The sequence below is a fragment of the Dendrobates tinctorius genome, unplaced genomic scaffold (assembly GCF_039654945.1).
Source record: "Dendrobates tinctorius isolate UK_male_01 unplaced genomic scaffold, ASM3965494v1 ptg000103l, whole genome shotgun sequence".
NCBI lineage: Eukaryota > Metazoa > Chordata > Amphibia > Anura > Dendrobatidae > Dendrobates > Dendrobates tinctorius.
This window is the reverse complement of record NW_027361771.1, coordinates 43,780,189-43,924,367: the sequence shown is the minus strand read 5'-3', so window position 1 is coordinate 43,924,367 and position 144,179 is coordinate 43,780,189. Positions and strand designations below refer to the sequence as shown.

Sequence of the window (144,179 nt, the reverse complement as noted above, 5' to 3'; positions counted from 1 at the left end):
TGCCTTTCTCCTGTTGATGTTGATTCTCTCAGTATTAAAGAAGGTCTAGGAGGAGCGAGCGAGGATCATTCTGATTGTTCCATTCTGGCCCAAGAGACCATGGTTCGCATGGATGAGGATGATGTCCTTATCAGATCCATAGATCCTCCCAGATGTTCCAGATCTCCTCAGGCAGGGCCCAGTTTTCCATCCTCAGAGGTCGGGTCTGCATTTGACAGCCTGGAGTTTGAAAGGGCACTATTAATCCAAAAAGGCTTCTCCCTGAGCTTAGTCTCTACTCTGCTTAAAAGCAGAAAGCCAGTAGCAACTAGTATATATGAAAGAACATGGGAAAAGTTAAAAATGGTAATATTGGTTGCCCTAACTTATTCTCGCGGAATCAGGCAGGCGCTATCGGTTAAGCACCCGTTTATACAGGTCACTGAAGATAGGGTGGGTCTGGTTTTAATCTTACGCTATCTTCCGAAAGTGGCCTCTAAATTCCATAGGAACCAGTAAATTGTTCTCCCCTCTTTTTTAGTATTCTTAAGAATGCAGAGGAGCAGAGACTTCACACCCTAGATGTTAAACTGGTCCTGGTAGAATATTTGGCTATAGCAAAACAATGGAGGAAGAGTGAATCCTTGTTCGTTCCTTTCCAGGGCGTCAGGAAGGGCCTCAATGTAACAAGGGGTAGCATAGCTAGATGGATCAGAGATGCCATTAGCTTAGCCTACTCCTCTAGGAATGTATCAGTTCCAGAGAACTTGAAGGCTCATTCCACCAGGGCCATGGTGACTTCCTGGGCTCAGAAGGCGGAAATGTCTATCGATAGGCTATGTAAGGCAGCGACATGGTCTTCTCCTTCTACCTTCTATAAGCATTATCGACTTGATCTATCCTTCCCTGCTGATCTGTCCTTTGGAAGAAAGGCATTCCAAGCGGTGATCCCTCCCTAAGGTGTTTGTTCTACATAAATCTCTCAGGTGGAAATGTCATGGGAGAAGGTGTAAAGGGGTTAAGTTAATAATGTTCATTGTTGTATTTATGACTTTTTGCTAACTGGTATTGCTACATGCTACATGTACTACCTCATGTATGATATGGTACTGCTACCCCTTCTGGGTTTTACCATTGCCTTTTCTTCACGTTTTATTGTTCTTGCACATAGTTGTGATAATGTTCACTACATTTCATGTACAGTATAGGGAAAGCGTAGTGCTCTTGTTTAGACACTAGAGGGGGGCACTGTAGCATACAGATCAGTTAGTAGTTAGTATAGGGTTAAGTGTAGGAGGGGCTGCCAGGAGTTAAGGTTAGAGCAGAAGGGAAGTTAGTGAGACAGGGCCAGGGTGCCCATAGTGTCCACAGACACTGGGCATCATTTCAGTGGGCTAGTACAGTAGAAGGTAGATGTGTCGACTCATAGCCTGGGTGGACTCCTTTATGGTGGGAGTCAGTTGGAGAGAGGAACAGAAGGAAGTTGAAGCTTTGCAGGGATGCAGGGAACGGTACAGACGGGCCGGAAACTTTTCCAGAGGCAACTGGGTGGCGGATGATTTCAAGTCTGGAAGAAACTGGGAAGCAGTCTAAGATGGTCTGGTCCAGACGTGTGCCATATGGAAGCATCAGAACAGTAGGGAGAGCTAAGGAAACAAGTGAAGTTGAATGTGTATCCCATGATGTGCCAACTGTGGATATAATGTGTGAAGTCATAAGTAAAGAAAATGTTCAAGTTATTCTGGACTGTGTCTCCATTACTGAGGGTCACCTCGGAGAAGGGTCATCGCCGCTTGGGAAGTGCCCAGGAGGACCTGAGCCTGAAGACGCAGGTATATGCTGAGCAATGGAATACAGTTTTCTGTGAGGGAAGGTCGGGACACAGATGCTTCAGTGTCTCTATCCACAACTATCCTGGCCTTCCCTTACATTTGGCATAGTTGGCAGGATGCGACTACCTAGCCGTACGGAGAACCCGTGGAAAGAAGAGTTGATGGTGATGATGATGCTGGAGAATAAATACTAGATTTGACTACTAACGATTTTTGTGACAACACCGGACTTGACTACTGAGTTGGACTTGGTTTATTTGGTGAAAAAGTTTGACACCATTACTGTGACCAAGATGGCGGCTGAAGAATTGGCGGGAGATGGCAGAGGAGTAAACAACGAGAACCGCGTCCTTCCTGGGCGATGCCGTCGTTGCTTGGCACCAAAACTCGCATGTCAGTATGCCCTGGTCCGCACCTGGTGGGTGTGGATGAAGAAGAGAAAACCTTGCCCCTCTCCACCGACCAACAGCAGATGGGTGGAGTTGTCAGAGACGGAACTCCCTGGGAATGGGAAGATGTGCAACGCCATTTTGTGAACTTGAACCTGCCGCGATGCAGCACTATTGCACCCGTAGCTGCCAGGGTGAGGGCCGCATCAAATGGAGAGAGCGGGAGCCCAGCCTAGCAAGATCAGCGAGGAATCGGGTCCCCATCTGCCGTCCTGCAGAGTTGCCTCGGCCGCAGAGTCATCAGCCAATGGAGCTACCTTCTTGTCGGGAGCTGAACTCTTCATGTGCGGAGCCAGTGGTGCAGCGTCGGACCCGAGGATCAAGTGATCAGGAGTCCTTGCTGTTCGCTCAGCGGAGACCGGAACTGGCGTCTGCTCAGGAGGAACTGCAGCCGGAAGTAAAAATCGAGCCGGCACTCTATTCGTCCGCCAAGTGCACGGGCGTCCCCGCAGAGGGAGCCAGCGTACCTGGGAAGACCGTGATGATCTTGTCCCTATCTGAGCGGTTGAGTGTGCCCTCATCCCTGACCCCAGAGGGAAGGCCCTCCCCGCAAAGTCCTATCCAGAAGGCCGTCATCCGCCCCCGCGTCCCAATGGGGGAGCCACCCTCCTCATCTCAGCCGTTGGAGGTTCGGCCTACTTCCCACTCCGCTACGGCACTGGGAGCCATACACTTGCACGTGGCAACAGAGGGTCCCTTTCACACTCCCAGGCAGGCTGCCTGGGTAGAGGTAATAATGAAGGATAAGAAGCAACGGGAGAGGGAGGTCTGGACAGAACTGCGGTGGCCTGGCGGGGGCGCTCTGGCAGGGCGGCGTACCTGTGGATGGCTGGTTTACATCGACACCGAGCCAGGCTATGGTTTCATCAGAGAGGAAGGGACTGACACCAAAGTATATGTCAACGTGGCGCCTGTCAAATTTGGCCGGTTGCTGAAGAAGGAAGATCGGGTCTCCTTCTTCAAAGAGGACTGTCGTTGTGGGTACTAAGTGGTAGCAGTCACTCACTATGAGGAAGACGACATGGGGCTCTTCCCGGAATCGGCGCAGGCTCAAACATCAGCCAGCACCTGGGAGCCTGCCAGCATTATCACTTGTGCTGCTGTGCAACAGTCTGCATTCTCTGCTGCCACAGAGATGACCTCGGAAGAGAAAGAAGCGACACGCAATATGTGCCATTGAACCTTGTTAATGTAAGTAAGTCTGAAAAAAAATAATAAGGAAAAAGTTGTGCATGTTGCACCATAAGTTTCATTCGGGACTGTTATGCGCCCCCTAGGGCACGGAGCCCTGTCATGCTCTGCAGATCAATAGCCACATGGCCGTTGCGGCCTTTAACAATGCTGAAGACGAAGCGTTTGTTTTTCTGTTTTTGGTATATTTATTTACCTTGGCCTGGAGGACTGTGAACTAGGCTTTATATCTGGAGCTCATGGATTCTTATTGCTTGTTTTTGTTGCGCTCGTTGTGCCCATTCTGCTGGAAAAGTGGAGACTATCTTCTTAGCTGGAGACCACCAAAAAGAAAGACTGTACGTCCTTCAAAGGAAGGGGGGGAGCTTATTCTCAGGACTGCTGTCCCATGCGTAGGACACAAACTTCGGTGCATACTGGATGTGGCTACCTCAAATAATCTCCCTGCATGGAGTATGTACTGTAAATATTAAAGTTTTAATCATGTTTGGTCAGGGACGATCAAATTTAAAGAAAGAGAGAGTGTAAAGGGGTTATGTTAATAATGTTAATTGTTGTATTTATGACTTTTTGCTAACTGGTATTGCTACATGCTACATGTACTACCTCATGTATGATATGGTACTGCTACCCCTTCTGGGTATTACCATTGCCTTTTCTTCACGTTTTAGTGTTCTTACTTGCACATAGTTGTAATAAGGTTCACTACATTTCATGTACAGTATAGGGGTGCTGCTGGTGCCGCAGGTCTGTGCGGGGGTGCTGCGGGTGTTTGCGGGCGGTGCCACGGGTGTGTGCGGGGGTGCCACGGGTCTGTGCGGGTGTGCTGTGGTTGGTGCCACGGGTGTGTGCAGGGGTGCTGCGGGTCTGTTCGTTGGTGCTGCGGGTCTGTGCGGGGGTGCTGCGGCTGCCGCGGGTCTGTGCAGGGGTGTCGCGGGTCTGTGCGGGGGTGCCACGGGTCTGTGTGCGGGGGGTGCCACAGGTGGGTGTGTGTATGTGTGTGTATGTGTATGCAGGCATCGTCCGATGGGACTACAAGTCCCAGTACCCTGACAGTGAGTGACACATAAGCCAAAGATGGGACAGCGGTAGTTCCATCATCCGGCTAATGTGTTGCATGTATAAAAAAAAAAACCATACAGAACATACAGCATACAAAACATATAACATACAACACATAACATACTGTAGAGTACATACTCACCGCACACACCTAATTCCCTGAAGCCCTCGATCACCTATAATAAACATAAAATAATAAACCAACCTATACTTACCTTTCCGCCGTAGTCCAGATAATAATGAGGGTCCCATGATGATCTCCCGTGGAGAGCAGCCGTATCAGCTGATGCTACTGCTCTCCAGGGGCTCCAGCACTGAAATGACAGGCAGAGGTATCCTTCCGCCAGGAAAGAGGTCCCGTAACCCTAACCCTAATTCTCATGCAGCATTGCTGTAAAGTGAGACTCTGAACTCAGGTAACCTCAGTGATGGACTGCAGGAGGCATTGTCTCCTGTCAGTTCATCACTGGGAGGCCCCATAGAGCGGTGACATCACCTGGTGTCACTGTTCTATAGGGGAGATCGTCGTGGGACCCTCGTTATTAATTCGACTGCGTAGGACAGGGAGTATATGGTTGGTTTATTTTTAGTTTTTTTCTAGGAGACGAGGGCGTCGCTTGGATGTGAGCGTACAATAAAAATATAAAAACCGTGTTGTGTTTTATTTCATTAAAAGACTTTATTCTCATGTGTGTGGTTTTTTTAACCCTTTCAAAACATTAATAATGGATCAGTGTCTTATAGATGCGCCATTTCTGGGGCAGCTATGGGCTGGCATTTGCAGCCGGGGGGGGCCAATATCTATGGCCCCTTCCTAGGCTATGAATATCAGCCCGCAGCTGTCTGCATAGCCTTTCTGGCTATAAAATATAGGGGGACCCCACGTCATTTTTTAGGGGGGTCCCCCTATTTAAATAGCCAGTAAAGGCTATGCAGACAACTGCGGGCTGATATTCATAGCCTGGGAAGGGGCCATGGGTATTATCCCCTTCCCAGGCTGCAAATATTGGTCCCCCTCTGTTGGCTTTCCCCTTCTGGCGCAGAAAATTGCGTGGGAGCCCACACCATTTTTTTTAATTTGTATGGCTATATATCTATGGCGAAATCTGTAGATTTATCTATGGATATAACTATAGATAGATATATGGATAGATCTATCTATCCATCCTTCTATCTATCTATCTATCTATCCATCCTTCTATCTATCTATCTATCCATCCTTCTATATATCCATCTATACATCCTTCTGTCTATCCATCCTTCTATCTATCCATCCATCCTTCCATCTATCTATCCTTCTTTCTATCTATCCTTCTATCTGTCTATCTATCTATCCATCTATCTATCTATTCATCTATCCATCCATCTATCCATGTATCTATCCTTCTATCTATCTATCCTTCTATCTATGCATCCTTCTATCCATCCTTCTATCTATCTATCCATCCTTCCATCTATCCTTCTATCTATCCATCCTTCTATCTATTTATCCATCCTTCTATCTATCTATCCATCCTTCTGTCTATCCTTCTATCTATCTATCTATCTATCTATCCATCCTTCTATCTATCCATCTATCTATCCTTCTATCCATCTACCCATCCATCCATCAATCTATCCATGTATCTATCCTTCTATCTATCCATCCATCTATCCATCCATTCATCTATCCATCCTTCTATCTATCCATATTTCTGTCCATCTATTTATCCATCCATCTATCCATCTTTCTATCCATCTAACTATCCATCTATGTATCAGTCCATTTATCTATCCATCCATCTATCTAACCTTCTATCTATCTATCTTTCAATCTATCCATCCTTCTATCTATCCTTGTGTCTATCTATCTATCTATCTATCCTTCTATCTATCCATCCTTCTATCTATCTATCTATCCTTCTATCTATCCATCCTTCTATCTATGTATCTATCTATCCTTCTATCTGTTATCATCTGTCTATCTGTGTGTAATGGAGTGTGGGTTGGACAAATGTAAAAGAGGAGGTTGGACAGAAATGACATCACAAATCTTTTTTCTTTCTTTAATAACATATCTTTATTTAGCTTACAAAAACGCAGACCAATCCGCAGGCAAAACTGCACTGAAAAACCGTATCAAATCTGCCAAGAGCTGCGTCTTTTGTGCAGAAAAATTCACGGGAGAATCCGCAACGTGTGCACATACCTGTTACGTGTTACAGAACCACTTAGCACCCAGAATATGTTGTGCAGTTATATGTATGTATAATAGGTTCTATGTGAGATGCATGTCCCTAATGCATCAGCCCACAGGCTGCGCCCCTGGGCAGAGGGGACACGATATTCTCCTTTTGTCCGCCCTCCCCCCACCTTTGTAATTCCCACAGTAAACATCGGCAGGCTCCGGCCACCTGCGGCTTTTGTAATGCATGTCTGGCCTGCCACTTTTCTATTGGCTTGCCCTCTGTATCTGTGTGATATATTCTGTGTCCTGTGAGTAAAGTGTTGTCAGACTGGAAATACGTGGAGAAGCAGTGATCTTTTATATGCGCCCATGTAACCAAGGAATTCCAGCCAGTGTCATTCATTCAGACTCCAGCCAATGCAGAGCGGACATCCGAAAACACGGGGTGGTACTGAAAGAGGTACCCCAGCCTGGGTAGACCCCGTTACACTGGTGGCAGACAGTGGGATTTGATACCCCTTCTACAGGAGGAAAGAAATGAATGGAAAATAACTACCAGAAGTTAAAAAAGACTACATTAAAAGATCTGGTGGAAGCCCGAGGGTTGATCACCAGCAACAAAACAAAAGCGGATTTGATAGCAGCCATCATGGAACACGACAGTGCAGTGCCCCCCAATGTGAATGTGGCGAAGACCGAATTCCAGAGGGAGGTAAAGAACAGACTGGCGTACTATGACCTAAACCCTGCAGTAGAGATCATACGAGAGGTGATGGCTGATGTGCGTACTGATCTGAAGGAAAAGATGGCCGAGCGGATCAGGATAGAGCTAGCCAAGATGGAGATGGCAGAGCGGACCAAAGTGGAGCTGGCCAAGATGGAGATGGCAGAGCGGAGAGAGGAGAGCCAGCGAGCAGGGGGAGCTCTGGCCTTCGACCAGGTACCTTCAACAGTAAGCCACAAAAAGATCCAGTATAATGCCTTCCGACAGTTGGGGGAGGCAGATGAAGACATTGATGACTTTCTGCAGGACTTTGAGCGGCAGTGTGCCCTTCATCAAGTGAAGCCGGAGAAACGGGTTCAGATTCTGGCCAGCAAGCTGACAGGCCGGGCAGCAGACGCCTATCACACGGTACCTGATGAGGACTGTATGGACTATGAGCGGATCAAAGAAGTGATCTTGGCCCGGTATGCGCTGACATCTGAGGCCTACCGTCAAAAGTTCTGCGGACTTATAAAACGCGTAACAGATACCCACGCTGAATGGGCCTGTAAATTACGGTGGTCACTGCTACAGTGGGTACAAGGGAGCCAAGCAACCACTAAGGAGGACATCCTCCAGCTCCTCCTGTTAGAACGATTCTTTAATGGACTAAACCCCGAGACACAGGAATGGCTTCGGGACAGGCGGCCAACGACTCTTGAGGAAGCCGCTCATCTGGCTGATGAACATCATGATACCAGGAGGCCACAGTTGTCTGGATCAAAGGTGGTCACTAGGGGCCCGCCCATGGACCTGGAGGGCCCCAAACCACCGAAGATTGTAGGGGGACCAGCTAGAAACCCGGGCTACCACAGTCCCCCTGGGGCACGATGCCACACCTATCGTCAGCTGGGCCACCTGCAAAGATAATGTCTCAACCGGACTCAGCATACCCTGTGGCCAAAGGCGGGAACAGCTACCTTCAGCCGGGCTACTGTACACTGCTACCAAGGCGAAGCTGACCCGGCATTGGGGGCTACGAATAACCAAGGGGTGGAAGAGATGGAGGAAGTGCTGCATGAAGTAGACCCCGTGCAGGCAGCCCGGGCAGATAATCGACAACAGCATCGACAGGTTGTGTGGGTTAAAGGGAAACGTATGCAGGGACTAAGAGATTCCGGGGCAACTTTGACCCTTGTGAAGCCTCATCTCGTCCGGGACCAAGAGAAGACGGACTGGACAGTGGCAGTCCGTGTAGCAGGGGAAGCTATACATCGACTACCCACTGCCAGGATTCACCTGAACTGGGGAGTCGGGGATGGTCTTGTTGAGGTCGGCTTGATGGAGGATTTGCCTGCAGACGTCTTGCTGGGAAATGACTTGGGGCCCATGTCTGCATTCTCAGTGGCCCCTCTGGCTGAGACCTGTCCTGTGATCACCCGGAGACAAGCTCGAGCTGCGGAGGCGGAATCACACTCAGAGGAGGCCCAGGTAAGACATCCCAGCCCTGCACGTATTCCCATAGCCAAACACATTTCTTGGGCCACCCCAGATGAATTTAAGAGGGAGTTACATGAGGATCCTTCATTAGAGGGATATCGTGGGAAGGCACAGGAGGGGAGAGGAGTACTGGAAGGGGAACAGTTTGAATGGAAGCAGGGACTCCTCTACCAGATCACAGAGCAGCACCACACAGGGACGAGCCCCACTATAAAACAACAGCTGGTAGTTCCCAAGAAGTATAGGCAGGAGTTACTGCGAATCTCTCATGATATACCCTTGGCCGGGCACTTCGGCGTCAGTCGCACCAGGCATCGTCTGACACAAAACTTCTTTTGGCCAGGGGTAGGCTATGATGTTCATCAGTACTGCCAAACCTGTGACAGTTGTCAGCGCATTGGCAAGAGGAGGGATCGATGCAAGGCCAAATTACGCCCCCTCCCCATTGTGGAGGAACCATTTAGCCGAGTAGCTGTCGATCTGATAGGGCCGTTAGCCAAACCCAGTCGATCAGGAAAAAAGTATATATTGACAGTGGTAGATTATGCCACATGGTATCCAGAGGCGGTTGCGTTACCTAACATACTGGCAGAGACGGTGGCGGCTGCCCTGCTCCAGGTTTTCTCACGGGTTGGATTTCCCCGGGAGATTATCTCGGACCAGGGTACCCAGTTTATAGCAGAGGTGACCAACCAACTGTGGAAGCTTTGCGGCGTAAAGTCCATTAGAAGCGCCCCATACCACCCGCAAACCAATGGGTTGTGTGAACGCTTTAACGGGGCATTAAAACAGCTCATTGGGACTTTTACCAGAACCTACAGGGACTGGGAGAAATTCTTGCCACACCTCCTGTTTGCCTATCGGTTGGTGCCCCAAGAATCCACGGGGTTCTCCCCGTTCGAGCTGGTATACGGGAGACGGGTAAGGGGACCCCTAGACTTAGTGCTGGAACACTGGGAAGGGGAGGGCCTCATAGAAGGGGTACCTATTGTACCCTATGTGCTGGAATTCCGGGACCGCCTACAGGAGCTGACCCAGGTTGTACATGAGAACCTGCAGGCGACACAGTGGCGCCAGCGCGTATGGTACGATCGGAGGGCCAGAGAGCGCACTTTGGAAATAGGACAGAAGGTCCTGGTGTTAGAGTCCACTAAGCAGAATAAGTTTCAAGCTGCATGGCAGGGGCCCTACCAGGTAGTGGGGAAAATAGCCGACACAACCTATAATGTCGCCGATTGTGACGACCCCAGGGTTATCCGCATGTTCCACGTGAATATGCTGAAGCCCTACCGGGAGCGCCCTGAGGAGGTAGTGGGCATCTGTGCACCTGAAGCAGAGGATTTAGCCGGACTTCCCTTGCCGGATGTCTTAGGGGAAAGGACTCTGTCTAACACATGGGACCAGGTACCCTTGGGTGAAGACCTAGGCCCCCGGGAGAGACAGCAGGCGGAGGCGTTGTTGAGGCTCCGACAGAGGATGTTTTCAGAGAGACCGGGGTTCACTCGCCTGGCACAACACAAGGTTGAGACTCAGGATCAGATCCCCCTGCGACAAAACCCCTTCTGCATCCCTGAGTCTGTACGAGAGGGGATGCGACAAGAGATACAAGAGATGTTGCGTTTAGGGGTCATTGAAGAGTCAGATAGTCCCTGGGCATCCCCCGTAGTGTTAGTGACCAAGAAGGATGGGACTACACGGTTTTGTGTAGACTATCGTAAGCTCAATGAGAAAACAGTGACGAATGCATAACCCATGCCACGTGTGGATGAGTTGTTAGACCGGCTGGCGGGGGCAAAGTATTTGACCACCATTGATCTATGCAAAGGCTACTGGCAGATTCCCCTTAGTCCTGACGCTATCCCCAAGTCGGCATTTGTCACCCCGTTCGGCTTATTCCAGTTTCGAGTTATGCCATTCGGGATGAAGAATGCCCCGGCGACCTTCCAAAGGCAGGCTAACCGGCTTCTGGATGGTCTCCAGGACTATGCTTGTGCCTACCTGGACGACATCGCCATCTACAGTGCGACATGGGAAGAGCATCTAAATCACCTAGAGACAGTATTGGACAGGATCCACCAGGCCGGAATCACCCTGAACCCAAACAAGTGTCACGTGGGCAAAGCAGAGGTTCAGTATTTAGGGCATTGGGTGGGAAACAGCGACCAGAACCAGCTAAGATTGAGGCCATAGCCAAATGGCCCATCCCACGCACTAAAACCCAGATCATGGCGTTTCTAGGGACAGCGGGGTATTACAGGAAATTCGTTCCCAATTACAGCAGCGTAGCCAAGTCCCTCACTGATTTGACCCGTAAGAACCAACCCCGCCAGGTAACCTGGACCTCAGAGTGTGAGGAAGCCTTCCGCCAACTAAAGGACGCCCTCACCAATACCCCTGTATTGGCCGCACCCGATCCAACTAAACGTTTCCTTGTTCACACAGACGCTTCTATGTTTGGATTGGGGGCAGTACTGAGCCAAGTCAGGCCGGACGGCCAAGAACACCCGGTAGCTTACCTGAGTCGGAAACTACTGCCCCGTGAAGTAAGCTATGCGGCCATCGAGAAGGAGTGCCTGGCAGTAGTATGGGCACTCAAGAAGTTGCAACCATATTTGTATGGACGACAGTTTTCCCTCCTAACGGACCATAATCCCCTAGTCTGGCTTAACCGGGTCTCCGGAGACAATGCCAGATTGCTGCGGTGGAGTTTAGCCCTACAACCTCTGGACTTCACCATCCACCACAGACCCGGCAAACAAAATGGTAACGCTGATGGACTAAGTCAACAAACGGAACTTGTACCAACCCATAAACTTCAGTCATCCCCAAACCGATCCGTTAAGGATCAGACTGTGTATGCCGATTGCGTCGCTGAAAAGGGGAGCCATGTTACGTGTTACAGAACCACTCAGCACCCAGAATATGTTGTGCAGTTATATGTATGTATAATAGGTTCTATGTGAGATGCATGTCCCTAATGCATCAGCCCACAGGCTGCGCCCCTGGGCAGAGGGGACACGATATTCTCCTTTTGTTCGCCCTCCCCCACCTTTGTAATTCCCACAGTAAACATCGGAAGGCTCCGGCCACCTGCGGCTTTTGTAATGCATGTCTGGCCTGCCGCTTTTCTATTGGCCTGCCCTCTGTATCTGTGTGATATATTCTGTGTCCTGTAAGTAAAGTGTTATCAGACTGGAAATACGTGGAGAAACAGTGATCTTTTATATGCTCCCATGTAACCAAGGAATTCCAGCCAGCGTCATTCATTCAGACTCCAGCCAACGCAGAGCGGACCTCCGAAAACACGGGGTGGTACTGAAAGAGGTACCCCAGCTTGGGTACACCCTGCTTTCAGCATTATAAAGGTACTAGCTGAAGAGCCCAGCGCTGCCCGGTCATAGTAACTAACTACGGTTAGGCCTCTTTCACACTTCAGTTTTTTACAATCAGTCACAATCCGCCAGGTTTTGAAAAAAACGTATCCTCAATATTCTTTTGAGGATCCGTTTTTTTTCCCCATTGACTTCCATTAATGGCGGATTGTGACGGATTGCTGTCCGTTGCATCCGTTTTTTTTGAGGATCCGCCAAAAGTTGCTGTCCGTCACCATCCTCAAAGATTTCAAAACGGAGCTTGCAACGTTTTTTTCTCTGGCGGATCCTCCAGACACTCATTTAACCCGAAATTCTTTCTGGGTGCCGGAGAAAAAAAAAATCTCTCTCTCTCTCTCTCTCTCCTCTTCCCGGCCAGCGGTTCCTTTACATTTCCTCATTTTCAGGATCCGTCTGAAAACGGATCCTGTGCCATCCGTTCACATCAGTTGAGAACGGATCCGCTTGTCTGCCTTTTTGGCGGATTTGAACTGATGCAAAAAACTGAAGTGTGAAAGAGGACTTGGTTATAACGAATTGTAATAATTATATCTATAAATATAAAGCTGAGTGTATAGCCCCGCCCACTCCGTATAGCCACATTCACTATAATATCCCTCATCGTCCCTTCAGCCAGAGCCACCGGACTACTACCCCTAATATCCCACATCATCCCGTCAGCCAGAGCCACCGGACAACTACCCCTAATATCCCAAACCATCCCGTCAGAATCAGTGCGCTGAGTGGAACGGTCCTAACTTCCATACCGGGGATCCCTTTAAGAGAGGCCTGGCGTCAGAACCAGAGTGCTGAGTGGATTTGCCCTGACTTCCATACCAATAATTCCTTTTATAGAGCCCTAGGGTAAGAATCAGAGCACTGAGGGATTTACCCTAACTTCCATACCGGAGATCCCTTTAAGAAAGCCTGAGATCGGAACCAGAGCGCTGAGTGGATTTGCCCTGACTTGCTTAGCAATGATCCCTTTAATAAAATCCTGGGGTCAGAATCAGAGCACTGGGTGATTTGACTTAACTTCCGTACCAGAGATCCCTTTAAGAGAGCCTGGGGTCAATACCAGAGCACTTGAAGACAGTTGCCCTGATTTCCATACCAAGGATCCCTTTAAGAGAGGCATGGGGTCAGAACCAAAGCACTGGATGGATTTGCCCTGACTTCCATACTGGAGATCCCTTTAAGAGAGGACTGGGGTCAGTACCAAAGTGCAGATTGGATTTGCCCTAACTTCCATACCGGGGATCCCTTTAAGAGGGGCCTTGGGTCAGAACCAGAGCGCTGAGTGGATTTGCCCTAACTTCTATACCGGGGATTCCTTTAAGAGAGCCTGGGATCAGAACCAGAGTGCTGGATGGATTTGCCCTGACTTGCATACCAATGATCCCTTTAATAGAACCCTGGGGTCAGAATCAGTGCGCTGAGAGATTGGCCCTTACTTCCATACCGGAGATCCCTTTAAGAAAGGCCTGGGGTCAGTACCAAAGTGCTGAGTGGATTTGCCCTAACTTGCATACCAATGATCCCTTTAAGAGGGAAGATGTGCCTATGGGAAGGAGGATGTGTGATGTGTATATGGGCACGGGAGGAGGGATTCATTTCTGTCATGTGCTCTGTGCTCCTGTCTGGGGGGCAGACAATGGCTGGGAGCTTATGTTCCCAGGGATGCTATATTTCTCCCACCATGTCAGTGTCTGCTGAGGTGTTGTCAAGTGGCAAAATTTGCTTATAGCAACCAATCACAGCTCAGCTTCTTTTAACCAGCTCTGGTGAAATGAGAGATGCTTAGTGATTGGTTGCAAAGAAAACTGTTTCTCATAGCAACCAATCACAACTAAGCTTCTTTTGAACAGCTCTGGTGAAATGAAAGATACTTCATGATTGGTTGGTGATACGCACACACACATACATACATTCACTTTTATATATAGAGATGTACATGGGTACATATTCATTATTTTTTAAAAAAAGAATGTCTGAATTTGTGCATTCTCGTGCGTGTGTGTGTGCTCATGATGCTTGCAATGTGTTTTAGGGTATGTGCACACGTTGCGGATTTTGCTAAATCCGCAGGTAAACTGACCTGCGTTTTACCTGCGGATTTTCTGCAGATTTTGTGTGGATTTCACCTGCGGAATCTGCACAAAGAATTGATGTGCACAGCGTTTTTTTGTTTTACATTGAAATTATGGTACTGTACAGCGCAGGAGAATCTGCTGCGGATCCACAGCAGAATCCACAATGTGTGCACAGACCCTTACAATAAGATGCTTCATATTGAAGATAAAGGAGGGAGAGGAGGGAGGGGTTTGGGTGTGGTTTGGAGTGGGTGTGCTTGTTGCTGGCTTAGGCCAGTGCAAGACATCATGGAACTTGTAGTATTAGAGCACAATAAGTCAGGAGAAAGGAAGTTGTCGATTAACCCCATGAGAGCTGGAGCCAGCACTGAAAATGTGCTGCGAGAGGATGATGAAAGGTAATATTGCTAAAATAAACACAGTGGATGTTTTGAGTGGCACATAATAGCAAGATATATGAACAAAAAAAAAGTTATAGTAGTGGACAACTTCTTTAAGCTGCGACAGCCCACGCTATCCACGGCCACTGGGCATCCTTGCAGTGGGATAGTACAGTAGAAGGAAGATGTGGCGACTCATAGCCTGTGTGGACGTCTTTAAGGCGGGAGTCAGTTGGAGACAGGAACAGAAGGAAGTTGACACTTCGCAGGGAACGGTGTAGACGGGCCGTATGCTTTTCCAGAGGAAACGAAACCAGGTGGCAGATGATTTCAAGTCTGGGGCTAAACAAGCATAAGGGATTGTCATCATGGCGAGGTTAGGCCAGGAAGAAACTGGGAAACGGTCCGGTCCGGACGTGTGCCGTATGGAAGCGTCAGCACAGTAGCAAGAGCTGAGGAAACAAGTGAAGTTGAATATATATCCCATGATGTGCCAACTGTGTGTCACGCCCAGGGCTGGGACTCAGCGCCTGATGTCAACACTTCCGTTGCCGCGGCCACTCCGGGGCTCTCATCGGGTGCGCACGTGCAGCTCTCATACTTAATCCTGTGGCTACACGGCTTTGTCAAGGGCGCATGCGCTCACTTCTCTCTCCTGACTGCAGCCGGGTGATCTCTATGGTCCTGGAAGACCTGACCCGGAAGTCCCAGCGCTTATGCCCTATATCAGGCTGCCTCTTCCTATGGGAGGCGCCTGATTATTTTTTGTGCTTCCTTGCTAGGCCTGCTTGGCCGCCCTCTGTACTCAGGTCCCCTGCCTTATGCTTTGCCGTGCTTCTTGGCACACGCTCTGCTTCTGCCCTGTGCTCTGTCGTGCTTCTTAGCACACACTCTGCTCCTGACTTTTGCCCTGTCGTGCTTCTGATGCAGACAGTGTCTTTCCTTTCCTGTCCTGTCTAGTCAATGTGGGCCCCATCGTTTGCTCAGTCTATTTTCCTACCTGGGTTTGTGTTTTCATATTGTCTCACCGACAGTATATGTCTGGGGCTATCTATTCCTTTGGGGTCTGCTCTGGGGCAGTTTAGATTTCCCCTTTCTAGCTTTAGGCTTATTTAGCTCTCCGGCTGTGCCGAGGCGTGTAGGATTATCGTAGGCACACTCCACGGCTACTGCTAGTTATGTGGATAGGATCAGGGGTCTGCAATCTGCTTAGTTACCAACCTCTTTGGTTTTCTGTGGCTTAGCCTGGTCTTGCTCTCCTCCACGGAGACCTGTTGTGAGTTCATTCTCTGGTTCACCAGTTGTGAGTTCCCCTTCTGGACTCCCTCTGGTGGTGATGGAAGGTGGTGCGGCTGTTTGATCGGTGGAGATCTGCCACCTGAGAATGAGGATGACGATTGGATCTCAGGATTCTCAGATTGGATTTAAGACAGCCGAGGCCCTATTCAGTTGCTGGTGATTCCTTCTGGCTTGTCAGCACTTGGTTTTCAGCTCTGTTCCAGTCATCTAAAGCTAAGTTTTTCTGCTAATGTTCACACTTGATTTTGATGGTCTATTCAGTTTTTTGTGTCGTCTGCCAGCCCCGGCTGGGGGCTGAGCTGAATTTCCACTCTTATCTATCAGTATTTTGCCAATTGGCTTTTTGTCCCTTACTAGTTCGGTCTCTTTTTTCTCTGTCTCAGAATATTTATATTCTTATATTTATATGCTGATATAGTGGGAGAAGTCTAGTGACTTCAGGGTTAATTTTGCTATCAGAAGTGTTGGACATTATTTTTGTAGTGTTTTTTGCAGGTTGCAGACAGTGTCTTCCCTTTCCTTTCCTGCCTAGTTAGTTTGGGCCCCATCATTTGCTCAGCCTATTTTCCTGCCTGTGTTTGTGCCTTCATCTTGTTTCACCGTCAATACATGTGTGGGGGCTATCTATTTCTTTGGGGTCTGCTCTGGGGCAGTTAGTTTTCCCTTTTCTTGCTTTAGGCTTATGTAGTCCTCCGGCCGTGACGAGGCGTCTAGGTTCATCGTAGGCACGCTCCACGGCTACTGCTAGTTGTGTGGTAAGATCAGGGATCTGCAATCTGCATAGCTACCAACCACTCTGGTTTTCTGTGGCTTAGCTTGTTTTGCTTTTTTCTCCTCGGTGACCCATTCATAACACCTAACCCTAATTCCAGCCCTAACCCTAATTCCAGCCCTAACCCTAATTCCAACGCTATCCGTAATTCCAACCCTAACCCTAATTCTAACCCTAACCCTAATTTTAACCCTAAACCTAATTCTAACCCTAATGGAAAAATAAAAATATTTTCTTTATTTTATTATATGTCCCTACCTATGGGGGTGATAAAGGGGGGGGTTTATTTTTTTTTATTTTGATCACTGTGAGAGTTTCTCACAGTGATCAAAATAAATGCACTGTGCATGCACCTACCATTTTCCAAGATGGCGGCGCCCATGATGCAGGACACCGGGAAGGCCAGAGGGACAGGAGGTACCGGGGACGGTGAGGGGGGGATCGGAAGGCTTGGGGGAGCGGAGGGAAGGGGGAGGGGAGCTGATGATGACTGCGGCGGCCGATCGTTGCCATCAGTCGGTGGCGGCAGTCGATCGGCGCCGTCAGTCGGTAAGGGGGTCTGTCTGGTGTCTGCAGCCATGGCCGATGCTATTGCAGCATCGGCCATCCTTGATTGTAATATTTCAACAAATTTTATTGGTGAAATAATACAATCGCACTGCACATGCGCCCGCCATTTTGCAAGATGGCGGCGCCCATGATCCGGGACGGCGGGACACCGGGAGCCTGAGGAGGTACATAGGAGGTAGCAGGGAGGGTGAGGGGGGATCGGACTGCAGGGGGAGTGAGGGGAAAGGGAGCATATCGTGACAACAGCTGCCAATCGCTGCTGTCCATGGTGGGGGCCGATCGCCCCCGCCAGCCGGTGTGGGGGGTTAAATTAGTGTCTCCAGCCATGTCCGATGCTACTGCAGCATTGGCAATGGCTGGATTGTAATATTTCATCAAATTTCATTGTGTGCGGGTCGGGTGACCTTTCAATGACCCCGGTCACCCGACCCGCAGGAGGCTGATTTATAACATGACGCCTACGTAGGCATCATGGGTCGTTTAGGCACGACTTTTCATGACGCCTACTTAGGCGTCATGGGTCGGGAAGGGGTTAATTATGGTGCCATCCACGGAGGGAAATGTCTGAGTAGGCGGTGGGAGCAGAAGAAGTTCAGTTTCGGAGAGGTTGAGTTTCAGATAGAGGGCGGACCGGACATGATGTTGAAGACTGCGGACAGACAAGTCACTGGCGTTCTGTATACAGTGGGGGTATAGTATATAGCATGATATAGTATAACTTGATACAACAGTGTGCAAACAAACATAAATACATACCAAAGTACTGAAGTGCAAAAACAACCATGGGACAAAAAAAACACACACAAGCACCAAGTGCCAATGATAATAAATAATACAGTCACAAGGTACCAATGTACATTAAAGTGCCAAAGTGCATACGCAGCCATGAGACCACAGACACATAGTGCCAACAAAAACAAGGTGCAAGTCTGAAGGGCAACAAAAGACACCAAAAGGGCACCTGCACCCACTAAATGTGCCCCCAGGTCCACTCGTGCGTCTCGGCGCCCGCACCCCCCGCCTTTAGTATTTGGTGTCTTTTCTATCGATCTCTAAAGATTTACAACTCCAGTGGATATGCATAATCGAGCCACTAATGAGCATGACATTTCCAACACAAGTTGTTTGAAAAATTAAAATGGTATAAAAGTTCTTGTATTTTATAGCATTTTGTTAATAGCTTGCTGTGTTTTTGATTCTGTGTAATTGTAGGAAGATGGACTGGGCTGGTGGTACCTCTCTCGCATTGGTTCCAGTACTATTGGGGCTGTCACCATTGTTGCCGGGGGGGAAAACTTTCTAACCCGGACATACCTTTGAACTCGACTGTAGTGGGCGTGACAGGGATAAAAGGGACTGTGCGCAGCAAAGCGGAAGACTCGGCGGGAAGACAGAGTGCACAGCATGAGAAGGTTGATTCACTCTCTATGGAGGGAAGCGCAAGTACAGGCCTGCGCACACTGACTGTGAACAACGTAAATCTGTGTGCTTGCTCACCCCGGACACCGTGAGCTCGTCTCGTACCGAACAGCTGATAGCCGCGAGCGTGCGGACTAAGCCTGTCCCAGTGAGTCATACGGAGCTGGGTAGCTCAACCTCTGCCGCCGCCACTGAAATGAGTCACACTCCGGCAGTGTCACGGACTAACTCGCTTCACGTACGTCACTCCGGAAATGCAGGACCTCGCCTAAGAGAACCAGGATATGCCACTACCGTCTGGAGACGTGCTCAACTTTCTTCAGGACCAGGCCAGAGACTTCACGTGTCACTTGCGGTGCCAGCGTGGGATTTCAGGGTTCACCTGCCGGGAAGCCATCAGACTGATAAGTTAACCCGTTCCATAAACATTCGTTCATACCCTGTAACAAAACTCAGTTTAACTACCCTCTTAACCCTTACTCTCCCTGGGTGGAGTATCTCCTGTAATAAACTCTTTAACTCTTGTTCTGCCTCCTGCTCATCACTGCATCCTGTGTCCCTGCTATCTTTCACTTGGCGTAGTTGGCAGGATGCAGTCTAACAGCACAGAGGCGGCAGATCAAGCAGTTGGGGTGAGCCCTAGGTCCATTATCTCTCTGGGGGCAATGTTGAATAATCTTCCTAAGTTTACAGGGAGTAATACCATGCTATGGAGCTAGACTGAACGTCTTAGGGGGATGATGAAGATGCACCCCTTGACCCATGCATTGAAAGCCGAGGTAGCCATGATGGCTCTAGATGGAGAAGCCATAGATTCAGTCATTTTTCGACCCCCAAGAGAACGAGACACTTTGACAAGGTGTTACAAATTTTGGAGGAGACTCATGGTGTCCCCACGGTCGTAGGGTAGGTAAGTATGCATCTGTTTTGCCGTATGCAAAGGGAGGGGGAGATGGTGACTAAGTACATGAACGTTCTTCAGGAGATCCATACTTCTATCGTTAGAAAAGACAGTATAGGCCTAGGGCCCACTAACGTATTGCTGCAAGATCAATTGGTGACAGGCTTGAGGGACGTGCTGACTAGTGATGAGTGAGTATACTCGTTGTTTGGGTTTTCCCGAGCATGATCGGGTGATCTCAGAGTATTTTGGCGTGCTCTGAGATTTAGTTTCTGTCGCCTCAGCTGCATGATTTATGGCAGCTGGCCTGAATACACGTGGGAATTCCCTAACAGGCATTCCTCATATCTATTCAGGCTGGCTAGCAGCTGTAAATCATGCAGCTGCATCGACAGAAACTAAATCTCCGAGCACGCCAAGATACTCAGAGGCCACTTGAGAATGCTCAGAGAAACCCGAGCAACGAGTATACTCGCTCATCACTAGTGCTGATGAAACAGGTTTTACAGCAGCGCTTGTGGGTGAATCCTCGCGTGACCTTTTCTGAGATAGGGAGCAAAGCACGCACGCGTGAGCAGGAGCAGAGGTGACTGTCCCGGTAGGGAAGGTCCGGAGGGGAAAGGTATCTGTAAACATGATCACCGAACCACAGTGGGTGAAGGAATTGCGGAAAGAAATCCAGGATAATAGAGGAGAGTTGGCTGATGTAAAGAAGTCAGGAGGTGTCTTGAATCAGACAGGGGACAGAGATGGCCCCGAACCTCGCCGAGAGACGAGGAAGTTCCGTCGAGATCTTGCACCTGCTATAACTGTGGAGAGATTGGACATATGGCCCAGGAGTGCCCATGATGGGGCAGGCCCTTTCGATGTCATCCGTTAAACTAGAGGGCTCTGAGCCCGGAGGACACCGCCCGGAGCCTGAACAGTCACGAAGGAGTAACAGAAGCGTCGCAAATTTGGTCTCTACATGCCCTCTTGTCTGGGCCAAATTGGATGGTTGAGCAGTTCGTTGTCTGGTAGATACTGGCTCGCAGGTGACTATGATGAAACTTACTTTTGGTGACACTTTCTTGAAGCAATGCAGCCCGAGTGGGGCCCAGTGATAAAGTTGACAGCTGCCAATCATTGGCCCATTCCGGTCGCAGGAGTTGTCTGGATGCAAATAACCAACTGTGGCAAAGATCTGGGACAGAAGGGAGTGGTGTTGACCGCTGGAGAAGCAGGTAAGGGGCATGCCGTCACCCTGGGAATGAACGTGTGGAAGGAATTCGGGTGTCTTCTCATCAGTGAGCTCTCAGATGTCACTTGAAGCAGTGGAGTCCGCACACTCCCCAAAGAAGAGTGTTTCAACAGCTAATCCGCGTGGCTCAAGCTCAGGAATCCTCCAGTGATGGAGGAATGTTGGAAAAAGTGATTGTCCCAGCCTCTGCTAAATTTGTTTTGCCACCAGATCAGACCATACTTACCCTCCCTGTATGGGCTTGTACTCCTTTGGAAGGAGTTGAAATCCAGATTGAGCCAGCTGCTACAGAACAACTACCCCCAGGGCTGGCCGCTCTGTAATACAAAGAGGGAACACCGCCGGCCCTTTGAAACAGGGGTGGGGAACCTCCGGCTTGCGGGCCACATGCGGCCAGGTCCCCGGAGTCCGCAATGCTCCAGCTGCAGCCCTGCCAGCCGTTTAACCCCAAAGTGCACGCAGCGTTCATTACAGAATGCTGCCTGCCCATGAATGATGACGTTATTGGGGTGGGCGGGGTTAGCTCCCAATGCTCTCTCGTCTTCCTGTCCCGAAAGAGGAGCTGCTGCAGTGCCAGAGAATCCAGAGCGATCTGTGTGCTGGCAGCTCAGTGCCTGTCTGCTGGTAATTTCTGTGACTTTCTGTTGGTGATCTGTGCCCCAATATAATCTCTGTGCCCCCAACTATATGCCCCCCTGTGATCTGTGCCCCCCAGCTATTTTCACCCCTGTGATCTCTGTGGCTCCCAGCTTTCTGCCCCCCTGTGATCTATGTGCCCAGTGATATTTGTGATCCCATGTGATCTCTGTGCCGCCCCATCTATATGCCACTCCATGATCTGTGTCCTCTAGCTATGTGCCCTCCTGTGATTTCTGTGCCCCCGTCTTCATGCCACCCCCTAGTGATCTCTGTGCCCCCCGTGATCTTTATGCCGCCTCCCGGTGATGTGTCCCCCCGGCGATCTATGAGCCCCACCCAGTGATCTATGTTTCTCCCCGGCAATGCCTGTCCACCCCAGTGCTGTATATTCTGTTCTACTGACCATCTGAGCCAGGGACCCGCTCCTGTGCAAGCCCGACGATGAACGGACCTCAGCTGTTCATCCTCCCATCTCCATACCTGGGTGAGTCCCAATATGGAAACTTAGTTTTATGTATGTACAGCATTTGCACTATCACCTGTATACTATAGACTGCTGTGTATACAATATATAGGTGATACTGTGTTAGGGTTGCGGATCACACTAAATATAAAATATAAGGAAGTGCGATCGCAACCCGGGGTCCACCATGCAGAGATGGAAACTGCTGCTCAGTAATGGAGGAGCGCTAAACACCGGGGGTTAACCGCTGAACCGGTGTGTACAGAAGCGAACTCTGTTACCTCACAGAGCTTCTGGAACAAGTACCAGAGCCTGTTTATCCTCACAGGACTCGGCAAGAGAGCGTTTAGTGCTAAGACAAAGGACTCTGCCCCAAGGACTCAGGGTTAGAGCCCCTCTAGCGCTCAGCACCGCAACCGCGATGCCTGAACAGACACCTATAGGATGCTGTCCCCTGTTAGAAGTCACAGGGTGCAGCTGAACGTTGCTTACCGCACAGCGCAGCTCTGGCGGACGCCACCAACCAGCCTAAACTCAAACCTGGAAAGCGCATAGGACACGCACAGCGCCACACTAACAGATACTGCAGTACCTGCGGTAGCGTAGTGCCTTAGGTAGATTGGCGCACTCAGGCGCTAGCATGTGTGAGGAGCTGGGAGCACAGCAGCGCTAGGCAATGTCACACAACTCGGCACTGACTGTATACTAGCGCATGTGTGGCCATGCGACGCTTTTATAGCAGCGTCCTTCCGGGACCTTCCTTGTGGTCCAATGGGAGCAGCAATAGGACCTGAGTATGTGACCTTAGACCTCCAATGAAAGGACTTCCCACAGGCATGCTCAGTGGGCCGAAAGAAGGACTTAGTCCCAAGAGCTGCTCGCTGCTAGCTATTGCAGGTTACTATAGCTGAACCCTGATTGGCAGCAGTAACCAAGCCAACAGTAGTAGACTGAGCAAGATGCCGGGAATGATGCCTTTGCTGAGCAGGCTCCTCTTCAGCCGGAAAGGAATGGGAGACCGCACCGCAGAATGCTAGGATCAGGATTCCTCCTGTGCTGAGGCAGGAACCCGATGCCTAACATTCCCCCCCTCCTAGGACCCCCTCCATCCTGTGCCTCGCTATGCTCAAAGGCCGCAATGAGCAAGGGAGCATGAATATTCTCCACAGGTTCCCAGGTCCTATTCTCTTGGCCATGATCCTTCAGTCCACAAGATATTTTTTGCCCTGTACCACCTTACACCCCACGATGGCGTTCACCTCATACTCGTCCGAGGACAAGCTTGATGTCCCGGTAGGTGACTCTGAAAACTGGGACATATGAACGGGCTTAAGGGACACGTGGAAGGTGTCAGTGATACCTAGGTGTGGAGGAAGAGCCAAACGGTAGACCACAGGGTTAACCTGCTCAAGGACCAATAAAGCGAGGTGCTAGCTTAGTGGACTCAACCCGCAGCCTTGTTACGAGCGGAGAGCCACACCAAGTCACCGAGAGCAAATGTGGGAGCGGGGCACCAGTGTGAGTCAGCGGAGGACCTCCTTCTCTCCTTGGAGACCCGGGTGGCATCCTGAGTGCGGTCCCAAATGTCACGTGCCTCCACCGCCCAGTCTGCCACCCTAGAGTCGGTGGATGACACGGGCATGGGCACAGGACCGCGCAGATGCTGGCCGTAATTAAGGAGGAATGGGGTCTGACCAGTGGAGTCAGCCACAGCGTTGTTCAAAGCGAACTCCGCCCACGGCAGCAATGATGCCCAGTCATCCTGCCTGGCTGAGACAAAATGTCGTAGATATGTGACCAGGGTTTGGTTGGCCCTCTCTACCAACCCATTCGTCTCGGGATAGGCGGAGGAGAGATTTAGCTCAATGCTGAGGTTACAGAGCTCTCTCCAAAACCGAGACACAAACTTGGGACCCCGGTCACTGACAATCTTGTCCGGCATGCCGTGCAGGCGGAAAATGTGTTTAATGAACAGCGCTGCCAGGCCCTGTGCAGAAGGTAACCGGGAGAGAGGTACCAGGTGCACCATCTTGGAGAAATGGTCGGTGACAACCCAAATGATCATGCTGCCACTGGACTTGGGCAGTCCCACCACAAAGTCCATACCGACCATCTACCAGGGCCTGTCCGCTACCGGCAGGGGGTAAAGTAGCCCAGCTGGCCACTGCTGAGAGGACCTATTCTGGCGCAAGAGACGCACGCCCGAATATAGTCCCTGACATCACGGGCCATATGCGGCCTCCAGTACGTCCTCGCCAGAAGCTCAGAGGTCGGTTTTGTCCCGAAATGTCCACCTACCCTGGACGAGTGAGCCCAAGAGAGGACCTCCAGTCGCAGACGGGCAGGGACAAATATCTTGCCCGGAGGTACTGACTCAAGGGCGACCGGAGCCACGGTCCTCAGGCTCTCGGACGGGACGATCAGGCGAGGCTCCTCCGATGAAACCACGGAGCGGGAGAGAGCATCGGCCTGGACGTTCTTCTCACTGGATAGAAAATGGAGGGTAAAGTGGAACCGGGAGAAGAACAAGAACCATCTGGCCTGATGAGAATTTAGCTGCTGGGTTGTCTGCAAATACACCAAGTTCTTGTGGTCGGTGAACACCTGGAAAGGTGTGGCGAGCCCCCTCCAGGAGGTGTCTCCACTCCGAGAAGACCAACTTCATCGCTAGGAACTCTCGCTCCCCGATGGAATAATTCCTCTCCGCCGGTGTGAAGGTCTTAGAGAAAAAGAAGCATGGGTGCTTCCGACCTTGTGTGTCCTTCTGGAACAGGACCACTCCAGCACCAACGGACGAGGCATCCACCTCCAGAATGAACGGTTTATCTACATCAGGGCAATGTAGAATGGGAGCGCTAGCGAAATGGGACCTAATGGAGGAGGCCTTGGAGACAGGTTTCGACAACGACTTGGAATTTGCGCCCTTCTTGGTGAGGGTGACCAAGGGGGCTACCAAAGTCGAGAAGTGGGGGGTGATTTGGCGGTAGTAGTTTATGAACCCCATAAAGTGCTGCACCGCTTTGAGAGAATGGGGCTCCTGCCAATCCATCACCACCTTTAGTTTGGCAGGATCCATGGCCAGTCCCTGGGTGATGATATAGCCCAGGAAAGGCAAGGACTCCTGCTCAAACACACACTTCTCCAACTTGGCATAGAGGGAGTTTGCCCGCAGACGGTCGAAGACTTTGCAAACATCTCACTGGTGGGAGTCAATAGCTGGAGAGTAGATAAGAATATCATCCAGATTACTACCAAGGTGGTAAGCATATCCCGGAAGATATCATTCACAAAGTCTTGGAAGACGGCCGGGGCATTACAGAGCCCAAAAGGCATCACCAAGTATTCATAGTGCCCTTCCCTGGTGTTAAATTCCATCTTCCATTCGTCCCCCTCACGGATGCGAATCAGGTTGTAAGCCCCCTGCAGATCGAGTTTGGTAAACACTCTCGCTCCCCGTAGCCTGTCAAACAGCTCCGATATCAGGGGCAGAGGGTACTTATTCTTATCGGTGATAGCATTAAGACCCCTGTAATCGAGGCAGGGACGCAGTTCTCTGTTCTTTTTCTGGACGAAGAAGAATCTCGCCCCTGCTGGTGACACCGACTTACTAATAAATCCCCTTGCCAGATTCTCCCTGATATACTGAGACACAGCCTCTGTCTCCGGGAGAGAAAGGGGATATACTTGCCCCAGAGGAGGCTCAGCACCAGGCAAGAGGTCAATAGGACAGTCGTAGGGGCGATGAGGTGGAAGAGTCTCTGCTGCCCGCTTGGAGAACACATCTGTATACTGTTGATAGTGTTTGGGGAGAGAGGAAAGATCTGCGGGGACTTCGCTGGGAGCAACCTGAACACACTCCCTCTGGCATCTACCCTCACAGGCTTTACCCCAGCCGAGAATCCTCCCCAAGGACCACTCTATATGGGGAGAGTGGAACCGTAACCAGGGAACCCCTAAAAGGACCTGATCGATACCCTCGGGCATGTCGAGGAAGGATATCGTCTCCTGATGAGACTGAGACACCGAGAGTATCAACGGGGCGGTCTGGTGGGTAATTTGTGAGGGTAGAGTTGCGCCGCTCACCACCCTGGTGACTGGCTTGGCCATCATAACCAGGGGTATTGCTTGCCATTGAGCGAAGGCAGAAGACATGAAATTGCCCTCCGCTCCGGAGTCCACGCAAACCTCCACCGCCAGAGTGGATGAACCAACCTCAAGCGTTACCTTAAAGGTCAGCTTGGAAGAAAACGCTGCTGATTCTAGTGAGCCCCCTCATATGACCACTAGAGGCGAGCGTTTTCCCGACCGCTGTGGGCACCGGTTGGCAAGTTGATCAGACTGTCGGCAAACATGGCAGACCACAGGTGCTCGTGCGGACCAGGACCTGAATCCCGCGTGAGGAGCCCCCAAGGCACCCCTGAGGCTCAGACACCCGATCGGGAGATTCCAGAGGTTTAGTAACAGTAAGTGCCAACCTAAACCTCTGCCTACACTGGGCCCGCTCCAACCCTCGCTCGACAAAGTGACGGTCTATAAGGGTAGAGACAGTAATAAGCTCCTCCAGTGTGGTGGGAATTTCCTTGGTGGACAGAGCGTCCTTCACATGGTCAGCCAGACCTCTCCAGAACACTGGGATGAGGACCTTATCTGGCCACTCCAGCTCAGAGACCAAGGTCTGGAACTGGATGGCATAATGGCTGACCAAGGATGAGCCCTGTGACAGTGCCAGCAGCTGGAGCGCGGTGTCATGGGTGACTCACGGTCCCAGGAAGACCTGCTTTAGAGAACCCAAGAACTGCGAGGCACTCTGCACACATGATCACCACGCTCTCACAGAAGTGTGGCCCAATCCAAAGACCTGCCTGACAAGAGGGAAACTACAAATCCCACCTTAGCCAGCTCGGAGGGGAATCGAGCAGCCAGCAGCTCAAGCTGAATAGCACACTGGCTGAAGAAACCCCTACAAGAAACACCATCGCCCGAGAACTAGTCAGAGCAGGGATGGCAGTGGTCACACAGGAGGCAGCCTCCATAGCTGCCTGAACAGCGACAGCGGTTACATCCACAGCTGAGGTTGAGCGCTCGAGAGCCGCCAACCAGCCCTCCAGCTGCTGGATGCACCTGAGAAGTCACTGTTCGTCCGACATTACTAGCCAGACAATGGCGCTATTAAGTTAAGGTTGCGGATCGCACTAAATATAAAATATAAGGAAGTGCGATCACAAGCCGGGGTCCACCATGCAGAGATGAAAACTAATGCTCAGTAATGGCAGAGCGCTAAACACCGGGGGTTAACCACTGAACCGGTGTGTACAGAAGCGAACTCTGTTACCTCACAGAACCGCTGGTCAAGTACCAGAGCCTGTTTATCCTCACAGGGCTCGGCAAGAAAGCATTTAGTGCTAAGACACAGGACTCTGCCCCAAGGACTCAGGGTTAGAGCCCCTCTAGCGCTCAGCACCGCAATTGCGATACCTGAACAGACACCTATAGGATGACAGACACCTATAGGATGCTGTACCCTGTTAGAAGTCACAGGATGCAGCTGAACGTTGCTTACCGCACAGCGCAGCTCTGGCGGAAGCCACTAACCAGCCTAAACTCAGGCCTGGAAAGCGGATAGGACACGCACGGCGCCGCACTAACGGATGCTGCAGTACCTGCGGTAGTGTAGTGCCTTAGGTAGATTGGCGCACTCAGGCGCTAGCATGTGTGAGGAGCTGGGAGCACTGCGGCGCTAGGCAGTGCCACACAACTCGGCGCTGACTCTGAACTCTAAACCCTAATAACATGCGTATCAAAGGGAAGGAGATTCATAATGAGTCATTCAGTGGTTCACAAGCATCCATCATCACACACATCTCTATCAATTACAGTGTATACTAGCGTATGGCCGTGCGGCCACACGACTCTTTTATAGTAGCGTCCTTCTGGGACCTTCCTAGTGGTCCAATGGGAGCAGCAATAGAACCTGAGCATGTGACCTCAGACCTCCAATGAGAGGACTTCCCACAGACATGCTCAGTGGGCCGAAAGAAGGACTTAGCTGAACCCTGATTGGCAGCAGTAACCAAGCCAACAGTAGTAGACTGAGCAAGACGCCGGGACTGACATCTTTGCTGAGCAGGCTCCTCTGCGGCTGGAAAGGAATGGGAGACCGCAGAATGCAAGGTTGGGGATTCCTCCTGTGCAGAGGCAGGACCTGATGCCTAACATACTGGCTGCTAAATCTGTGTAGTCACAGTATCACCTTTATAATGTACAGTACAGACCAAAGTTTGGACACACCTTCTCGTTCAAAGAGCTTTCATGACTATGAAAAATGTAGATTCAATCTGAAGGCATCAAAACTATGAATTAACACATGTGGAATTATATAATTAACAAAAAAGTTTGAAACAACTGAAAGTTTGTCATATTCTAGGTTCTTCAAAGTAGCCACCTTTTGCTTTGCACACTCTTGGCATTCTCTTGATGAGCTTCAAGAGGTAGTCACCGGAAATGATTTTCACTTCACAGGTGTACCCTGTCAGGTTTAATAAGTGGGATTTCTTGCTTTATAAATAGGGTTGGGACCATCAGTTGTGTTGTGCAGAAGTCTGGTGGATACACAGCTGATAGTCCTACTGAATAGACTTAGAATTTGTATTATGGCAAGAAAAAATCAGCTAAGTAAAGAAAGACGAGTGGCCATCATTACTTTCAGAAATGAAGGTCAGTCAGTCCGAAAAATTGGGAAAACTTTGAATGTGTCCCCAAGTGCAGTGGCAAAAACCATCAAGCACTACAAAGAAACTGGCTCACATGAGGACCGCCCCAGGAAAGAAAGAACAAGAGTCACCTCTACAGCGGAGGATAAGTTCATCTGTCACCAACCTCAGAAATCGCAGGTTAACAGCAGCTCAGATTAGAGACCAGGTCAATGCCATACAGAGTTCTAGCAGCAGACACATCTCTACAACAACTGTTAAGAGAAGACTTTGTGCAGAAGGCCTTCATGGTAAAATAGCTGCTATGAAACCACTGCTAAGGACAGGCAACAAGCTGAAGAGACTGGTTGGGCTAAAGAACACAAGGAATGGACATTAGACCAGTGGAAATCTGTGTTTTGGTCTGAGGAGTCCAAATTTGAGATCTTTGGTTCCAACGACCGTGTCTTTGTGCAACGCAGAAAAGGTGAACGGATGGACTCTACATGCCTGGTTCCCACAGTGAAGCATGGAGGAGGAGGTGTGATGGTGTGGGGGTGCTTTGCTGGTGACACTGTTGGGGATTTATTCAAAATTGAAGGCATACTGAACCAGCATGGCTACCACAGCATCTTGCAGCGGCATGCTATTCCATCCGGTTTGCGTTTAGTTGGACCATCATTTATTTTTCAACAGGACAATGACCCCAAATACACCACCAGGCTGTGTAAGGGCTATTTGACCAAGAAAGAGAGTGATGGGGTAATACGCCAGATGACCTGGCCTCCACAGTCACCAGATCTGAACCCAATCAAGATGGTTTGGGGTTTGCTGGACCACAAAGTGAAGGCAAAAGGGCCAACAAGTGCTAAGCATCTCTGGGAACTCCTTCAAGACTGTTGGAAGACCATTTCTGGTGACTACCTCTTGAAGCTCATCAAGAGAATGCCAAGAGTGTGCAAAGCAGTAATCAAAGCAAAAGGTGGCTACTTTGAAGAACCTAGAATATAAGACATATTTTCAGTTGTTTCACACTTTTTTGTTAATTATATAATTCCACGTGTTAATTCATAGTTTTGACGCCTTCAGAGTGAATCTACAATTTTCATAGTCATGAAAATAAAGAAAACTCTTTGAACGTGTCGAAACTTTTGGTCTGTACTGTATATACAGCTGTCTATATATACTGCTCAAAAAAATAAAGAGAACACTAAAATATCACATCCTAGAAGTCACTGAATGAAATATTCCAGTTATAAATCTTTATTCATTACATAGTGGAATGCATTGAGAATGATAAAACATAAAAATGATCAATGTAAATCAAAATTAATATTCCATGGAGGTCTGGATTTGGAAACATACTCAAAATCAAAGTGGAAAATGAATCTACAGGCTAATCCAACTTCAGTGGAAATGCCTCAAGAAAAGGAAATGATGCTCAGTAGTGTGTGGCCTCCACATGCCTGTACAACCTCCATTCAACGCCTGGGCATGGTCCTGATGAGGCAGATGTTCTCCTGAGGGATCTCCTCCCAGACCAGGATTAAAACAACAAACAACTCCTGGACAGTCTGTGGTGCACAGAGGCGTTGGTGGATGAAACGAGTCATGATGTCCCAGATGTGCTCGATTGGATTCAGGTCTGGGGAAAGGGCAGGCCAATCCATAGCATCAATGCCTTCATCATGCAGGAACTGCTGACATACTTCAGCCACATGAGGTTTAGCATTGTCATGCATCAGAAGGAACCCAGCGCACCTGCATGTGGTTTCAAAATGGGTCTGAGGATCTCATCCTGGTACTTAATGCAGCCAGGGTACCTCTGGCTAGCACATGGAGGGCTGTGGTGCCCTTCAAAGAAATGCCTCCTCACACCATTACTGACCCACTGCCAAACCAGTCATGCTGGAGGATGTTGCAGGCAGCAGAACATTCTCCGTGGTATCTCCAGACTCTGTCATGTCTATCAGAAGTGCTCAGTGTGAACCTGCTATCATCTGTGAAGAGCACAGGGCGTCAATGTCAATTCTGCCCAACACTCTGTTCTCTGACAAATGCCAATCGTCCTGCACGGTGTTGGGCTGTGAGCACAACCCCCATCTGTGGACATCGGGCACTCAGACCATACTCATGGAGTCTGTTTCTAACAGTTTGTGCAGACACATGCACATTTTTGGCCTGATGGAGGTCATTTTGCAGGGCTCTGGCAGTGCTCCTCCTGTTCCTTCTTGCACAAAGGCTGAGGTAGCGGTCCTGCTACTGGGTTGTTGCCCTCTTACGGCCCCCTCCACATCTCCTGGTGTACTGGCCTCTGGACACTACGCTGACAGACACAGCAAACCTTCTTGTCACAGCTCGCATTGATGTGCCATCCTGGATGAGCTGCACTACCTGAGCCACTTGTGGGTTGTAGAGTCCATCTCATGCTACCATGAGTGTGAAAGCACAACCAACATTCAAAAGTGACCAAAATATCAGCCAGAAAGCATTGGTACTGAGATGTGATCTGTGGTTCCCACCTGCAGAACCACTCCTTTATTGAGTGTCTTGATAATTGCCAATAATTTCCATCTGTTGTCTATTCCATTTGCACAGCAGCATGTGAAATTGATTGTCAATCAGTGTTGCTTCCTAAGTGGACAGTTTGATTTCACAGAAGTTTGATTCTGTTGTTTAAGTGTTCCCTTTACTTTTTTGGAGCAGTGTATATTATATAGGGGAAACTGTGACTTAGGCCGATTTCACATTAGCGTGTGCGATGCGAGAAATTCTCACGAGTCTCTCGCATCAACACCCCGGTGCTGCCGTTGGCACTCGGACCGGAGAGCCGGCAGCAGTGCCTCATCATTGAACATAATGTTCTGTGTAAACTGAGGGTCCTGCTCCAATTTTTGTTTGGCCCATTCTGCAAATTCAGCGAGCTGATCTGGCATCAGTCGAACATCCCTTCGGCGGATATTAGCTACTCACAAATGGCATCCTTACAAAATCCAGCTGCTGCAGCATCTCAATGAGGATGACCCAGATTGGCGCGCTGAATTTGCAGAAGTGGCAAAACAAAAATTGGAACAGGACCCTCAGTTTACACAGAACATTATGTTCAGTGATGAGGCAAACTGTTTTGGGTGGGCCATTTATATGGATCTGGAGTTGGTAATGTATGAGGAAAAATACGACATAGTAGGAATAACTGAGACATGGTTAGACGACAGCTATGACTGGGCGGCTAACTTGCAAGGTTATGATTTGTTTAGGAGGGATCGTAAAAAAAGGAAAGGGGGTGGAGGCTGTCTATATATAAAGTCCACTTTAAAGGCCACACTAAAAGAAGATATACAAGAGGGAAACGAAGAGGTATAGTCTCTATGGGTGGAGATACAAGGAGGGAAAAGTAATAAAATCCTCATAGGGGTTTGTTATAAGCCACAAAATATAAAAGAAACCACTGAAAATGTATTATTGAAACAAATAGACAAAGCAGCAAATCACAATGAGGTGATTATTATGGGCGACTTCAACTACCCCGACATAGACTGGGAAACTGAAACCTGCGCATCTCAGAAAGGAAACCAATTTCTGTCAGTGACCAAGGATAATTATCTGTCACAACTTGTGAAGGGCCCAACTAGAAGGACAGCCCTTCTGGACTTAATTTTAAGCAACAGGCCAGATAGAATAACAGAAGTACGAGTCGATGGGCACCTAGGGAATAGTGACCACAATATAATACAATTCCAATTGTCCTTCAGTAAGGTGCCCTGGAAGGGGGTTACAAAAACGCTGAATTTCAGGAAAGCAAAGTTTGATCAGCTTAGAGAGGACCTTCACCGAATTGATTGGGACAATATCCTCAAAAATAGGAGCACAGAAAATAAATGAGAAATATTTAAATCAGTTTTACACACCCACGGCGAGCTAGCCATACCGAACAGAAATAAAAGGGCTAGGAACAGGAGAACACCAATGTGGCTAAATAAGGATGTAAAAAGGGCAATAAAGAACAAGAACAAGGCATTTAAGAAGCTAAAACAAGAAGGCAATGAAGAAGCATTAAAAAGTTATAGAGAAAAAATAAAATGTGTAAAAAACAAATACATTTAGCAAAAGTGGAAACTGAGACTCATTGCTAAGGAAAGTAAAACAAACCCCAAACTATTCTTTAATTATATAAACAGTAAAATGATTAAAATTGATGGTGTTGGCCCTTTAAAGAACAATGAGGGTGAAATCATAGAGAGCGATGTGGGAAAAGCAAATGGTTTAAATACTTTTTTCTCAACAGTGTTCACACAGGAAAAGGATTTGCCAGGGGAAATGCAGAGTGATAATGTAAACTCCCCATTAAGTATTACCTGCCTAACCCAGGAAGAAGTGTAGAACCACCTTAGTAAGATTAAAATTGACAAATCACCAGGCCCTGATGGCATTCACCCTCGGGTATTAAGGGAGTTAAGTAATGTGATAGACAGGCCTCTATTCCTTATATTTAAAGACTCTATAGAAACAGGGTCTGTTCCTTTTGATTGGCGGCAAGCAAATGTGGCACCAATATTCAAAAAGGGGTGTAAAATGCAACCTGGAAACTATAGGCCGGTAAGCTTAACATCTGTTGTGGGTAAAATTTTTGAAGGGTTTCTAAGGGATACCATTATGGAATATCTCAATGTTAATAAATGTTTAACTCCATATCAACATGGATTTATGAAGGATCGATCCTGTCAAACTAACCTGATCAGCTTCTATGAGGATGTAAGCTCTCAAATGGACCAAGGAGAATCATTGGATGTCATTTATCTCGACTTCTCTAAAGCATTTGACACTGTCCCACATAAAAGATTGGTAAGTAAGATGAGAAAGCTTGGGCTAGGGGAAAATGTGTGTAGATGGGTAGGTAGCTGGCTTAGTGATAGAAAACAAAGAGTGGTTATTAATGGTGCATACTCAGATTGGGCCAGGGTTACTAGTGGGGTACCACAGGGTTCTGTATTGGCCCCCTACTATTTAATATATTTATTAATGATCTAGTCGATGGCTTACACAGTAAAATATCAGTATTTGCAGATGATACAAAACTATGTACATACTTACCAATCACCTAATTCCCCGAAGCCATCGATCACCTGTAATAAAGTAATAAACCAACCTATACTTACCTTTCTGTCGTAGTCCAATTAATAACGAGGGTCCCAGGTGATGTCACTGCTATACAGGGGCTCCAGCGGTGAACAGGCGCGCTGTATATCCCTCCGCCGCTGCCGGGAGTGAGGTCACTTCAGTTCATTCTCTCACTGGCAATGCTGGGTGAGAAAATTCCCACGCAGCATTGCCATAAAGTGAGAGAATGAACTCACGACCTCTTCGATGATGCACTGCAGGAGGATCATCTCCTGTCAGTTCATCACTGGGAGGCCCCATAGAGCTGTGACATCACCTAATGTCACTGTTCTATAGGGGAGATCGTCGTGAGACCCTCATTATTAATTGGACTGCGTCGGACAGGGAGTATATGGTTGGTTTATTTTTTTACTTTTTATAGTAGGAGATCGAAGGCGTTGCTTGGATCTGGAAGTACAATAAAAATATGAAAAATGTGTCGTGTTTTATTTCGTTAAGTCTTTATTCTTATGTGTATTTTTTTTAACCCTTTCAAAAGATTAATGGATAGGTGTCTTATTGACGCCTATCCATTATTAACTGGGCTTAATGTCACCTTAGAATAGTAAGGTGACACTAACCCCTTATTACCCCATATCCCACCGCTACACGGGAGTGGGAAGAGAGGGGCTACGTGCCAGAATTAGAGTTTGGGGTGGCTGTGGGCTGGTATTTGCAGCCGGGGAGGCCAATATCCATGGTCCCTTCCTAGGCTATGAATATCAGCCCGCAGCTATCTGCGTAGCTTTTCTGGCTATAAATACAGGGTGACCCCACGCCTTTTTTGGGGGTCCCCCTATTTTAATAGCCAGTAAAGGCTATGCAGACAGCTGATATTCATAGCCTGGGAAGGGGCCATGGGTATTACCCCCTTCCCAGGCCACAAATATTGGCCCCCCGGCTTTCCCCCTCTGGCGCAGAAAATTGCTCGGGAGCCCACGCCATTTTTTTTCTAAATATATATGGCTATACATCTTTAGCTATATCTATGGAAATATCTATAGATATATCTATATATAGATATGGGATAGATAGATATATCCATATATCTATCCCATATTTATCTATCTATTTTCATCTATCTGTGTTTGTAATGGAGTGTGGGTTGGACAAATTTAAAAGAGGAGGCTGGAAAGAAATGACATCACAAATCTTTTTTTTTTTTGTTAAATACCATATCTTTATTTAGCTTACAAAAACGCATACAAATCCGCAGGGAAAACCGCACTGAAAAACTGCATGAAATCCGTGTCAAAAACGCACCTCTGTTTTCAGCCAAGAGATGTGGATTTTGTGCAGAAAAATCTGCGGTAGAAACTGCACTGTGTGCACATACCCTTAAGTGTTTATTTATGTTAATGTTGATGATTATGGCTGCCAATGAAAACCCAAAATTCATTATCTCAGTAAAGTAGAATACTTTATAACACCTTTTTGATGATTTTCTAATTTAGTGAGAAGCACTTGAATATAATATAAGGTATTAATAGCATTATTGTTTCCGTGGGATCTCACTGTTAGACAGTTGCCTTCAATACTTCCACTACCTTTTATTTACAGACGTTGGTTGGAGGCATGGGTATCGGGACGCAGATAATATTCTTCAATACATGAACACCCCTTTGACTTGATTGGAAAGTTTTCGGGGCACCCTGGATGGTCATTCCGGATCTTGACTCCCATCGGAGTGGTCGGTGGCTCTATGGCCTTCCAGGTCTAGAAATGCTCGAATCCCATTTCTAATTTGTCATTTCTATTTCCTATGGTCATTTAATCCCCTCCCTTCCCCTCTCTTTTCTTCCTTTTTCTTCTTTCCCTCTTGTTTCCTTTCTCCTTTCTTTTCATTTTCTTGTCAAAGTTGCATAAATGACTTCATTTCACAAGCATTTTAAACATGTCAATCTCCTTTTATTGACTGCTTTGTAAAAACATCAATATATTAATTGTTGTCAGTTTAGCAAGTTTTATTACAATAGAAATGATATAGCTATCATTTATATCCTATAGTTGATAATCTCATGCTGATGTGGATTATATGCTTTCTTATATACTTTACAATACGCTTGGATTCTGTATTGCATAATTATTTCAATAAACTTGATTTACACAAAAGACGTATTCCCATCTCCAAGATCCTATCCCAATATGTAGTAGGTGTAATAATAATAAAAATTAGCAAATGTCTCCAATTAGAAATGTAGTGTAGTTTTTCTGATTCGCTATGTTTCTTTCCTCATATACAGGCATTGCAGGACCTTAGGTATCCATGGTTACGACCACTAGCAACTAGCTTACTGTGACTTTTTCAGTGGACATAACCTTGGATACCTAAGGTCCAGCAATGTTTGCACATGAAGAAAGAGACATAGCGAATAAAAAAAACTGATACAACATTTCTAATTGGAGGTATTTGCTAATATTATTATTATTACACCTACTACGTATTGGGATAGGATCTTGGAGATGGGAATACCCCATTAGGTTAATTTCTTTCATTATGACTAACTACCCGTTAAGACTACCATGTGCAGCAAGGGCTTTCTGTTAACTAAAACATTTGACACACTCTGTACAAACAAATGGTTTCACCCCTGGGTAAACACATTGATGGATCCTCCATCAACAGGTTAATTTCTTTCGTTATGACCTTCCTACTGACTCTCAGAGTAAGGGAAGGCCCCTTTTGCCGCATGGATTCTTTGATGTCGGACAAGGTGTGACTTATAAGAGAAGTGCTTTCCACATTCGGAGCACAGAAATGGCTTCTCCCCAGTGTGAATCATCTTGTGTATAATAAGATAGGTTTGACGGCTAAAGGCTTTATCACACTCTGGACACGTAAATGGTTTCTCCCCTGTGTGGATTCTTTGATGTCGGAGAAGATCAGATTTTCTGTTGAAACTCTTACCGCACTCTGAGCAGGCAAATGGCTTACCTCCTGTGTGAGTCCTACTATGTACAGCAAATGCTGTCTGTTGACTAAAACATTTGCCACACTCTGTACAAACAAATGGCTTCTCCCCAGTGTGTATCCTCTTGTGTGTTATAAGATAAGTTTGACGGCTAAAGGATTTATCACACTCTGGACACGTAAATGGTTTCTCCCCTGTGTGGATTCTCTGATGTCGGACAAGGTGTGACTTATAAGAAAAGTACTTTCCACATTCGGAGCACAGAAATTGCTTCTCCCCAGTGTGTATCCTCTTGTGTATTATAAGATCGGTTTGACGGCTAAAGGATTTATCACACTCTGGACACGTAAATGGTTTCTCCCCTGTGTGAATTCTATGATGTCGGAGAAGATCCGATTTTTTGTTGAAATTCTTACCACACTCTGAGCACGAAAATGGCCTACCTCCTGTGTGAGTCCTAACATGTGCAGCAAGGGCTGTCCGTTGACTAAAACATTTGCCACACTCTGTACAAACAAATGGCTTCTCCCCAGTGTGAACCCGTTGATGGATCCTCAAGTAAGTGTGCCTACTGAAACATTTTCCACATTCTGAACATGCAAAAGGTTTCTCTCCTGTGTGAATCCTCTGATGACGCATCAGGCTGGCCTTTGTGATGAAACATTTGCCACACTCAGAGCAGACAAAGTGTTTCTCTTCCGTGTGAATTCTCAGATGCTTCCTCAGCTCATATTTCAACACAAAGCTCTTGCCACACTCCGAACACGGGAAAGGTTTCACCCCGGTGTGAAGAGTCATATGTTTATTCAAGACTCGTTTCTGAGCAAAAGTTTTTCCACACTCTGGGCAAGCAAAAGGTTTTTCACCTGTGTGTATCCTGCGGTGCGAGATGAGGGATGAGTACTGAGTGAAGCATTTCCCACATTCAGAACAGGAGATTTTCTCTCCTGTGTGTACCCGCTGGTGGATGACAAGATGAGAATGTCTGCGGAAACACTTGTCACATTCCGAACAAACAAATGGCTTCTGCCCTGTGTGAATTTTCTCATGCCTGACAACATCTGACTTCTTATGGAAACACTTATCACACTTTGTACAAGAGAAAGGTTTTTCTCCTGTGTGAATTCTAAAGTGTCGGATAAGTTGTGACTCTCTGGTAAATAGGTTTCCGCACTCAGAGCACGTAAAGCCATGTTCTGTAGTGTGGATTCTTTGATGCCTGTTCAAATGAGAGTCCCGGCTAAAACATTTTCCACATTCCGGACAGGAAAATGGCTTTTCACCAGTGTGGATTTTCTCGTGTCTGATAACATGAGATTGTTTGCTAAAAGATTTGCCGCATTCGTAACATAAAAACCGCTTGTCTCCTTTGTGAATCCGCAAGTGTCTTGCAAGGTCCGATTTACTGCTAAAACATTTATCACACAAGCTGCATGAGAGCGTTTTCTTCTGCATGTGAATTCGTTGGTGTCTCACTCGTTCATTTGCTGTATTAAAGGTCTTTTCACATACAGGACAAGAATATTCTCTGTCATTTTGGTAAGGGGACTGGGGGTTTATATGTTCTTCTGGCAGACAAAGGCCACCTTCTGTGAGGTTATCTTCACCACAGGAGACAGATTCTTCTTTGATGATCACTGGGATATAATCTGCAGTGGGGTGACCCTTCATAGCAGAGACACTGTCTTCTTCACAAGAATCTGATTCTTCCTTAACATCAGTAGATGGATGATGCTGTACATGATCTATGGGTGTACTCATGTGTCCAAATGCTGATTCTTTGACAGACATTTGCTCTGCGCTTACACCATGTGTTGGGGAATACGTGTCAGTATTTATGAGATTTCCTTCCTCACATAATTTAGATTCTTCTTTTATGTGTGTAGATAAACAAAGATCTGTATATTCTTTTGGTAAGCAGTTTCTATTTAAATGGTCAGATTGTGCTTGTGTATCGATGTCAGAGCTTGTCTGACGTCCCTCCTCACTAGACAAGGAATCCATGTCACTATCAGTAAATACGTGTTGGGTCAGTGTCTTGGGGACGACATTGTCAGGGTTGTCTTTTTCCTGGGACTCTTCCTTGATATAAGCAGTTTTGTGCTGTGTAGCTGGAAATTCAGAGTCTGAAGGTGATCTGTCGCCACTTTCTTTTTGTAACACAGACTCCTTTTTAACATTTCTGACAGATTGTCCATGATTATTGTTTACAACACGTGTTATGGAGGTAGTATGGTCGACAACAGTGAGATTATGAAATGCTCCAGGTGGCTTTCTGTCTTTGTCCCAATCTACAAAAAAAAAATTACATTTTATGATTCTCACAGAGACATGAAAAAGTATTGTTCAAGAAAATATTTTGTTCCATTACATGTAATAGAATGAGAAGAAAGATTTCTTGATTATACAGAATCACCAAGGCAATATTCCTTAACTCGTTTAGCAAAATAAACTAATGGGTTAGTCATATAGAAAATAAAGCTGAAAGCACGCCAATGCCATGAAACATCTCATACCAGGAAAGGGGGGTGAGGGTAGCCATGCACACCAAGAAAGGGGGGTGAGGGGACCATGTATACCAGGAAAGGGGGGTGAGGGGGACCATGCATATCAGAAAAGGGGGGTGAGGGGGACCATGCATATCAGGAAAGGGGGGTGAGGGGACCATACATACCAGGAAAGGGGGGTGAGGGTAACCATGCATACCAGGATAGGGGGGTGAGAGGACCATGCATATCAGGAAAGGGGGGTGAGAGGTAACATGCATACCAGGAAAGGGGGGTGAGGGGGACCATGCATATCAGGAAAGGGGGGGTGAGAGGACCAAGCATATCAGGAAAGGGGGGGGGGGTGAGAGGACCATGCATACCAGGAAAGGGGGGTGAGGGGACCATGCATACCAGGAAAGGGTAGTTAGGGGGACCATGCATAGCAGGAAAGGGGGGTGAGGGGACCATGCATAGCAGGAAAGGGGGGTGAGGGGGACCATGCACACCAGGAAAGGGGGGTGAGGGGGACCATGCGTATCAGGAAAGGGGGGGTGAGGGGACCATGCATACCAGGAATGGGGGGTGAGGGGACCATGCATAGCAGGAAAGGGGGGGTGAGGGTAACCATGCATACCAGGAAAGGGGGGTGAGGGTAACCATGCATACCAGGAAAGGGGGGTGAGGGGACCATGCATACCAGGAAAGGGGGGTGAGGGGGACCACGCACACCAGGAAAGGGGGGTGAGGGGGACCATGCGTATCAGGAAAGGGGGGGTGAGGGGACCATGCATACCAGGAATGGGGGGTGAGGGGACCATGCATAGCAGGAAAGGGGGGTGAGGGTAACCATGCATACCAGGAAAGGGGGGTGAGGGTAACCATGCATACCAGGAAAGGGGGCGAGGGGGACCATGCATATCAGGAAAGGGGGGTGAGGCGACCATGCATACCAAGAAAGGGGGGTGAGGGGACCATGCATACCAGGAAAGGGGGGTGAGGGTAACCATGCATACCAAGAAAGGGGGATGAGGGGACCATGCATACCAGGATTGGGGGGTGAGGGCACCATGCATACCAGGAAAGGGGTGAGGGGACCATGCATACCAGGAAAGGAGGGTGAGGGGACCATGCATACCAGGATTGGGGGGTGAGGGGACCATGCATACCACGAAAACAGTAATTAGACCTACCGGTATAATTGTGTTTCCAGGAATCCATCCTGATAGTACGCTGGAGGACGTCCTTCTTATCCACAGTGGGACAGGAAACCACGAGAGCTTAAAAGGACCCTCCCCCTGCCACCCTTCAGTGATTTCTCAAAGTAACACATCTGGATGCAAAAAGAGATTTTTTATTTAAACCAACACTTCTCATACACGTTACATCACAGTCGTAAGGAAAATATCATAGGGAGGGAACTAATAATGCTGTCAGGATGGATTCCTGGAAACACAATTACCGGTAGGTCTAATTACCGTTTTCCAGATCACCACCTGACAGCACGCTGGAGTAGTACCAAAGGAGGTTGGTCCTAGGGTGGGACTACTGCATGGAGCACTTTTCTCCCAAATGCCAATTGTGTGGATGCCACGTCTAATTTATAATGCTTAGAGAAGGTACTGAGACTGGCCCAAGCTGCCGCTTTGCAGATCTGCTCTGCCGAGGCTCCTCCCTTCTCGGCCATAGCTCTAGTTGAGTGGGCTCTAAGGCTCCCTGGGGGACTCGACCCTGTGCCCTATAGACTAGGCTAATTGTGGATCTAATCCACCTTGCTATTGTGGATTTTGATGCCTTCTTCCCCTTATTCAGACGTCTGTATTGGACAAAGATTATTATCCTGTCTCCAAGGCCTGGTTGCGTCCAGGTACATGAGTACTGTCTCCCTGACATCCAAGTTAAGGTAGGTACTTTCCTTCTTATTCTTAGGAAACTGACAGAATGAAGGGAGCACTACCTCCTGATTCATATTTGAGTCTGAGATAACCTTGGGGAGAAAGGCCGGGTCGAGCCTTAGGACTAACCGGTTGAACACCTGTAAGTAAGGATCTTGGATAGATAGGGCCTGAAGTTTCCCTAGTTTCTTCGCTGACGTGATTGCTACCAAGAAAGCCGTTTTGAGTGAGAGATAACTGATCTCTATCTCTGCCCCTAGCTGGTATGGGTGTCTACATAGTGCATTCAGGACTAAGTTAAGGTCCCAAGGAGGGATGGTCTTCCTTATTAAGGGTTTAAACCTCTGCACCGCCGTGGAGAAACAGGCTATCCAAGGGTGCAACGATAGGGTTGTATCATAGAACACACTTAAGGCTGCAATCTGTACCCTTAGAGTGCTGGGTCTAAGGCCCCTTTCTGAACCCTGCCTGTAAGAAGTCAAGGATCTTTGGGATGTCAGGTTGGTCAGTATCGACTGTCGCCTCTCCACAGAAGCTGCAGAATCTTTTCCAGATTTTGCTACATATTGCTGCGGTCACTGGTTTTCTACTTGCTTGTAGGGTAGATATAACTTTGTCCGATAGACCCCTTGCTCTCAGGACCTGCCGCTCAGGATCCTGGTTGATAACTGGAGTGCTTCTGGTCTCTGTTGCAAGACCGGACCTTGGTGGAGGAGGTCTTTCCTTCTTGGTAGGAGAATGAGCTCCTCCTGTGATATCTTCTGGAGTAGGGGGGAACCAAATTCTTCTTGGCCAGAAGGGCACCACTAGTATGACTCTGGCTCTGTCTTCGTAAATTTTCCTGAGGGTCCGTGGAATGAGAGTGAGAGGCGGGAAGGCGTATAACAGGCCTCTGCTCCAAGATTGTGACAGAGCGTCGATTCCTGCTGGATCCTTCAGAGAATAGAAGGTCTTGACCTTTGCATTCTGCTTGACCGCGAATAGGTCTATCTCCGGTCTTCCCCACCGGTCGCATAGGCTGTTGAACACCTCGTCGTTGAGTTCCCATTCCGTTGCGGCTATTTTTCTCCTGCTGAGGAAGTCCGCGATCTGGTTCCTGGTACCCTCCAGATGTACTGCTGAGATTGAGAGGACCTCTCTCTCTGCCCATCTGAAGATTTGTTCTGCTAGGCGTTGTAGCGCTGGATGTCTTGGACCGCCCTGGTGACGAAGAAAGGCTACTGTCGTGGTATTGTCTGACAGTACCTTGACGTGTCTGTTTCTTACCAGGCACCGAGCGGAAGTTGGAGGACTCGGTGCTGTCCTCCGGACTCCATCGTCCCTGGTAGTGTCTTCCCTCGACGTGTCCGCCCCAACCTTGTTGACTTGCGTCCGTTGTCACTATGACTTCTGGGGACTGGATCCACGAGACACCGGCCTGTAAATTTCTCGGAATGGTCCACCACACCAGAGACTTCCTGACTCGGGGAGATAACTAAGTTGTCTTGTCTAGCGAGTTCTGCCTCCTGTCCCATGAAGCTAGGACTGCCCGTTGTAGATCTCAAGAGTGAAATTGACTCCACATGACGCAGGGAATGCAAGAGGTCATCAGGCCCAGAATCTTCATTGCGTCCCTGATCGAGACCCGGTTCCTTGAGAACTGACGAATCCTCTTCGGCATGCTGGCTTGCTTTTCCTTCGGCAGATAAGACATTCTTCTTTCTGAGTCTAGCATGACACACAAAAATTTTATTCTGGGCTTGGGTATTAGATCTGATTTTGACCAATTTATGATCCAACCCAACTTCTGCAGTGTGGAGATCGAAGACTGACAGTCGACTCTGAGCTGAGCTACTGAATCTGCTACGATAAAGAAGTCTTCTAGGTAAGGGACTACCGTGATGTTTCGACCCCTTAGGTAGGCCACTACCTCCACCATCAATTTTGTAAAGACTCTTGGGGCTGACGCTAGGCCAAACGGGCGGCAGCAAAACTGATAATGGTAGATCTTGCCATCCCTTTCGACTGCAAATCTGAGATATCTTTGATGGTCTGGGTAGATGAGAACGTGGTAATTACCACTCCCTTTCCCAGAAGGGGAATCGTGGATCTTATTGATTCCATCTTGAACCGTTTGTATGTTAACCACCTGTTTAGGGGTTTGAGATTTATCATTCTGGATTGCCCAGATGGTTTTTTGTATAGAGAAGAGGCTCGAGTAGTGTCCTCTCCCCTCTTCTCGGGCGGTTACTGGAATGATTGCAGACATCTCCAGGAGGTCCTGGATATCCAACCACATAGGGGAAGCTGAACAGAGGCGAGAGCTGGTTACTAGAAATCTGTTCGGGGGAAGGGAGTCGAACTCTATCCTGTACCCCTGAGAGATGACCTGTAGAACCCAGGGGCTGGTGGAAACCTCCTGCCATCCCATCAGGAACCTGAGCAATCGCCCCCCTACTCTGGTGGCATCATTTTCTTCGGGAGCTTGACCCTGAGCCAGAGAAGATGGTATCTCTATTTCTACCTATGCTCTCTCCCCCCTTGGGGTAGCTCCATCGTCCCGATTTCCCCTTCCCTCTGTAGTCCGTTTTCTGATCATAACGGGGTCTACGAAAGGGCTGATACCTTTTGCGTTTCTCTTCAGGGAACCCCTTCTTGTCTGAAGCTTTCTCTAAAATATCATTGAGAACAGGCCCAAAATCCCTCCCCCCGACAAGGGAATTGAGCAAAGCTTATTCTTTGACTGCATGTCCCCTGACCAACTCTTAAGCCAGATGGCTCTTCTGGCTGCATTGGACAGGGACTGACTTCTGGCAGAGAATCTGACGGACTCTGCCGAGGCGTCAGCTTAAAACCCTGTAGCTAACTTCAGGGCCGCCATCAGGGCATGACAGGCCTTACATGTGTATGGGGCCCGGTGATTAGAGGGGCCCGACCTCGCTGGCAGCCCGATCCGCGCTGGGGCCCCCCTACATTTTATTCAGGCTTCTGCAGCTTTATTTTAAATTCAGACTCAGCGCCTGCCGGGCCCCTCGGGCAGGCCCCCCCCCGCACCATGGTCCAGCCAGCGCCGAAATCCCCCCCTGCACAATGGTCCAGCCACAGCTCCGCCCTCACCTGACGTCACACACTGCTCTGCTCCTCCACTTCCTCATTCAGTCAGTGTGCCACGTGGGACTGGGAGAGGGAGGGAGCCTCGCCGCTGGAGCACAGCCAGATAACAAGGTAAGAAGAATTTTTTTTCTTTTTTTGAGAGCGGCTATCCAGGGGGCCTGGGGCCAGAATGCTGGACGCTGGGGGCAGAATGCTGGACGCTGGGGGCAGAATGCTGGACGCTGGGGGCAGAATGCTGGACGCTGGGGGCAGAATGCTGGACGCTGGGGGCAGAATGCTGGGGGCAGAATGCTGGACATGGGACAGAATGCTGGGGGCAGAATGGACATGGGGGCAGAATGGACATGGGGCAGAATGCTAGACACTGGGGGCAGAATGGACATGGGGCAGAATTCTGGACATGGGGCATAATGCTGGACGCTGGGGTCAGAATGGACATGGGGCAGAATGCTGGACGCTGGGGGCAGAATGCTGGATGCTGTGGGCAGAATGCTGGATATGAGGGCAGACTGTGAGACGGGGCAGAATGCTGGACATGGGGCAGAAGAATGCTGGACGCTGGGGCAGAATTCTGGACATGGGGCAAAATGCTCGAAGCTGGGGCAGAATGCTGGAGACTGAGGCAGAATGCTAGACGCTGGGGGCAGAATGCTGGACATGGGGGCAGGCTGTGAGCTGGGGCAGAATGCTGGACGCTGCGGGCAGAATGCTGGACGCTGGGGGTAGAATGCAAGACACTGGGGCAGAATGCTGGACATGGGGGCAGAATGTGACAGTGAGACACAGGAGGGGGCAGAATGTGACAGTGAGACACAGGAGGGGGCAGAATGTGACAGTGAGACACAGGAGGGGGCAGAATGTGACAGTGAGACACAGGAGGGGGCAGAATGTGACAGTGAGACACAGGAGGGGGCAGAATGTGACAGTGAGACACAGGAGGGGGCAGAATGTGACAGTGAGACACAGGAGGGGGCAGAATGTGACAGTGAGACACAGGAGGGGGCAGAATGTGACAGTGAGACACAGGAGGGGGCAGAATGTGACAGTGAGACACAGGAGGGGGCAGAATGTGACAGTGAGACACAGGAGGGGGCAGAATGTGACAGTGAGACACAGGAGGGGGCAGAATGTGACAGTGAGACACAGGAGGGGGCAGAATGTGACAGTGAGACACAGGAGGGGGCAGAATGTGACAGTGAGACACAGGAGGGGGCAGAATGTGAGACACCGGGCATGATTGGAGACAGATGGGGCAGGGTCATGGGGCAGGATGGATACGATTTAGACAGATTGGTCAGGAGGGGAGATCATATGGGGCAGAATGGATACTGATGAGGGTGGGATGGGAGAACATATGGCTGAAGCCAGGAATGAGACACACGGGAGTCAGGATGGGGGATATTATTACCATAGGGGCTAATTAAGGGATATTATTACTGCAGTGATGTATTTATTTTATTTTCTTGAGGTTACTGTTGTAAGTGGGGGGGCGGTCCTGTTACTGTGTAGAGTGATACTATGTCGCCTTTTTTTCTTCATGTGGTGTAATGTAGAAGTTGGGAAAAAATAAGTAATGTGTTCTGCAAGCGGAGCTCTAGATAACTGTGTTATTTCCTGCAGAGACAAGTCCTGGCTGGAAGACGTGATGGCGATCTGTGCTGGATGAAAGATGAAAACCAAAGATGAAGGACTTCACCTAGAGACATCACTGGTGAGTTAGTGTGTTACCTGTACACTGACACTATATACAGAGGTCCTGTGTATAATGTCACCGGTGATCACTGTGTTACCTGTACATTATATACAGAGCTCCTGTGTATAATGTCATTGATCACTATATTACCTGTACACAGACACTGCATACTAAGTACAGATCTTGTGTGTATAATGTCTCTTATGGTCATAGTATTATGTTTTTTTTTTTATTAATGTCAGTATTGTAGTATTCAGTCTCCATGTGGTGGTAATATGTGGTCTGGGCGTGGTGCAGTGGTATTTGTCCCTTGTATATTCTATTATTTGGTCACTTTGTGGTGGTAATTTGCGGTCTTTTCATGGTGCGGTGGTATTTGTTCCTTGTATGTGATATTATTCGGTGACTATGGTAGTAATATGTGGTCTGGTCATGGTATGGCGGTATTTGTTCCTTGTATGTCTTATTATAGGTCACTATGTGGTGGTAATATGTGGTCTGGACATGGTGTAGCGGTATTTGTTCCTTGTATGTGGTGGTAAGTTGTGGTCTGGACATGGTGCGGTGGTATTTGTTCCTTGTATGTGATATTATTGGTCATTTTAAAAAATTGAAAAATAAATAAAAATATACCTAAATTGTATTGCATATTTTAACAAATATTTAATAGGTTACAGTAGAGTAAGGCCTGGCCAAAAGTATCTACCATGTTATGGTGGCGGCTTAAAACAATCTTTTGGCCAAAGCAAAAGCTGCTGGCTATATGTGTGACCTGGTGATGGGAACTGTTAATGTGTGATAGGTGAGAAGTGGAGTTTTTCCAAGAGAGAGCGGTGGGACTGTGGACAGTTCGAGGGGTGGAGGCGGGGCTGGATGGAGCCTGGGCGGAGTCTAAAGGGGGCCCCGAAAATTTTGCCAGTATGGGGCCACGAAATTCCTAGTGGCAGCCCTGGCTAACTTTGGTAAGGGAAGGGATTTTAGGATAGTTTCTCTTGGAGTTCTATCTGACAGGTGCTCCTCCAAATCATCTTTCCAAAGATGCATGGAGCGCGCTACTGATGTTGCAGCTATATTGGTTCTTATGACTGCTGCTGAACTCTCCCAGGCCCTCTTTAAGAGCCCATCTGCCTTCAGATCCAAGGGCTCCTTTAGGTTAGAGGAGTCCTCGAAAGGAATAGCGGTCTTTTTGGATAACTTCGCTACCGGGATGTCTATTTTGGGGATTTCCTCCCAGACCTTGACCTCCTATGGGTCAAACGGCAGGCGAAGTCTAAAGTCACTGGGAATAGTCAGTCTTTTCTCCGCTTCTTCCCATTCCTCTAATATCATCGCTCGTATATGGGTATTTACTGGGAAGACCATCGAGGTCTGGGAGCGCAGCCCCCCCAAACATCTCGTCCTGTACTGAGAGAGTTGCCGGGGGCTCCTCGATCTGCATAGTCTGCCGTACTGCTCCCAACAGCTCATCCGTATCCCCGGATGAATCCCCTTCTCTGGGGGCTCTCTGATCTCTTCCTCTTCCACCTCTGATTCAGACAGGATCTTCTCAGATGAGGTGTCCGATTCCCTCTGCCTTTTCCTGGATACCTGGGGGTTCATCTGTGGGGTCTGGGGGACGACAAGGCCTGACACCGAAGCCTGCACCTCTAGCCTTATAATCGATCTCATGTTAGACATGAGTGTAGCTTGCTCCTCCCCCACTATGCGTCTTGTACAAGCATCACAGAGGGCTTTTTGCCACGTGTCCTTTAGCTTCTTAGAGCAAATTGGGCACTCCTTATCCTTCCTCCTGGGCTCCTTTCTCTCTGAGGTGGAGGTTCCCCCCTGGAACATATAAAATATGCGTCCTGTGGGGATCTGCCTTTCTGGGGCCCTGCAGTGACCTTATTTGAGGTTACTCACGTGACCCTGACTCTCTGGCCCGTCTCAGTCTTCGCCTGATCCTCCATAGTCTGGTAGGGAGGAATGCTTGGGCTGTTGTACTGCCTGCTGACCGCGTCCTGCCTCCTGTGGCACGCCGCGTTGTCCAATCCGCTCCAGAGCTGGAGAAGACGCCGCTCTTCGTCCTGATCCGGTCCTATACAGGCCACGGCCCGGAAATGACGTCTGACGGCGGCGACCCGGAAGAGACGCGACCTAATGCCGCAACTGGAAGTGACGCGGCCGCCTGTGATGCCACAACTGGAAGTGATGCGGCCGCCTGTGACGCTGCAGGCTCCCAGCTGCCCGCTCCCCTCCTTCTGTGCCGGGAGCGATGTGCCGCGTCCGGACTGCGGAGGATGCCCTGCTGCGGTGAACTATTCCCAGGACCCGCTTCTGGAGCCAGTGGAATCCATAGAGGCAGCCCGAGCTCAGGGACATCAGCGGCGGCGTCTGGAGTCGAAAGCCCCCGACAGGAGGAAGCAACCCCGTCTCCCAGGAGCAGCGCTGCACTAAGTGTGCTGAGGGACCCTTTGGCGGGTGTCAGCTGCAGAAGTCTTGAGGTAGGAAGGGAAAGGCTGGGCCCCCCGATCCTAACCATCTGCCCGGAACGGCAGTGGGACAGGAAAAACACTGAAGGGTGGCAGGGGGAGGGTCCTTTTAAGCTCTCGTGGTTTCCTGTCCCACTGTGGATAAGAAGGACGTCCTCCAGCGTGCTGTCAGGTGGTGACCTGGAAAGGGGAGTGAGAGGACCATGCATACCAGGAAAGGGGGTGAGGGGACCATGCATACTTCGAAAGGGGGGTGAGAGGACCATGCATACCAGGAAAGAGGGGTGAGAGGACCATGCATACCAGGATTGGAGGATGAGATGACCATGCATTCCACGATTGGGGGGTGAGATGACCATGCATTCCAGGATTGGGGGGTGAGGGGTACCATGCATATCAGGATTGGGGGTGAGAGAACCATACATATCAGCATTGGGGGGTGCATTATTGCATTATTATTAAATCTTCATAAATAAACTGCATACATATTCTAGAATACCCGATGCGTTAGAATCGGGCCACCATCTAGTGAGGTAACAACTCTGGAATGCTTCCATGGAACCCGGTGATTCTGACATTGTTTTCTCGTGACATATTGTACTTCATGTTAGTGGTAAAATTTTCATATAACTTGCGTTTATTTGCGAAAAAAACAAATTTGGCGCAAATTTTGAAAATTTCACAATTTTCCAACTTTGAATTTTTATGCCCTTAAATCACAGAGATATGGCACACAAAAAACTTAAGTAACATTTCCCACATGTTTACTTTACATCAGCACAATCTTGGAACCAAAATTGTTTTTGTTAGGAAGTTATAAGGGTTAAAAGTTGACAAGCGATTTCTTTTTTTTTTTTTTTTTAGGGACCACATCACATTTGAAGTCACTTTGAGGGGTCTCAATGATAGAATACACCCAAAAGTGACAACATTCTAAAACCTGCACCCCTGACGGTACTCAAAACCACATTCAAGATGTTTATTAACCCTTCAGGTGCTTCACAGGAATTTTTTTAATGTTTAAAAAAAAAAAAAAATGAACATTTAACTTTTTTTCCACAAAAAAATTACTTCAGGTCCTATTTTTTTTATTTTACCAAGTGTAACAGGAGAAATTGGACCATAAAAGTTATTGTGCAGTTTGTCCTGAGTACGCTGATACATGATATGTTGGGGGAAACCACTGTTTCGGCGCATGGCAGCGCTCAGAAGGGAAGGAGCGTCGTTTGACTTTTTCAACGCAAAATTGGATGGAATTGAGATCGGACGCCATGTCACGTTTGGAGAGCCGCTAATGTGCCTAAACAGTGGAAACCCCGCACAAGTGACCCTATTTTGGAAACTAGACCCCCCAAGGAACTTATCTAGTTATGTGGTGAGACCTTTGAACCCCCAAGGGCTTCACAGACGTTTATAACATACAGCCGTACAACTAAAAAAATCATTTTTTCCACAAAAATGATCTTTTCACCCCCAATTTGTATTTTCCCAAGGGAACTAGGACCCCAAAAGTTATTGTGCAATTTGTCCTGAGTACGCGGATATCCCATATGTGGGTGTAAACCACTGTTTGGGCGCATGGCAGAGCTCGGAATGGAATGAGCGCCGTTTGACTTTTTCAATGCAGAATAGGCTTGACGCTATATCGCATTTGGAGAGCCCCCGACTTGCCTAAACAGTGAAAACCCTACACAAATGACACCATTTTGGGAACTAGACCCCCCCCCCCAGGGTACTTATCTAGATGTGTGGTGAGAACTTTGAACCCCAAAGTGCTTCACAGAAGTTTATAACTCCCGGGCGTGAAAATAAAAAAAATCATATTTTTTCCACAAACATGATCTTTTAGTTCCCAATTTTTTTATTTTCCCAAGGGTAACAGGAGAAGTTGGACCCCAAATGTTGCTGTCCAATTTGTCCTGAGTATGCTGATACCCCATATGTGGGAGAAAAATGATACTTAATTTCATTTTCCAGAGCCATGACAGCACCGCACATGAGAGATGGTATCCGCCCACAGAAAACAGGAAACCTGTAGCAGAGATAAAAGAAGGGCGCGGCGGCACCTCTTTCCCCAGTTTGTTTCAGAGTATGCAAGGTAACCGCCTTATTAGTTCACGTATATGTTATATGACAAAGTTACTAATATCCAGCTTTTTTTTATTTTTTATATCTATCTATATATATCTATATACGTATCTATACAGTTTTAAACATATTTTAGTGCATCACACCACCATCACCAAGATGGGGCGGGAATCAATGCGGTGCTGTCATGGCTCTGGAAAATCAAATTACCGGTAAGTAATTATAATTTTTTCCCTTCTCCATGACAGCGCCGCACATGAGAGGAAAAGATAGAAGAGACTCCTAGGGTGGGACAAAAGCAGATAATACCTTTCTCCCAAAGGCTAGATTTGAGAGCCCCAGGTCTAGTCTATAGTGACGAAAGAAAGTGGATGGTGAAGACCATACTGCTGCTCTACAAATCTGTTCTACAGATGCATTTGCCCTTTCAGCCCATGATGTGGCTATGACCCGTGTAGAGTGAGCCATTACACCCAGTGGGGGAGACTGACCTGAAGAGTAAGCTAGTGCAATACACATGCGTAGCCATCGTGCGATGGTTGATTTTGAAGCTTTTTTACCCCCGTTTGTCCCTTGGAAGGAGACTAAAAGGGCTGATGACTGTCGCCATGATTTTGAGGCTTCTATATACTGAAGCAGGCAACGTCTGACATCCAGACAATGGAAGGTCTGCTCTCCCTGGGATTTGGGGTTGGGACAAAACGAGGGCAAAATTATTTCCTGGTCCCTGTGGAATTTGGAATTAACCTTCGGTAGGAAGGCCGGGTCAGTTTTTATGATTACTCTGTCATCCAGAAAGGAAGTGTATGGGGGATTTACAGATATAGCCTGTAGCACGCAAACATGCCTAGCTGAAGTCATGGCTACCAGGAGTACTGTTTTTAATGTTAGCTCCTTTACTGAGATTGACGTAATAGGCTCTAAAGGAGAAGATGTCAAGACATTTAAAACTAAATTTAGATCCCAGGGAGCTACCTTAGTCAGCAATTTCGAGGGTCTGGTTGTAAAGGAGGTTCGAATGAACCTATAGACCCAGGGGTGGTCGGCAAGTTTTTGATCAAACGCACCCAGGGCAGATACCTGCACCTTTATGGTGCTTGTGGACAATCCTCTTTCTAGCCCTTTTAGGAGAAATTCTAGGATCTCTTTTATCGGGACTTCCTGGGTTGTTCTGGATAAATGCCGGCATATAAACTGCAAGAATTTTTCCCAAATTTTTTGGTATTTGCGTAAGGTTACCTCTTTTCTGCTGGCGAGCAGGGTGGTCACCAATGGAGCTGAGAACCCTTTTGCTAGAAGGAGTCCCCTCTCAAGTTCCATGCCGTGAGATGGAGTCTGTGAACCCGAGGATCCTCCACTGGGCCCTGGTATAGGAGATTCGGGATATCTGGGAGGATCCACGGGTCCGAGATAGACATGCGTCTGAGCCAGGTGAACCATGCCCTTTTTGGCCAGAAGGGCGCGACAAGGATTATTTGAGTTTTGTCTTCCCGAATCTTTTTTAAGACTACCAGGATCAATGGGATCGGGGGAAACGCATAGGCTAGACGAAACCTCCAGTGGTGTAGTAGTGCATCCACCCCTTCTGGACGTTCTCTTGGGTTTAGAGAGTAGAACATGCTTACTTTCCGATTTTCTCTTGTAGCAAACAGTTCTACCTCCGGCGTGCCCCAGGTGGCACAGATTTCTCTAAATATTTTGCAATTTAGGGACCACTCTCCCTGGTGCAACACATGACTGCTTAAAAAATCGGCTAGATGGTTGTCTGCTCCCCTCAAATGTGTACCCCACAAGGACAAGAGGTTGTTTTCTGCCCATGTGAATAGTTCCCTGGCCTCTACCATCAGGGTTGGTGATCTTGTACCCCCTTGCCGGTTAATGTATGCTATGGCCGTGTTGTTGTCGGATAATATTGCGACATGTTTCCCTTGAACCTCTTTCTTTTGCTTGGAGAAGGGCCCGCCTCACGGCTGCCAATTCTTTAGGATGCTGTCCTCATCGAGGGCTCCCACTGTTTATGTAGGATTCGTTTTCCTACATGTGCCCCCCAACCCATTGGACTTGCTTCCGTGGTCAGCACTACCTCGTTTTGAATAGTCCAGGGTATTGCTCCGTTTAAGTTTTCGGTGCTCAGCCACCATGTTAACGATTCCTGAACTTGAGGTGAGAGGATAATCTTCCGATTTAGGTTGTAAGGATCCCTCCCTTGGTTCGGATAGGATCTGCCACTGTAGTTCTCCACTACCAATCTTAGGTATTGCTGATGTTCCCCCCATATTGGCACAAGGTAATAGGCATCGGTGAGATCTATTACTGCCATGTAGCAGCCAGGGTCGAGTAACTTCACTGCTGACCTTAAGGTCTCCATTTTGAACTTTTCTATTCTGATGTATTGGTTCAAGGCTCTCCGGTTGAATATTGTTCTTAGTGACCCATCTGGTTTTTGGGTAAGGAACAGAGTGCTGTAGAACCCCTTCCCTAATTGGTGGTATGGTACCCTTATTAGTACTTTTTGTATGAGGAGTTGGACCTCCTTTTCTAGTGTGGCCTGATTCTTTTTAGCCACCTGGGTTCATTTTTATCCGCTGCGGCGGAATGCTCGGAAAGTTTAGTCGCAGTCCTTCAGATAACAGATCGGTTACCCACTTTGAGGCGGGTAATGCTACCCACTGATGGACAAAAAACCGGAGCCTTCCCCCCACTGGTATTCTGGCGTCATTGTTTGGTATCAGATTTCGGGTGCTTTACTAAAGAGGATTCCTTTGTCCCTCCTTTCCCTCTAGGGTCTGCCCTATATGGCCCTATCGTCCATCCGGCTTCAGCTCCCTCTATTCCCTGATCCACAAAAGGACGAGCGAGCGTCATTCCAACGGCGCCTAGGGAAGGGGGGTAGAAATAGCTTTTTCCTATCAGACGCCTTCTCCAAAATTTCGTCTAATGCTTTACCAAATCGGTACTGACCCACTCAATATACAGACACTAAGTCCAAGCATAAACTATTCTTAACTCGCCAATCTTATTTTGAGCGGGGAAACCAGGCAAGCAAACTCTAAGCTTATTTGGTGCGCCAACACAACACCTCAAACACAATACTACAGATTCGTAAGCCGGATGATTCATTAGTATCTTCAAGCGAAGAAATACTTGGCTGTTTTTACGATTATTACAGGTCATTATATGAATCTAAAAGTGACTTCGACAATTTGGGGTGTTTAGACTATTTGTCAGATGTGACATTCCCTACATTAGACCCTGAACAACGAGCCCTTATGGACACTGAATTTACTGCGGAGGAGATAGAAAATGCCATAACGGACATGGCCTCTGGGAAGGCCCCTGGGCCGGACGGATTCCCTATTGAACTGTACAGGAAATATCGGGATATGTTAACGCCACTTTTGGTTAAAGTATTTCGGGGAATTTGGGAAGGGAAATCTATGCCTGAATAATTTTACAAAGCCAATATCATAGTGCTTAAGAAGGAGGGAAGAACCCTTTGGAATGTTGATCCTACCGCCCTATCTCGTTAGTAAATGTGGACTATAAAATTTTCACTAAGATTCTAGCTACCAGACGGAATTCGATTATATTGAGCCTTATACATTCTGATCAAACAGGCTTCATGCTTGGTAAGAACACTTCCATTAACATCAGACGGGTCCAGTCAATAGCCCAATATAGCTCCCTAATGCCAGACAACAAGTAGGCACTGGCATCGCTAGATGCTTTTGACTCTCTTGAATGGCCTTTCCTCTCCGCGTGCTTACAAAGATATGGCTTTGGTGATAAATTTAAAAAATGGGTCAAAATACTATATACAGTATGAAGCCCAAAGCCCGTATTATAGTGAATAACTTTGTGTCTTAGTCTTTTCCATTACATAGGGGGACTCGTCAAGGGTGCCCCCTTTCCGCGGCCCTATTTGCCCTTGCGATTGAGGCACTGTAAATACGTATTAGGTCTTCTTCTGGGGTATAAATATAGCGGGTCGGGTAGATACCATTGGTCTATATGCTGACGATATGGTGATATTTATGGATGAAGCGGAGGAGACTCTACCACAAGTAATTGCCACTATAGATAGATTCAGTAAATACTCAGTTCTATATATAAATTGGGAGAAGTCCGCTCTGTTACCCCTTTCCCATGCCCCAATGCCCCAGCTAGAAGCTCTTTCCTCGCTGTCTATTGTATCTAGTTTTAAATATTTGGGTATATACATATCTCAAAATAGTACGCTTGACTCACAACTCAATATTCACCCACTGCTGGAACTAGTTAAAGTGAAATTTACAACTTGGAGCAAACTCCCGCTGTCTGTGGCCGGACGTATTAACCTGATTAAAATATTACTCCCCAAGCTTAGCTACTCCCTTCAGCATAGTGCCGTAGCGGTACCCAAATCCTTCTTTGTAAATCTCAATTCCCAGATCACATCTTTCATCTGGGGGAAAACTAGGCCCAAACTTAAATTGACCACCCTGCAGAGACCAAAAAAGGGAGGTGGCACGGCGTTACCAGATTTTTTCTTATACTATTTGGCTGGGCAAGCTAAAGCGTTAAATAAATGGATGCCGGGTTGTTGCCTCCTCAATTCTGAAAGCCACCTACTCCATGCTGCACGAACTGACTGCCCACTAGGTTTCCTTGAGTTAGAGAGGACTAATGTCCCTTGTCTACTACCCTTGCTCCGACTAGCGCGATTAGTATGGAGACAGATTAAGAAAGTGATTGGGTTTAAAGATTTTATAGCTGAAATGCCCCTGTGGAATAATGATTATTTCCCGGAACTACTGAACCACCCATCCACTGATTTTTGGATGCAACATAATGTCTCCTCGATGGGAGACTTGTATGACCAGGGGACCTCGGTGTCTTTTGAGCAATTACAGGTTGCACATGATATTCCGAGATCCCAGTTTTTCCGTTATTTACAGCTGAGATTGGCTCTTCAAATCACACATAAGATGTGTAAGGGTGTGGACCGGACTATCTCTACCTCTGATAGGAATCCTTAATTCGCAGGGTCCCCAGGGTCTCATCTCCTCTTTATACATGTACATGCTGTCGGTGGGAACGTAATCTGCTATAAGCTGTATTAAAAGGAAATGGGAGAGACTCATCCCTGATACTCAGGGAGTGGAGTGGGGATCCTCGAGTCTCCAATTGGAGTATCACCATCTATTAATAATAGAATGATAATGATGCAGTTGTATATAATTAATCAATCATACTTGACTCCAACACGACTTTTCAGGATGGGTCGACTTCAATCATCAGAATGTCTGCGATGTCATTCACCAGATGCGCATTTTGTTCACATGATCTGGCAATGTCCCATTATTTTACATTACTGGAAAGAGGTGACCTTGCTTTTGTCATCCTTGATGCAGGTCCCTGTTCCTCTTGAACCACTGGTCTGCTTGTTTGGGGTATGGGATGAGGAGAATTGGGGTCATTATAACAAAATTTTTCTGCGTGAAACACTATTTATGGCACGGAAGGTGTTGGCACTATGGTGGATGGGGGGGTTCATGTCCCTCCCTTAGAATGTGGATTGACTTGGTGAACTCGATTGTTCCATACGAACGTACGCTATATCAAAATAGGGGATGCCCGGGCAAATTTGAGAAGATCTGGGAGAGGTGGAATTCCTCTCACCTTACTTTGCAAAATTGAGACATCATATGTGAGATAATATAAGATATTAGGCTGCACAGTAGTAGGCACCAGTTGATGTAGTTGTAGTTTAGGAATTTCCTTATTGTCCGAATGAATAATATGATAAAAGCTTGTGAAACTCAACTGATATACATGCTTCACAATGTATAACCGGCTGTTCTTTCTTTATACTTGAAGGGCTATGTGTGTATTTTATTATCATAAGCCAATATGTATGTTATGCATTCTCTTTGTTCAATAAACGAATTAAAAAAAAAAAAAAAAAAAAATAGGTACTGACCCTCCCAAGGGACGGCACAGAGTTTAACTTTTGATTGGAAATCTGCTGTCCAATTTTTTAACCAAAGTGCTCTGCGACCTGAATTTGAAAGGGCGCATGCACGGGCGGCACCTCGGACGGAATGTGGAATCTACTGCGGCGTCAGCCAGGAATCCCGCCGCCTTCTGTAGGAAAGGTATTGCTTCCAGCAGTCTCTCCCTTGAGCATTTATTTTTTATATGCTCAGTTAATTCCTCCAACCACTTGACCATAGCACGCGCTGTGCAAGTGGCGGCTACGCCCGGTTTAAATGACCCTGCGGACGCCTCCCAAGCAGATTTTAGAAATGCATCAGCTTTCTTGTCAAGGGGATCTTTTAAGGCGCCCATGTCCTCAAATGGCAATGCTATTCCCCTGGAGGTGCTAACAATGGCAGCATCCAATTTGGGAGCTTTTTCACATTTTTCACATACCTCTTCGTCGAACGGGTATTTACGTTTCAGTGCCTGTGGTATGGACATCTTTTTGTTGGGCTTTTTCCACTCTCTTTTAATTAGATTTAGCAGTTTATCATAAAAGGGAAAAACTCTGCGTTTTTTTCCCTCTAGATTACTAAATATAGAATCTTGACCAGACCGCGGCTCTCTAGGCATTTCAAGCCCCATGGTGGACCTTACAAGTTTAAGCAACTTTCCAATAGCTTTGAATAGAAAATAAGGACGCCCTTCTCCCTCATCTGAGGAGTCCAGGTCTGAGCTATCAGAGGGGCCTACTTCTCCCTGCTCTTCCTCTGAGTCTATATCGGTAGCAATTTCCGTAGGAGGGGGAGGAGGTGAGGTCGGAGTTGCGGTGGGTTTGGCGGAGCTAAGTATGGTTTGCTCCTTCAGCTCGTCTCTTACAGTTGTCTTTACTTGATCCAGGATCATTGATTTAATGCTGTGAAATAGGGACGGTGACTCTTCGGCCACTGTTTTCTTAATGCAAGAGCGACAGAGTCGCTTATCATAAGTTTTAGCTAAGGTCTTTTTGCACAATGCACATTCCTTATTCTTCTGTTTTGATGTGGCCTTTCCCTAAAGAGACATGACATAGGGCAGTCGTTAATAAATGTGTTGCCTTACAAAGGCACTCACCCGAACCCTCTGGGTACCCCGGTAGCCTTCGGTTCTTCCACCGATGCGCGCATCTCGGCTTCTGGGTCTGCCATCTGGAGAAGCTTGGTGCCTCTTTCCTGCTGGTCCTGGCTCTGCTGCTTAGCGATCTGACAAGAGCAGTCATGCACAGCCCGCAAGGACCAGTGGCACCCCACGCCTCAGCTTATTTATGTGGAGGAGGGGTGTGTGCTTCTGGAACCGCTCTCTCACGGAAGTGTCCAGCACACCATCTCCCCCGGCGAATGACGTCACGTCCGGCGCAACCGGAAGTCGTCTCCACTCAGTCGGCGCCAGCGTCGTGGTGGACACGCCTCCCCCGGCTCAGCCTCCCGACAGGAGCGGCCGCCGGGGAGTCCAGCGGGGATGGGACATGCATAATACAAAATCTTTAAATTTAAATACCCTATTGTCTGGAATACTGCACTAGTGTTTCACCTTGGTATCTCATTATTTCACTCTACCATGACTTTATACTATCTTTTCTGTCTTAATGTTTGATATAATTTATCCAATAAAATAGTGAGGTAATTTTTTAATATGGATATACAGACTCCTTTTTTTTCTGTGTGTTTATATGGGGATGGGACACGCGCTGCAGCCTCCTCGATGCGCCCAGCCGCTTACTCCCTCCCCGTGGACCTCGGCCTCCCGTCGGTTATCGTCAGAGGGGGATCCCCCTGAAGGTACGAAGTACGCCACAGGCATCTGCCTGCAGGAAACAGGAAACCAAACTGGGGAGAGGTGCCGCCCCCTTCTTTTATCTTCTTTTATCTCTGCTACAGGTTTCCTGTTTCCTGGGGGCGGATACCATCATGTGCGGTGCTGTCATGGGGAAGGGAAAAACTACTGTATGGGCACACGTCGGGGTTCGGAAGGGAAGTAATGACGTTTTGGAATGCAGACTTTGATGGAATTGTCTACGGTTGTCATGTCGAGTTTGGAGAGCCCCCGATGTGCCTAAACTGTGGAAACCCAGCACAAGCGACCTTATTTTGGAAACTAGACCCCCCAAGGAACTTATCTAGATGTGTGGTGAGCACTTTGAACCCCCAAGTGCCTCACAGACGTTTATAATGCCCCGGCGTGAAAATAAAAAAAATCATTTTTTTCCACAAAAATTATATTTTTGTCCCCAATTTTTTTTATTTTCCCAAGGGTAACAGGAGAAATTGGACCCCAAAAGTTGTTGTGCAATTTGTCCTGAGTAGGCTGATACCCCATATGTGGGGGTAAACCACTGTTTGGGCGCATGGCAGAGCTTGGAAGGGAAGGAGCACTGTTTGATTTTTTCAACGCAGAATCGGCTGGAATGGAGATTGGATGCCAGGTTGTATTTGGAGAGCACCTGATGTGCCCAAACAGTGGAAACCCCCCAATTCTAGCTCCAACCCTAACCCCAAAACACCCCTAACCCTAAACTCAGCCCTAACCCTAGCCGTAACGGGAAAATGGAAATAAATACATTTTTTTTAATTGTATTATTTTTCCCTAACTAAGAGGGTGATAAAGGGGGGTTTGATTTACTATTTATGGCGGGTTTTTATGTTTGGCAGCTGTCACACGCTAAGACGCTTTTTATTGTAAAAATAGTTTTTGCATCACCACATTTTGAGAGCTATAATTTTTCCGTATTTTGACCCACAGAGTCATGTGAGGTCTTATTTTTTGCGGGACGAGTTGACGTTTTTATTGGTAACATTTTCGGCACGTGACATTTTTTGATCCTTTTTATTCCGATTTATGGGACGCAGAATGAACAAAAAGCAGCATTTCATGAATTTCTTTTGGGGAGGGGGCGTTTACACCGTTCCGCGTGTGGTAAAATTGATAAAGCGGTTTTATTCTTCAGGTTAGTACGATTACAGCGATACCTCATTTATATCTTTTATGTTTTGGAGCTTTTATACAATAAAAACAATTTTATATCAATAAATTATTATTTTTGCATCGCTTTATTCTGTGAGCGATAACTTTTTTCTTTTTTTGCTGATGACGCTGTCTGGCAGCTCGTTTTTCTGCGGGACAAGATGACATTTTCAGCGGTACCATGCTTATTTATATACGTCTTTTTGATCCTGTGTTATTGCACTTTTTGTTCAGCGGTATGATGGATAAAGCATTTGTTTTTTGGCTTTTTTTTTTTAAGGTGTTCACTAAAGGGGGTTAACTAGTCGAACAGTTTTATAGAGTGGGTCGTTACGGATGCGGCGATACTAAATATGTGCATTTTTATTTTTTTTTATTTACAAAAAAAAGGATTTATTAGGGTTTTTTTGTTTTATTTAGGATTTTTAAAAAAAAATATATTTACATATGATGTTTTTTATTTTTTTAACTTTATTATATTGTCCCAGTGTGGGACATCACTGTAAAGTGTCAGATCGCTGATCTGACACTTTGCAGTGCACTTTGTCAGATCAGCGATCTGACAGGTACTGAGGAGGCTTTCTCAGCGCCTGCTCTGAGCAGGCATTGAGAAAGCCGCCTACCTGCAGGATCCCTAGGGCCCCCGCAGCCATCTTGGATCTAGGGGCCTGCAGGGAGGAGGCCCTTGGAACAGCGAGATCACATCACGCTGTGCCGAGGGGCTCAGAGAAGCACGCAGGGAGCCCCCTCCCTACCCGATGCTTCCCTATGCCCCCAGTACACTGCGATCATGTTTGATCGCAGTGTGCCAGGGGTTAATGTGCTGGGGGTGGTTCGTGACCAATCCTGGCACATAGTGCTGGGTGTCAGCTGTGATAATCAGCTGACACCCGGCCGCGATCAGCAGCGCTCCCCCCGTGAGTGCCGCTGATCGCATGTGACGTACTATCCCGTCCATGGGAGTTAAGTCCCAGGTCACATGGACGGGATATTACATCAGATGGCAGAAAGAGGTTAAAGTGGTTGTCCAGGAGAGCCATTTGATTCTCAAATGCTGGAAATGAAAAATAAATAAAAGGATATTTTCACTTGACCAAAGCCCCAAGGTTCCCATTCTGATATTGTCCATTGTGAGGCAGTGAGGGGAATTATATGCGAGGAACGGTATATCTCCCCCAGGATGCACATAGAAGCGTATTGAGACCGCTGGAGTACTTTGCAGTCACAGACATGGCAGTGGTTGCAGTGCAGAATAAAAGTAAGTTTGGTCTTGGACAAGCTATCTGTCAGAGGCAGATTTAAGAAAAACCGGCATGGGCTTTTATTTTTGGAGTCAACTACAGGATGGTATTGGGACTGTTCACTCTCTCCAGCCAGGTGTTACAAGTGGCCCATGGTCACAGATATCATTTAAAAATCATGAAAAAAGGGAAAATCCAGCAACCGCAAAAGTCATAAAACATCGCATTTATTAGTGGTTTAAAACATGTAAAGGAAAAATTTTAAAAAACATGATAATGGTAGACGTGTTTCGAGCTACACTAGCTCTTAATCATGACATTTAAAAACGCTGCAGAAAAGGTTGGGTGTGTCAGGCTATGCGCACACGTGCGGAATTGCCACGGAAATTTCCGCAGCAATTCAGCAACTCCCTGCCGCGGGAAAATCGCGGGAAATTCGCATGAGGAATTCCCACAAAAAAACTAGCATTTTGCAAGCGTAATTAGCTTGCAGAATGCTAGCGTTTTCCAAGCGATCTGTAGCATTGTTGGAAAATTGATTGGTTGGTCACACTCGTCAAACATAGTGTATGACGGAGTGTGACCAACTTTTTACTATTGAGGCTGCCTATGCAGTATCAATAGTAAAATATAGGATGTAAAAAAGAATAAAAAAAAATAAAAAATAACGTTATTCTCACCTTCCGACCGCTCCCGATCTGCTCTGGGGAGCTCCCGGTATCATCCGAACCCAGTAATGCTTTGTGCGAAGGACCTGCGATGACATCGCGCTCGCAAGAGCGCGACATCATTGCGGTCGTTCGCGCAAAGCATTACTGGGACTGGAAGATGCTGTGAGCGTGGCGAGAGGCGGGAAGGACTCCGGTGGCCGTCGGAAGGTGAGAATAACAATATTTTTATTTTTTTTCACAGGATTATGGTACCCAGGGCCTAGAGGAGAGTCTCCCCTGGGTACCATCCACACATTGAGCGCTCACTTCACGCATGGTGGGCATAGCCACATGTGAAAAATGAGCATTTCAATGCAATTCTATGGGTGCGGAATCACCGCGATTCCGCAAAAAGAATGAGCATGCTGCGGATTTTACCGCTATACGTTTCCACAGCGGAAAAATCCGCAGCATTAGCACAGCTTTGCGGAATCCCATAGGATTGCATGGGATGCGGGGTTTTTTTTGCGTTTTCGCGCGCAAGAAACCGCAAAAAAAACCGCTACGTGTGAACACAGCCTCAGTGTTCATTTGCAAGCTGCAGTGCAGGTGGCTCTGCAACATCTGGCTTATGTGTGCAGTCAACACAGAGCCAAGGGAAGTGAACACCTGGCACCCCCTATGCGTGACACGGTGGTGCAGTTGCCCACGGCAACCGGTCTCGGATATGGACTGTTTTGACGCCTCGGCTGCGATCCAGACGATACAGCTTGCTTTTCATTTGTGAGTTTTTTTGGACATTAAAGACATTTTGCTTTGACCTTTACTGGGTCACTGCCTCATTACCGCATGGTGTGAACACTGCCACACTACACCATCCTATGCTTGCCTGTTCTTCCAGGTACAGTAATTTGTGACCGCTGTAGTAAAAACTGGTTCATCAAGACCAGTGGAACTTGTAGAGCATCAGATCGGGAGTTGCAACATTTGACCCTGGTTAATAATTTTTTTTTGTTGTTTCCTGGCTTACTTCCAGCATTTAACATAAAAAAAAAAAAAAAACTCTGCAGGCAACATTTTTAACATCAGTTCTAAACACTAAAACAAGATGATTTCAAAACCATAAATGAAGCAATAATAATACAATGGAGGAGATTCAATTGTAAGGAGATAATATAACATGACATTCCATTTAAAATAGGGATAACGGATATAAATCAGTTTGGGTTATAGCCTCGCTAATATGCAGGACAAAGAATTACAAGAAATGGTTACAGGAAACATATAAAATTAGCCCACAACCATTTAGAGAGTAATTTACAGGACTATAACAATAGGAATCTTCATACCGATAGGTTCATTATCCTTGAGAAAAACATCCCCATGCTCCATACTGTAAAGGAAAAGAAAGGAGTATTAAGCAAATGACAATGTCCATGTAAACTAGTATTTCTAAAATCATCAATGTAATTTATGAAACGTCCAAGAAGACATAAAACCATACAGAGGCAACACATTGGAACAACTAAACTATTTCAAGTATAGGGCAGAAGAAAGTATTCAGAGATACAGCCACCTCCGTTCATGTGCCAGTAGTATGTGCCAACATGCCTCACCTCTCTAGTCAGCAGCTCAATGACCTTGGTGCAGAGTTTGAGGATCTCTTGCTCATTGTTTTCGGAGGTGGAAACCGTGGGATGTGGTGTGGGTTCTGGTCATTCTGCTACATCAGTTGTCTTCTTCATAACAGTATAGACCTACACACAGTGTGAGACAGACAGTAATTAGAAGGTGTCCCTCTGGGGAAAGACAGGTGCCCCTGATATAGCCATGGTAATCAATTCACTGAATAATTCCGTAATGACCATGACAACAATACACAGGTTTTGTCTACTCATTCTTTTTTCTATTATTACTGCAAATAACTTAAAGGGAACTTGTTGCCACAAACACCGCTATTAACCTGCAGATATGGTATTAATCTGCAAGGTAATAACGTTATTAATGTTTCCGGACTCAGCCGAACGCTGAGGGGAGAAAAATGAACGTCATTGCCCCGGCAGTGTTCGGGTTTCAGTTACGGTGCTGGCGTTGGTTCAGGCATTGCTCTAAGTATAGAGAACGGTAGTTGTAACTGCACCTTTGGCCCGGGGTGCGGCTTCTCTGTCTTCAGAGCTGTGACTGAACCAGAGCCGGCGCCGCCCGTGACTGGAACGCTGCGGGGGGGATAAAGTTAGTTTTCTCACCACAGCGTTCGGCTAAGTGCGGCCACGTTAATAAGGCTATTAACCAGAAGATACACCCCACATCTGCAGGTTAATAGCGTGTTTTGGTGGTGACAAAAAAAGGAAAAAATGCCAGCTTACCCAGTTGGTTCAAACCATAAGCTGCTATACTGTATAGGCTCTCAGCAACGGATAAATGACAGGAGCTCTTGCCAACAATAAATGCGAAAAGGAGATGAATCCAGCGAGCCAGGTTTGAAGTACGTAAAAAATCTTTTTCTTTATTTCAAACGTAGATTAAAAATATTTATCCATAGCAGCATATTATGAATATAGGCAGGGATGGGAAAAATTACTGCTGTAAAGCGCACGGCAAGACGCGTTTCGGCTAAACCTTTATCATTGCCATAATACACATTGCTATTTTTCTGGGATATATGAAGGAAAAGATCCTAAGATAGGTGGTGCTATAGTTGATTAAGCGTTAATAGATCACACTTGTGAGCATCCACCTATAAGATTAACTATTTAAAAACAAGTGTTAACCCTAACTGAAGCTAATACGCTAGCAGTAATTTTTCCAAACATTTTACAAATATTTTACAATACATGATATAACAGAATATATATACAGAGATTTTTTTCATGTTATCCTCCACAATACTTCCATAATATAATGTTTACTCAAAAAAACATATATTTAGGAACTTCAGACAGAGCAGGTTATAATTGTTAGCATAAGAATCATAATTTTAGGATTTTTAATATATTCTAATTAAATCTTGTCTATTATTTAAGCCTATTGGCATCCTAGTTTCCAAGGTAAAAATCCAAGCAGATTCTCTGTTAAGTAGTTTACGTTTTCTATCGCCCCCTCTGGTAGACCGTGTTACTAACTCTATTGCTTTAAACCTGAAGCTATCAAAATTGCCAGAATGATGTTGTGAAAAATGCCTGGAGACCGCTGATGGATTGAAGCTGGAGGGGTTAATAGCATCAGAGATATGTCTTCTGATTCTTTTCCTCAATTTTCCCGTTGTACAACCTATATACTGTTTACAACATAATGTACAGTCAATCAAATATACTACATAGGTGGAATTACAGTTCAAAAAAACTGTTAATAGGATATTCTTTGTTGCTATGGAATGAGGAAAATTTGTTGATTTTATGTGCATATTGACAACAAGTACATCTCTTATTTCCACATTTAAAAAACCCCTTTAAATTCAGCCAGGTGTCACTGGTTTCCAGCGAGGAATTCAAATACAGACTCGGCGATAGTTTATCCTGCAAAGTGGGTGCTTTTTTATGCTACATAAGTGATTTGGTTTTCTGTAATAATTTGTTTTAGTTTTGGATCCTGGCTTAACACTGGAATATATTTCTTTATAATAGAAACTATGTTGTTGTACTGAAGACTATATGGAGTAGAGAAAAACATTTTTTATTATTATTTGGAGATTGTGATTTTTTTTGTTGTTTTTTTATTATTCATTATTAGATCCTTTCTATCAATATCCTGGACTATTTTGGTTGCTCTCTGTAACATCCAATTTGGATATCCTCTATTTTTTAGTCTCGTATTAACTAATTCTTGTGCATTTTTATATGTTTTTGGATCAGTCGAATTTCGTTTATACCTTATAAGCTCTCCTATGGGGATAATTTTTATCACATGTTGAGGATGGCAAGAATCAGCTGCCATTAATGTATTTTTGGCAGTGCTTTTGCGGTAGGGGCTAATAAAGATTTTTTTGTTGTCATCTTCATCTAGACCTGCTGTTAATGTGACATCTAGAAAATTCACTGAATTTTTATTCCAAAAATGTATAAAGGCTAAATTGAAATCATTCACATTAATGCTGTTTATAAAACTGGAGGCTTCCTCCTGTGTTCCTTTCCATATAATGACCAAGTCATCTATATAACCAGGCTTTTAGAAAAAAGGTTGGAGTCAGCATATAGGACCAATTCCTCCCATCTGGCCATAACTAGATTTGCCAGAGACGGGGAGAACTTGGCCCCCATGCTGACTCCAGTCTTCTGCAGAAAAAATCTGCTATTAAAAGAAAAATAATTGTGACTGAGTAAAAACCTTACTGCCATTACCAAAAAATCCTTGATTTCTATAGCATAATTGCTAAATGTTTCTAAGTGATAAATTAAGGAATCTATAGCCACCCCATGAGGGATCGATGGATATAATGAAACCACATCACTTGTAATTCCACCTATGTAGTATATTTGATTGACTGTACATCATGTTGTAAACAGTATATAGGTTGTACAACGGGAAAATTGAGGAAAAGAATCAGAAGACATATCTCTGATGCTATTAACCCCTCCAGCTTCAATCCATCAGCGGTCTCCAGGCATTTTTCACAACATCATTCTGGCAGTTTTGATAGCTTCAGGTTTAAAGCAATAGAGTTAGTAACACGGTCTACCAGAGGGGGCGATAGAAAACGTAAACTACTTAACAGAGAATCTGCTTGGATTTTTACCTTGGAAACTAGGATGCCAATAGGCTTAAATAATAGACAAGATTTAATTAGAATATATTAAAAATCCTAAAATTATGATTCTTATGCTAACAATTATAACCTGCTCTGTCTGAAGTTCCTAAATATATGTTTTTTTGAGTAAACATTATATTATGGAAGTATTGTGGAGGATAACATGAAAAAAATCTCTGTATATATATTCTGTTATATCATGTATTGTAAAATATATGTAAAATGTTTGGAAAAATTACTGCTAGCGTATTAGCTTCAGTTAGGGTTAACACTTGTTTTTAAATAGTGTTAATCTTATAGGTGGATGCTCACAAGTGTGATGTATTAACGCTTAATCAACTATAGCACCACCTATCTTAGGATCTTTTCCTTCATATATCCCAGAAAAATAGCAATGTGTATTATGGCAATGATAAAGGTTTAGCCGAAATGCGTCTTGCCGTGCGCTTTACAGCAGTAATTTTTCCCATCCCTGCCTATATTCATAATATGCTGCTATGGATAAATATTTTTAATCTACGTTTGAAATAAAGAAAAAGATTTTTTACGTACTTCAAACCTGGCTCGCTGGATTCATCTCCTTTTCGCATCTTTTGGTGGTGACAGGTTCCCTTTAAATCAAGGACAGAGAACCTTTTTTTCTGCCAAAAACCATTTGTGTATTTATACCATCCTTCGGGGGCCCTACAAATTGTGCGATAAATCTGCCCACAAAGTACATCCTTACGTTGGAACTGGTGTCAGGACATAATCTTTCATTGCATACGCCTCAGTGCTCAGGAGTGAACAATGCGTGCGTGTGCCTACAGAGCATGAGAAAAGTGAAGGGCCAGCGACTGTCAATATACAGCTGCCATCCCAAGCACTGCAGACCCTGGGAATCTGCCCGAGGGCTGGATAAAGGTCATCGAGGGCCATAAACTGCCAGCGGGCCTGAGGTTACCCACCCCTGCTTCAGAACATTTATGTACTCTAATGCTTTCTGGGGAGCAGTATAGCATTATCTCTGCACAATGGGGCAGGATCACTTACATGGTCACTGTCGTTTCAACAACCTTTGCAACAGAACAAGCAAATATAAGAAATTATGTAATATATTTTATCAGAGAATTCTGCTCCTTTCTCCACTTCTGAGCTGCTTCTCCCATTTCCTGAACTCACCATTCACATGGTGACATCATGTCTGCAGTCCACTTGAGATAAATCCAAACCTATTTTCTCAATTCGATATTGTGATTGCTATCTGAATCCTATATCTAATGTAATAGCGATTCTTATACGAGATAGGAGCTGGTCCTATGTCTCGCGTGTATCAGCTCAAATCGGGCCTCTTGGGGCACACAATAACATAGGAGGGACCATATTCATCCACACCTTTGGGAGAAATTACTAGTGATGAGCGAGCATACTCAGTGATGCTCAGTACTCGCCCGAGCATCGTTGTACTCGCGGTATTCGGCGAGCACCAAGCATTTTCTCAGCGGGAGTTCAGGTCCCCGCCCTGTATGTTTGCCTGCCACGCACTGTAATACCGCAGCCATGTTGGTTGTTGCATTACAGTGATTGGCTGGCCGCACAGCGTCATCAGGTCTATATGAGAACTGCCGCCGCCCTGCTCGTCTCAGCCACCTCCGGAATCAGACCGTGAAGGGAGAGCTGCTGCCGAGATAGGGTCAGATTTGGGGGTTTACAAGTTAGTGTGGGTATACCATAAGAGAATATACAAATCCAACTTAATCAACAGTCCTTCCAAGGAATAATTACGGGGTGTATATATATTGCAGTGCTAGGTAGACAGGGAGTGTCTGGGGGTATACAGATATCAATAGCATATTTACCGTATATACATAGCCCCAGGAATATTTTTTTTTTGCATCTTAATCCTGATTATTTTATTCCAAAGCAATCCAGAGCCCCCTTTTTTTCTCCATTTGCTTGTTGACACTGCAGAACACAGCCAGATCCTTTTCATAGTACAGCGTGAAATTCCAGCTATTTTAAACAGGTTTGCCCATCACATCTGAGTGCGCAGAAAATTCTGCCATTTTTGTGGTACTGTAAAAAATTTAATTTCTTGACACTGTTTTGCTGCCAAAAAAACATTTAGGTACAGGGCAGATACACTGGGTTTTGTCCGCCACACAGATCGCATATCATTGCACTCAAAATTGTGCCATTTCAGGCCTCCATAGAATTTTTTTTGTTGCGTCCTAGCCTACTTATTGACACAATTTAGCTGGGCAAAAAAAATTAAAAATACAGGCCAGATATTTGAAAGTGGGCTATCTCCGTCAGACGCCTCATCCATCTTTGGGCTACAAATTGGTGTATTTGAGACCTCTATTCAACTATTTTGACTGTCTGTTACCCTAGTTCTATACACTATTTTGCGGTAAAACAAAAAATACAGGCCACATATTGAACAGTGGGGTATCTCCATCAGACTATACATCTATCTGTGGGCTAAAAATAGTGGCATTTCAAGCCTTCGTTTCACTGTTTTTGCTGTGTTTTACCCTAGTTATTGACACCAGTTTACTTAACCCTTTTGCACCAGAGCCTGTTTCTGCCTTCGTGACCGGGCAAATTTTTTCAATTCAGACCAGTGTCACTTTATGAGGTCATAACTCTAGAACGCTTCAACGGATCCCGATGATTCTGACATTTTTTTCTCGTGATATATTGTACTTCATGATAGTGGTAAAATTTCTTAGATATGACTTGCGCTTATTTGTTTTTAAAAAAAATAAATCGAAATTTGGCAAAAATTTAGAAAATTTTGCAATTTTCAAACTTTTAATTTTTATGCCCGTAAATCAGAGTGTCATATCGCACAAAATAGTTAATAAATAACATTTCCCACATGTCTACTTTACATCTGCACAATTTTGAAAACATTTTTTTTTGCTAGGAAGTTATAAGGGTTAAAAGTTGACCAGCGATTTCTCATTTTTACAACAAAATTTACAAAACCATTTTTTTTTAGGGACCACATCACATTTGAAGTGAGTTTGAGGGGTCTATATGACAGTAAATACCAAAAAGTGACACCATGATAAAATCTGCACCCCTCAATGTACTCAAAACCACATTCAAAAAGTTTATTAACCCTTCAAGTGCTTCACATGAATGAATGGAATGTGGAAGGAAAAAAAATCAACATTTAACTTTTTTTTTACAAACATTTTACTTCAGAACCAATTTTTTTTATTTTCACAAGCATAAAAAGAGAAAATGAACCACAATTTTGTGCAATTTCTCCCAAATACGCTGATACCCCTTATGTGGGGCTAAACCACTGTTTGGGTACACGGCAGGACTTGGAACGAAAGGAGCGCCATTTGACTTTTTCAATGCAGAAATGGCTGGAATTGAGATCGGACACCATGTCGTATTTGGAGAGCCCCTGATCTACCAAAACAGTGGAAACCCCCCAAAAATTACGCCATTTTGGAAACTAGACCCTATTTTATCTAGATGTGTGGTGAGCACTTTGAACCCCCCAGTGCTTCACAGAAGCTTATAACGTAGAGCCATGAAAATAAAAAATAATTTTTTCCACAAAAATGATCTTTTCGCCCCAAAATTTTTATTTTCCCAAGGGTAACAGGAGAAATTGGACCCTAAAAGTTGTTGTCCAATTTGTCGTGAGTACGCTGGTACCCCATATGTGGGAGAAAACTACTGTTTGGTCACACAGTGGGGCTCGGAAGGGAAGTGGTGACGTTCAAGAACGCACTGTGCCAGGCAGCGATCTTGTCACACAGTAACGCTGCTTCTCCTCTGATGATCTGTCAATGCGAGACACTGACAGATCAGGGGAGAAGTGGCGTTACTATGAGTCAGATCGCCGGGAAACAACAAGCTTTCCCAGCGAGCTCTCTCATTGGCTGCTGTGACGCTGACATCATCAGGACCTGAACCAATCAGGTCTCGATGAGGTCGGGGGTCGCAGCAAGCATTGTGCGCCGGGATCCCTGTATTATAAGGTATGTGGGGGTCCCAGGGGGCACAAAACCGCCGACAGTAGATAAACGTCGTCGCTGAACAAAGCCCAGCAAGCGCCGACGTATATCTACCGTTGGCGGTCAGGAAGCGGTTAAAAAAATATATACATTACCTACAGTCCAGATATTTTAAACTGTGGTTTCCAGCACACGGATCACATATAAGTTCGCTCCCAATTCAGCCATTTGTACTGAACATGGAAAATATTGCAGTCCATTTAAAATGGGCAAGGTGCGCGGAAAGGGATGGGGAAGTGGACATGATGATGTATGCAGAGGCCGAGGCCATGGGCAAACTGAAACTGTGTCACAACAAACACCCACATGTTCTCGCCCGACCTTCCTGTCCGAATCACTAGGGGACCGCAGAACACCACTTTTGAACCAAGAGTAGTGTCAAAAGATTGTTGGATGGATAGCGGATAATGCTTCCAGTCACTTTGTCACCACCACCAGCACCCCTGTCTTCCACACGGTCAAGTCCGAGTAGCTGTAAGTCTGGGCGGCATATTCCTCACCCTGATTTTCCTCCTTCCTCCCACCATGCCGAGTGCACAGAGACAACTGTTCTGACACTTAGACACTCCGCAGAGCTGTTCACTTTTCCATTTATAGATTCGGGCCCGGTCCACTTGAAGCAGGGCAAGATGAGATTGCACATAGCGATGCCCAAATTTTTGAGCAGCCACAATCACACAAAGGCCACAGTGGGAATGTGTTACAAGAGGTGGACGAAGATGAGACAATTGCCAGTAGTCAGGAGGAAGACCAGGGTGCCGAAGTGGAAGACGAGGTGGTGGATGATATAGTAATTAACCCAACCTGGCCGGAGAACATAAGTTAAAGGACAAGGGGATATAAAACCGCAAAATATATTGCGTTCAATAAAGTAATATAATAATCAAAGTAACTAATAAATATATACATCACTTGAAAGACCATGATGGCAGACCATCCGGATAAAATGAACAAACAGCCAGTAGGAATGGAAGAGAACACAATTACAAGGGGCAGAAAAAATGTAAAAGCACAAAAACGTGTAATAAAAGTGCCTTTACTAGATGGCAAAAAGGTATACATGTCATGAAAATACATATATATATATATATATATATATATAAAAAATCACACACAATTAATAAAAATATCAAACATAACCGCCGATCATAATGCATAAATAAGGCTCAATATCGCATCACTGAAGATGCTGTGTAAATACCACCAGCTGAACATAAATATATCTATAGTGGCACAAATATATAAATATGAGCTATATACAAAATAAAAAATAAATAAACTCCACCAGGTAACAACTAAAATGTAGCCTAAAAAAATGAACTGTATCCACAATAAACCTAAATAGGTTATCTATGGCAAGGTAACAATGTGTTAAAGTTGAACAAATATTTAGCTCCTTGCCATAAAAAATAATCAGGGATAACAATATAGCATAAAAAGTGCTGGACCGCATATAATCTATGGAACACAGGGCACTGACAAGTATATCTAGATGTGGATGGCGGTGTGAAGAGAACGCACATCCACTGTGCATAGAACTCCATTGCTAACGCATGCCGACGCAAGGGTGACTTGCATTAGCGCATGAGTTAGCGTGATTGACGAAAAATAGTCAATTTTGCCCATCAGCGTTAGCGCATCCATTTAACGGATGCGTTAAATGGATGCCCCTAACGCAAAGGGATCCTAGACTTAGGCTCATGGAGACGGAAGCTTTCCGCAACCTGATGGCGGCCGCCAACCAAAGGTACTCGGTCCCCAGCCGCCACTATTTCTCCTGGTGTGCCGTCCCGGCATTACACAAGCACATGTCCCACAACATTAACCGTGCCCTCAACAATGCTGTTACTGGGAAAGTCCACCTAACCACGGACAGGGACGGTACAACTCGCTGACGGCACACTGGGTTAACACAGTGGAAGCCGGACCGAGTTGGACCTTGGAGGATTGCGGGCCCTAAATCAATCAAGGTTGCCCCCACAGTATACAGATCCTGCACCTCCTCCTCCTCTTCAGCCTCTATTTCCATAATGAGCACGTGTCACAAGCTGGAAGTACAGCCTCAACCAAGCAGCAACAGGCTGTGCTGAAGCTAATATGCTAAGGTGACAAACGGCACAATGCTGAAGAGTTGTCGACAGCTCAGAAAGAGCAGGCAGATCTGTGGCTGACACCGCTAAACCTACAGTCAGGCATGGTCGTGTGTGTGACAATGGACGTAACCTGGTGGCGGCTTTGAGGCGAGCTCACACACATACCATGCCTGGCCCATGTGCTTAACCTCATGGTTCAGCGGTTTCTCAAAACTCACCCGGATCTGCTTGTCAAAATACGCCGCCTGTGTGCCTATTTTAGAAAGTCAGGTACAGCTTCAGCCACCCTTGCTGTGTTTCAGCAGCATTTGCAGCTTCCGGCTCACCGACTAGTGTGTGATGTCCCCACGCGTTGGAACTCTACACTGCTTATGTTGGAAAGGATTTGTGAGCAGAAGAGGGCAGGTGTTGACGACCAGCATCAACAAGGCTATTGGTATTCAGTTCAGACTCCACACATAAGACCTCAAAAGTGGACATGGATGTCAGACATATGTACCATCCTACAAAACTTTGAAAACTCCACCAAGATGGTGAGCGACGATGATGCCATAATTAGCATCACCATCCCGCTTCTCTGCATTCTGAAATGCTCTCTGCTCACAATGAAAGAGGATGCATTGCAGGCGGAGCACGATGAGATGGAGCAAGGAACCATACAGGGTGATTACACACAGTCCAGCCTCATGTCATCCCAACATGGATTGGTTGACAATGAGGAAGAGGAGGAAGAACTGGATCTACTTTCATGCGCTATAGACATTACCACAAGCACAACTGTCATACCGTCTGTTCAGCGTGGATGAACTGAGGACAGGGAGGAGGAGTAGGACAGCATGGTCAGTCGTCCTGTTGGTGAGGACACGGAAGTCTTGCCTATTAGTAGTCTGGCACGCATGGCAGACATTATGCTGCGCTGCCTTTCCCGGGACCCTCGCATTATCATAATTTTCAGTGACACTCATTACTGGTTGGTGACACTTCTAGACCCATGCTACAAGGAGAACTTTCAATCTCTTCTTCCAGAGGCAGATGAACTAAAATGTTGCAGTACCAGAGGGCCATTGTTGCAGAATTGTTAAAAAAAATTCCCATCTGAAGACGCTAGCGGCAGAGGTCACAGTTTGTTGGACAACCAAGGAGTAGAGGCGAGAGGGACACAACTCCAATCCAGCGGAGGCAGGGGAACACTGGCAAAGTTCTGGGAGAGTTTTCTCAGACTCTCCCATCGCCCTGGCCTAGAGGAAGTTTGGGAAGATGCTGAGGGAGAACCTTGCTGACCGTACCAACGTCCTCCGTGATTCCTCTGTGCCTTTTAATTATTGGGTATACAAGCTGGACACGTGGCATGAACTGGCTCTCTATGCCTTGGAGGTCCTGGCCTGCCCTGCCGCTAGCGTTTTGTCAGAGCAGGTTTTTAGTGCCGTTGGTGGAATTATAACCAGGGCTGTGGAGTCGGTAAGCCAAACCTGCGACTCCGACTCCTCAATTTCCCTTACACCGACTCCGACTCCAACTCCGACTCCGACTCCACGACTCCGACTCCGACTCCCACACATATTGCTTATATTTAAGTGAAAAATTTATTGTAGTACAATGTGAACCTCAGACATTTAATCATTTTTATGATCCAATAATCAAGATATTTAGATAGAACAGAATATATATTGGTGTACTACCCGGTTTTCATTCTTTTTGGTACAGATACGATATGGATAGACAGATATGGATAAATGGATAGATAGAGCAGATTTCTAATCTGCTTTTGCTATTGAAAACATTATCTATGAGCTAAAAAACCTTTCAGGTGATGCAGTTTTTTAAAAAGATGATCAGCTTTTGCAGCTGAAAAACGTATCCTCAAAAAATACAGGAAAAACGCTGTGTGTGAATGTAGCCTTAGATCAGGAATATAACAGCCATTTATAGGACATTTCATAACTTTCCCAAACTCCTATGAAAAAAATATTCAGCACATCCTGCATTGAATTACTGTACCCAATTTATTATATATTGTCGGAGTCGGTCCATTTTATACCGACTCCACCAAAATGAGCACCGACTCCGACTCCACGACTCCGACTCCACAGCCCTGATTATAACTGATAAGCATATCCTCCTGTCAACTGAAAATGCTGACAGGCTCTTATAAAAATGAACAAGGGATGGATTGGGCCAGACTTCTCTACACCACCGAATGAAAACAGCAAAACATAACCTCCAATACAGTGTCTTTTTTTGGGAGGTATATTCCCATGCACCTCTTCACACCCACACTTGGGTATACGCTTCCTGATTTGGGCTATTTGGTGATATCCTCCACCTTCTCCTCATCATACACCACCACTATATCATCATCAGGGTGACTATGGTCCATGATGCAACAGCCAACTTATTGTGTAAAAGTTTGTTTTTGATGCCCTTTAAAAAAAATGTTTACACAGTATGTTGATGTCTACCCCCCAGGGGGAAATGTTTGTCAGCCCATACACTAAAGTCCCCGTCACACTAAGCGAGATCGCTAGCGACATCGCTGCTGAGTCACAAGTTTTGCGACTCAACAGCGATCTCGCTGTGTGTGACATGTATCAGCGACCGCCCCCCCCCGGGTATCGCCGATCGTGCTCTAATGTCCTGGGCCATTTATTGATCGTTGGTCTCCCGCTGGCCAGCACAAGACACAATCGATCAATGAGCTCCCAGCGCTGTAAGCAGACGCTGGGAGCTGGTATCCAAGGTAAACAGCGGGTAACTAAGCGCACGCGTCGCATAGTTACCCGCTGTGTACCCTGGATACCAGCGTGCTTGCGCTGGGAACTGGTATCCACAGTAAACAGCGGGTAACTAAGCGCCGCACATTTAGTTACCCACTGTTTACCTTGGATACCAGCTTTCAGCGCGAGCACGCTGGTATCCAGGGTACACAGCGGGTAACTAAGGGACGTGCACGCTTGTTACCCGCTTCCTCGCTGGTCCTGATCGCTGGTGAGATCTGCCTGTTTGACAGCTCACCAGCGATCATGTAGCGACACACCAGCGATCCTGACCAGGTCATATTGTTGTCGGGTTCGCTGGTGCGTCACTAAGGCTAGTTTCACACTAGCGTTACCAGGCGCTTTGTGACTTTCATAGTCCCTCCTTCATAAATGAAACAGGAAGTGTCTGGTGATGTGTCACAAACCATATGGCCAAAAAAGGTTGTAAAATGTTAAAATGACATTTCCCAGTGAAAGCAATGCTAAAGTTGAAAAACGCAACAAAACGCTACGTGTGAACATAGCCCAAGTGGTGGAGGAACATGTTTCTTAACCCCTTCATGACCGCCAATAGGTATTTTTACTGACCTGAGATATAAGGGAATATCATCCCCATACAGGTGACAATCCAGCAGCTGTCAGCTGTCCACTGTATCTGACAACTTGCTGTATCACAAATGATCGGTGTTGGCACCATCCATATCTGTTTAACCCCTTAGTTGCTGCTGTCAAAAGTGACTACATCAAATAACCCCTTCATGACCCAGCCTATTTTGACCTTAATGACCTGGCCATTTTTTGCAATTCTGACCAGTGTCCCTTTATGAGGTAATAACTCTGGAACACTTCAACGCATCTTAGCGATTCTAAGATTTTTTTTTCGTGACATATTGGGCTTCATGTTAGTTGTAAATTTAGGTCGATAATTTTTGCGTTTATTTGTGAAAAAAATCAGAAATTTGGTGAAAATTTGGAAAATTTTGCACTTTTCAAATTTTGAATTTTTATTCTGTTAAACCAGAGAGTTATGTGACACAATATAGTTACTAAATAACATTTCCCACATGTCTACTTTACATCAGCACAATTTTGGAAACAAATTTTTTTTTTGTTAGGTAGTTATAAGGGTTAAAATTTGACCAGTGATTTCTCATTTTTACAACAAAATTTACAAAACCATTTTTTTAGGGACCACCTCACATTTGAAGTCACTTTGTGGGGTCTAAATGGCAGAAAATACCCAAAAGGACACCATTCTAAAAACTGCACCCCACAGGCTACTCGAAACTACATTCTAGAAGATTATTAACCCTTCAGGTGCTTCACAGGAACTAAAGCAACGTGGAAGGAAAAAATGGACATTTTAATTTTTCCAACAAAAATTTTCTTTTAGCCTCAGTTTTTTCATTTTCACATGGGCAACAGGATAAAATGGATCTTAAAATTTGTTGGGCAATTTCTCCTGAGTACACCGATACCTCATATGTGGTCATAAACCACTGTTTGGGCGCACGGCAGAGCTCAGAAGGGAAGGAGCACCATTTGACTTTTTGAATGGAAAATTAGCTCCAATCGTTATCGGACACCATGTCGTGTTTGGAGAGCCCCTGTGTGCCTAAATAGTGGAAACCCCCTACAAGTGACACCATTTTGGAAACTAGACCCCTTAAGGCAGGGTTCCCCAACTCCAGTCCTCAAGGCCCACTAACAGATCATGTTTTCAGGATTTCCTTAGTATTGCTCAGGTGATAATTGCATCACCTGTGCAATACAAAGGAAATCCTAAAAACATGATCTGTTGGTGGGCCTTGAGGACTGGAGTTGGGGAACCCTGCCTTAAGGAACTATCTAGATGTGTAGTGAGCACTTTGAACCCCCAAGTGCTTCACAAAAGTTTATAACGCAGAGCAGTGAAAATAAAAAAAAAAATTCCTCAAAAATAAAAATCTTTTTTTTTTCCTAAATAAAAAAAATGATTTTTAGCCGACTTTTTTTACACAAGGATAAGAGGATAAATTGGACCCCAAAAGTTGTTGTCCAGCTTGTCCTGGGTACGCTGGTACCTCGTGGGGGATGACCACTGTATGGGCACACGTCGGGGCTCGGAAGGGAAGTAGTGACATTTTGAAATGCAGACTTTGATGGAAAGGTCTGCGGTCGTCCTTACGTTTGTAGAGCCCCTGATATGCCTAAACAGTGGAAACCCCCTACAAGTGACCCCATTTTGGAAACTAGACCTTCCAAGGAACTTATCTAGATGTCTGGTGTGCACTTTGAACCCCCAAGTGCGTCACAGAGGTTTATTGAATATAAACTATAGGAAGAGAGAGCGCAATAGGGTCTTATCTGGGTAAACTTTGAAAAAAGATAAGATAAATATACTCACCCTTTGCAGGAGAGATTTACGCATGTAAAGTCAAAGGTCAGCCTGCTGCACATCCAGGGCTCCACTTCGTGGCTGTGGCTGCCGATACATCAGTTTTTAAAAGGATTCATTTTTGGACTTTGTGCGCTGCTTGACAGATTAACACATCCAAGTTATGTCAAAGGTTTAACCATTTATTTCCCAACGCGTTTTGAAGTGTACAGCACTTCTTCCTCAGGGGATGATACATGTGGACAGATAGAGCTGTCTCAGGTTATATACATACAGATTTTGAAAATTGGCGCCAAAAGTCACATGTTATGCAGTCCAAAAGTCAAAGTTCAATTAAATAAAATAACATGAAATGTTGAAATAGTTAATCCATAACATATAAAATCAATTTATCTTTTTATTATTCAACAGATAAAAATAGAAAAGACGGAAAAAATTTTTCTCTTTTTCTTTTTTTTCCAACACGGGAAGCGATCTGGTTTATCCTTTGGGAGCACTGGTCTGCCTCCTGGGAGTCCTTTCCTCTGTCTTAATGCCATTTGTTTCCTTCATGACATGGGATTCATTTAAAGTTACTGGCATATATCTATTGTCTGGGAGTTGGTTCCTCTGGCTGAATGCCATTCGTTTTTTTCTTTATGACATCAAATTACTATTTTTATTATATATATTTTTTTTTTTTTTTTTACGGAAATAATTTTATTGTCCAGAAATATTTTGTTTATATATTACTTTATTTATATAACATTTCTATACACATTTTAATTATGTACATTTTTATTGAAAAATATATATTTTTTCTCCTTTCCATCTGAGACATATCCCAGTCTAGTGTGGTGGTTTGAATGCTGGATCGCAGGTTTCCTCCTTTTTTTTCCTCTCCAGCACGAGTTAGTTTTTTGTAACTGATTTTCTTCTTTTAATTTTTTCCGTCTTTTCTATTTTTTATTGTTGAATAATAAAAAGATAAATTGATTTTATATGTTATGGATTAACTATTTCGACATTTCATGTTATTTTATTTGAGTGAACTTTGACTTTTGAACTGCATAACATGTGACTGTTGGCGCCAATTTTCAAAATCTGTATGTATATAACCTGAGACAGCGCTATCTGTCCACATATATCATCCCCTGAGGAAGAAGTGCTGTACACTTCAAAACGCGTTGGGCAATAAATGGTTAAACCTTTGATATAACTTGGATGTGTTAATCTGTCAAGCAGTTCACAGAGGTTTATAACCCAGAGAAGTGAAAATGAAGAAATAAAAAAAAAAAAAATAAATAAAAAAATTATTTCTTCATTTTCACTTCTCTGGGTTATAAACCTCTGTGAACTGCTTGACAGATTAACACATCCAAGTTATATCAAAGGTTTAACCATTTATTGCCCAACGCGTTTTGAAGTGTACAGCACTTCTTCCTCAGGGGATGATATATGTGGACAGATAGCGCTGTCTCAGGTTATATACATACAGATTTTGAAAATTGGCGCCAACAGTCACATGTTATGCAGTTCAAAAGTCAAAGTTCACTCAAATAAAATAACATGAAATGTCGAAATAGTTAATCCATAACATATAAAATCAATTTATCTTTTTATTATTCAACAATAAAAAATAGAAAAGACGGAAAAAATTAAAAGAAGAAAATCAGTTACAAAAAACTAACTCGTGCTGGAGAGGAAAAAAAAGGAGGAAACCTGCGATCCAGCATTCAAACCACCACACTAGACTGGGATATGTCTCAGATGGAAAGGAGAAAAAATATATATTTTTCAATAAAAATGTACATAATTAAAATGTGTATAGAAATGTTATATAAATAAAGTAATATATAAACAAAATATTTCTGGACAATAAAATTATTTCCGTAAAAAAAAAAAAAAAATATATATAATAAAAATAGTAATTTGATGTCATAAAGAAAAAAACGAATGGCTTTCAGCCAGAGGAACCAACTCCCAGACAATAGATATATGCCAGTAACTTTAAATGAATCCCATGACATGAAGGAAACAAATGGCATTAAGACAGAGGAAAGGACTCCCAGGAGGCAGACCAGTGCTCCCAAAGGATAAACCAGATCGCTTCCCGTGTTGGAAAAAAAAGAAAAAGAGAAAAATTTTTTCCGTCTTTTCTATTTTTATCTGTTGAATAATAAAAAGATAAATTGATTTTATATGTTATGGATTAACTATTTCAACATTTCATGTTATTTTATTTAATTGAACTTTGACTTTTGGACTGCATAACATGTGACTTTTGGCGCCAATTTTCAAAATCTGTATGTATATAACCTGAGACAGCTCTATCTGTCCACATGTATCATCCCCTGAGGAAGAAGTGCTGTACACTTCAAAACGCGTTGGGCAATAAATGGTTAAACCTTTGATATAACTTGGATGTGTTAATCTGTCAAGCAGTTCACAGAGGTTTATAACCCAGAGAAGTGAAAATGAAGAAATAATTTTTTTATTTATTTTTTTTTTTTTTTTTTTTTTTTTTTTTACACAAAAATAATTATTTAGCCCTCAATTTTTTATTTTCCCAAGAGTACCAGGAGAAATTAGTCCTCAAAAGTTGTTGTGCAATTTTTCCTGAGTACGCTGATACCCCATGTGTTGGGGTAAACCACTGTTTGGGCACATGTCGGGGCTTGGAAGGGAGGGAGCACCGTTTGACTTTTTGAACGCAAAATTGGCTGGAATCAATGGTGGCACCATGTCGCGTTTGGAGACCCCCTGATGTGCCTAAACAGTGGAAACCCTTCAATTCTAATGCCAATCCTAACCCCAACACACCCCTAACCACAACCCTAACCCCAACACATCCCTAACCCTAATCCCAACCCTAACCACAAGCCTAACCCTAATCCCAACCCTAATCCCAACACACCCCTAATCTTAACCCTAATTCCAACCCTAACAATAATTCCAACCCTAATTCTAATCATAACCCTAATTCCAACTCTAAGACTAATTCCAACTCTAACTCCACTCTAAGACTAATTCCAACCCTAACCCTAATGGAAAAATAAAAATATTTTCTTTATTTTATTAGTTGTACCAACCTATGGGGGTGATAAACGGGGGGTTTACTTTTTAATTTTGATCACTGTGAAAGTGATCAAAATGAATGAATGGAATCTGCAGCCGCAGATTCGAGCAGGCGCACTGCGCATGCGTCCGCCATTTTCCAAGATGGCGGCGCCCATGATCCAGAACCGCGGGACACCGGGAGCGACAGGGGGACTCAGAAGGTACCGGGGGGTGAGGGGGGAATCGAAAGCTGGCGGAGAGCACATTATGACAGCAGCGGCAGATCACTGCTGTCATTCAGAGGCGGGGGGCCGATCGCCGAGGGGGGTCGGATCGGTGTCTTCAGCCATGTCCGATGCTACTGCAGCATCGGCCATGTCTGGTTTGTAATATGGGCTGTTAAAAGTGAAACAGCCAATCAGAGCGATCGTAGCCAAGTGGGGGCGAAACCACGCCCCCTGTGGTGAAGTACAAAGCCCCCTGTACCTGCGGGTCGGGTGACCTTTCAGTGACCCCGGTCACCCGACCCGCAGGGGGGCTCTGAAGTCATGACACAGCATATGCGTCATGGGTCGGATTGGCACCGACTTTCATGACGCATACGCTGTGTCAAAGGTCATGAAGGGGTTAATAGATTGTGGGGGCTTGCACTTTAATCTTATTGACATACCAAGATCATGATTGTGCGGTCCTGATGTTTGCCATAGCAGTTCATGGCCAAAGAGCAGCTTTAGAGTCTCCCTGCCTCAGTGGCCAGTTCAGAATTTAGTGATATTTACAGTGGATACGGAAAGTATTCAGACCCCTTTACGTTTTTCACTCTTTGTTTCATTGCAGCCACTTGGCAAATTCAAAAAGGTTCATTTTTTCTCATTAATGTACAGAATGTGAGTGCACTCCATCTTGACTGAAAAAAAAAAACAGAAATGTAGAAATTTTTGCAAATTTATTAAAAAAGAAAAACTGCAATATCACATGTTCATAAGTATTCAGACCCTTTGCTCAGTATTGAGTAGAAGCACCCTTTTGAGCTAGTAGAGCCATGAGTCTTCTTGGGAATGATGCAACAAGTTTTTCACACCTGGATTTGGGGATCCTCTGCCATTTTTCCTTTCAGATCCTCTCCAGTTCTGTTAGGTTGGATGGTGAACGTTGTTGGACAGCAATTTTCAGGTCTCTCCAGACATGCTCAATTGGGTTTAGGTCAGGGCTCTGGCTGGGCCAGTCAAGAATGGTCACAGAGTTGTCCTTAATGCCACTCCTTTGTTATTTTAGCTGTGTGCTTAGGGTCATTGTCTTGTTGGAAGGTGAACCTTTGGCCAAGTCTGAGGTCCAGAGCACTCTGGAAGAGGTTTTCATCCAGGATATCATTGTACTTGGCTGCATTCATGTTTCTTTCAATGGCAACCAGTCGTCCTGTCCCTGCAGCTGAAAAACACTGACATAGCATGATGCTGCCTCCACCATGTTTCACTGTTGGGATTGTATTGGGCAGGTGATGAGCAGTGACTGGTTTTCTCCACACATACTGCTTAGAATTATCACCAAAAAGTTCTATCTTCGCCTCATCAGACCAAAGAATCTTATTTCTCATAGTCTGGGAGTCCTTCATGTGTTTTTTAGCAAACTCTATGCGGGCTTTCATATGTCTCGCACTGAGGAGAGGCTTCCATCAGGCCATTCTTCCTTAAAGGCCCAACTGGTGGAGGGCTGCAGTGATAGTTAACTTTGTGGAACTTTCTCCCATCTCCCTACTGCGTATGTGGAGCTCAGCCACAGTGATCTTGAGGTTCTTCGTTATCTCTCTCACCAAGGCTCTTCTCCCACAATTGCTCAGTTTGGCTGGACGGACAGGTCTAGGAAGACTTCTGGTGGTCCCAAACTTCTTCCATTTAAGGATTATGGAGGCTACTGTGCTCTTAGGAACTTTGAGTACTGCAGAAATTCTTTTGTAACTTTGGACAGATCTGTGCCTTGCCACAATTCTGGCTCTGAGCTCCTTGGCCAATTCCTTTGACCTCATGATTCTCAATTGGTCTGACATGCACTGTGAGCTGTGAGGTCTTATATAGAGAGGTGTGTGCCTTTACAAATCAAGTCCTATCATTTTAATTAAATACAGCTGGATTCCAATGAAGCAGTAGAACCATTGCAAGGAGGATCATAAGGAAATGGGGAGCATGTGACTTAAATATATGAGTGTCTGCGCAAAGGGTCTGAATACTTAAGACCTTGTGATATTTCAGTTTTTATTTTAATACATTTGCAAAATTTTCTACATTTCTGTTTTTGTTTTTTTTCAGTCAAGATGGGATGCAGAGTGTACATTAATGAGAAAAAAAATGAACTTTTTTGAATTTACCAAATGGCTGCAATGAAACAAAGAGTGAAAAATTTAAGGAGGTCTGAATACTTTCTGTACCCATTTTAGGTGGTAAACAAACACTTTTTCATTCCGGCTATACCACTTTGCATTAATTCCTGAAAATCACCTGAAGGGTTAATAAACTACCTGACAAGTTTTCAATACAACGTTTCGGCCATATTGTGGCCTTTTTCAAGTATATATACTTGAAAAAGGCCACAATATGGCCGAAACGTATTTTGTACTGGCAGAATAAATTTTTGATACAATTTTTCACCCAGACCGGATGCTGTTACTCTTCCTTATTTGGACTATTGTTCATTTGGGTCCATGAACCTTTGAACCGGCATCCACTCCTCCGTTGTGATGTCAGCTGCTCTCTGCTGTTTAACAGTTTTCAATACGTCAGGGGGTGCAGTTTTTTAAAATGGTATCAGGATTGGGGTTTTTCCAATATATGGCACCCCTAAAGTCACTTCAAACCTGGATGGTCCCTCAAAAAAATAAATTTTGTAAATTTCCTTGAAAAAATGAAAAATTACTGCTACATTTTAAAACCTCCTAAAAGGCTAACAAAATAAATTAGCGTTTTAAAAATGGTGCTGATGTAAAGCAGGCATGAGGGAAATGTTATTTATTAATGTTTTTCTGTGGTATGACCATCTGGATTAAAGGGATAATCATTCAAAGTTTGAAAATTGCAATTTTTTTTTACATTTTTTGTCAAGTTTCTGACATTTTTTCTAAATAAACACACAATATATCAATCTAAATTTACTACTACCATAAATTATAATGTGCAATGAAAAAAGTCTCAAAATCACTGGGATTTGTTGAAGCATTCCAGAGTTATGACCCCATAAAGTGACATTGATAAGAATTTAAAAAATTGCCCCGGTCACGAAGGGGTTAACATATTTCCCAGGAAAATCCATTTTGTTTTTGTATGTTTTGTTGTGCGCCTGTAAAAGTGGCACAAGACTCTGACAACATTGTTCACAGCTGTAACCTGGGAGTCAGAAATGCTTCCAGGGGTATTCCCCATGATGTTCCCAAGTCATCTCAGCTCTGTTTCCATCAATTTCAGACGTTCTTAGACCCGAAAAGGACACCCGAGCATTGCAATTCGCTCGACCCGAGCAACGAGCACCCGAGCATTTTAGTACTCGCTCATCACTAGTAATTACCTCAAATGTCAATTGACCCAGTAGTTAGGGATATGCATTTATTTTTGCATTCCCAGTTTTGCTTATAAGTGTCAATGGTTTTGTCTCTCTGGGGTTGTGTTCATTTTTTGTAACTATAGCTAATAAATATTGCCAGTTTAAGGGATTTTTGTAAGCCCTATATAGATTATTAGCCCTTTTATTGTTATCTATTTTTGTAGGTCTTTCTGAACTCACCATTCACTCTGAAAAAATCCATCTCACATGCCGAGAACCCATTTGTGCCAGGCTGGAGGGACTTAAATTTGATGCTGGCCATCACTATCTGTGTAATGGTGGTGTGACATCAGTGGCCCAAAGTCACTTAATCCCTGAAAAACACCAATTACTTATTCAAATCTGTGAAAATTGGCTACTTGCCCACTTTGATGTCCGTTCTCATGACCAGAACCCATTTGGGCCAGAATGAAGTGACCTGAATTTGATGCGGGACATCACTGTCTATGTAACGGTGGTGTGAGATCAGTGGCCCAAAGTCATTTAACTCCTGAAAAACACCAGAAACTTATTTGGATGATCAAAATCGACTGACTGCCCACTTTGATGCCAGTTCTGATGCCCAGAACCATTTGTGCCAGGCTGGAGTGACCTGAATTTGATGTGGGGCTCCCTGATCTATGTGTCTGCAGTGTGAGATCAGTGGCCCAAAGTCATTTAACCCTTTCAATAATGCCCTTCAGTGACCACTGATGCCTATTTTGGTGCCAGTTTTATAACATTTGTAACTGCTTTTAAGTCTATTCACATCCGAGTGCCTCGCTGCATTGTATTTTATTAGCTGTAATTATTTTTTGTTGTCTGTAAACCTTTAAAAACAGAAAAAAAAGAAATTGCTGAATAAGAAAAACTTCAGCCCTGAATAAAAAAACGGACAAATAAAAAAACAACTTCAGCATCGTAGTGACTACGGCATCTAGATGGTTAACAGTGTGGGGGCTCCCTCTTTAACACCATCATAACTGTGTGGTCCTGATGGTTGCCATGGAAATTCATGGCCATGAAATGTTCTTAAGAGTCTGCCGCTGTAGTGACCTGTTGAGAAATTTGCAACATTTAAGGCCTGTTTCACACATCAGTTTTTTCCCGTCAGTCAAGATCCACCAATTTTTTAAAAAAACGGATCCGCCAAAAAAGGGGCGGATCCGTTTTTTACACCCATAGACTTACATTATTGGCGGATCTTGACTGACGGTCGTCCGTCACACACGTAATTGTACGGATCCTCCAAGATTTTAGCGGCTCCCGGGTGGATGAGATGGACCCTGCAACGTTTTTTTGCAGTGACGGTCCGCTATTTTCACTCCGGGAAGTATTTTAACCCTTAACTACCGTCCCGGGAGCCGCTAAAATCTCTCTTCTCGTGGCTCCCGGATCATGCCCGCTCTCTTCTCGCGGCTGGATCATGCCCGCTCTCTTCTCGCGGCTCCCGGATTATGCCCGCGAGTTCCCCGCTCACTTCTCGCGTCCCCGCTACATCGGCGGTACTTTTTTTCAGGACTGCGGTTCCTTTAACACTCCTAGATCAGCGGATCCCGTCAAACCAACGGTCCGGTGGCTCCCGTTGGTGTTTCAACAGACATGGATCCGTTCTCCGCCTTTTTGGCGGCTGGCAACTGATTGGAAAAACGTAAGTGTGAAACAGGCCTTAGTGATAAAAATAACATTTTTCTTTACCATCCTGCTACTTTGCATTAATTCCAGAAAATCACCAGAAGGGAAAATAAACTACCTGACAGCAGCTTTCAATGAGAGGGTGCTGTTTTTAACCCCTTCCCGACCTGTGACGCAGCGTATGCGCCATGGCGGGATCATGCTCCTGCGAGTCTTGTGACCGAGGTCAATGAAATGCACCCGACCTGCAGGTACAAGAGGACCTGTAGTTGACCCCAGGGGGGTGGCTTTGCCCCCCGGTCTACGACCACTTCAGGAGACCTTTTTGTCACCCCCAAGATCTGATTGGAGCTAGCGTCCATGTGACACTATGCCTCCAATCAGATGTGGAGGGGCGGAGTAAAGTATGGCTGCCCTCTCTCTTCAGCCTCATCCCATCCGTGGAGGCTGAAGAGCAAGGTCCCTGCCTGCTGCCCCTGACTGACTGCGATCGCTGCCCCTGCTGCCGCCGCCGCCATCCGGTACTCCCCTCTGCTGCTTTCCGCTCCCCCCGCCGTTCAATTCCACTCCCCTCCCAACCTCCGGCCCCTCCCCCTCCGCCCCGCTGATCACCCCCCTGTCCTGGTGATCACTCCTGGCAGTGATCACCTTTTCTGCTGCTGCCGCCTTCTGACAGCCGCCTATTGACCCAGTGATCACCTTCCCTGCTGCTGCATCCTCTGACATCCCCCTCCTGCCCCCGGTGATCACCCTCCCTGACCCAGTGATCACTCTCCCTGATGCAGTGACCACCCCCTGCCCCAGTGATCACTCCCCCCGCCCCAGTGATCATCTTTTCTGCTGCTGCATCCTCGGATATCCCCCTTCTGCCCCCAGTGAGTACCCCCCTGCCACAGTGATTACCCCCCCTGCTGCTGCCAGCTCCTGACAGCCCCCTCCTGCCCCCAGTGATCACCCTCCCTGTCCCAGTGATCACCCCCCTGCTGCTGCATCCTCTGACATCCCCCTCCTGCCCCCTGTGATCACCCTCCCTGAAGCAGTGATCACACTCCCTGACCCAGTGATCAACCCCCCCTGCTGCTGCATCCTCTGACATCCCCCTCCTGCCCCTGGTGAACACCCCCCGCCTGCCCTGGTGATCACCCCCCGTCCCGGTGATCATCTTTTCTGCTGCTGACGGCTCCTGACAGCCCCCTCCTGCCCCTGGTGAGCACACCCCCTGCCCCAATGATCACCCCCTTATCTCGGTGATCACCCTCCCCCTGCCCCAGTAATCACCTTCGCTGCTGCATCTCCTCAGCTCCCTCCTGCGCCGGACAGCCCCCTCCTGCACCTGACAGGCCACTCCTGCTGCCCCCCTGCACCTGACAGCCCCTTGCTGCAGTAGAAAGTTTCAACAAACACTCGCATACTATAATAAAGTTTTTGTTTTGTTTTTTTTACACACGCACACACACCACACGCACAATGTCCCGCTCATCCCAGTCACAAAGGGTGTAATCAGCTGAGGAGACATATGACATTATTGCCTACGAAACTGATAGTGAGGGAGAGGACCCCACTTTTCTATATCCCACCCACTCTTCCTCTTCCAGCGACAGACTTACCACCAAGACGTCGCAGGACGAGAAATCGTCCAGAGCCCAGGGAGGAAGAGCCAGAGGCCTGGGGAGAAGACCCACAGCCATGCGTGAATAACCCCCAACTTAGCACTAGTGCCCCCTCCTGGACCCCCGTCCCTGAAATTTTTGCTCCACGGGTTCCTGATTTTGTTCCCCAATCAGGAATCCAGTTTGAGGCTGCCAACTTCAGGGAAATAGACTTTTTTCAAAGTCTATTTCTCTGACTCAATAGTCAGTCTTATGGTGGAGCAAATCAACTAGTATGTCTTGCAATTTTTTTGCCCAAAACCCAAATTCATCATTTTCCACTTGGAGTCCCGTTGACTCTGTAGAAATGATGAAATATTGGGGACTGGTCCTTCACATGGGGATTGTGAAAAACCGGAAACTCGCCAATACTGGAGTACTGATATTTTATCTCAAACTCCAATATTTGGCATGGCTATGATTCGCAAACATTTTGAGGCGATTCATAAGTTTCTCCATTTTAGGGACAATACTGACAGCCTTCCCCGCGATGACCCAAATTTTGATAGACTGTTCAAAATTCCTCCGATAATCGAACATTTCAGCAACAAGTTTGCTGAAGTGAACATTCCCTAAAGTGAAATTTGTGTGGATGAATCCCTCATTCACTTCAAAGGGAGGCTTCAGTTCTTCAAGAGGACGAGGTACGGGATAAAACTCTATAAGCTGTGTGAGAGTACCTCAGGGTACACTCTCAGCTTTAGAGTTTACCAAGGGAAGGACAGCAGGATCCAGCCCCCAGAATGTCCACCTGCTCTGGGGGGTGAGTGGGAAAATAGTGTGGGATTTGGTCCACCCACTGCTTGATAAAGGTTACCATCAGTAGGTTGATAACTTTTATACAAGCATCCCATTCTTTCAATCCCTCTCAGCAAGAGCTACCGCAGCTTATGGTACTGTGCAGAGAAACGAAAGGGGGTCTCCCTTTGTCGCTAATTGAGCAGACTTTCCCAAAAGGTGAGAGCCGAGCCCAATGTAGCGGTAACATGGTTGTGGTCAAGTTCAAAGACAAAAGAGACGTCTTTTTCTTGACAACAATCCATGGCCCCAGCACCGCCGTTCGAGGTACCCCAGCACAGGTCCACAAACCGGACTGTGCCCTGGGGTACAACAAACACATGGGGGGAGTTGATATTTCTGTTCAAGTTCTCCAGCCCTATACTGCCATGCGGAGGGCGAAGGTGTGGTATAAAAAACTGGCTGTGCACATCGTACAAATGGCACTGTATAACGCATACGTGCTATCACGATGTGCAGCCCAAACCAACAACACCTTCCTTCAGTTCCAGGAGGCGGTGATAAACGTCCTGATGTTTGGAGACGAGGAAGGAGCAGGCCCCAGCATCCCTGGAACTCAAATTTCCAGTACGGTACCAAGGAAACATTTTCCCCGTGAGGGGAGAGCAAGAAAAAGGTGCCGGGTATGCTATAAAAGGGAGATAAGAAAGGAAACTCGTTTCCAATGTGAAACGTGTTCTGACAAACCTGGACTGTGTTTTAATGAATGTTTCAGAATTCATCACACATCCGTGGACTAAATACATCCTGACATTCCCCTACAGAACTCGCCCACACCAGCCTGACATACACAACACCACTGTCACGAAGTGACTGACCCTGTGCGCCATGACCAAGCAATCGGTCAGTTGCCAAACAGCAAACAAACAAGGGAACACAGGGGTCACAATTACAATGGTGGGCCCAGCGATAGGGAACGGGGAAATGGACACCTCCTGCACTCCCCTGAGGCTGTGCCCTGGTCTATCCTGACGTCCCTATACGGCTTCTTTCAAACAGTCGCCAAGCAGGATACCTTAGCCCTCACTTGCCCTGAACCTATCCCTCAAAAGGGATTTGGTAAGTGCGGACACTGATCCCACCGCTGCACTAATATAACACCAAGGGAAGATATACAAACAAGATAAGACAAAACACATAACTGTCTGCTGCAATGCACCGCACAGCAGAGTTAGGCACCAGATCACGGCATTAAGCTGAAGCAGCACTGCACTCATCCTTCTCCTGACTCCGGCTTGGTTGGTCTTAAAAGAGGAAGTGTATCACCAACAGTTAGCTGAAGCATCAGGTCACCTTTTAAAGGAAGGTGGGAGAGGTCACCACCTGCATCAGCAAATTGACCAGCCATGTAATTACACCAGCGGCCACCGGGGCAAAAACTGATGTCAACCCCCGATGGCCTGAAAGGTAAAAAGTTTATATATGAGAATCCTAGATCTGACAGATCCAAAAATGGATCGTGACAACCACACACAACAACCTGACGTACACTACACCACACCAACCTGACATACACTACGTCAGGTTGGTGTGTGGTGTGGTATATTGTACGTCAGGTTAGTGTGTGTGTTGTAGTGTATGTCAGGTTGTTGTGTGTGTGTTGTACAGTACACCACACACACCAACCTGAAACACATTACGTCATGTTGGTGTGTGTGGTGTAGTGTATTTCAGGTTGGTGTGTGGTGTAGTATACACCACACAAACACATAACAACCTGACGTACACTACAACACACACCAAGCTGATGTACACTACGCTACACCAACCTGACATACACTACATACTTTCCATACGCGACATGGTGTCTGCTAAAGACTGGAGCTAATTTTCCATTTAAAAATTCAAATGGCGCTCCTTCCCTTCGGAGCTCTGCCGTGCGCCCAAACAGTGATTTATGACCACATATGAGGTATCGGTGTACTCAGGAGAAATTGCTCAACCAATTTTAGGATCAATTTTATCCTGTTGCCTGTGTGAAAATGAAAAAATTGGGGCTAAAAGAAAATTTGTAAAAAAAAAAAAAAAAAAAAGTACTTTTCCATCTTTACGGATCAATTTGTGAAGCACCTGGGGGTTCAAAGTGCTCACTATGCATCTAGATAATTTCCTTAGGGGGTCTAGCTTCCAAAATGGGGTCACTTGTGGAGGAGCTCCAACGTTTAGGCACACAGGGGCTCTCCAAACTCGACATGTTGTCCGCTAATAATTGGAGCTAATTTTCCATTCAAACAGTCAAATGGCGCTCCTTCCCTTCCGAGCCCTGCCATGCGCCCAAACAGTGGTTTATGACCACATATGAGGTATCAGTGTACTCAGGAGGAATTGCCCAACAATTTTTAGGATCCATTTTATCCTGTTGCCCATGTGATAAAGAAAAAATTGAGGCTAAAAGAAAATTAAAGTTGGAAAAATTAAAATGTCCATTTTTTCTTTCCACGTTGCTTTAGTTCCTGTGAAGCACCCGAAGGGTTAATAATCTTCTTGAATATAGTTTTGAGTAACTTGAGGGGTGCAGTTTTTGGAATAGTATTACTTTTGGGAGTTTTCTGTCATGTAGGCCCCTCAAAAGGACTTCAAATGTGATGTGGTCACTAAAAGAAATGGTTTTGTAAACTTTGCTGGAAAAATGAGAAATCGCTGATAAACTTTGAACCCTTATAACTTCCTAACAAAAAATTTTATTTTCCAAAATTGTGCTGATGTAAAGTAGACATGTGGAAAATATTATTTATTAACTATTTTGTGTCACATAACTCTGTGGTTTAACAGAATAAAAATTCAAAATTTTCGCCAAATTTCTGATTTTTTCACAAATAAACGCAAAAATTATTGACCCAAATTTACCACTAAAATGAAGCCCAATATGTCACGAAAAAAGAATCGCTAGGATCCGTTGAAGCGTTCCTGAGTTATTACCTCATAAAGGGACACTGACACTGGTCAGAATTGCAAAAAAATGGCCAGGTCACTAAGGTCAAAATAGGCTGGGTCGTGAAGGGGTTAAAATGGTATCACTTTTGTGGGTTTTCCAATATTTATGTCCCACAAAGACACTTCAAACCTTAATAGATCAATAAAAAAATTATATAAATTTCCTTGGGGGAAAAAAAAAAAAAAAAAAAGATTGCTACAACTTCAAAGCTTCTAACATCCTCACAAAATAAAATAATTCTAGAGTTGGTGCTGATGTAAAGGTAGTAAAAAGTTATTTATTAACCATTTTGTATGGTATGAATGACAATCTAGATTATCAGAGTTTGAAAATTGCTAATTCTTAGAAATTATATAAATATACATTTTTGTTTTATAAATATAACACAAAAACATTTCCACCTAAATTTACCATGATCGTAAAGTACAACATGGCCTGAACACATTGGTGTTTGCTCGGGGTATGGTATGGGACAGCATTGCAATACCTGTTTTGGAGCAGTATGGCATTACTTTGTCAGTATGGGACAGCCTAGCAGTACCTGTTGGGGAGCAGTGTGGCATTAACCTTGCCAGTATGGGGCATGGAAAGCATAGTAGTACCTGTTGGGGAGCACTGTGCAGTGAAATGCTCGGGTGCTTGTCGTTCGGGTCGAGCAAATTCGAATACTCGGGTACTCGGACAGAACAACGAGCCCAATTTAAGTCTATGGGAGACCAGAGAATTTTTACTGCAATCCCCCCCGGGGTTCCTTTTACGGTCTAAAAGCATCTGAACATGATGGAAACACTGCTCAAATGACACGGGGACATCATGGGGATCACCCCTAGAAGCATTTCTGACTCCTAGTTCACAGCTTTAACCCCTTCACTCCCAAGGGTGGTTTGCACGTTCATGACCGGGCCAATTTCTGTCCCTTTATGAGGTCATAACTCTGGAACGCTTCCATGGATCCCGGTGATTCTGACATTGTTTTCTCGTGACATATTGTACTTCATGATAGTGGTAAAATTTCATTCAAATAACTTGCTTTTATTTGTGAGAAAAACGGAAATTTGGCGAAAATTTTGAAAATTTCGCAATTTTCCAAATTTGAATTTTTATGCCCTTAAATCACAGAGATACGGCACACAAAAAACGTAATAAATAACATTTCCCACATGTTTACTTTACATCAGCACAATTTTGGAACCAAAATTTTTTTTGGTTAGGAAGTTATAAGGGTTAAAAATTGACCAGCGATTTCTCATTTTTGCAACACCACTATATTTTTACGGACCACATCACATTTGAAGCCACTTTGAGGGGTCTATATGATAGAAAATACCCAAAAGTGACACCATTCTAAAAACTGCACTCCTTAAGGTGCTCAAAACCACATTCAAGAAGTTTATTAACCCGTTAGGTGCGTCACAGGAATTTTTTTGAATATTTAAAGAAAAAATGAACATCTAACTTTTTTTCACAAAAAAAATACTTCAGGTTCAATTTTTTTTTATTTTACCAAGGGTAACAGGAGAAATTGAACTGCAAAAGTTATTGTGCAATTTGTCCTGAGTACGCCGATACCTGATACGTGGGGGGGAACGACTGTTTCGGCGCATGGCAGAGCTCAGAATGGAAGGAGCACCATTTGACTTTTTCAATGCAAAATTGGCTGGAATTCAGATCGGACGTCATGTCACGTTTGGAGAGTCCCTGATGTACCTAAACAGTGGAAACCCCCTACAAGTGACCCCATTTTGGAAACTAGACCCCCCAAGGAACTTATCTAGATATGTGGTGAGAACTTTGAACCCACAAGGGCTTCACAGAAGTTTATAACGTACAGCGTACAATTAAAAAATATTTTTTTTTTCCACAAAAATGATCTTTTCACCCCAATTTTTATTTTCCCAAGGGTAACAGGACCCTAAAAGTTATTGTGCAATTTGTCCTGAGTACGCTGATACCCCACATGTGGGGGTAAACCACTATTTGGGCGCATGGCAGAGCTCGGAAGGGAAGCAGCGCCATTCGACGTTTTTGGCTGGAATTGAGATCGGACACCATGTCGTGACTGGAAAACCCCTGATGTACCAAAACAGTGGAAACCCCCCACAAATGACACCATTTTGTAAACTAGACCCCCCAAGGAACTTATCTAGATGTGTGGTGAGCACTTTGAACCCCCAAGGGCTTCACAGAAGCTTATAATGCCCGGGCATGAAAATAAAAAAATTGTATTATTTCCACAAACATGATCAATTAGTCCCCAATTTTTTTATTTTCCCAAGGGTAAGAGGAAAAAATGAACCCCAAAAGTTGTCCAATTTGTCCTGAGTACGCCACCCCATATGTGGGAGAAAACTACTGTATGGACACACGTCGGTGCTCGGAAGGGAAGTAGTGACATTTTGGAATGCAGACTTTGATGGAATGGTCTGCGGCTGTCATGTGCGTTTGGAGAGCCCCTGATGTACCTAAACTATTGAAACTCCCCACAAGTGACCCCATTTTGGACACTAGACCCCCCACGGAACTTATCTAGATGTGTGGTGAGCACTTTGAACCCCCAAGTCCTTCACAGAAGTTTATAACGCTCAGTCGTGAAAATAAAAAAATCATTTTTTTTCCACAAAAATGATATTTTTGCCCCCAATTTTTTATTTTCCTAAGGGTAACAGGAGAAATTGGACCCCAAAAGTTGTTTTGCAATTTGTCCTTAGTAGGCTGATACCCAAATGTGGGGGTAAAACACTGTTTGGGCGCATGGCAGAGCTTGGAAGGGAAGGAGCACCATTTGACTTTTTCAACTCAGAATTGGCTGGAATTGAGATCAGATGCCATGTTGCGTTTGGAGAGCCCCTGATGTGCCCAAACAGTGGAAACCCCCCAATTATAACTCCAACCCGAACACCAACACACCCCTAACCCTAGCCCTAATGGGAAAATGGAAATACATTTTTTTATTTTATTATTTTTCCTTAAATAAGGGGGTGATAACGGGGGGTTTGATTTACTATTTATGGAGGGTTTTATGTTTGGCAGCTGTCGCACGCTAAAAGACGCTTTTTGACATTTTTTGATCGCTTTTTATTCCGATTTTTGGGACACAGAATGAACAAAAACCAGCATTTCATGAATTTCTTTTGGGGTGCTGCGTTTACACCGTTCCGCGTGCGGTAAAATTAATAAAGCGATTTTATTCTTCGGGTCAGTACGGTTACATCGATACCTCATTTAGGTTTTTTTTATGTTTTGGTGGTTTTATGCAATGAAAACTATTTTATATAAAAAATAATTATTTATGCATCGCTTTATTCTGCGAGCTATAACTTTTTTATTTTTTCGCTGATGATGCTGTATTGTGGCTCGTTTTTTGCGGGACAAGATGACGTTTTCAGCGGTACCATGGATATTTATATGCGTCTTTTTGATCGCGTGTTATTACACTTTTTGTTTGGCGGTATGATAAATTATTTTTTGCTTCGTTTTTTATTTCTATTTTTTTAAGGGGTTCGCTACGGACGCGGCGATACCTAAATGTGTACTTTTATAAGTTTTATTGTTTTTTTTTTATTTCCAAAAAATGGATTTATTGGGGGAATATTTTTTTTTTTTCTAATTTATTTGGCGATTTTTTTTTAAATTATTTTAACTTTTTTTTTTTAACTTTATTACACAGTCCCAGGTGGGACATCACTGTCCTGTGACAGATCGCTGATCTGTCACATCACAGATCACTGTGACAGATCAGCAATCTGTCACAGGCACTACTGCAGACTTCCTCATGCCTGCGCTTTGCAGGCACTGAGGAAGCCAGCTCCCTGCAGGCCCCCGTCGCCATGTTGGATTCGGGGGCCTGCAGGGAAAGAGCCCCCCGCAGCAGCGCTGCACATTGCGCTGCTGTGGGGGGCTCGGGGAAGCACGGAGGGAGCCCCCTCCCTGCCAATGCTTCCCTTTAACCCCCGGTAGGGGTTGCAAGGGGTTAACGTGTCGGGGGCGGTCCGTGACCGCCCCTGACACATTGTGCCGGGTGTCAACTGTGATAATCAGCTGACACCCGGCCGCGATCAGCGGCGCTCACCACGTGGGCGCCGCTGATTGCGCTAGACGTACTATCCCGTCCATGGGCATAGGGGCCCGGGTCCCATGGATGGGATAGTATGTCTGATGTCAGAAAGGGGTTAAACAATGTTGCCAGAGTTTCAAGCTATTTTTACCGGTGCACCAAAAAACAAACATACCAAAACGAAACCAAAACGGATTTTGCTGGGAAATATGTTAAGGTACATCCTTTAAAGGTTAATGATTTGCATAGAAGGCAAACTAAATAACCCCAGACCAAAATGTTCCTCCACCACTTGGGTGGAGCCCAAAAGTTTGGGTCACCTAGACAATTTTGTGTTTTCCATGAAAACTCATACTTTTATTAATCAAATGAGTTGCCAAATGAATTTAAAATCTAGTCCAGACATTGACAAGGTTCGAAAAAAAGATTTATATTTGAAATAATAATTTTCTCCTTCAAACTTTGCTTTCATCAAAGAATGCTCCCTTTGCAGCAATTACAGCATTGCAGACCTTTGGCATTCTAGTAGTTAATTTACTAAGATAATCTGGAGAAATTTCACCCCATGCTTCCATAAGCCCCTCCCACAAGTTGGTTTGGCTTGATGGGCACTTTTTGCATACCATACGGTCAAGCTGCTCCCACAGCAGCTCAATGGAGTTGAGATCTGGTGACTGTGCGCTGGCCTCTCCATTACAGATAGAATACCAGCTGCCTGCTTCTTCCAGAAATAGTTCTTGTATAATTTGGAGGTGTGCTTTGGGTCACTGTTCTGTTGTAGGATGAAATTGGCTCCAATCAAGCACTGTCCACAGCGTATGACATGGCGTTGCAAAACTGAGTGATAGCCTTCCTTATTCAAAATCCATTTGACCTTGTACAAATCTCCCACTTTACCAACACCAAAATAACCCCAGACCATCACATTACCTCCATCATGCTTGACAGATGGCGTCAGGCACTCTTCCAGCATCTTTTCAGTTGTTCTGCGTTTCACAAATGTTCTGTGTGATCAAAACACCTCAAACTTGGATTCGTCTGTCCATAACACTTTTTACCAATCTTCCTCTCTCCAATGTCTGTGTTCTCCATCAAATGGCCAAGTTCTCCAAAAAATATGACATAGTTGTCATGGGAGATTTCGACTATCCAGACATTTGTTGGGAATCTCTCTCAGGCAAAACTAACAGGTCAAGGAAATTCTTATCCTCTCTTGCTGACAACTTTCTCTTCCAAAAGGTAGGGGAGAAAACAAGGGGAACTGCTACCTTGGATCTAATCCTTATAAACAGGGAGGAAATGGTTGAGGAGGTAAAAGTGGCTGGGACCCTAGGAGGTAGCGACCATGCTATTTTAGAATTTTGGATAACTAGAGGAGGAAGACCTGCGAAGACTCAGACGTCAAGGTTAGATTTCAGAAAGGCAGATTTTAAGGGATTCAGAAAGAGAATTGGAGGGATCCAATGGCTGGATATCCTTAAAGACAAAAATGTCCAGGAAGGATGGGAAATCTTGAAAAATGAAATTCTCAAAGCACAATTGTTAACAATTCCGAAAAGAGGGAAGAATAGGAAGCATTTAAGGAAGCCAGGATGGATGAACACAGAACTCAAGCACATGCTAAAAAGGAAAAAAAAATGTTTATAAAATGGAAAGAGGGAGGCATATCTAAAGAAGAATATAATGCTGTCTGCAGAACCTGCAGGGCACAAATCAGATTAGCTAAAGCTGAAAATGAATTGAGGCTTGCAAGAGATGTCAAAAGCAATAATAAAGGATTTTGGGGACATGTCAAAAGTAAAAGAAAAGTCAAAGATGCTATAGGATTTTTACAGGATGAAAATGATGAAATGGTAAGACAGGATGTTGAGAAGGCCGAACTTTTAAATTCCTATTTTGCATCTGTTTTCTCTCAGAAAGGAAATGTAACATCAACTGTTCTTCACTGTCCTATTAAGGTAATAGAAGAATCCAGGATATCTATAAACAGAAAGATAGTGAGGAAACACTTAGCTAACCTAAATGAATTCAAATCTCCAGGTCCAGATGAATTACACCCCAGAGTACTGAAGGAGATAGCAGAAGTAATTTTTGAACCCCTCTCCATAATCTTTGAAAATTCTTGGAGAACAGGAGAAGTCCGAGAAGACTGGAGAAGAGCAAATGTTCCTATCTTCAAAAAGGGGAAGAAGGTGGACCCAGGAAACTATAGGCCGGTGAGTCTGACTTCTATACCAGGAAAGATCTTTGAACAAATTATTAAACAACATGTATGTCAGTACCTGGATAAGAATGAAGTGATTAAACAGAGTCACCATGGGTTTGTAACTAATAAGTCATGTCAGACTAACTTAATTTCCTTCTATGACGTAATCACTGATTGGGTGGATCAAGGAAATGCTGTAGATATAGTATATCTTGACTTCAGCAAAGCATTTGACAAAGTCTCTCATACAATCCTTATTGAAAAAATGACTAAGTATGGAATGGACAAGGCAACTGTTAGGTGGATTCATAACTGGCTTAGTGATCGGACCCAAAGAGTGGTCGTAAATGGCTGCACAGTTGGAAGAATGTCTCAAGTGGGGTACCACAGAGCTCTGTCCTGGGCCCTGTATTGTTCAACATCTTTATCAACGATTTAGATGAAGGAATTGAGGGTAAACTGAATAAATTTGCTGATGACACAAAGCTAGGAAGGATAGCTAATACTAGAGAAGAGAGAGGATTCAAAAAGATATAAATAAACTGGAGAAGTGGGCAGCAACAGAATGGTTTTTAACAGGGAAAAATGCAAAGTACTACATCTGGGCAATAAAAATACAAAAAGCATATACAGAATGGGAGGAATAGGCCTAAGCAACAGCACATGTGAAAAAGACTTGGGTATACTAATAGATCACAGACTGAATATGAGTCAACAGTGTGATGCAGCAGCAAAAAAGGCAAATGCAATTCTAGGATGCACTAACAGAAGCATACAGTCTAGATCACGTGAAGTCATTATTTCCCTCTACTCCTCTTTGGTCAGACCTCATCTGGAATATTGTGTCCAGTTTTGGGCACCACATTTTAAAAAAGACATCAACAAACTGAAGCAAGTTCAGAAAAGAGCAACCAGAATGGTGACCGGTCTGCAAACCCTGTCTTATGAGGAAAGGTTGCAGGATTTGGGAAAGTTTAGTTTGCAAAAGAGAAGAATGAGAGGAGACTTAATAGCTGTCTACAAATATCTAAAGGGCTGTCACATTGTAGAAGGATCAACTTTATTCTCATTTGCACAAGGAAAGACTAGAAGCAATGGGATGAAACTGAATGGGAGGAGACACATTAGATATTAGAAAAAACTTTTTGACAGAGTGATCAATGAGTGGAACAAGCTGCCACGAGAAGTGGGGAGTTCTCCTTCAATGGAAGTCTTCAAATAGAGGCTGGACAGACATCTGACTGGGATGACTTAGCGAATCCTGCTTTGAGCAGGGGGTTGGACCAGATGGCCCAGGAGGTCCCTTCCAACTCTACGATTCTATGATTCTTTTGCCCATATTAATCTTTTCCTTTTATTAGCCAATTTCAGATATGGCTTTTTCTTTGCCACTCTGCCCTGAAGGCCAGCATCCTGGGGTCGCCTCTTCACTGTAGACGTTGACACTGGCGTTTTGCGTGTACTATTTAATGAAGCTGCCAGTTGAGGACTTGTGAGGCGTCGATTTCTCAAACTGCAGACTCTAATGTAATTGTCTTGTTGCTCAGTTGTACAGCGGCACCTCCCACTTCTCTTTCTACTCTGGTTAGAGCCTGTTTGTGCTCTCCTCTGAAGGGAGTAGTACACACCGTTGTAGGAAATCTTCAGTTTCTCGGCAATTTCCTCGCATGGAACAGCCTTCATTTCTAAGAACAAGAATAGACTGTCGAGTTTCACATGTAAGTTCATTTTTTTCTGGCCATTTTGAGAGTTTAATGGAACCAACAAATGTAATGCTTCAGATTCTCAACTAGCTCAAAGGAAGGTCAGGTTTATAGCTTCTCTAATCAGCCAAACTGTTTTCAGCTGTGCTAACATACTTGAAGAAGGTTTTCAATGGTATTCTAAACATCCATTAGCCTTCTTACACAGTTAGCAAACACAAAATACCATAAGAACACTGGAGTGATGGTTGTTGGATATGGGCCTCTATACACCTATGAAGATATTGCATTACCAACCAGATGTTTGCAGCTAGAATAGTCATTTACCACATTAACAATGTATAGAGTGTAATTCTGAATCATTTAATGTTAGCTTCATTGCAAAAAACTGTGCTTTTCTTTCAAAAATAAGGAAATTTCTAAGTGACCCTAAACTTTTGAACAGTAGTGTATGTTCAGATGCAGCGTTTTTTAAGCGTTTTTCAACCAAAACAAATGCATTCACTAGGAAATGTCATTGTAACATTTACCAACCCTAGCTGGCCATGTGGTGTGTGATACAAAAGCAGACATATCTTGTTTCATTTATGAAGGAGGGACTGTTCAAGTCACAGAGCCTATTTTTACAGGGGCATCAGGCAGCATTAATCTGCTTAAAGGGCCATTATTAAACAGTGGGTCTCCTAAACTGTTATAGCCTATGCAGTTAGTGGATGGGCTGCCGAGAGTTGTGACGCACCCCAATATCCCTTTCACGAGATGTCTAGGTTGGCTTCCATAAAAAATGTTGCAATGAATGCAAGGCCTGCCCTGCTAAAAAGTCATATGCACCCCAATAAGCCTTTGAAAACACATACTGGATGGGCACAGAAAATCCACTTCACATTATTCATTTTTTACTCCCATTCTGTTTTCTTATGCATTGACTGCAAGGCCTGCCCTGCTACCAAGTCATATGCATCCCAATAACCCCAATCCCCCCTTGGAATAAACATGGAGGAGGGACTCTTAACAAAACAAGGCCCATTAAAAAGGAGCGGGTCTCCTACACTTGTAATGCCCATAAACTAAGTGTGTTGGCTGGCAAACATGTTCCCCTATGGGGTACACCTCATCCTTTTCCATAAGAAGTATTTAACGCCCAGCAAAACCACCCACCCTTGTTAGGATTTTGACAATGGCTGTAGCAGCATGGAACACGTTAACGCTGGTGAACTAGTGGTGGCAGATGATGACACGTGGAGGAAGGCCTGATTAAAAACTATGCCCAATTCAAAGGAGCAGGTCTCCTAGACTTGGAATGCCCATACACTAAGTGTGTTGGCTGTCAAACATTTTCCTCTGTGGGGTACACCTCAACCTTTTCCATATCAAGTCATTAACACCCAGCAAAACCACCCACCCTTGTTCTTGTGACGACTCCTGGAGTGGACCCTCTGGGCCGTCACACCAACCCACCTCAGGCAAGCTGACCTAGTGAGGACCACCCCCTATATAGGGAGTGTCAGGGGCAGGCCCAGGGGAATAAAGTACCACGACTGATGGAACCAGGTGGCCGGCTCGAAGGAGGCACAAGAGACCGTGTTTAGCAGGGTGAAGACGGGGGCACGCAGAGTACAGGAATATGTAAAGCGTGTACACGGGGGTATGCAGGGTACAGGATGGTGCAGGACGCGTACTGGGAAACACACCTGGGTACAAGACAGAGCAAAGCGCATGCTGGGAAGTACGCCAGAGTACAAGGTAGTGGACCTGAGTACACAGAGAGCCACCATACAGGCACCAAGAAGGCCTAGCAAGGAAGCAAAAGTGATAATCAGCCACCGCCTACAGAAAGAGGCGGTCTGATATAGGGAATGTGTGATGGGACTTCCGGGTCAGGTTTTCCAGGACCACAGAGACCTCAGAGTCAGTGCGGCCACAGTCAAGAGCTGCGGGTTCTGTGCAAGCATGCCCGCAGCAGCAGAGTCAAGAGCGCGCGGCACACGCGTGCACCCTACGGGACCTTAGCACTGGCCGCGAGACCGGAAGTGAAGAAGTCGGGCGGCATGCCCCAGCTCCATAGGTACGCGGTGAGCGCGGCATAACCGTTCGGAATTCTACACTGGCTGTTGCAGCACGGAACACGTTAACGCTGTTGATCTAGTGGTGGCGGATGATGAGATGTGGAGGAAGGCCTGATTAAAACTATGCTCAATTGATAGGAGTGGGTCTCCTAGACTAGGAATGCCCATACACTAAGTGCATGGGCTGGCAAACATTTCCCCCTGGGGGAGTAAAATTGTTAAGGGCATCATAGACACCCTTGCCAAAAATTGGACTGGATGTAGCAGCACAGAACCAGTTAACCCTGGTGATCTAGTGGTGGAGAATGAGACATAATGATAAATCATACTGAAATCAAACAAATAAATAAAAAATGTGAATCCACCTATGAAAAAAAATAACAAATGGGAGGGGCGAACATAGGTTCAAAAGATATGAAGCCAGAATGTGTTCAATGAGATATGTTTGTCCCTAGCAACAGCTCAGAGACAGGGATATAAATAAAAATATAATAGGATTTCACTATTTTTTATATTGGAGAGGTATACACTAGGTCATAAGAGGATGTTCCACAGATAGGAAAAGTGGAAAATATAAGAATAAATGGGAAGAATATACGTACATCTCATTTTTATGACAGTCCCCCCTTGTTTTGGTTTCAAATTAGTAATGGGCATCATAAAAACACCCTTGAACAAAATAACTTAGTTACTCACCGATAACGGTGTTTCTCGGAACCCATGACAGCACCACGGAGAGAGGGGGTCCGCCCATCAAGGACAGGAACCTACAGATAAAAAGGCGGCACCTTTCAGCCACCCCCAGTTGGTTACAGAGCATCAGAGGGTCTCCAGGTTAGTTAACAACAAAAGTATATATATAACATTATAATATCGCATATTATAGAGAAGCGCCGTGTCTAACAAACCATTCTATACATATTAACTCGTGCTCACCGCACACGTGAAGGGGGGGGGGGGGGGGAAATAAGCGGGTGCTGTCATGGGTTCGGAGAAACACCGTTATCGGTGAGTAACTAAGCTATTCTCTCTCACCCATGATAGCACCATGGAGAGAATTTCAGAGATTGGTAGCTTAGGGAGAGACCACCGCCTGAAGGACCCTTCTCCTGAAGGTCAGGTCAGACAGAGGCTAGATCTAAGCGATAGTGCCTGAAAAAGGTAGAAGGTGTTGACCAGGTGGCCGCCTTACAGATCTGCTCTATTGATACCTCTGATCTTTCTGCCCATGAGGTCGCCATTGCTCTTGTAGAGTGGGCTTTTAAACCCTCTGGGAAGGTATTCCCACTGGACTGCTGCAGGATCCACAGGTCACCCGTCAAGGACAGGAACCCAACTGGGGGCGGAGGAGAGGTGCCGCCTTTTTATTTGTAGGTTCCTGTCCTTGATGGGCGGACCCCCTCTCTCCGTGGTGCAGTCATGGGTGAGAGAGAAATTGAGTGACTTTTGCATCACGGAATACGTTCACCCTGGTGTTCTACTGGTTGTGGATGATGAGGATGAGGATAAGGAGGAGGATAACACCAAACAGAACAAATCAGAAAGCGAATAGCCATGTGTGGTTGTGAAGAGGTGCATGAGAATACACCTCCACAAAAAAAGACAATGTATATGAGATTATGTTTCGTTGTGTTCATTTCATAGTGTACAGAAGTCTTGCCCAATCCAGCCATTGTTCATTTTTATAAGCGTTAGCCTGTCAGCATTGTCAGTTGACAGGTGGATGCGCTTATGTTATAATTCCATCAGCAGCACTAAAAACCCGCTCTGACAGAACGCTAGTAGCAGGGCAGGCCAGGACCTCCAAGGCGTAGAGAGCCAATTCATGCCACGTGTCCAGCTTGGATACCCAATAATTAAAAGGCACAGAGGAATCCCGGAGGACATTTGTACGATCTGCAAGGTGCTCCCTCACCATCTTCCCAAACATTGCACTTCTTGTGACAGCACCCCTTGCCTCTGTGGCGTCACGATGGGAGGGTCTGAGAAAACTGTCCCAAAACGTTGCCATTGTTCCCCTGCCTGAGCTGGATTGTACTTCTGTCTCTCTCGCTTGGATTCCTTGGCTGTACAACAAACTGACGTCTGCTACCAGCATTCTCACATGGGAATTTTTTCTGTAATTCCACTACAAGGGCCTCTGGTACAGCAACATTTTTGTACACCTCTCTGCCTCTGGAAGAAGCGATTGAAAGTTCTCTTTGTAGGGTTGGTCTAGAAGTGTCACCAACCAGTAATGAGTGTCACCAAAAATTATTATAATGCGAGGGTCACAGGAAATGCAGCGCAACAAAGTCAGCCATGCATGCCAGACTGCTAACAGGAAAGACTTTCGTGTCCTCACCAACAGGACGACTGACCACTCAGGCCATCCCCGCTGAACAGACAGTATGACAGCTGTGCTTGTAGTACTGTCTATAGTGCAGGAAAGTAGCTCCTGTTCTTCCTCCTCCTCATGGTCTACCAATCCACGTTGCAAAGACATGAGCCTGGGCTGAGTGTAATCACCCTGTATGGTTCCTTGCTTCATGTCCTCGTGCTCTGCCTGCAATGCATCCTTTAATTGTGAGCAGAGAGGTTCTCAGAATGCTGATAAGCGGGATGGTGACGCTAATTATGTTGTCATCGCCGCTCACCATCTTGGTGCAGTCCTCAAAGTTCTGGAGAATGGTACATATGTCTGACATCCATGTCCACTCCTGAGGTCTTATGTGTGGAGTCTGAACTGAATATCGACGGCCTTGTTGATGCTGGTAGTCACCAACTGCCCTCTTCTGCTCACAAATCCTTTCCAACATATGCAGTGTAGAGTTCCAACGCGTGGGGACATCACACACCAGTCGGTGAGCCGGAAACTGCAAACGCTGCGGAAGCACGGCAAGGGCAGCTGAAGCTGTACCTGACTTTCTAAAATGGGTAGACGGCGTACTTTCACTAGCAGATCTGCCAGCTCCGGGTAGCTTTTGAGAAAACGTTGAACACAGAGGTTAAGCACATGGGCCAGGCAAGGTACGTGTGAGCTCACCTTACCTCAGAGCCGCCACCAGGTTCCGGCCATTGTCACACACACGACCATGCCTGGCTGTAGGTTTAGCGGTGTCATCCAAATATCTGACTGCTCTTTCAGCGCTGTCCACAACTCTTCTGCATTGTGTGGTTTGTCACCTATGCAGATTAGCTTCAGCACAGCCTGCTGCCGCTTGGCTGAGGCAGTGCTTCCAGCTTCGGAATGATGTGTTCATTTCAGAGATGGAGGCTGAAGAGGAGGAGCTGTGGGGGCAACCCTGATTGACATAGGGCCCGCAATCCTAGGCGTGGGGAGGATGTGCTCCATCCCAAGTTCCGACTGGGTCACGGCTTCCACTATGTTAATCCAGTGTGCCATCAGTGAGATGTACCATCCCTGCCAGTAAACACTTGTCCATGTGTCTGTGGTTACGTGGACTTTCCCAGTTACAGCATTGTTGATGGCACGGGTAATGTTGTGGGACACATGCTGGTGTAATGCAGGTACGACACAATGGGAGTGTTAGGGTTCTAGGTAGAAAGAGTGGACCCTCTGGGTTGTGGCTCCAGAGCCCCCAAGGGCCAACGGACCAGGTGAAGACCAACCCCTATACAGGGAGTGTTAGGGGCAGGCCCAAGGGAGATGGAACCACGACGGCCGGATCCAAAGGGACGACCCGGGGTGTATACAGGAGGATGAGAGTGCAGGAGAACATACAAAGGGAAGGTATTGACCCGAGGTAGGTGGAGGCAGGCTGAGGAAGCCTGAGATGAATCAGGACGGGCAGAGACCAATAGCTGATATAGAAGGGGGACACAAGATTAGGAGACACTGGACCGGTGGGTACTGGCAGAACACAGGATCAGAGGGAAGAGACAAAGGTGGACGGACTGGCCCAATACACGGGTGGCAGGTAACGACAGAAGCAGGGCGACTAGCAGAGGCACAGGAGGGAGAGGTAGGACGAGAGGACGGAGCAGGGGGCAAGTGCAGGCAGACACCGGACGGGAATGCCAGGCGGCAAACAGGGCAGAAGAGCTAACCGCAATACTGAGGGAGCGCAGGGACCTGAGAGCCGAGGGTGACGCTACGCATAGGATGCTAGCGCCACAGAGATTGACAAACAGGCGTCTTACCTGCCAAGCAGAGATACCCGGTGGGCGCCTCCATGATGGGGCGGAGCCACCGGGTCACGAACTCCCAGGTTGCCTGGCAGCCGGGGAAGAGCGAGCGCGCATGCGTGGGCCTCTGACGCGCCGCGACCCCGCAAAGACAGACGGGGAGCAGCGTGAGAGCGGACTGGAAGGGCGCCTGGAGGAGGAGACCCCCAGGTAAGAGTCTGGGAGTGTAACAGTACCCCCTCTCTTACTCCCCCCCCTTCTTAAGGCTGGACAAGAACCTCCTCATGATGTGAGGGGCATTGATGTTCTCCCGGGGCTCCCATGACCTCTCCTCAGGACCGAACCCTTTCCAATCAATAAGGAAAAAGGTCCTACCCATGATGGTTTTCTTCACTAAGATGTCCTTGACATCAAAGATGTCCTCAGCAGTGCTAGGTTGGGGAGAGTGGGACGAAGCTGGGTGAAAGCGATTAAACACCGCGGGTTTGAGGAGCGAGACGTGGAAGGTATTGGGAATTCGCAGAGAGGCAGGTATTTTTAACGTATAGGCCACGTGGTTGATGCGACTCAAAACCTCAAAGGGACCAATATAGCGCGGGCCCAACTTATACGAGGGAATCTTAAGTTGGATGAAGCACGAGGATAGCCAGACCCTATCGCCCGGAAGATAAGGGGAGCGTCAAGACGTCTCTTGTCAGCGTACCTCTTCATCTGGTCGTTAGCTCTTTCAAGGGCCCCTTTTGTCTCCTCCCAAATTTTAGAGAATTCTGAGGACAAGGAGTCCGCTGCCGGCACGCCCGAGGCGGGGGAAACGGGAAGAGGAATGCCAGGATGCTGCCCAAGAACCACAAAAAAGGGAGACTTGGAAGAGGATTCGTTGGGGTGATTGTTGTAGGCGAATTCGGCCCAAGGGAGCAGCGAGACCCAATTATTCTGGTATGCATTAGAAAAATGCCGAAGATAGGAGGTTAACACTTGATTGACTCGCTCCACTTGGCCGTTGGACTGCGGGTGATAGGCAGAGGAAAAATCCAGGGTCACCTTCATTAATCCGCAGAGGGCTCTCCAGAAACAGGAGGTGAACTCAACTCCGTGGTCTGACACGATGTGCCGAGGAAAGCCATGAAGTCGGAAAATATGGTGCAAGAAGATCTTCGCTAACTCGGGAGCAGAAGGCAGTTCGGGGATGAGTGGCAATGGGTACTTGTTCTTTACTTTAATGCTGTTTAAACCTCTGTAGTCGATGCACGGACAGAGAGAGCCGTCCTAATTTTTTGACAAAAAAGAAACCTGCAGGAGAGGAAGCCTTTCATATGAAACCCCTGGCCAGATTCTCTTGAACGTACTTCGACATGGCTTGCGTCTCTGCAGGGGAAAAACGTCTCCAGAAAGGTGGCTAGCTGGGAGACCACAGGATCGTCACACTCCCAGAGGGGGTTAACCCATGCCAAAGCGTCTCCCTAAAGGTGGGAGACGATAAGAGCTACCTTGGCCCGATCAGTGGGATATTGCAGAGGCAGGAGTTCAAAGTGGGGGCGGCACTGGTTCAGGAAACCCTGACAGCTTGGGGTCCCCATTGTAACGAGGTGGCTTAGCTAGGCGGGGCGGTGGGTGAGGGGCCAAAGCGGGGACAGGAGATGCGGCGGTCGACTGCAGCGAGAGTAAGCGGTCGTCTACAGAGGCCATGTAACTGAGGATATGGGTCTGAGTATCTCTCTGCTGAACCAGCTTTTGCTGCAGTCCAGCCAATTGGGAGGCGTTCCCCGGATCGGAGGCCTGGAGCGCGGAGAGACGGGAGTCCATAGACCTCATGGAAGCCATGATACGGGTTTCATTTTCCCGCAAGTAGACTAGCCCTTTCTGAGCCGTAGCGGCTCCAGCGGGATCCATGGCCTGTTTGTTCTGTTAGGGTTCTAGGTAGAAACCAGAGAGTGGACCTTCTGGGTCGTGGCTCCAGAGCCCCCAAGGGCGAGCAGACCAGGTGACGTCCACCCCTATACAGGGAGTGTTAGGGGCAAGCCCAAGGGAGATGGAACTACGACGGCCAGAATCAAAGGGACGACCCGGGGTGTATACAGGAGAGAGGATGAGAGTGCAGGAGAACATACGAAGGAAAGGTATTGACCCGAGGCAGGTGGAGGCAGGCTGAGGAAGCCTGAGATGAATCAGGACAGGCAGAGACCAATAGCTGATATAGAAGGGGACACAGATTAGGAGGCACTGGACCGGTGGGTACTGGCAGAACACAGGATCAGAGGGAAGAGACAAAAGTGGACGGACTGGCACAATACACGGGTGGCAGGTAACGACAGAAGCAGAGGTACAGGCGAGGGAAAGACACGGTAGCAACACAGGGTGACTAGCAGAAGCACAGGAGGGAAAGGTAGGACGAGAGGACGGAGCAGAGAGCGAGTGCAGGCAGACACCGAAAGGGAATGCCAGGCGGCAAACAGGGCAGAAGAGCTAACCGCAATACTGAGGGAGCGCAGGGACCTGAGAGCCGAGGGTGATGCTGCGCATAGGATACTAGCGCCACAGATTGACAGACAGGCGTCTTACCTGCAAAGACGCCAAGCAGAAATAACCGGTGGGCACCGCCATGATGGGGCGGAGCCACCGGGTCACGAACTCCCTGGATGCCTGGCAGCCGGGGAAGAGCGAGCACGCCTCTGACGCGCCGCGACCCTGCAAAGACAGACAGGGAGCGGCGTGAGAGCGGACTGGAAGGGCGCCGGGAGGAGGAGACCCCCAGGTAAGAGTCTGGGAGTGTAACAGTGAGAAATCGTGGCGACTGAAGACAGAGTACCTTGGGACGGCGGCCACCATCAGGTTGTGGAAAGATTCCATCTCAACGAGCCTACGAGACAACATTTCGAGCGCAAGCAGACAAGAAATGCGCGAATTAAGTACTGTGGCCTGGACGGGCTTGATGATGGTGCTGGCTGACTGTGGGCAACAGGTGCAGGGCCCGAGGTATCTTTACAGGCACGGTGAACTGGGGATTGGCTTGTACTCATAACAGTGGAAGAAGCAGTGTTGTCACCTGCAGACAGTGTTCCTGGAGTTCGGCCCACAAAGTCGGGTGCTTTGCTGCCATGTGCTTAATCATGCTGGTGGTGGTCAGGCTGGTAGTTTTGCTTCCCCTGCTGATGGGGGCATGGCAAGTGCTGCAAATGGCCTGTTTGGGGTTATCTGCAGAGTCTTTAAAAAAAATAACCAGACTCGGGAAAATCTAACAGTTGGAATGGCAACTTTCGTCCTGTTGGTGTTACGGGGAACGGATGCACGCCTTGTCTGCGGCCACCACACTGCTTCATTCTGCCTGTTTGGGAGATATGCCTCCTTCCCCATGCGTGCTGCTGTCCTCGCTCTGCATGTCCTCCTGCCAGGTTGGGTCAGTTACTATATCATAAACCACCTCGTCTTCCACATCCACACCCTGCTCCTCCTCCTGATTTTCCGGCAATTGTCTCTCATCATCTTCCATCTCTTGTGACCGTGGCTGCTCAAAGATTTGTGCATCGCTACATGGAATATCGTCGTGCCCCGCTTCAAGTGGAGCGGGCGAGAGGCACGAATCTCCAAATGGAAAACTGAACAGCTCTTCGGAGTGTCTGAGTGTGGGATCAGTTGTCTCAGGGCACTCGGCATGGTGGGAGGAAGGAGGATCAGGGCGAATAATATCCGATCCACACTCACGGCTACTCAGACTTGACCGTGTGGAAGACATGGTGGTGGTGGCTAAGTGACTGGAAGCATTATCCGTTATCCAACCAACCAACAACCGTTTCACACTGCTCTGGCATCAATAGTGGTGTGGTGTAGTCCCGTAGAAACTGGGACAGGAAAATTGAGCATGAAGATGTAGGTCTTTGCTGTGGCCCACTTTTAGCTTGGCCACGGCCTCGGCCTCTGCATGCAACAACAGCATAATGTCCACTTCCCCGTCCATTTTAAATGGACTACTGAAATATTTTAAAAGCTCAATACAAATGGATTTATTTGGAGAAAAATTATATGTGATCAGTATGCCTGCAAAGCGAAGATTTTTCCAATACAAATAAACCAGGCCTCAGTCTGAGAAAACAGACTGTATTAATTTTTTTTTTGAGGTTTTGTGTTCACTTTTGAAAACACAAAATTATGAGCAGAACAAGACTAGCAGACAGAATTATGCAACGTATGCCTGCGAAGCAAAGATTTTTTTACACGTCATATACACCAGGCCTCAGCCTGAGATAACAGACTTTGACAAATGTCTGCCCTGTTTTTTGTCATTTTTGGGCTAACTAGTGCTGTATATAAGTACAGTTTCACCCAGAACAAAAAAAGAAAACCGCCGTAAACTGGCAAAACTTTGAGCATACACAGATATGAGCTCCAGTGAGATACCACTACGACAAATGTGTGGCCTGTAATTTTTTTTTGGCTAAATACTGCTGTTTTTAACCAAAAGTGACAGTCAGGCAAAAAAAAGACAACAGCCGTAAACTGGGCCAAACTTTGAGCACACACAGATAGCACACCAAAAAATGTGTGGCCTGTATTCCAATTACACCTGGGGCTAGCTATATACAACTAATATATCCCTCAGATAGCAGCAGCACCAAAACACAGGAAGAGAATTGACCCTCTTGATGTATGCAATGATGTATATACACACATACAATGCCTGCAGGCCTTGCAATGATGTGTATACAGCAACGTACACTACCCTGCCTGCCTAACACTGGAACCTATATACTCCGGAATTAGTCCTTAGATGGACTGTTGGTTTAGCTGGATGTATTTCGGATGGCAGACCCCACACTAATAAATCCCCAATTCTGACCCTATCAAAGCAGCTGCTCTCCCTACACTCTCTCAAGCTGTACCTGTTGGGAAGCAGTGTGGCATTACCTTGCCATTATGGGGTATGGAGAGCATAGCAGGGCCTGTTGGCGAGCAGTGTGACATTACTTTGCCAGTATGGGTATGGGACAGCATAGCAGTACCTGTTGAGGAGCACTGTGGCATGACTTTGCCAGTATGGGGTAATGGACAGCATAGCAGTACCTGTTGGGGAGCAGTGTGGCATTACCTTTCCAGTATGGGGCATGGACAGCATAGTAGTACCTGTTGGGGAGCAGTGTGACATTACTTTGCCAGTATGGGGCAGCATAGCAGTACCTGTTGGGGAGCAGTGTGGCATTACTTTCCTAGTATGGGACAGCATAGCAGTACCTATTGGGGAGCAGTGTGGCATTACCTTGCCAGTATGAAGTATGGAGAGCATAGCAGGGCCTGTTGGGGAGCAGTGTGACATTACTTTCCCAGTATGGGGCATGGACAGCATAGTAGTACCTGTTGGGGAGCAGTGTGACATTACTTTGGGACAGCATAGCAGTACCTGTTGGGGAGCAGTGTGGCATTACTTTCCTAGTATGGGACAGCATAGCAGTACCTATTGGGGAGCAGTGTGGCATTACCTTGCCAGTATGAAGTATGGAGAGCATAGCAGGGCCTGTTGGGGAGCAGTGTGACATTACTTTCCCAGTATGGGGCATGGACAGCATAGTAGTACCTGTTGGGGAGCAGTGTGACATTACTTTGGGACAGCATAGCAGTACCTGTTGGGGAGCAGTGTGGCATTACTTTCCCAGTATGGGGTATGGGACAGCATAGCAGCATAGCTTCTTCTCCTGACATCACGTCAGCCTTTCTAGAAAACACCGGCGATTGTCTAAACGCTGTGTCTAACATCATGTCCTCACTATATCTGAAACTGAACCTGTCAAAGACTGAACTCCTTGTGTTTCCTCCCTCTACTAATGTACCTATACCCGACATTGCCATTTCTGTGTGTGGTTCCACTATTACTCCCCAGCAACATGCCCGCTGTGTTTGGGTCATATTGACTCCGAGTCCTTTGCCCCCCACATTCGATCACTGGCTCGCTCTTGTCATCTGCACCTCAAAAACATTTCTAGAATTCAACCTTTTCTTACTTTTGACTCTGCAAAAACTTACTGTTTCTCTTATTCATTCTCGATTATTGTAACTCTCTTCTAATCGGTCTCCCTCTTACCAAACTCTCCCCTCTCCAATCTGTCTTGAATGCTGCAGCCAGGATCATATTCCTCACCAATCGTTACACCGATGCCTCTACCTTGTGCCAGTCATTACACTCGCTACCCATCCACTCCAGAATTCAGTATCTTATTACCCTCACCCACAAAGCCCTCCATGGCTCAGCACCACCCTACCTCTCCTCCCTTGTTTCAGTATACCACCCTACCCGCGCCCTCCGTTCTGCTGATGACCTGAGATTAGCATCCTCAATAATAAGAACCTTCCACTCCCGTCTCCAAGACTTTACATGTGCAGAGTCAATTCTTTGGAATGCACTTCCCAGGTCAATACGATTAGTCCCCAATTCCCACAATTTTAAGCGTGCCCTGAAAACGCATTTATTCAGACTGGCCTATCGCCTCAACACATTAACCTAATCTATCCCTATGTGGCACAGACAAGAGTTTTACCATAACCAGGTTCCCCGCATCATGTTCCCACATGCTTTATGCATCCATTAGCCCTCTGTGTCTGTACTGTTACACACTTAACATTATGGCTGGTCCATACAATCAGGGCAATTGTTACCACCCACCTTTCGTGTCTCCCCTTTTTCCCTCATAGACTGTAAGCTTGCGAGCAGGGGCCTCATTCCTCTTGGTATTTGTTATAATCTATGTGATTATTGTTATGCTGTAATGTCTATTGTCTGTACAAATCCCCTCTGAAATGTTAAGTGCTGCGGAATATGTCGGCGCTATAGAAATTTATTATTATTATTACCTGTTGGGGAGCAGTGTGGCATTACTTTCCAGTATGGGGCATGAACAGCATAGTAGTACCTGTTGGGGAGCAGTGTGACATTACTTTCCCGGTATGGGACATCATAGCAGTACCTGTTGGGGAGCAGTGTGGCATTACTTCGACAGTACGGGACAGCATAGCAGTACCTGTTGGGGAGCAGTGAGGCATTACCTTGCCAGTATGAGGTATGGGACAGCATAGCAGTAACTGTGGGGGTGCAATGTGGCATTACCTTGCCAGTATGAGGTATGGGACAGCATAGCAGTAACTGTGGGGGGGCAATGTGGCATTACCTTGCCAGTATGAGGTATGGGACAGCATAGCAGTACCTGTTAGGGAGCAGTGTGGCATTACTTTCCAGTATGGGGTATGGACAGCATAGCAGTATCTGTGGGGGAGCAGTGTGACATTACTTTCCCAGTATGGGGCAGCATAGCAGTACCTGTTGGGGAGCAGTGTGACATTACTTTCCAGTATGGGGTATGGACAGCATAGCAGTACCTGTTGGGGAGCAGTGTGGTATTACTTTGCCAGTATGGGGTACGGACAGCATAGCAGTACCTGTTGGGGAGCAGTGTGGTATTACTTTCCCAGTATGGGGTATGGGACAGCATAGCAGTACCTGTTGGGGAGCAGTGTGACATTACTTTCCCAGTATGGGGTATGGACAGCATAGCAGTATCTGTGGGGGAGCAGTGTGACATTACTTTGCCAGTATGGGGCAGCATAGCAGTACCTGTTGGGGAGCAGTGTGACATTACTTTCCCAGTATGGGGTATGGACAGCATAGCAGTACCTGTTGGGGAGCAGTGTGGTATTACTTTGCCAGTATGGGGTATGGACAGCATAGCAGTACCTGTTGGGGAGCAGTGTGGTATTACTTTCCCAGTATGGGGTATGGGACAGCATAGCAGTACCTGTTGGGGAGCAGTGTGACATTACTTTCCCAGTATGGGGTATGGGACAGCATAGCAGTACCTGTTGGGGAGCAGTGTGACATTACTTTCCCAGCATGGGGTATGGACAGCATAGCAGTACCTGTTGGGGAGCAGTGTGGTATTACTTTCCCAATATGGGGTATGGACAGCATAGCAGTACCTGTTGGGGAGCAGTGTGACATTACTTTCCCAGTATGGGGCAGCATAGCAGTACCTGTTGGGGAGCAGTGTGGCATTACTTTCCCAGTATGGGGCATGGACAGCATAGCAGTACCTGTTGGGGAGCAGTGTGACATTACTTTCCCAGTATGGGGTATGGACAGCATAGCAGTACCTGTTGGGGAGCAGTGTGGTATTACTTTCCCAATATGGGGTATGGACAGCATAGCAGTACCTGTTGGGGAGCAGTGTGACATTACTTTCCCAGTATGGGGCAGCATAGCAGTACCTGTTGGGGAGCAGTGTGGCATTACTTTCCCAGTATGGGGCATGGACAGCATAGCAGTACCTGTTGGGGAGCAGTGTGACATTACTTTCCCAGTATGGGGTATGGACAGCATAGCAGTACCTGTTGGGGAGCAGTGTGGCATTACTTTCCCAGTATGGGGTATGGGACAGCAAAGTAGTACCTGTTGGGGAGCAGTGTGACATTACTTTCCCAGTATGGGGTATGGACAGCATAGCAGTACCTGTTGGGGAGCAGTGTGGTATTACTTTGCCAGTATGGGGTATGGACAGCATAGCAGTACCTGTTGGGGAGCAGTGTGGTATTACTTTGCCAGTATGGGGTATGGACAGCATAGCAGTACCTGTTAGGGAGCAGTGTGGTAATACTTTGCCAGTATGGGGTATGGGGTAGCATAGCAGTATCTGTGGGGAGCAATGTGGCATTACTTTGCCAGTATGGGGTATGGGGCAGCATAGCAGTACCTGTTGGGGAGCAGTGTGGTATTACTTTGCCAGTATGGGGTATGGGGCAACATAGCAGTACCAGTTGGGGAGCAGTGTGGTATTACTTTCCCAGTATGGGGTATGGACAGCATAGCAGTACCTGTGGGGGAGCAGTGTGACATTACTTTCCCAGTATGGGGTATGGGACAGCATAGCAGTACATGTTGGGGAGCAGTGTGACATTACTTTCCCAGTATGGGGTATGGGACAGCATAGCAGTACCTGTTGGGGAGCAGTGTGACATTACTTTCCCAGTATGGGGTATGGACAGCATAGCAGTATCTGTGGGGGAGCAGTGTGACATTACTTTGCCAGTATGGGGTATGGGGCAGCATAGCAGTACCTGTTGGGGAGCAGTGTGCCTTTTCTTTCCCAGTATGGGGTATGGACAGCAAAGCAGTACCTGTTGGGGAGCAGTGTGGTATTACTTTGCCAGTATGGGGTAAGGGCAACATAGCAGTACCTGTTGGGGAGCAGTGTGGTATTACTTTCCCAGTATGGGGTATGGACAGCATAGCAGTACCTGTGGGGGAGCAGTGTGGTATTACTTTCCCAGTATGGGGTATGGACAGCATAGCAGTACCTGTAGGGGAGCAGTGTGACATTACTTTCCCAGTATGGGGTATGGACAGCATAGCAGTACCTGTAGGGGAGCAGTGTGGCATTACTTTCCCAGTATGGGGTATGGGACAGCATAGCAGTACCTGTTGGGGAACAGTGTGACATTCCTTTCCCAGTATGGGGTATGGACAGCATAGCAGTACCTGTTGGGGAGCAGTGTGGCATTACTTTGCCAGTATGGGGTATGGACAGCATAGCAGTACCTGTTGGGGAGCAGTGTGACATTACTTTCCCAGTATGGGGTATGGGACAGCATAGCAGTACCTGTTGGGGAGCAGTGTGACATTACTTTCCCAGTATGGGGTATGGGGCAGCATAGCAGTACCTGTTGGGGAGCAGTGTGGTATTACTTTCCCAGTATGGGGTATGGACAGCATAGCAGTACCTGTTGGGGAGCAGTGTGGTATTACTTTGCCAGTATGGGGTATGGACAGCATAGCAGTACCTGTTGGGGAGCAGTGTGACATTACTTTGCCAATATGGGGTATGGACAGCATAGCAGTACCTGTTGGGGAGCAGTGTGGTATTACTTTGCCAGTATGGGGTATGGACAGCATAGCAGTACCTGTTAGGGAGCAGTGTGGTAATACTTTGCCAGTATGGGGTATGGGGTAGCATAGCAGTATCTGTGGGGAGCAGTGTGGCATTACTTTGCCAGTATGGGGTATGGGGCAGCATAGCAGTACCTGTTGGGGAGCAGTGTGGTATTACTTTGCCAGTATGGGGTATGGGGCAACATAGCAGTACCAGTTGGGGAGCAGTGTGGTATTACTTTCCCAGTATGGGGTATGGACAGCATAGCAGTACCTGTGGGGGAGCAGTGTGACATTACTTTCCCAGTATGGGGTATGGACAGCATAGCAGTACCTGTTGGGGAGCAGTGTGACATTACTTTCCCAGTATGGGGTATGGGACAGCATAGCAGTACCTGTTGGGGAGCAGTGTGACATTACTTTCCCAGTATGGGGTATGGGACAGCATAGCAGTACCTGTTGGGGAGCAGTGTGACATTACTTTCCCAGTATGGGGTATGGACAGCATAGCAGTATCTGTGAGGGAGCAGTGTGACATTACTTTGCCAGTATGGGGTATGGGGCAGCATAGCAGTACCTGTTGGGGAGCAGTGTGACATTACTTTCCCAGTATGGGGTATGGACAGCATAGCAGTACCTGTTGGGGAGCAGTGTGGTATTAATTTCCCAGTATGGGGTATGGACAGCATAGCAGTACCTGTGGGGGAGCAGTGTGGTATTACTTTCCCAGTATGGGGTATGGACAGCACAGCAGTACCTGTTGGGGAGCAGTGTGGTATTACTTTCCCAGTATGGGGTATGGACAGCATAGCAGTACCTGTTGGGGAGCAGTGTGACATTACTTTCCCAGTATGGGGTATGGACAGCATAGCAGTACCTGTTGGGGAGCAGTGTGACATTACTTTCCCAGTATGGGGTATGGACAGCATAGCAGTACCTGTTGGGGAGCAGTGTGGTATTATTTTGCCAGTATGGGGTATGGGGCAACATAGCAGTACCTGTTGGGGAGCAGTGTGGTATTACTTTCCCAGTATGGGGTATGGACAGCATAGCAGTAAATGTAGGGGAGCAGTGTGGTATTACTTTCCCAGTATGGGGTATGGACAGCATAGCAGTACCTGTTGGGGAGCAGTGTGACATTACTTTGCCAGTATGGGGTATGGGACAGCATAGCAGTACCTGTTTGGGAGCAGTGTGACATTACTTTCCCAGTATGGGGTATGGGACAGCATAGCAGTACCTGTTTGGGAGCAGTGTGACATTACTTTCCCAGTATGGGGTATGGACAGCATAGCAGTACCTGTGGGGGAGCAGTGTGGTATTACTTTCCCAGTATGGGGTATGGACAGCATAGCAGTACCTGTTGGGGAGCAGTGTGACATTACTTTCCCAGTATGGGGTACGGACAGCATAGCAGTACCTGTTGGGGAGCAGTGTGACATTACTTTCCCAGTATGGGGTACGGACAGCATAGCAGTACCTGTTGGGGAGCAGTGTGACATTACTTTCCCAGTATGGGGTATGGACAGCATAGCAGTAAATGTGGGGGAGCAGTGTGGTATTACTTTCCCAGTATGGGGTATGGACAGCATAGCAGTAAATGTGGGGGAGCAGTGTGGTGTATGGACAGCATAGCAGTACCTGTGGGGGAGCAGTGTGGCATTACTTTGCCAGTATGGGGTATGGACAGCATAGCAGTACCTGTGGGGGAGCAGTGTGGTATTACTTTCCCAGTATGGGGTATGGACAGCATAGCAGTACCTGTAGGGGAGCAGTGTGACATTACTTTCCCAGTATGGGGTATGGACAGCATAGCAGTACATGTAAGGGAGCAGTGTGACATTACTTTCCCAGTATGGGGTATGGACAGCATAGCAGTACCTGTTGGGGAGCAGTGTGGCATTACTTTGCCAGAATGGGGTATGGACAGCATAGCAGTACCTGTTAGGGAGCAGTGTGACATTACTTTCCCAGTATGGGGTATGGACAGCATAGCAGTACCTGTGGGGGAGCTGTGTGGCATTACTTTGCCAGTATGGGGTATGGACAGCATAGCAGTACCTGTTGGGGAGCAGTGTGACATTACTTTCCCAGTATGGGGTATGGGACAGCATAGCAGTACCTGTTGGGGAGCAGTGTGACATTACTTTCCCAGTATGGGGTATGGACAGCATAGCAGTACCTGTTGGGGAGCAGTGTGGTATTACTTTCCCAGTATGGGGTATGGACAGCATAGCAGTAAATGTGGGGGAGCAGTGTGGTGTATGGACAGCATAGCAGTACCTGTTGGGGAGCAGTGTGACATTACTTTCCCAGTATGGGGTATGGACAGCATAGCAGTACCTGTGGGGGAGCAGTGTGGTATTACTTTCCCAGTATGGGGTATGGACAGCATAGCAGTACCTGTTGGGGAGCAGTGTGACATTACTTTCCCAGTATGGGGTATGGACAGCATAGCAGTACCTGTAGGGGAGCAGTGTGACATTACTTTCCCAGTATGGGGTATGGACAGCATAGCAGTACCTGTTGGGGAGCAGTGCGACATTACTTTGCCAGTATGGGGTATGGGACAGCATAGCAGTACCTGTTGGGGAGCAGTGTGACATTACTTTCCCAGTATGGGGTATGGACAGCATAGCAGTACCTGTTGGGGAGCAGTGTGGTATTACTTTCCCAGTATGGGGTATGGACAGCATAGCAGTACCTGTGGGGGAGCAGTGTGGTATTACTTTCCCAGTATGGGGTATGGACAGCATAGCAGTACCTGTAGGGGAGCAGTGTGACATTACTTTCCCAGTATGGGGTATGGACAGCATAGCAGTACCTGTTGGGGAGCAGTGTGGCATTACTTTCCCAGTATGGGGTATGGACAGCATAGCAGTACCTGTTGGGGAGCAGTGTGGCATTACTTTGCCAGTATGGGGTATGGACAGCATAGCAGTACCTGTTGGGGAGCAGTGTGACATTACTTTCCCAGTATGGGGTATGGGACAGCATAGCAGTACCTGTTGGGGAGCAGTGTGACATTACTTTCCCAGTATGGGGTATGGGGCAGCATAGCAGTACCTGTTGGGGAGCAGTGTGGTATTACTTTCCCAGTATGGGGTATGGACAGCATAGCAGTATCTGTGGGGAGCAGTGTGACATTACTTTCCCAGTATGGGGTATGGGACAGCATAGCAGTACCTGTTGGGGAGCAGTGTGACATTACTTTGCTAGTATGGGGTATGGACAGCATAGCAGTACCTGTTGGGGAGCAGTGTGACATTACTTTCCCAGTATGGGGTATGGACAGCATAGCAGTACCTGTTGGGGAGCAGTGTGGTATTACTTTGCCAGTATGGGGTATGGACAGCATAGCAGTACCTGTTGGGGAGCATTGTGGTATTACTTTCCCAGTATGGGGTATGGGACAGCATAGTAGTACCTGTTGGGGAGCAGTGTGGCATTACTTTCCCAGTATGGGGTATGGACAGCATAGCAGTACCTGTTGGGGAGCAGTGTGACATTACTTTCCCAGTATGGGGTATGGACAGCATAGCAGTACCTGTTGGGGAGCAGTGTGACATTACTTTCCCAGTATGGGGTATGGACAGCATAGCAGTACCTGTTGGGGAGCAGTGTGGTATTACTTTGCCAGTATGGGGTATGGGGCAACATAGCAGTACCTGTTGGGGAGCAGTGTGGTATTACTTTCCAAGTATGGGGTATGGACAGCATAGCAGTACCTGTGGGGGAGCAGTGTGGTATTACTTTCCCAGTATGGGGTATGGACAGCATAGCAGTACCTGTTGGGGAGCAGTGTGACATTACTTTGCCAGTATGGGGTATGGGGCAGCATAGCAGTACCTGTTGGGGAGCAGTGTGACATTACTTTCCCAGTATGGGGTATGGACAGCATAGCAGTACCTGTTGGGGAGCAGTGTGGTATTAATTTCCCAGTATGGGGTATGGACAGCATAGCAGTACCTGTGGGGGAGCAGTGTGACATTACTTTCCCAGTATGGGGTATGGGACAGCATAGCAGTACCTGTTGGGGAGCAGTGTGGCATTACTTTCCCAGTATGGGGTATGGACAGCATAGCAGTAAATGTGGGGGAGCAGTGTGGTGTATGGACAGCATAGCAGTACCTGTGGGGGAGCAGTGTGACATTACTTTGCCAGTATGGGGTATGGACAGCATAGCAGTACCTGTGGGGGAGCAGTGTGGTATTACTTTCCCAGTATGGGGTATGGACAGCATAGCAGTACCTGTAGGGGAGCAGTGTGACATTACTTTCCAAGTATGGGGTATGGACAGCATAGCAGTACCTGTAGGGGAGCAGTGTGGCATTACTTTCCCAGTATGGGGTATGGGACAGCATAGCAGTACCTGTTGGGGAGCAGTGTGACATTACTTTCCCAGTATGGGGTATGGACAGCATAGCAGTACCTGTTGGGGAGCAGTGTGGCATTACTTTGCCAGTATGGGGTATGGACAGCATAGCAGTACCTGTTAGGGAGCAGTGTGACATTACTTTGCCAGTATGGGGTATGGACAGCATAGCAGTACCTGTTGGGGAGCAGTGTGACATTACTTTCCCAGTATGGGGTATGGGACAGCATAGCAGTACCTGTTGGGGAGCAGTGTGACATTACTTTCCCAGTATGGGGTATGGGACAGCATAGCAGTACCTGTGGGGGAGCAGTGTGACATTACTTTCCCAGTATGGGGTATGGACAGCATAGCAGTACCTGTTGGGGAGCAGTGTGACATTACTTTCCCAGTATGGGGTATGGGACAGCATAGCAGTACCTGTTGGGGAGCAGTGTGACATTACTTTCCCAGTATGGGGTATGGGACAGCATAGCAGTACCTGTTGGGGAGCAGTGTGACATTACTTTCCCAGTATGGGGTATGGACAGCATAGCAGTATCTGTGAGGGAGCAGTGTGACATTACTTTGCCAGTATGGGGTATGGGGCAGCATAGCAGTACCTGTTGGGGAGCAGTGTGACATTACTTTCCCAGTATGGGGTATGGACAGCATAGCAGTACCTGTTGGGGAGCAGTGTGGTATTAATTTCCCAGTATGGGGTATGGACAGCATAGCAGTACCTGTGGGGGAGCAGTGTGGTATTACTTTCCCAGTATGGGGTATGGACAGCACAGCAGTACCTGTTGGGGAGCAGTGTGGTATTACTTTCCCAGTATGGGGTATGGACAGCATAGCAGTACCTGTTGGGGAGCAGTGTGACATTACTTTCCCAGTATGGGGTATGGACAGCATAGCAGTACCTGTTGGGGAGCAGTGTGGTATTATTTTGCCAGTATGGGGTATGGGGCAACATAGCAGTACCTGTTGGGGAGCAGTGTGGTATTACTTTCCCAGTATGGGGTATGGACAGCATAGCAGTAAATGTAGGGGAGCAGTGTGGTATTACTTTCCCAGTATGGGGTATGGACAGCATAGCAGTACCTGTTGGGGAGCAGTGTGACATTACTTTGCCAGTATGGGGTATGGGACAGCATAGCAGTACCTGTTTGGGAGCAGTGTGACATTACTTTCCCAGTATGGGGTATGGGACAGCATAGCAGTACCTGTTTGGGAGCAGTGTGACATTACTTTCCCAGTATGGGGTATGGACAGCATAGCAGTACCTGTGGGGGAGCAGTGTGGTATTACTTTCCCAGTATGGGGTATGGACAGCATAGCAGTACCTGTTGGGGAGCAGTGTGACATTACTTTCCCAGTATGGGGTACGGACAGCATAGCAGTACCTGTTGGGGAGCAGTGTGACATTACTTTCCCAGTATGGGGTACGGACAGCATAGCAGTACCTGTTGGGGAGCAGTGTGACATTACTTTCCCAGTATGGGGTATGGACAGCATAGCAGTAAATGTGGGGGAGCAGTGTGGTATTACTTTCCCAGTATGGGGTATGGACAGCATAGCAGTAAATGTGGGGGAGCAGTGTGGTGTATGGACAGCATAGCAGTACCTGTGGGGGAGCAGTGTGGCATTACTTTGCCAGTATGGGGTATGGACAGCATAGCAGTACCTGTGGGGGAGCAGTGTGGTATTACTTTCCCAGTATGGGGTATGGACAGCATAGCAGTACCTGTAGGGGAGCAGTGTGACATTACTTTCCCAGTATGGGGTATGGACAGCATAGCAGTACATGTAAGGGAGCAGTGTGGCATTACTTTCCCAGTATGGGGTATGGGACAGCATAGCAGTACCTGTTGGGGAGCAGTGTGACATTACTTTCCCAGTATGGGGTATGGACAGCATAGCAGTACCTGTTGGGGAGCAGTGTGGCATTACTTTGCCAGAATGGGGTATGGACAGCATAGCAGTACCTGTTAGGGAGCAGTGTGACATTACTTTCCCAGTATGGGGTATGGACAGCATAGCAGTACCTGTGGGGGAGCTGTGTGGCATTACTTTGCCAGTATGGGGTATGGACAGCATAGCAGTACCTGTTGGGGAGCAGTGTGACATTACTTTCCCAGTATGGGGTATGGGACAGCATAGCAGTACCTGTTGGGGAGCAGTGTGACATTACTTTCCCAGTATGGGGTATGGACAGCATAGCAGTACCTGTTGGGGAGCAGTGTGGTATTACTTTCCCAGTATGGGGTATGGACAGCATAGCAGTAAATGTGGGGGAGCAGTGTGGTGTATGGACAGCATAGCAGTACCTGTTGGGGAGCAGTGTGACATTACTTTCCCAGTATGGGGTATGGACAGCATAGCAGTACCTGTGGGGGAGCAGTGTGGTATTACTTTCCCAGTATGGGGTATGGACAGCATAGCAGTACCTGTTGGGGAGCAGTGTGACATTACTTTCCCAGTATGGGGTATGGACAGCATAGCAGTACCTGTAGGGGAGCAGTGTGACATTACTTTCCCAGTATGGGGTATGGACAGCATAGCAGTACCTGTTGGGGAGCAGTGCGACATTACTTTGCCAGTATGGGGTATGGGACAGCATAGCAGTACCTGTTGGGGAGCAGTGTGACATTACTTTCCCAGTATGGGGTATGGACAGCATAGCAGTACCTGTTGGGGAGCAGTGTGGTATTACTTTCCCAGTATGGGGTATGGACAGCATAGCAGTACCTGTGGGGGAGCAGTGTGGTATTACTTTCCCAGTATGGGGTATGGACAGCATAGCAGTACCTGTAGGGGAGCAGTGTGACATTACTTTCCCAGTATGGGGTATGGACAGCATAGCAGTACCTGTTGGGGAGCAGTGTGGCATTACTTTCCCAGTATGGGGTATGGACAGCATAGCAGTACCTGTTGGGGAGCAGTGTGGCATTACTTTGCCAGTATGGGGTATGGACAGCATAGCAGTACCTGTTGGGGAGCAGTGTGACATTACTTTCCCAGTATGGGGTATGGGACAGCATAGCAGTACCTGTTGGGGAGCAGTGTGACATTACTTTCCCAGTATGGGGTATGGGGCAGCATAGCAGTACCTGTTGGGGAGCAGTGTGGTATTACTTTCCCAGTATGGGGTATGGACAGCATAGCAGTATCTGTGGGGAGCAGTGTGACATTACTTTCCCAGTATGGGGTATGGGACAGCATAGCAGTACCTGTTGGGGAGCAGTGTGACATTACTTTGCTAGTATGGGGTATGGACAGCATAGCAGTACCTGTTGGGGAGCAGTGTGACATTACTTTCCCAGTATGGGGTATGGACAGCATAGCAGTACCTGTTGGGGAGCAGTGTGGTATTACTTTGCCAGTATGGGGTATGGACAGCATAGCAGTACCTGTTGGGGAGCATTGTGGTATTACTTTCCCAGTATGGGGTATGGGACAGCATAGTAGTACCTGTTGGGGAGCAGTGTGGCATTACTTTCCCAGTATGGGGTATGGACAGCATAGCAGTACCTGTTGGGGAGCAGTGTGACATTACTTTCCCAGTATGGGGTATGGACAGCATAGCAGTACCTGTTGGGGAGCAGTGTGACATTACTTTCCCAGTATGGGGTATGGACAGCATAGCAGTACCTGTTGGGGAGCAGTGTGGTATTACTTTGCCAGTATGGGGTATGGGGCAACATAGCAGTACCTGTTGGGGAGCAGTGTGGTATTACTTTCCAAGTATGGGGTATGGACAGCATAGCAGTACCTGTGGGGGAGCAGTGTGGTATTACTTTCCCAGTATGGGGTATGGACAGCATAGCAGTACCTGTTGGGGAGCAGTGTGACATTACTTTGCCAGTATGGGGTATGGGGCAGCATAGCAGTACCTGTTGGGGAGCAGTGTGACATTACTTTCCCAGTATGGGGTATGGACAGCATAGCAGTACCTGTTGGGGAGCAGTGTGGTATTAATTTCCCAGTATGGGGTATGGACAGCATAGCAGTACCTGTGGGGGAGCAGTGTGACATTACTTTCCCAGTATGGGGTATGGGACAGCATAGCAGTACCTGTTGGGGAGCAGTGTGGCATTACTTTCCCAGTATGGGGTATGGACAGCATAGCAGTAAATGTGGGGGAGCAGTGTGGTGTATGGACAGCATAGCAGTACCTGTGGGGGAGCAGTGTGACATTACTTTGCCAGTATGGGGTATGGACAGCATAGCAGTACCTGTGGGGGAGCAGTGTGGTATTACTTTCCCAGTATGGGGTATGGACAGCATAGCAGTACCTGTAGGGGAGCAGTGTGACATTACTTTCCAAGTATGGGGTATGGACAGCATAGCAGTACCTGTAGGGGAGCAGTGTGGCATTACTTTCCCAGTATGGGGTATGGGACAGCATAGCAGTACCTGTTGGGGAGCAGTGTGACATTACTTTCCCAGTATGGGGTATGGACAGCATAGCAGTACCTGTTGGGGAGCAGTGTGGCATTACTTTGCCAGTATGGGGTATGGACAGCATAGCAGTACCTGTTAGGGAGCAGTGTGACATTACTTTGCCAGTATGGGGTATGGACAGCATAGCAGTACCTGTTGGGGAGCAGTGTGACATTACTTTCCCAGTATGGGGTATGGGACAGCATAGCAGTACCTGTTGGGGAGCAGTGTGACATTACTTTCCCAGTATGGGGTATGGGACAGCATAGCAGTACCTGTTGGGGAGCAGTGTGACATTACTTTCCCAGTATGGGGTATGGGGCAGCATAGCAGTACCTGTTGGGGAGCAGTGTGGTATTACTTTCCCAGTATGGGGTATGGACAGCATAGCAGTATCTGCGGGGGAGCAGTGTGACATTACTTAGCCAGTATGGGGTATGGGGCAGCATAGCAGTACCTGTTGGGGAGCAGTGTGACATTACTTTCCCAATATGGGGTATGGACAGCATAGCAGTACCTGTTGGGGAGCAGTGTGGTATTATTTTGCCAGTATGGGGTATGGGGCAACATAGCAGTACCTGTTGGGGAGCAGTGTGGTATTACTTTCCCAGTATGGGGTATGGACAGCATAGCAGTACCTGTTGGGGAGCAGTGTGACATTACTTTGCCAGTATGGGGTATGGGACAGCATAGCAGTACCTGTTTGGGAGCAGTGTGACATTACTTTCCCAGTATGGGGTATGGACAGCATAGCAGTACCTGTGGGGGAGCAGTGTGGTATTACTTTGCCAGTATGGGGTATGGGACAGCATCGCAGTACCTGTTTGGGAGCAGTGTGACATTACTTTCCCAGTATGGGGTATGGACAGCATAGCAGTACCTGTGGGGGAGCAGTGTGGTATTACTTTCCCAGTATGGGGTATGGACAGCATAGCAGTACCTGTTGGGGAGCAGTGTGACATTACTTTCCCAGTATGGGGTACGGACAACATAGCAGTACCTGTTGGGGAGCAGTGTGACATTACTTTCCCAGTATGGGGTATGGACAGCATAGCAGTACCTGTTGAGGAGCAGTGTGGTATTACTTTCCCAGTATGGGGTATGGACAGCATAGCAGTAAATGTGGGGGAGCAGTGTGGTGTATGGACAGCATAGCAGTACCTGTGGGGGAGCAGTGTGGCATTACTTTGCCAGTATGGGGTATGGGACAGCATAGCAGTACCTGTTGGGGAGCAGTGTGACATTACTTTCCCAGTATGGGGTATGGACAGCATAGCAGTACCTGTGGGGGAGCAGTGTGGTATTACTTTCCCAGTATGGGGTATAGACAGCATAGCAGTACCTGTTGGGGAGCAGTGTGACATTACTTTCCCAGTATGGGGTATGGGACAGCATAGCAGTACCTGTTGGGGAGCAGTGTGACATTACTTTCCCAGTATGGGGTATGGACAGCATAGCAGTACCTGTTGGGGAGCAGTGTGGTATTACTTTCCCAGTATGGGGTATGGACAGCATAGCAGTACCTGTGGGGGAGCAGTGTGGTATTACTTTCCCAGTATGGGGTATGGACAGCATAGCAGTACCTGTAGGGGAACAGTGTGACATTACTTTGCCAGTATGGGGTATGGACAGCATAGCAGTACCTGTTGGGGAGCAGTGTGGCATTACTTTCCCAGTATGGGGTATGGACAGCATAGCAGTACCTGTTGGGGAGCAGTGTGGCATTACTTTGCCAGTATGGGGTATGGACAGCATAGCAGTACCTGTTGGGGAGCAGTGTGACATTACTTTCCCAGTATGGGGTATGGGACAGCATAGCAGTACCTGTTGGGGAGCAGTGTGACATTACTTTCCCAGGATGGGGTATGGGGCAGCATAGCAGTACCTGTTGGGGAGCAGTGTGGTATTACTTTCCCAGTATGGGGTATGGACAGCATAGCAGTATCTGTGGGGAGCAGTGTGACATTACTTTCCCAGTATGGGGTATGGGACAGCATAGCAGTACCTGTTGGGGAGCAGTGTGACATTACTTTCCCAGTATGGGGTATGGACAGCATAGCAGTACCTGTTGGGGAGCAGTGTGACATTACTTTCCCAGTATGGGGTATGGACAGCATAGCAGTACCTGTTGGGGAGCAGTGTGGTATTACTTTGCCAGTATGGGGTATGGACAGCATAGCAGTACCTGTTAGGGAGCAGTGTGGTAATACTTTGCCAGTATGGGGTATGGGGCAGCATAGCAGTACCTGTTGGGGAGCAGTGTGACATTACTTTCCCAGTATGGGGTATGGACAGCATAGCAGTACCTGTTGGGGAGCAGTGTGGTATTACTCTGCCAGTATGGGGTATGGGGCAACATAGCAGTACCTGTTGGGGAGCAGTGTGTTATTACTTTCCCAGTATGGGGTATGGACAGCATAGCAGTACCTGTGGGGGAGCAGTGTGGTATTACTTTACCAGTATGGGGTATGGACAGCATAGCAGTACCTGTTGGGGAGCAGTGTGACATTACTTTCCCAGTATGGGGTATGGACAGCATAGCAGTACCTGTTGGGGAGCAGTGTGGTATTACTTTGCCAGTATGGGGTAAGGGCAACATAGCAGTACCTGTTGGGGAGCAGTGTGGTATTACTTTCCCAGTATGGGGTATGGACAGCATAGCAGTACCTGTGGGGGAGCAGTGTGGTATTACTTTCCCAGTATGGGGTATGGACAGCATAGCAGTACCTGTAGGGGAGCAGTGTGACATTACTTTCCCAGTATGGGGTATGGACAGCATAGCAGTACCTGTTGGGGAGCAGTGTGGCATTACTTTCCCAGTATGGGGTATGGGACAGCATAGCAGTACCTGTTGGGGAGCAGTGTGACATTACTTTCCCAGTATGGGGTATGGACAGCATAGCAGTACCTGTTGGGGAGCAGTGTGGCATTACTTTGCCAGTATGGGGTATGGACAGCATAGCAGTACCTGTGGGGAGCAGTGTGACATTACTTTCCCAGTATGGGGTATGGGACAGCATAGCAGTACCTGTTGGGGAGCAGTGTGACATTACTTTCCCAGTATGGGGTATGGACAGCATAGCAGTACCTGTTGGGGAGCAGTGTGGTATTACTTTCCCAGTATGGGGTATGGACAGCATAGCAGTATCTGTGGGGAGCAGTGTGACATTACTTTCCCAGTATGGGGTATGGGACAGCATAGCAGTACCTGTTGGGGAGCAGTGTGACATTACTTTCCCAGTATGGGGTATGGGGCAGCATAGCAGTACCTGTTGGGGAGCAGTGTGACATTACTTTCCCAGTATGGGGTATGGGACAGCATAGCAGTACCTGTTGGGGAGCAGTGTGACATTACTTTCCCAGTATGGGGTATGGGACAGCATAGCAGTACCTGTTGGGGAGCAGTGTGACATTACTTTCCCAGTATGGGGTATGGGGCAGCATAGCAGTACCTGTTGGGGAGCAGTGTGGTATTACTTTCCCAGTATGGGGTATGGACAGCATAGCAGTACCTGTTAGGGAGCAGTGTGGTAATACTTTGCCAGTATGGGGTATGGACAGCATAGCAGTACCTGTGGGGGAGCAGTGTGGTATTACTTTACCAGTATGGGGTATGGACAGCATAGCAGTACCTGTTGGGGAGCAGTGTGACATTACTTTCCCAGTATGGGGTATGGACAGCATAGCAGTACCTGTTGGGGAGCAGTGTGACATTACTTTCCCAGTATGGGGTATGGACAGCATAGCAGGGCCTGTTGGGGAGCAGAGTGACATTACTTTGCCAGTATGGGGTATGGACAGCATAGCAGTACCTGTTGGGGAGCAGTGTGGTATTACTTTCCCAGTATGGGGTATGGACAGCATAGCAGTACCTGTGGGGGAGCAGTGTGACATTACTTTCCCAGTATGGGGTATGGACAGCATAGCAGTACCTGTTGGGGAGCAGTGTGACATTGCTTTCCCAGTATGGGGTATGGACAGCATAGCAGTACCTGTTGGGGAGCAGTGTGGTATTACTTTCCCAGTATGGGGTATGGACAGCATAGCAGTACCTGTTGGGGAGCAGTGTGGTATTACTTTCCCAGTATGGGGTATGGACAGCATAGCAGTACCTGTTGGGGAGCAGTGTGGTATTACTTTCCCAGTATGGGGTATGGACAGCATAGCAGTACCTGTTGGGGAGCAGTGTGACATTACTTTCCCAGTATGGGGTATGGACAGCATAGCAGTACCTGTTGGGGAGCAGTGTGACATTGCTTTCCCAGTATGGGGTATGGACAGCATAGCAGTACCTGTTGGGGAGCAGTGTGGTATTACTTTCCCAGTATGGGGTATGGACAGCATAGCAGTACCTGTTGGGGAGCAGTGTGGCATTACTTTCCCAGTATGGGGTATGGACAGCATAGCAGTACCTGTTGGGGAGCAGTGTGACATTACTTTGCCAGTATGGGGTATGGGACAGCATAGCAGTACCTGTTGGGGAGCAGTGTGACATTACTTTGCCAGTATGGGGTATGGACAGCATAGCAGTACCTGTTGGGGAGCAGTGTGACATTACTTTCCCAGTATGGGGTATGGACAGCATAGCAGTACCTGTTGGAGAGCAGTGTGACATTACTTTCCCAGTATGGGGTATGGACAGCATAGCAGTACCTGTGGGGAGCAGTGTGACATTACTTTGCCAGTATGGGGTATGGACAGCATAGCAGTACCTGTTGGGGAGCAGTGTGACATTACTTTCCCAGTATGGGGTATGGACAGCATAGCAGTACCTGTTGGGGAGCAGTGTGACATTACTTTCCCAGTATGGGGTATGGACAGCATAGCAGTACCTGTTGGAGAGCAGTGTGACATTACTTTCCCAGTATGGGGTATGGACAGCATAGCAGTACCTGTTGGGGAGCAGTGTGGTATTACTTTCCCAGTATGGGGTATGGACAGCATAGCAGTACCTGTTGGGGAGCAGTGTGGTATTACTTTCCCAGTATGGGGTATGGACAGCATAGCAGTATCTGTGGGGGAGCAGTGTGACATTACTTTCCCAGTATGGGGTATGGGACAGCATAGCAGTACCTGTTGGGGAGCAGTGTGACATTACTTTCCCAGTATGGGGTATGGGACAGCATAGCAGTACCTGTTGGGGAGCAGTGTGACATTACTTTCCCAGTATGGGGTATGGGGCAGCATAGCAGTACCTGTTGGGGAGCAGTGTGGTATTACTTTCCCAGTATGGGGTATGGACAGCATAGCAGTATCTGCGGGGGAGCAGTGTGACATTACTTAGCCAGTATGGGGTATGGGGCAGCATAGCAGTACCTGTTGGGGAGCAGTGTGACATTACTTTCCCAATATGGGGTATGGACAGCATAGCAGTACCTGTTGGGGAGCAGTGTGGTATTATTTTGCCAGTATGGGGTATGGGGCAACATAGCAGTACCTGTTGGGGAGCAGTGTGGTATTACTTTCCCAGTATGGGGTATGGACAGCATAGCAGTACCTGTTGGGGAGCAGTGTGACATTACTTTGCCAGTATGGGGTATGGGACAGCATAGCAGTACCTGTTTGGGAGCAGTGTGACATTACTTTCCCAGTATGGGGTATGGACAGCATAGCAGTACCTGTGGGGGAGCAGTGTGGTATTACTTTGCCAGTATGGGGTATGGGACAGCATCGCAGTACCTGTTTGGGAGCAGTGTGACATTACTTTCCCAGTATGGGGTATGGACAGCATAGCAGTACCTGTGGGGGAGCAGTGTGGTATTACTTTCCCAGTATGGGGTATGGACAGCATAGCAGTACCTGTTGGGGAGCAGTGTGACATTACTTTCCCAGTATGGGGTACGGACAACATAGCAGTACCTGTTGGGGAGCAGTGTGACATTACTTTCCCAGTATGGGGTATGGACAGCATAGCAGTACCTGTTGAGGAGCAGTGTGGTATTACTTTCCCAGTATGGGGTATGGACAGCATAGCAGTAAATGTGGGGGAGCAGTGTGGTGTATGGACAGCATAGCAGTACCTGTGGGGGAGCAGTGTGGCATTACTTTGCCAGTATGGGGTATGGGACAGCATAGCAGTACCTGTTGGGGAGCAGTGTGACATTACTTTCCCAGTATGGGGTATGGACAGCATAGCAGTACCTGTGGGGGAGCAGTGTGGTATTACTTTCCCAGTATGGGGTATAGACAGCATAGCAGTACCTGTTGGGGAGCAGTGTGACATTACTTTCCCAGTATGGGGTATGGGACAGCATAGCAGTACCTGTTGGGGAGCAGTGTGACATTACTTTCCCAGTATGGGGTATGGACAGCATAGCAGTACCTGTTGGGGAGCAGTGTGGTATTACTTTCCCAGTATGGGGTATGGACAGCATAGCAGTACCTGTGGGGGAGCAGTGTGGTATTACTTTCCCAGTATGGGGTATGGACAGCATAGCAGTACCTGTAGGGGAACAGTGTGACATTACTTTCCCAGTATGGGGTATGGACAGCATAGCAGTACCTGTTGGGGAGCAGTGTGGCATTACTTTCCCAGTATGGGGTATGGACAGCATAGCAGTACCTGTTGGGGAGCAGTGTGGCATTACTTTGCCAGTATGGGGTATGGACAGCATAGCAGTACCTGTTGGGGAGCAGTGTGACATTACTTTCCCAGTATGGGGTATGGGACAGCATAGCAGTACCTGTTGGGGAGCAGTGTGACATTACTTTCCCAGGATGGGGTATGGGGCAGCATAGCAGTACCTGTTGGGGAGCAGTGTGGTATTACTTTCCCAGTATGGGGTATGGACAGCATAGCAGTATCTGTGGGGAGCAGTGTGACATTACTTTCCCAGTATGGGGTATGGGACAGCATAGCAGTACCTGTTGGGGAGCAGTGTGACATTACTTTCCCAGTATGGGGTATGGACAGCATAGCAGTACCTGTTGGGGAGCAGTGTGACATTACTTTCCCAGTATGGGGTATGGACAGCATAGCAGTACCTGTTGGGGAGCAGTGTGGTATTACTTTGCCAGTATGGGGTATGGACAGCATAGCAGTACCTGTTAGGGAGCAGTGTGGTAATACTTTGCCAGTATGGGGTATGGGGCAGCATAGCAGTATCTGTGGGGAGCAGTGTGGCATTACTTTGCCAGTATGGGGTATGGGGCAGCATAGCAGTATCTGTTAGGGAGCAGTGTGACATTACTTTGCCAGTATGGGGTATGGGGCAGCATAGCAGTATCTGTGGGGGAGCAGTGTGACATTACTTTGCCAGTATGGGGTATGGGGCAGCATAGCAGTACCTGTTGGGGAGCAGTGTGACATTACTTTCCCAGTATGGGGTATGGACAGCATAGCAGTACCTGTTGGGGAGCAGTGTGGTATTACTCTGCCAGTATGGGGTATGGGGCAACATAGCAGTACCTGTTGGGGAGCAGTGTGTTATTACTTTCCCAGTATGGGGTATGGACAGCATAGCAGTACCTGTGGGGGAGCAGTGTGGTATTACTTTACCAGTATGGGGTATGGACAGCATAGCAGTACCTGTTGGGGAGCAGTGTGACATTACTTTCCCAGTATGGGGTATGGACAGCATAGCAGTACCTGTTGGGGAGCAGTGTGGTATTACTTTGCCAGTATGGGGTAAGGGCAACATAGCAGTACCTGTTGGGGAGCAGTGTGGTATTACTTTCCCAGTATGGGGTATGGACAGCATAGCAGTACCTGTGGGGGAGCAGTGTGGTATTACTTTCCCAGTATGGGGTATGGACAGCATAGCAGTACCTGTAGGGGAGCAGTGTGACATTACTTTCCCAGTATGGGGTATGGACAGCATAGCAGTACCTGTTGGGGAGCAGTGTGGCATTACTTTCCCAGTATGGGGTATGGGACAGCATAGCAGTACCTGTTGGGGAGCAGTGTGACATTACTTTCCCAGTATGGGGTATGGACAGCATAGCAGTACCTGTTGGGGAGCAGTGTGGCATTACTTTGCCAGTATGGGGTATGGACAGCATAGCAGTACCTGTGGGGAGCAGTGTGACATTACTTTCCCAGTATGGGGTATGGGACAGCATAGCAGTACCTGTTGGGGAGCAGTGTGACATTACTTTCCCAGTATGGGGTATGGACAGCATAGCAGTACCTGTTGGGGAGCAGTGTGGTATTACTTTCCCAGTATGGGGTATGGACAGCATAGCAGTATCTGTGGGGAGCAGTGTGACATTACTTTCCCAGTATGGGGTATGGGACAGCATAGCAGTACCTGTTGGGGAGCAGTGTGACATTACTTTCCCAGTATGGGGTATGGGGCAGCATAGCAGTACCTGTTGGGGAGCAGTGTGACATTACTTTCCCAGTATGGGGTATGGGACAGCATAGCAGTACCTGTTGGGGAGCAGTGTGACATTACTTTCCCAGTATGGGGTATGGGACAGCATAGCAGTACCTGTTGGGGAGCAGTGTGACATTACTTTCCCAGTATGGGGTATGGGGCAGCATAGCAGTACCTGTTGGGGAGCAGTGTGGTATTACTTTCCCAGTATGGGGTATGGACAGCATAGCAGTACCTGTTAGGGAGCAGTGTGGTAATACTTTGCCAGTATGGGGTATGGACAGCATAGCAGTACCTGTGGGGGAGCAGTGTGGTATTACTTTACCAGTATGGGGTATGGACAGCATAGCAGTACCTGTTGGGGAGCAGTGTGACATTACTTTCCCAGTATGGGGTATGGACAGCATAGCAGTACCTGTTGGGGAGCAGTGTGACATTACTTTCCCAGTATGGGGTATGGACAGCATAGCAGGGCCTGTTGGGGAGCAGAGTGACATTACTTTGCCAGTATGGGGTATGGACAGCATAGCAGTACCTGTTGGGGAGCAGTGTGGTATTACTTTCCCAGTATGGGGTATGGACAGCATAGCAGTACCTGTGGGGGAGCAGTGTGACATTACTTTCCCAGTATGGGGTATGGACAGCATAGCAGTACCTGTTGGGGAGCAGTGTGACATTGCTTTCCCAGTATGGGGTATGGACAGCATAGCAGTACCTGTTGGGGAGCAGTGTGGTATTACTTTCCCAGTATGGGGTATGGACAGCATAGCAGTACCTGTTGGGGAGCAGTGTGGTATTACTTTCCCAGTATGGGGTATGGACAGCATAGCAGTACCTGTTGGGGAGCAGTGTGGTATTACTTTCCCAGTATGGGGTATGGACAGCATAGCAGTACCTGTTGGGGAGCAGTGTGACATTACTTTCCCAGTATGGGGTATGGACAGCATAGCAGTACCTGTTGGGGAGCAGTGTGACATTGCTTTCCCAGTATGGGGTATGGACAGCATAGCAGTACCTGTTGGGGAGCAGTGTGGTATTACTTTCCCAGTATGGGGTATGGACAGCATAGCAGTACCTGTTGGGGAGCAGTGTGGCATTACTTTCCCAGTATGGGGTATGGACAGCATAGCAGTACCTGTTGGGGAGCAGTGTGACATTACTTTGCCAGTATGGGGTATGGGACAGCATAGCAGTACCTGTTGGGGAGCAGTGTGACATTACTTTGCCAGTATGGGGTATGGACAGCATAGCAGTACCTGTTGGGGAGCAGTGTGACATTACTTTCCCAGTATGGGGTATGGACAGCATAGCAGTACCTGTTGGAGAGCAGTGTGACATTACTTTCCCAGTATGGGGTATGGACAGCATAGCAGTACCTGTGGGGAGCAGTGTGACATTACTTTGCCAGTATGGGGTATGGACAGCATAGCAGTACCTGTTGGGGAGCAGTGTGACATTACTTTCCCAGTATGGGGTATGGACAGCATAGCAGTACCTGTTGGGGAGCAGTGTGACATTACTTTCCCAGTATGGGGTATGGACAGCATAGCAGTACCTGTTGGAGAGCAGTGTGACATTACTTTCCCAGTATGGGGTATGGACAGCATAGCAGTACCTGTTGGGGAGCAGTGTGGTATTACTTTCCCAGTATGGGGTATGGACAGCATAGCAGTACCTGTTGGGGAGCAGTGTGGTATTACTTTCCCAGTATGGGGTATGGACAGCATAGCAGTACCTGTTGGGGAGCAGTGTGACATTACTTTCCCAGTATGGGGTATGGGACAGCATAGCAGTACCTGTTGGGGAGCAGTGTGGTATTACTTTCCCAGTATGGGGTATGGACAGCATAGCAGTACCTGTTGGGGAGCAGTGTGACATTACTTTCCCAGTATGGGGTATGGACAGCATAGCAGTACCTGTTGGGGAGCAGTGTGACATTACTTTCCCAGTATGGGGTATGGGACAGCATAGCAGTACCTGTTGGGGAGCAGTGTGACATTACTTTCCCAGGATGGGGTATGGGGCAGCATAGCAGTACCTGTTGGGGAGCAGTGTGGTATTACTTTCCCAGTATGGGGTATGGACAGCATAGCAGTATCTGTGGGGAGCAGTGTGACATTACTTTCCCAGTATGGGGTATGGGACAGCATAGCAGTACCTGTTGGGGAGCAGTGTGACATTACTTTCCCAGTATGGGGTATGGACAGCATAGCAGTACCTGTTGGGGAGCAGTGTGACATTACTTTCCCAGTATGGGGTATGGACAGCATAGCAGTACCTGTTGGGGAGCAGTGTGGTATTACTTTGCTAGTATGGGGTATGGACAGCATAGCAGTACCTGTTAGGGAGCAGTGTGGTAATACTTTGCCAGTATGGGGTATGGGGCAGCATAGCAGTATCTGTGGGGAGCAGTGTGGCATTACTTTGCCAGTATGGGGTATGGGGCAGCATAGCAGTATCTGTTAGGGAGCAGTGTGACATTACTTTGCCAGTATGGGGTATGGGGCAGCATAGCAGTATCTGTGGGGGAGCAGTGTGACATTACTTTGCCAGTATGGGGTATGGGGCAGCATAGCAGTACCTGTTGGGGAGCAGTGTGACATTACTTTCCCAGTATGGGGTATGGACAGCATAGCAGTACCTGTTGGGGAGCAGTGTGGTATTACTCTGCCAGTATGGGGTATGGGGCAACATAGCAGTACCTGTTGGGGAGCAGTGTGTTATTACTTTCCCAGTATGGGGTATGGACAGCATAGCAGTACCTGTGGGGGAGCAGTGTGGTATTACTTTACCAGTATGGGGTATGGACAGCATAGCAGTACCTGTTGGGGAGCAGTGTGACATTACTTTCCCAGTATGGGGTATGGACAGCATAGCAGTACCTGTTGGGGAGCAGTGTGGTATTACTTTGCCAGTATGGGGTAAGGGCAACATAGCAGTACCTGTTGGGGAGCAGTGTGGTATTACTTTCCCAGTATGGGGTATGGACAGCATAGCAGTACCTGTGGGGGAGCAGTGTGGTATTACTTTCCCAGTATGGGGTATGGACAGCATAGCAGTACCTGTAGGGGAGCAGTGTGACATTACTTTCCCAGTATGGGGTATGGACAGCATAGCAGTACCTGTTGGGGAGCAGTGTGGCATTACTTTCCCAGTATGGGGTATGGGACAGCATAGCAGTACCTGTTGGGGAGCAGTGTGACATTACTTTCCCAGTATGGGGTATGGACAGCATAGCAGTACCTGTTGGGGAGCAGTGTGGCATTACTTTGCCAGTATGGGGTATGGACAGCATAGCAGTACCTGTGGGGAGCAGTGTGACATTACTTTCCCAGTATGGGGTATGGGACAGCATAGCAGTACCTGTTGGGGAGCAGTGTGACATTACTTTCCCAGTATGGGGTATGGACAGCATAGCAGTACCTGTTGGGGAGCAGTGTGGTATTACTTTCCCAGTATGGGGTATGGACAGCATAGCAGTATCTGTGGGGAGCAGTGTGACATTACTTTCCCAGTATGGGGTATGGGACAGCATAGCAGTACCTGTTGGGGAGCAGTGTGACATTACTTTCCCAGTATGGGGTATGGGGCAGCATAGCAGTACCTGTTGGGGAGCAGTGTGACATTACTTTCCCAGTATGGGGTATGGGACAGCATAGCAGTACCTGTTGGGGAGCAGTGTGACATTACTTTCCCAGTATGGGGTATGGGACAGCATAGCAGTACCTGTTGGGGAGCAGTGTGACATTACTTTCCCAGTATGGGGTATGGGGCAGCATAGCAGTACCTGTTGGGGAGCAGTGTGGTATTACTTTCCCAGTATGGGGTATGGACAGCATAGCAGTACCTGTTAGGGAGCAGTGTGGTAATACTTTGCCAGTATGGGGTATGGACAGCATAGCAGTACCTGTGGGGGAGCAGTGTGGTATTACTTTACCAGTATGGGGTATGGACAGCATAGCAGTACCTGTTGGGGAGCAGTGTGACATTACTTTCCCAGTATGGGGTATGGACAGCATAGCAGTACCTGTTGGGGAGCAGTGTGACATTACTTTCCCAGTATGGGGTATGGACAGCATAGCAGGGCCTGTTGGGGAGCAGAGTGACATTACTTTGCCAGTATGGGGTATGGACAGCATAGCAGTACCTGTTGGGGAGCAGTGTGGTATTACTTTCCCAGTATGGGGTATGGACAGCATAGCAGTACCTGTGGGGGAGCAGTGTGACATTACTTTCCCAGTATGGGGTATGGACAGCATAGCAGTACCTGTTGGGGAGCAGTGTGACATTGCTTTCCCAGTATGGGGTATGGACAGCATAGCAGTACCTGTTGGGGAGCAGTGTGGTATTACTTTCCCAGTATGGGGTATGGACAGCATAGCAGTACCTGTTGGGGAGCAGTGTGGTATTACTTTCCCAGTATGGGGTATGGACAGCATAGCAGTACCTGTTGGGGAGCAGTGTGACATTACTTTCCCAGTATGGGGTATGGACAGCATAGCAGTACCTGTTGGGGAGCAGTGTGACATTGCTTTCCCAGTATGGGGTATGGACAGCATAGCAGTACCTGTTGGGGAGCAGTGTGGTATTACTTTCCCAGTATGGGGTATGGACAGCATAGCAGTACCTGTTGGGGAGCAGTGTGGCATTACTTTCCCAGTATGGGGTATGGACAGCATAGCAGTACCTGTTGGGGAGCAGTGTGACATTACTTTGCCAGTATGGGGTATGGGACAGCATAGCAGTACCTGTTGGGGAGCAGTGTGACATTACTTTGCCAGTATGGGGTATGGACAGCATAGCAGTACCTGTTGGGGAGCAGTGTGACATTACTTTCCCAGTATGGGGTATGGACAGCATAGCAGTACCTGTTGGAGAGCAGTGTGACATTACTTTCCCAGTATGGGGTATGGACAGCATAGCAGTACCTGTGGGGAGCAGTGTGACATTACTTTGCCAGTATGGGGTATGGACAGCATAGCAGTACCTGTTGGGGAGCAGTGTGACATTACTTTCCCAGTATGGGGTATGGACAGCATAGCAGTACCTGTTGGGGAGCAGTGTGACATTACTTTCCCAGTATGGGGTATGGACAGCATAGCAGTACCTGTTGGAGAGCAGTGTGACATTACTTTCCCAGTATGGGGTATGGACAGCATAGCAGTACCTGTTGGGGAGCAGTGTGGTATTACTTTCCCAGTATGGGGTATGGACAGCATAGCAGTACCTGTTGGGGAGCAGTGTGGTATTACTTTCCCAGTATGGGGTATGGACAGCATAGCAGTACCTGTTGGGGAGCAGTGTGACATTACTTTCCCAGTATGGGGTATGGGACAGCATAGCAGTACCTGTTGGGGAGCAGTGTGGTATTACTTTCCCAGTATGGGGTATGGACAGCATAGCAGTACCTGTTGGGGAGCAGTGTGACATTACTTTGCCAGTATGGGGTATGGGGCAGCATAGCAGTACCTGTTGGGGAGCAGTGTGACATTACTTTCCCAGTATGGGGTATGGACAGCATAGCAGTACCTGTTGGAGAGCTGTGTGACATTACTTCGCCAGTATGGGTTATGAAAAGCGAATGGCATAATGAAAAAGAGGGACAGATGAAGACAATTGTCTATCTAGATTCAGTAGTCACTAGCAAGTTAGCCCACATGCCTGAAGAGAACTTACAATAATATGCCAAGAGTAAAGTCAGACAGAGGCACGAGGCCCAACAACCCCGAGACTTCGTCAGGGGAAGTACCATAATCATGGCCAGACAAGTATAAATACCTATTGAGCCTCTGCTTGATTGCAGTTCGGTATCCGTCCGCCGGCGGAAGAGGATGTGGGCGTACCGAGTGAAGTCGGTCACGTGGGAAGATGGCCCAACGCAAGGAAAAGATGTGCGCATGCGTTATATGGAACGCAATCTGTTCACGTCAGAGCGGAAGTGTGCATTCAGAATGAATTGGACAGACGTCCCAGTTGCTCACATCGAAACCCAGAGTGTAAAGGTAGACAGGCGCATGCGCAGCTTCCGGGAGGCTTGCTAGAGCAGTGAAGAGTGGAAATAGTATGTCTTCAATACAAAGCAAGACAGGTTGGGAAGAAGGGCAATTATAAATGTGTATAGAACTTCAGAAGAGGATAATGGGATAAAATAAAATGAAAAAAAGAATAAATTGAGAAAAATAGGGTACCCAGGCCATCTACAAATATAGAAAAAATAATGAGAAACAACAATTATATATTGAAAATATATATATAATAAAGCAACAAAAAAAAACAACAAAATGTATATGGAAAAATAGAAAAAAGTAAAAATATGAAACAAAAAAATAAATAAAAATTATAAATTAACCAAAAATCAAAAATGAATAAATGGTAGAAAATCAAAAATCAATATGTTATATATATATATATATATATATATATATATAATTGCCTTAGATTGTCCGTCATCCACTTCCGTCTGGATGTCCTCTAATCCCACAATCCACCATGCTGCACCAGAAGTACGCCGACCTCCATATTGAAATACCCAAGTGATGAGTATTCCAATATGGCACCCGCTGGTGGTACCCAGGCCCTTGCGCAGTACCACCAGCGGGAGCCCCGCTGGGACACACGCCGCCGCCTCCAGACCCCCGCCACCATACCGCCGCCGGGACACCCGCCGCTGGACCCTAGCCGCCGGACCCCCGCTGGGACACACGCTGCCGCCTCAAGACCCCCGCCGCTGAACCCCCACCGGGACACCCATCGCCGCCGCCGATCCCCTCACCGGCGGATCGCCGCCGGACCCCCACCGGGACACAGCATAATGTCCCCACACACGCAGATACACAGACACACATAAACACGCAAGCATGCGCATACACAGACACATACACACAGTATAATGTCCGCACACACAAACACGCAGATACACCCACACATACATACACATGCACACACAAACACACATATACACACACACAAGCATGCACATACACACAAACATTCATTTATGCATGCAGATACACGCACATACACAAACATGCATACGCACATGCATGCACATACACACAAACACACACAGTATAATGTCCCCACACACGCAGATACACAGACACACATAAACACGCAAGCATGCGCAGACACAGACACATACACACAGTATAATGTCCGCACACACAAACACGCAGATACACCCACACATACACATGCACACACAAACACACATATACACACACACAAGCATGCACATACACACAAACATTCATTTATGCATGCAGATACACGCACATACACAAACATGCATACGCACATGCATGCACATACACACAAACATTCATTTATGCATGCAGATACACGCACACACACAAACATGCATACGCACATGCATGCACATACACACAAACACACACAGTATAATGTCCCCCCACACACGCAGATACGCACATACACAAACATGCACAAACACACGCACGTGCAAACACTCGCAGAAGTACGCACACACACGCATACACTCAAACACGCATGTACTCACGCACATACATGCGCATACAGTCACACATACACAACTACGCACAAACATACAGTACAGACACATACATGCACACATATGCATACATACACATGCACACATGTGCATACACACATGCGGCATACATACAAGGATACATGCACAAGCATACACACGCAGACGCCATCTTTGGACACTCAGGTGTTATGAGCGGTGGAACGCACTAAATAAAATTAAAATAAAGTGCGTTCACCGCTCGGGGTCCACCGTGCGGTAGATGGGGTAACCGCTGCTGAAAGAGGCAGGGCACTCAGGCGGTAATGTGCACAGGGTTTTAGCTGCACTCCGTGCACTAAAGCAGACTCTGTTATATGCACAGAGCTGCCAACGAAAACATAAATACCGCTGAGTCTGTATCGAGTCACAGACTTCAGCGATGTGGACATGGTAATAAAGGTCACAGAAATAGCCTTAAACACCAGGACTATCCCCAATAGACCTACCGTAAAAAATAAGGTACGAGGTGTCGCAACTGCAAACACCCAGGAGGCTGCAACCGCAGCGCGGCTTGAACGAAGCTGCAAGCAAGGCGCTGCAAGGACGCTGGCGTAATGCAGGACTCTTAGCTGCTGCAAAAGGTATAGCTGGAGCACGCTGGCGCTAGCGCTGCTACTGGCGGCTGCCCATTCACTCACACAATCGTAATATCAGAGGGAAGGGGTTTCATAATAAGTCATTCACCAGTCCAAGCATCCAATACCAAACACACAGCAGCAAGTATGAAAAATACTAGCGCATGGCGGAACAGCCATGCGCATTTTTTAGAGTGACCGGGACCTTCCGGAAATCTCCAGAGCCCTGAGCTGAACCAATGGAATCAGGAGCAGGACCTGAGCACCTGACTCCTGAACTCCAATGGGAGCTCATTCCAGGAGCATGCTCAGAAGCTGGCTGAAAGGATTTAGCCTCTGGAGACAAATGTGAGGATCTGGATCTCTGCATAAGTATGGCAGGACACAGATTCCTAACATTACCCCCCCTCCTCCCCGAGCCCTCCGGGCGCATACCCTGTGCCCTACGGTGGCATAGGGCTCAAACTCGTCCGAGGGCGAGTTGGTGTCCATGTAGGGGTTAACGTAACCCGAGACACCTGGAAGGCATCAGAGGAACCAAGGTCACCAGGTTTCAAGAGGGACACTTGGGAGATAGTAGTTGCAGGAGTGACAGAGGCACGCTGCCGCGTGTCGGCAGATGTCGCCACCCTCTGTCTAGGAGAGTTAGGCTGAGCACATAAGGTGCAAGCCTGAATAAGTTTTTTTTATGTCCAGAGCTCTATGGGGCCACCAATATGGATCAGCCAACATTTTTGAGACCTGCATATAGCCCCGATGGTGGTGCGTGTTAGGCGCATGCGCCCAGGCGAGCACCTGAGCCCTGAGATGAGGAGGGACAAAGGTCTCGATAGCCGGTTAAGACTTTGACCTTTGCGGGGAGCCGGCTTCCGGAGAAACCGCACAGACATGGTGACAACCGCAGATGGATTTATGGTCAAAGTCTGTATTAATGTTGGTGCAAGACACCTCCATGGGCTCAGGAGGTAGAACCTCCGGCTCGTCTAGCTCAAGGGGTACAAAAAATTTGGGAGCAGAAACGGATTTGCACTTGGAGTGAGCTCGCTCCATACCGCGCTCCAAAAAACGGAGATCGATGCGTGAGGAGACTGAGATTAGCTCTTCCAAGCTAGTGGGAATCTCTCTAGTAGAGAGCGCATCCTTCACATGCTCCGCTAGACCTCGCCAAAAAACGGGGATTAGGGCCTTGTCGGACCATTCCAACTCGGACGCCAGTGTCCGAAAACGGACGGCACACTGGCTAACCGAGAGTGACCCCTGAGTAAGGGCGAGTAACTGCAGGGACGTATCATGCGTGACCCGAGGACCGAGAAAAACTTGCCTGATGGTGGTTAGCAAGTTAGCCGCGGACCGAATCTCGGGGTCACCACGCTCCCACAGAGGCGTAGCCCATTCCAGCGCCTTGCCCGACAGTAGGGAGATAACAAAAGCCACCTTGGCCCGCTCCGTAGGGAATTGCGCAGCCAGCAGCTCCAGGTGTATCGAGCACTGGCTGATAAAACCCCTACAGGAGGCGCCATCCCCAGCATATTTATCGGGCAACGGGAGGCGGGTAACTGTCGGTGCAAGGGCGGACATGGACATACGTCCTACCGCATCTGTGAGTGCCTGGACGGCAGCATCTGTAGCCTGCGCAGCTGCGAGAGACCTCTCAAGAGTAGCAAGACGAGCCTCGAGCTGACACACAAGCTGTAACAGCTGCTGCTGATCTGCCATCTCTAGCCAGACCCTGGCGCTAGTATTATGTTATGAGCGGTGGAACGCACTAAATAAAATTAAAATAAAGTGCGTTCACCGCTCGGGGTCCACCGTGCGGTAGATGGGGTAACCGCTGCTAAAAGAGGCAGGGCACTCAGGCGGTAATGTGCACAGGGTTTTAGCTGCACTCCGTGCACTAAAGCAGACTCTGTTATATGCACAGAGCTGCCAACAAAAACATAAGTACCGCTGAGTCTGTATAGAGTCACAGACTTCAGCGATGTGGACACGGTATTAAAGGTCACAGAAATAGCCTTAAACACCAGGACTATCCCCAATAGACCTACCGTAAAAAATAAGGTACGAGGTGTCGCAACTGCGAACACCCGGGAGGCTGCAACCGCAGCGCGGCGTGAACAGAGCCGCAAGCAAGGCGTTGCAAAGACGCTGGCGCAATGCTGGACGCTTAGCTGCTGCAAAAGGTATTGCTGGAGCACGCTGGCTCTAGCGCTGCTACTGGCGGCTGCCCAATCACTCACACAATCGTAATATCAGAGGGAAGGGGTTTCATAATAAGTCATCCACCAGTCCAAGCATCCATACCAAACACACAGCAGCAAGTATGAGAAATACTAGCGCATGGCGGAACAGCCATGCGCATTTTTTAGAGTGACCGGGACCTTCCGGAAATCTCCAGAGCCCTGAGCTGAACCAATGGAATCAGGAGCAGGACCTGAGCACCTGACTCCTGAACTCCAATGGGAGCTCATTCCAGGAGCATGCTCAGAAGCTGGCTGAAAGGACTTAGCCTCTGGAGACAAATGTGAGGATCTGGATCTCTGCATAAGTATGGCAGGACACAGATTCCTAACATCAGGTATACAAAGATGGTGGCCGCGTGACACATCACACTGCCACCCCTAGCGCCACAGAGCTGCCCCATTGTGATGTCACTGCCCTCCCGATGCGATAGTATCGGGCCCACATCTTGTAATGAATAATAGTAGTGACTATAAACCACGGGATGGTCCAGGCTAACCTATATGGGGAAGAAACAAGAATAGGAAAGAATGTAAGGGCGCACTGCAAATACTCAATGAAATAATTAATGTCGGGGGTGCAAATGGTCACATGAAGAGTTAATGCAACAAAAAAGGAAAGAAAGACCACATAAAAATGCACACCACCGATATATATAATAATAACAGGAAAAGCTTTATTGACAACAATATAAATTTAAAAACATGTAAAAACAAAAAGGGAATACAATCCCCCTATTGGTCCTGATCAATACAATAATGAATTGAGTCTCATGCATATATCATCAGCATAAATAAAGGAATAAAAAAAGAAAAACATCCACAGTAAGGTGTATCCATATGATAGATGTAAATGTATAATTACACCAAAGAGCACCTAATGGCGCACAATCCTGATGAAATCGCCCTAATGCTGGAGACTCAAACAATAAAATAGCCTTCATGTGGAAAAATACCATGGATCACATGTCAATCACAGCTGAAGTGCCACATAGTCTAATAGAAGATATAACATCCACAATACTTGAGATGAAGGTCCAGAAAAAATATATATAGACCGGCGCACAACATGTGCAAAAAATGGTTCAATCCCATAAAGATGAATAAATAACCGCACTGAATGCTGAGCTGTGCACATAAAACCACTTAAATTAGTTGTCACGCTCGCGCCTTGGCTGAATGGCGCGAGCCGGGGGTTGTGGCCCCACTGTGCCACAAACCAGACTACCCTGGAAGGGGCGTGACTACGACAGCTACCTCGGTCTTCACTGGAGCCTCTGATGGTGAGGTCAGGCTTGTGCGGCAGATAGCTGTCGGGTGCCACTCCAGGGTGGTGTCTGGCTGTGGCTGCTGGTCGCACTCGGGGACAAGTCACTTTGACAGAGACTATAGACAGGCAGACAGGTAGACACGACAGGCACGGCTGAGACACAGGGCATGCGGGCACGGCTTGGAGACACAGGACAGGCGGGCACGGCTTGGAGACACAGGACAGGCGGGCACGGCTTGGAGACACAGGACAGGCGGGCACGGCTTGGAGACACAGGACAGGCGGGCACGGCTTGGAGACACAGGACAGGCGGGCACGGCTTGGAGACACAGGACAGGCGGGCACGGCTTGGAGACACAGGACAGGCGGGCACGGCTTGGAGACACAG

The 144,179-nt window shown here is 47.0% G+C and overlaps 1 protein-coding gene across 3 annotated transcripts; it reads right to left on the bottom strand.

The window, feature by feature from the left end:
* Window positions 1-35,762: 35,762 nt before the first annotated feature.
* LOC141100098 (uncharacterized) lies at window positions 35,763-138,082 on the bottom strand. 3 transcript variants are annotated; one of them, XM_073588321.1, is made up of 5 exons: window positions 137,936-137,964; window positions 101,710-101,780; window positions 62,983-63,123; window positions 62,716-62,759; window positions 35,763-39,079 (listed from the first exon to the last, which is right to left on the bottom strand). In XM_073588321.1, exons 4-5 carry the CDS (start codon window positions 62,756-62,758, stop codon window positions 36,528-36,530), a joined length of 2,595 nt encoding a protein of 864 aa, XP_073444422.1. In that variant the 5' UTR covers window position 62,759; window positions 62,983-63,123; window positions 101,710-101,780; window positions 137,936-137,964; the 3' UTR covers window positions 35,763-36,527. The 3 variants fall into 3 exon arrangements, with proteins under 3 accessions (XP_073444422.1, XP_073444420.1, XP_073444421.1); XM_073588319.1 differs by lacking the exon at window positions 101,710-101,780 and having other exon boundaries at window positions 137,936-138,082; XM_073588320.1 differs by lacking the exons at window positions 101,710-101,780; window positions 137,936-137,964 and adding an exon at window positions 137,834-137,911.
* Between the last annotated feature and the right edge of the window lie 6,097 nt (window positions 138,083-144,179).

Bases quoted from the DNA above. Each gene is read 5' to 3' on its own strand.
- LOC141100098 (XM_073588319.1), bottom strand. From the start codon at position 62,758: ATGGAGCATGGGGATGTTTTTCTCAAGGATAATGAACCTATCG. The intron at 39,080-62,715 runs GTATGAAGATTC...TTTTTTTTGTAG, and splicing joins CAAGGATAATGAACCTATCG to ATTGGGACAAAGACAGAAAG.